The sequence below is a fragment of the Magallana gigas genome, chromosome 9, assembly GCF_963853765.1.
Source record: "Magallana gigas chromosome 9, xbMagGiga1.1, whole genome shotgun sequence".
NCBI classification, from domain to species: Eukaryota; Metazoa; Mollusca; class Bivalvia; order Ostreida; family Ostreidae; genus Magallana; species Magallana gigas.
The window spans coordinates 48,083,388-48,193,619 of record NC_088861.1 but is presented as its reverse complement, the minus strand read 5'-3'; the positions used below and the strand labels follow the sequence as shown (position 1 = coordinate 48,193,619).

The window sequence follows — 110,232 nt, the reverse complement described above, 5'->3', positions numbered from 1 at the left end:
CAGTAAGGCGTGCCATAAATTTAAAAACGTTTTATCTGTATAATACATTTCCGTCTGTAATTATAATTCAAAAATAGGATTCAATGCAATTACTACAATAAATCAAAGTACTGAAGAACTGACGGGAGTTGATTTTATTGATTACAGTGTATTATTTATTTTAAAATCAACGATATGTTTTTTAGCTTAGCAAATAGTTTATGATCTGTATTTGAATTACGCACACTTTTATAATAGGAATTTCGGATTTTCCGACAAGAATTTCGAGAAAACCCTTTACGTGTAGTATTTAAAAATAGAATTGATTCCATCAAACTATGTATCAGTATTTGAAATATTTCAGAAATTGTATGGATCCATGCAATAATGAACTCTAGTGTCGTTCAACCAGATGCTCAGCTGTCTCCGTTAATCTCCGACAAGCAAGAGGTACTCTCTGCCAAAACCAGGTTGCGTGATAGCTTGATGCCGCGACCTCTAAATATAGACTTACTCTCTGCTTGTCGGGGATTTACGGAGACAGCCGATGGTTGAACAAGACTACATGTATATTGAACTCTGGCGTAGGAATACACACGACTGCAAAAATATCTAAATTGTTCGTACTTTTTTAAAATCTAACTATTTTTAAGGTATTCATAAATAAGTTTGATTAAAAAAAATGCTTCAGCATACATTACATTGAGTTTATCGATTATTTTCAAGAACTAAGTCTTGTCAGCGGTGATGATGTGTGCTAAGGTCCAAACACTGTCTCAGTTTCGGTTTGCCAGAGTAACTGCATAGGTGAGTTGATTAAAAATCAACTCCCAAAAAGACTTAGATGGTGGTTTGAGGCACTCATAAAAAGATAGGTAAAGTTAGCTACATGTACTAGTTACTGGCTACTAGTAACTGGCTACGAGAAGTAAGAAAAGCTAGCTACTAGTAACTGGCTACAAGACGAAATAAAAGTTGGCTACTAGTAAATGGCTACTAGTAACTGGCAACGAGGAATTATAAAAGCTAGCTACTAGTAACGGCTACGAGATGAAAAAAACTTGGCTACTAGTTGCTAGCTACTATCCAATTGACAAAACATACCTGTGATTTCTACCTGTGTTGTTTATATGTACATTGCACTATATCACCCACTTGACTTATCATCTTTTGTGATATCGTCAGCTTCAGTGCATTTCGTTACGAATATCTCTAACTGAAGTAGCTGTACATATCGATTTAAGATATCTACATATGTTGTCAATTTCAACATTCTATTATATTCTTCTTATGATATTTCGATACAGCTATTCAGATATCTTTCTTTATCAATTAGCTACTAGTGCAATTCGTTACAAATATCTCCGTTTCTAGACGGTTCCCTCTATGCAACTCAAGTAGCTGTATATTAAGTTGAAGATATGTACCAGTGTTGCTAATTGCAACATTCTATAAGGTCATCCACATGATTTTACGACACAATTTCTCAGATATCTTAATTAATTTTATCAGCTTATCAGCTACTAGTGCATTTCGTTTCGAATATCTCCATTTTTTTTGCTGTTTTGTTCATATACCTCAAGTTACTCTATATATAGATTGAAAACATCTACAATTGTTGTTAATATCAATATTTTATCAGGTTATCCACATGATGTTACGATTCAATTACGCAGAAATCTCTCTTTATCTCGTCAGCTTCAGTGCATTTCGTTACAAAATATATTTATTTTATACAGATCTGTCCACATAACTCAAGTAGATGTACATATCAATTGAAGATATCTACAAGACTAGTGTTGTTAATTTCAACATTCTATGATGTCCTCCACATGCTTTAAGAAATAAACAGCAATTAATAAAGTTCACTGTGATATGAACTTGGTTGGTCACATGATCAAATCATGTGAAGCCCGAAGGGCTTCTCAGTAGATTTGACCACGTACCAACCAACTTCATATCCCGGTGAACTTTTTAACATTGCTGTTTATTACTTATATTTACGGTAGAAAAGGACAAATCGTTCAGAATTGTTAAACTAACCGAGATTGTTATGTTTACAATATTCCAACCGACAAGCTATAAGCGCGTGCTATAATCGTTGTAAAGTGATGAAAAAGATCACACAGAATTTAACGTTTTCGCTTTTCTATAGGTTCATTTAAGGATACATATTTGCAAATGTAAATACAGTGGAGCATCACTTATCCGGACACTTTTGTCCCCAGGCCAAATCGTCCGGATAGGTGAAGCGTCCGGATATCTGAATTGTGATATTTACCTTTAATATTTATGGAAACATAACTCATAAATTAATTATACAATTAAATATTTTATTTTGATAGCCATAAGCACTACAAAAAAAGTTTCGATTTTTTTTAAATTAACAAAACAAAATATTGTTAAAAACATTATTTAAGGTATGTTTTTTCCACAGGAAACTTAGCACTACATTCTTCAATGCAACACATGTACATGTACATCTACATAAGAATAACTATTATAATATTAAACCGATATTTTAATTACATTCGCATAACAAAGCGAAGAGAAGAAAGTCGGTGTTCCACTTTAAGCTGACAAATCTTTTTCTTGAAGCTAGCGGTGATAGTAACTCTCGCTCTCTTGGCCGGTGGTGTTGACATGTTTGAAGCTGCTCAACATTTGATGATTGAAAATGGGTGAAAATCTGTATATATTCCCTTATTGATAATTGTCCAAGCTATTTTTTCATTGACAGAACTTACCCAAGCTAATTTTACGTATCCATCTTTCTATATATAGAGTTAATTGCACCCAAGCGATTTTTACAAGTAGCGTGAACACTCATCCACGCCATGTTTGGCATAAATTATTATTACACTGTTTATTGAACACACGCTATAAAATTAATGTCGATACCCTGAACATCCCAAGCGGTCTTAATAACTATCGTAAACAGAACTCAAATTATCAAATATTTCATTTCAATTACGTTTTAAAATGAATAGGCGTACGAACGATCTAATCATACTACGATTAATAGAATTTTAATTCAATCAATAAATGACTTTTTTAAACACAAATTAAACAATTTTCATGACATTTTAATCAAACAATAACAGTTCATAAGTTAAATGGCGACAATTAAACATGTCGCATCCATGGTTATCGTAATATCCTCGGGCGAGTACAAAGCGTGACACAGGTGACCCCGATTACCGGACGAAGGCATTGTTTAAAACCAACAACCAGTGTCAGATGTTTTTACACCAATTTGCACTTGCGCATAAAAAACTTTTGTGCCCCCGAACACTTAAATGTGACCGTCCGGTTAAATGAGGTAAAATTTAAAGGAAAACTGTATTATGTGGTAAAATTTGACCGTCCGGATCCGGAACGCGGAATTCCGGATAAACGAGACAAACTATTGTGTAAAAATTCCGTTCCCAATAAAAATCGACCGGTAAGTGAAGCGTCCGGTTATCTGGCGTCCGGATATCTGAGGCTCCACTGTATATTACTATACAATTATTCGGATATATATTTTTAAATCTAGTCTACTACTAGAGTATTTCGTCACAAATTTCTATATCTAGACGGTTCTGTCTATGTCGGTAACTCATCCAGCTGTATATATTGATTGAAGATATCTACAAGTGTTGCTCATTGCAACATTTTATTAGGTCATCCAAATGATTTTACAACACAATTACTCAGATATCTTACTCAATATTATCTGCTTCTAGTTTCGAATATCTCTATTTTTAAAAGTTTTTTTCATATATACCTCATGTAGCTGTGAATATAGATTAAAGACATATGCATTTGTTGTTAATTTCAAGATTCTAATAGGTAATCCATATGATATTATGATACAATTATTCAGAAACCTTCTTAATCTAGTCAACGACTAATGCATGTCGTTACAAATATCTCCAGTTTTTAACATTTTTAACCACAAACCTCAAGTAGCTGTACATATAGATTGAAGATATCTTCAAGTGTTGCTAATTACAACATTCTATAATGTCTTCCAAATGATATTACGAAACAATTACCCAGATATCTCTCTTTATCTAGTCAGCTACTAGTTACTATTTTGTTACAATTATCTCCATTTCTAGAATGCACTGTCCATTTAACTCAAGTAGCTGTACGAGGGTCAATAAAAATACGAAAACTTTTGCCATAACCATGTTAACATAATTAAGCAATTGTTTCAAACAATTTGAAATAAAAAAAATTCATATATTCCTTTATTTCTAAGAATTATTTAGAATCAAATCCTGCAAAAATGAGGTCACGGCGCACGGTCAGTCTTTGTGTACTGTCAACAATAAACCATATAATGTCAAAAGTAATATCTCCATGAATTGGGCTTAAAACTAAATAATACTGAAACCTAAAATAAAGTATTGTCATGATATTCTATGTACCAAATAATGACGTGATATATAGATTTGTTGAACAGATATCAGTAACTAAAGACATATTGTCCTCTTTTAAATTGACTGAAAACATTGACGTCGTCGGACGTCACGGTGCAACAAAAGTAAAAACATTATGGATTTAACTCGGGGAAAAAGTCGATGAAAACTGTGAAAATCCTCAATGGTGGAAAAAATAAGTTAAAATTGATTTTCACATTTGTGTTAAACTTTAACACATTTTATGGGGGTTGTGGTAAATGTATTTTAAACATCAAATAGTAAGGAAGAGAGTAAAATATCTGTAAATATTTGATCAAAAGATTAAAGAACGTCATCTGACATTCGGGGATTTTCTTACTGTAAACGAAGAAACATGAGGTAAAAAATAAAAAAAACTTCGAGGAACTAACTTATGATTTTCGAACAAATGTGAACAAATTAGATTTTAAGTGATATACTGCCACTTTAAATTGTATAGTGAAAAGCACAAAAGACTAAGGGTGATATGAAGATTGGGTATTTCTAATAACTGTGCGTGCGTATTCTTGACGTCATGTTTTCAACGTTGCCGTGCGCGCCGTGGTGACAAATTTTTTTTTATTTCAAAATCGAGTAATAAAATACCTTTTCATCAAATGAAATGAAACTTCGTTTATCAATAAAATAAGTGTTTTTGCATGAATTAATCTATTAGTTATGACTTTAATGAAATATATATATATATATATATATATATATATATATATATATATATATATATATATATATATATATATATATATATATATATATATGAGAGACAGCCACATTGCCTTCGTATTTTATGATGGCCCTCGTATATTTAGATTGCTGTTAATTGCAACATTCTGCCAGGTCATCCACAGTCACAATTACACATATGTCTCTTTTAATCTCGTCAACTACTAGTGCACTTGTTTACACATATCTTTAAATTTAACTATGTTGTCAATGCATCTCTAAATCGCGGTATATATAGATTGAAGATATGTTCCAGTGTTGCTAATTGCAATATTCTTTCACATGACATTACGACACAATTACCCAGATATCTCTTTTTATCTTGTCAGCTGCTAATACATTTCGTTTCAAATATCTCCATTTTTAGACTGTTCTGTCCATTTTACTCTAGTAGCTGTATATCTGAATTGAAGATATGTAACAGTGTTGTTCATTTTAACATTCTATCATGTTATACACATGTTATGAAACAGTTTTCAAGATATCTCTTTTGATCTCGTCAGCTACAAGTGTATTTCGTTACAAATATGTCCTTTTTTTAACAGTTTAGTCCATTAAACTCAAGTAGCTGTATATATAGATTGAAGATACGTGCCAGTGTTGTTAATTGCAACATTCTATTACGTCATCTAGTATATAATATTTTGACACAATTACTCAGAATTTTCTTTTAATCTCATCATCTGCTTGTGCATTTCGTTACAATTATCTTCATTTTTTAACAGTTTAGTCCATATAACTCAAGTAGCTGTACATGTAGATTAAAAATATCTAGAAGTGTTGCTAATTGCAACATTTGACTAGGTCTGGCACATGATATTAGGACTCAATTACCCAGATATCTCTCTTTATTTCGTCAGCTGCTTATACTTGAGACCGAACTCTTTTTAAGGACATTTTTACATTTTTATGTTACTTCTTAAATTTGCCAAATTTGTAAATTTTTAAAACCAAATTACCGACAACAATAACATACACCAAAAGCATTTTTTTAAATATTTTTAAAAAGTTTCTCTATATATTTCTTTGTAAAAATTCGATCCCCCATTGTGGCCCCAACCTACCCCCAGGATCATGATTTGAAAAAAAAAACCCTGAATCTATCCTACCTGAGAATGCTTCCACAACAGTGTCAGCTTTTATGATTGATGGGTTTTTAAGAAGAAGATTTATAAAGATTGTCCTCTACATATTCCTATGTATAAATCTGACCCCCCTCTGTCTCTGGGGATCATGATTTGAACAAACTTGAATCTACACTCCCATACGATGCTTTCACCCAAGTTTCACCTTTTCTGGCCAATTGTTTTTCGAGAAGAAGATTTTTGAAAGATACAAACAATTATTTTATTAATTCTTATTTATCTTCCTTTAAAAGAGAAAATTGCCTTTTTTTCCACAAACTTGAATCCCCTTACCTCAAGACGTTTTCTGCCAAGTTTGTTTGAATTCGGCCAAGATGTTCTGGATAAGAAATCGAAAATGTAAAAACTTAACGCACAGATAGACGGACTCAGGACAAAAAGTGATCAAATTGACTCATCTAAGCTTTCAGTTCAGGTGAGCTGAAAACGAAATGAAAATGCAATAGAAATGTGTCCATTAAACCATTTTTTGCATGAACAATATTTCTGAAATTAGTAAAATTGTATTTGTTTAATCAGCTTAGAAAGATTGTATCATTATTACACAACATAAATAAAGAAAACCCTCTAAAACCAATAAGCATATACGATTTTGGGGAAAGTATTTGTTTGCAGGGAAGGTTTTCTTAAAAGAAAAATGTAATAAATATTATGGAATTTATATATATAAAATAGACATGCTTGACCCCAATGTTTTACTTTGTCAATGTAATACTGAAGACATTGCTTACGCAATGAGCCCAGCTAAAACGTATGATCGTCGCCCACTTGGACAAGTAGAGTTTCTCTAGGTACCCCGGGTCCCTCGCATATCAATGACCTCCTCTCTCTTATCTACCATCCATGCCAGCGACAGATATTATAATACGTTGTAGACCTTGTTTGTCGATCGTTGTAATTAAAAAGTTACTTCAGTTTAAAGTAACTGCAGTTAGATCATATTTAACCAAACTGTCAATATGCCCCCCAAAAGAGCAGTACCGCAATTACCGTGAAAAGGTATATTTCTAATCTCTGAAAGAATTTGAAAACTTGTACAGTAAAATCATTTCTTTCTTGTGACTTTTTATGTGTCACTTATAAGTATTTTCTCATAGAAATTTCCCTCAAGTGATTTAGCAATATAGCTTTCAGGTTTTGGTATTTGAGATTTTTATAATTTCTGCAATGTGTATGTTAACACGTCTTGCATCTTCACCGATAAAAATAAACGTGTAATGTATCACTATTTTGATATAGAATGGTCAAATATATTTTTGTATTAACCTTTTTATGTTTTTATCAAATTTATAAAGAGATATATAATTGACATACCAGTATTTTAACTCTTTCAATCCGTTTGGTACCGACCCTAAATGTAAATAACCTGGTTGGTATTTTAGTTTCCACAAACCTTAATGAATTTTTAACATTCCAACAAAACTTTCTAATTAAAAGTTTTGTTACAAAAACTTAAGAAACAAATGTTGAATCAAGAGTTTAACTTTAAATTACTTGCATTGGTTACACTTCATAGCTTGATATTCATGGAAGAATTTATGACAAAAATGCCACCTCCTCACGACTTCCATGTAAACTAGTTTCAATTACCTGTATTTAAACTTAATAACTTAATAATATTTTAAATACACATGTACTAGATGATTGGGACACAGTGTAAAAATTGAAAGTAAATCATTATTCAGAAGATTCATCATATGCTTTAATGTATTTTAATTACCAAATGTAGCTGTTTGATTCACAATTAGCTAATGTTGCCTAGGTAAGCACAATTCATTCCTGGGCCTTTTCTCGTACATATACTTTGTTTTTATATTAAGTTTTCACATAAGTTTTTGATGTGCTCTCTCTCTCTCTCTCTCTCTCTCTCTCTCTCTCTCTCTCTCTCTCTCAAAACACTAATTCATAAAAAGACATGCATGTTTGAAAAAAAACCTGGATCAAACATCAGTTTTTATTATATTTTGCAATGTCCTCTTACGGTATGATATCAGTAATACAAGTATGCTCTTCGCAACACAGAATATCAGCGCCTTTCAGATTCATCTTCATAAAAATGCAGTCTGCTTTCTAAGAAAAGTAGAGACAGGAAAAACAATATGAAGTGATATTTTGCATCATTTGTTTTGGCTAAAATTTTAAATTTGTAAAACGAAATGTTTTCTGACGCTTGAATAATATATTAATTTCATTTTAAAATATATATCGTATTGTATTTTTTTTTTGTTTTTGAAAAAAGAATTGATAATGTTCAGTTACACAAACTAACACGATTCATTTGCATAATAGAATTACCTTAGAACAGTGCACTGAGAACGGATAGTTGGGATATTGACGCAGCATACACACTTCCCCGGGATAGCAGACCCGATTCCACACACAATTAAAGTGTGTGTCACATTCCGGACACATTAGTCCTACATATGAATATTAAATTTGCCAATATACCAGGTATATTAATAAGAAATATAACATAAATGAAGAGCATGCATTAAGTATACAAAACATTCTTCACTAAAAAAATAAACTTTCCAGAAAATAAATCGATTTTAAGACTAAGAATGTAAATTAACTCACTTCTTTACACTAAAAATTTTATCTGTAAGGTTTTGCAAATACAACACATATCATTTTTTTTATTTAAAAAAGCTAATCTTTGAAATATAAATGCATTTTACACGTACAATTAAAAATACTAATTGTAGTGCTCTTAGCAAAAGTGTATCTGTTTGTATTTTGTATTGATTTCCTTAATGTTATTTCACCGATTACTTTTACTTCGTGTTTGTATGCAGGTTGGAAAGAACAAACTAATGTGTATGTCCGTTTGGTTGTGCTGATTGGGAATCGGCTGGTATATTTAAAATCATAGGACAAAAGCGTAACGATCACACATTTATAGTAAAAATGACTATGTGCTTGAAAACAGGTTAAACTAACCTGGTGTGGTTGACATTGCTTGATGTGTTGTTAACGAAGATGCTGAAATATAGTAAAAGCTTACTTCATTAGACATCCTTAAAAGATTGAATTAAACATGTATTTGTATTATGTAAAACATATCTAATGAAGTTATTGGTTGTGTTGAAGAAGATGCTTAAGGAGGCTGGGGGGGGGGGGGGGGGGGGTTCAAAACAAAATTCCCCAAAATTCATCAAATTTGCAGAAATGTTTCATATAATCTTAATTTACATTTTAGTGAAAGACCACATCACAATCATCGTTAATTTTATCATTTATTGCATTTGAAAAAATTGCACATTATGTAAAAAAAAAAAATTTGAAAAATATATGAAATATTTATAAAGGCCAAAAGCATACCAATAACATCACAAAAAATTAACACGATAACAAAAACTTAACATTATTTGTTATAAAGAAAAATATCACAATTTTACCAAAAATATATTTGTCACACAAATGCCAATATGCAAAGAAAAAAAAAGTAGCCACAACGTTATTTCCAAATTTTAACATACTAATAATCAATAGATGTGTAATAAAGATTGAGCAATATAAAAGATTTTCGATGGTGAAATTTATAAAAAAAGGAAAGAAAGAATATATAGGAGTTTTACAAGTTACTCCCTTTGAAAAGTTAAAAAAGTGCTGAAAAACAGCTAAAATGATTTTTTGGCATCTCGTATTCATTGGTAACCATCAATTGACTCTTTAAATAATGCTTCAATACCATCATATCCAATTGTTCAAAAGAAAATTTGAGTACAGTGTAAGAGTTATAGAACCTTACAGTGAAAATCTTTTTTGTGTAGAGATAAACACGCTTCAATATGGCAGCCACCCCCAGCCTCGTTAAATATTTAGTATATATGGAATTTCTTATCGCTCTTATATGCAGTAAATCTCTAGAACGCATAGATATCAACAATTTTATTTTATTTTGTCATACCTTATTGCTTTCTAATCAACTTTAAAAGCAAAAGACAAACAACAATGATATAAACTTCAAATTATTGTACAGAAGACAAGGTAGAGGAGTTATTTCTGGTTCAAAAGAAAATATAAAACAATTTTGAAAGATTTTGCTTTTAGGTAACTCGAGTATTCGACTATCGCTTAGTCATATCGATCATCGACTAAAATTGTCGTAGTCGATAAGTCGTCATGAATTTTATAAAATTCGAAACATTCAATTTATTCTTATTTAGATACGGTACCTGTCACAATATAATTTTCAAAATTTGTCACTGATTTATAATTGTGTCTGTAACCATTTGTTTAAAATTCAGGAAACATGCATCGAGAAATGAATATCAAGGAATCTGCGTATAATTAAGATAACGATAATCTGAATTGTTGTTATTTCCAGCAAAATGCAGTGCATCTAAGTGCAAAAAAGTGTTGTGTTATTAAAAAGATATGCTTAAATAAAGTGAGCTTATATAAAGAATTCTAGAAGATGATTATAAACAAACCCCAACCTTTATGTCTGAAACAAATCAGGAGACAATACTTGATCTAACACCACCACTGCCAAAAAGTTTGTAATTTTTTTTTTCTGTATTTATAAATAAACAATATCATTTATCAATTAGTGATTTCGCTAAGGTTTCCTAATCAACAACAACTACCAATATCACAAGCTGTTATACATAAGCTTTCACTAGAGCTATCATAGAAAGACAAAGCATCAATGTTCAGGGAAACCACCTCTAACCAATTGCAGACTCGGTGTTAATTCAAACGATTCTGTTCACCATTCAACAACTAACCATCAAGTCATCAATATACCGTAAATCGAATGTCACAAAAGCACTTTCAAAGTCATCAAGACACACAACTCAGAAGGGCACTAATATAGATCCTACATTTTCATTGGATACATTTAATAATTGACTGGTAAAAAATATTATCAAAAAAAAAAGATTTTAAAAAATAGTTAAACACATGATGCAATTCAATTCTTTTGATGCAGATCGTTGGACTTTTACACATCTCACAAATATATGTGGGTACAAGATCAAACCTTTTTAAATATAGGAGAAAGCAACGTCGATGGAATAATCTGACAGAGAAGCAGGCAGAATTAGAATTGTATGTTATCAAAACAGTTCTATTTTTTTATACATCATTTCATCAATAATTGGTTGAAGATTATCTACGAATGCAATATGATAATTTATCATTATTGTTCAACGTGGCATTCATTTTGCACTTGTATTTTATATTATATGATATCATTAGTGGATGTAAGCCTGAAATTTTAAATAATATCATCATTAGTCAGAATTCTGATGCAACTTTTTCTTATTAGTAGACACTGTATCAATAATGAATACTACAGTGCTTGTTGCAATCTGTAGTGACCCAACCAATGGTGCATGTTCCAGACAATTGACCTCATTTGATTTGCAGACAATACACAACATATACAAGAGCTAATATGATTTGAGCTCAAAAAGACAGATAACTTATTGTTAAATTAATGATATATAATTATTCTACATAACATACGCCACACTTAAATTCACAATACGTTATACATTATAGTTAAAATAAGAACAGTATAGCAACCTTCCTTCTCTCCTTACCTGATGTCATGACTTCAGAAGCAGCTGGTTTGGTTGGCGCAGAAACGACCTCTGACCCCGCCTGACTGAGCTCCATGGAGACAATCTCGGTGGTGGTTTGATCGGTCTGGTGTCCCGTCGCGACCTCTGAAACCGGAGCCTTGGTGGGGACCATCATCGCCTCGGTGGTTCCTGTAACCACTGGCTTGGTGGGAACTAGTGTGGCTGTAAATATATGATAAAGCAGATGTAATTAAATAAATAAATAATGAATGAATGAATAATACTTGTCTACAGGAAAGTTGTATGAATTTTGTCTAATTATTGTGATAAGGGGATGTACAGTGAATGCATTGCAAAACATCTTGTTATACTTTTACACTTATGAATTGGCCTGTTAAGCTCACCGGTGCACAGTTTACAGAACTTTCGGCAGGAGGTCTCGGCGATGCGGCGGTAGGTAGGATTAGAACAAACATCATCAGGTAGCTTTTCACATTCCTCGTAATCTCTACAGTCAGTGGTGCCTGTATAACAAATGATCATCGTCTGTCAATTACTGATGATAAAAATTATGATAATGGAAACTGTATATAAATAACCATGATTTTTTTCCATAATGCATTGATTTTGGACATGATGATTTTTGGTCGCAACACAAAACTTAAATACATGTACACACCATGACCAATACAGACGACTACGACGACGACGAAGAAGAAGACGAAGAAGAAGAAGAAAAAGAAGAAGTGTAAATAGACTTAGGAGAGGTGTTTCTTGTTTACCTGTACAATAGTCACAGGTACGTGGACAGTTTTTAATGGCCCAAGTTTTAAAGACTCCAACACAGGATTCTGATGAGTAGGTCGAACAATCCATGGCATCTTTACAATCTGCAATAACACAGTTCAACCATTGTTATCATTAACTGTTCATACAGGGCAAATACACAGAAAAGTCGCATAACTTTACGGGAAAAATCACGAAAAGTTCACTGAAATTGACAGATATTATACTAAAGAACAATAAATATCATATATGATATTTATTGTTCTTAGCATATATATCATTTTCAGTGAACTTTTAGATATAAAAATGGCGCCAAATTTTTTCATGGGAAATTTCTAAAGTACTAGTAAGTGTTCTTTTAATATGAATAATTCTCTTGCTCGTAGCAAAATATCCAGTGTTTTTTAACTACTTAAAGTTCCCTCGCTAGTAAACGCGCGTCACATTTGTCTTAACTAATTAATAATTTTTAATTATCAATGAGTCCATGTCTAATTACTCATTGACGATAAAAAATTGTTGATTAGTAAAAGATACATTTTAAGAAATTCGTAACAACAGGGTAGCAAACAGTAAATCAAAATCTTACCTTCTCCCGTCGGCAGCGCCAGGGAGGTAGAGGACCCTGGTCCAGCGGTGGCAAGGGTGGGTTCCACGGCCGGGGTGGAGGAGGCGGGGGTGGTGCTTATGAAGACGGAGTCGGGTGGGGAGATGGGCGTCAGGCCCTGTCCAGGGTCTGTAGTGTATAGAATAAAACCACGGTACTGTTAGTGCTCTTTCGTTGCCAACCATGAACAATAATTATTACTAATACTATATATAGAGAAATATTCGCCCCGTTCTATTTTCGCCCCCTTTCGCTGTCGTTGTCAGAGGGCTAATTTAAGACTGAGCGAATTTTATGTTGCAAAAGATATAACTGTTAACACAGCTGCATTTAGGCGAATTCAAGACAGGGCGAAACCGTTCGCAAGTGTGAAAGGGCGAAAATTATACGGGGCGAAAATAACTCTGTATACCGTATCAAATAAAATCACTACAGAATGATCCGTCTATGCATTCATATGTAAGTACAATCATTGGCGTATAGTATGGTTATTTTATTCAATGTATCCCTGCTGTATCGCACTATCCACCGCGAAATGGACATTAAATCTGTTTCTTGTTTCTTTTTTTGCCAGATGCATGGTCTTATTCTTGTTAACAGCCTTCCTGTAGGCGTACAATAAATTTGAAATTTTTCCTGTCTCTGTCGACAATTTTTGATAATGGACAACTTTTCTATCCATTTTTTAAAAAAATAGACACATACAAATATATTATTGAATTGCTTCTAAATTTACAGGAATCTTATCTTAAATAAAAGCCGAAAGTAATGAACTACATAACAAACATGTGTTATCGATAAGTGTTTTTTAAATTTAATTTTCATGCTTCAGAAAGTATCCGTTCACAGACATTAGCAAAAGAAAAAAAAAACGAGAATAGCCAAATTAACATATAAAAATACCAAAAATCTTATTTTTCGCATTATATTAACATTGATGGATTAATTATCTACCTAAATTCATATATGTATATTAATGAAATTAACTGTTCACGTTTTTCCCGTCTTTACAATTTGATGTGTAACAAATTGACTTACAGGTACACTCATCGCAATGGTTCCTGCAGTGTTCTCTCATGTAGGCCCGGTACCTTGTGTCTGTACAAGAACCGTTTCTAAAAGCGGCACAGTTGGAATCCAAGTCCTCACAGGGTGGATGGAAATCTGAATATTTTTATTTTAATTAGAATTTTTACAACTTGCTAGAAATAAAACTCGGAATTAACGCGAGGATAACTTTGATGACGTTTTATTACGTCACCATTTGATATCAAACTAAAAGAGCATGAATTTATATTCGCGAATTCAAAATGCTTAAGAAAAGATGTATATACATTAGCCACTTAGTCTGTAAATACTTTATAGTTTATAATCATTAGTAGATGCAGTTTAAACTACGTATTTTGTTATTCGCATATCAGGCACACTGATTGTCAGTAAGGTTTTTTTTCATTTCTCGATTTATTACACTGACGGTAAAAGATATCATTACTTGGACAGTATCCACATCTATAAGGACAGTAGACTCTGGCCCAACCCTCGAAAGCTCCTACACACTTCTCGTCAGGGTAGTACCAGCAGTTCAGCGTTGAGTTATCTCTACACCACTCAGAAGCTACAACACCAGACAACAAATGTAACAATTTGTAACAATGACACCCCACTTTCTATCACAAGTTATCAAAGTGTGTAACAATATGTAACATGATACCCCACTTACTATCACAGATTAAAAAAACTGTAACCATTTGTAACAATCATATCCCACTGCTGTCACAGATTACAAAAAAGAATGTTTCGTGTAAGCAACGTTAATTAAGAGTCGGTTTATTTGAAAACAATGCACAAAAATTATCTATATTTTTGGACCTTTGCTAAAACGCAAAACGGAACCCGTTTTAGATTTTTTTATACCTATATACACTATCATTTTTCCTATGTTATCTTTTATAAAAAAAAAACCTACAAAATTAAGACTTCGCTAGTTTTTTTCATAAAAAAACATGCTACAACCAATTTTGAGTTTCTGCGTCTACGAGACCAATTGATAGAGACGAGTGAAAACTTGATTACCTGGGTTATAGGCTGTGGTAGTTGTTGTTGGCTCTGAAAGAAAAGTGTACAGAACACTTATATGACATTGCGTGAGCAAAAAAAACCCAAGTATTCCTTTTAAAGGAATGATCGGCAATAATGATATATTGATAGCTAGAAGCAATCAACATGATCAGTTTGATGTAAAGTAATTTAAAAAGTACTGTATTTTTACAAACTATAGAATATTTTGAATCTGTACACCATAATTTCATCATTATAAACCGTCAACAAATTTAATTTTGAAATAAATTTGGGGAAAGCCGTTCGTAAACTCCTTGTCTAGTTTTACATTTTTAAAGTAATTATTAAATGTTAATGTATCTTCTTCTTCTTCAGGATACCAAGTAGGGCTCTTCAAAGAGCATTAACACGTATACAAAGAAAGAGTTGTATTAAAATAATTTAGTGCGACTGAAAAACATTGAATGTCATCATAACTTGCTATTGAGGTCGCATTATAACGTAACCTTGTTTATAAATCAAGCTGTCTTCTTAGCTACTATTATGCAACATCAATAGATCGAGGTCAGTTCATGGAGCATCTTCTTATGATTGAGGTCAGTTCATCGAGGTCAACTGCATTACTGAATGAATCTTTCGATCGAAATTCTTACGCGTGATACAAAATGTGCATTCTTGAATTAACATGTTGAACTGTATTTTATGTATGTTTGCATCTCTTAAGGTAAATGAATTGAAATAAAACTGAGTAAAATGTTATATAAATACTAAACCAAACTTTTTTTATAAGAACTACTTATGCAAGCAGAATGTGTGCGCACGTGGAAACATTTGCCGGATGCCTCATATGGACACACCAGTGATCGGCCGAAGCCGATCACAAAAAATCAACAGTTACATGTAGCAAAGAAATTGAGTCAATTTTGATTTGATGACTGATTATAATGTTCTTGTTTACCGATCAGTGAAAATCCATTTTGGGTAAAAAAAAAACAACTACTCATCGTTGTCAATATAAAAGTGACCTCGCAAGAAAACCGTGTTGACGTCACTTAAATGGATTTTGTAACCATGACAACTTACCAGGGGTGGTTGTCGGAAGTGTGCTCGAAACGAGGTACTCGGTGGGAGCTACAAAGAGGATGTAACAAAGGTTTATTTACAGCAAAGAGAGGGCTTAATCAACCAAAGGTATGACAATAGTTTACAAAAATCGAAAAAAACACGTTATAGAATGTTTAACAGAAGATACATAACATACATTTCAGAAAAAACTAACGGATGTTACATTACACAAATTCTTTAGTAGATTACCTATACAGAAGTTACAAAACATTCTACAGTGGATTACATTTATAGAAGCTAGTTAACTTCCTACAGTAGTTTACCTTTACAGAAGTTACATAACTAAATCCTACAGTAGTTTACCTTTACAGAAGTTACATAACTTCCCACAGTAGTTTACCTTTACAGAAGTAACACAGAACTTAATCCAACAGTAGTTTACCTTTACAGAAGTTACAGAAATTAATCCTACAGTAGTTTACCTTTACAGAAGTTACAGAGCTTAATCCTACAGTAGTTTACCTTTACAGAAGTTACAGAACTTAATCCTACAGTAGTTTACCTTTACAGAAGTTACAGAACTTAATCCTGCAGTAGTTTACCTTTAGAGAAGTTACAGAACTTTCTACAGTGTGTTACCTTTACAGAAATTACAGAACTTCCTACGGTAACAGTAGTTTACCTTTACAGAAGTTACAGAACTTCATATAGCAGTTTACCTTTACAGAAGTTACATACTACTATAACTTAATCCTACAGTTGTTTACCTTTAAAGAAGTTACAGAACTTAATCCTGCAGTAGTTTACCTTTAGAGAAGTTACAGAACTTTCTACAGTGTGTTACCTTTACAGAAGTTACAGAACTTCCTACAGTGCTCCCTCATGTACTGTCCGTACTGCTCCTGGTTGCAGATTTCTTTACCGAACTCATTACAGTAGTCTAGGTCGTCCTCACACGGCAGCTTCTCTGTAAAACACAATGCTGAAATTTCAATGGCTCTTCCCGAAATGACCACTTTTGGGAGTTGTAGTAAAAATAAACGATTTAATGCAGACGGTTTTGTTAGACCGGCTTCATATATCTTAACCATTGAAAGATACAACTAAATTATTGAAAAAAATCGCTGATCCCCAACAAACAGTTGTTTCTTTTGAAAAGAAGTTCATGTAGTGGTCGATATCATGTGATCTGTTTGAATAAGAGATTCTGCTATCTTTTATTATTGCGATTTTGATAATTTTCTCAGTTTTCAGCATCGAAAGCTGTGTATACTTTTAAAAAATCCTGCATTTAATAAAAAAACTTAAACAAACAGAACACTAACAAATTTAAAAACAAAAACAAAAGAGAAAAGAATCGGGTAGACGATGATACCACCTTCCTTATTTTTTTGACCATCAACCCGCTCCCCCTCCCCCCGTCCCCGATAAAGAAAGGTGACTTACGCGGGCAGTATCCACATCTCAGACTACAGTTCGCCCTGGCCCAGGTCTCGAACGGTCCCACACAGTCTGTGTCCTTGTACCGGAAGCAGTCACGACCAAGTACATCGTAACAAGCTGTGGGAACAAATTCAAAGTACTGAAAGTACATCGTAACAAGCTGTTGGGACAAAACTGCCTTTTGTATTAAAAAAAAAAATTTAAATGCTTAAAATACATCATATCTTTGGATAACTTCCTGCTAGTACTTACATAACAAAAAAAACAGTAAACTAGCTCGTTCAAAAATAAAATCAGGTTGCTTGATTTCCAAAGTTATCTCTGAATGCATAAACAATCTGGGTTTTTTTATTTTGACACATTTTGCGAGTTGACAAAACGGTTGTTAATTATGCTTAACATACATGTATTCTATGACATTGACTGTTTAATTACATGATTAGTTTAAAGTCACAGCGCACTCCTTAAAAACAAGCAATGTTCGTCTACCAAATGAGCCAGAAAAGGGATGCAAGCTATGACATTGATATTTCCCCAAGAGACTTTGATCAAGATCCCTTAAGAGAGGGTACAACTGAAAAGTGGTGTCAAGCTGACGGGCAGAGAAAATACTATAATGCGGGACCTTAGAGCGTTATTTGGATATTTTTTTCTAGAAAAGACGTTAATAGTAACATAATAACAAGACTAAATGATAAACGGGATAATTTTAATTTTCCATCCGGCGGGTACGACCAGTCTGCAGGGGATGCTTACCCCTTCTAGGCATCTGATTCCACCTCTCCCATTTTTGAGGTCTGTGTCTGCTCTGCTTGAATTTGTATTTTGCTATATGGATTTTTAAGACGGTTGATAGTTTGATATTGTCATTTTTCATTTCACATATCCAATAAGATATCCCAAAAGTTAAAGTTTTGAATTGGTGAAACAACTTATTTAAATAAGTAAAATCACTTTTTCGATAAGGTTATATCCAGAATTATTTGAATTTCTCATTAAGAAGTAGTTTAATTAATCCAAATTGGGGATATTACTAAACGACGATTTTAAGATGAGTTCAGAATTCCAGCTGCAGGTCTGTAGCTCATGGTGTTTATTACGTTTTCATCTCTAAACACGCAAACATTAAAATAAATTCTTAATCAAAGATGATCTTCTTAGTTTTAAGCATATAAAAAAGAGATGAGAAAAGAAAATAATATTATGTTAAGTCATGATTATTTGTGTTATTACCATGGATCATTTAACATGTGTGATATACACAGATGCAAACAAACTTTGTGATTAGACAACTGCTAGTCCGACTGCGCGGGATCTCCTTGACCAGTCGGATTGGTTACATAATTGTTTATTTTTTAAACCTGGAGCCATTTAATATGCTTTTAGTTGAATGGTAGATTTTTTTATGTACAATAGATAGTTTTTATATATGTCGACCACTAAAAGAGAAACAATGTAAGTTTTTTTCTTATTAAAATCAACGTTTTCGATTTACGGACACGTATATATTCAACCATTGATTTTAGGATTACCGATAGTTTGTTTTCATTTTTTCTCTAGTGTTACCGTTTTCCAGCAACCCTACATAATGGAAAGCATTAATTGCAGACCAATAAATGAAAAGAAAGAAGAATAAGAAACAAACAAACAAAAAACAAACATGAATAAAACTTAAGTCAAAGTTATTTTCAACTACATTGCATGCATGTGCTTATCTTTAAAGAAAAAAGTCTTGTATTTTTTACAGTAATCCGGGATTCTGTAAATGTCCTCATTGATGATAATATTTCTATTGTATATAATCAACGAATAATTCATTATTAATTATGTAAATAAGATGATAAGAAACAAACTTTACTCTTATTTCATTTGCGGTTTCACTATAAGTCGATTATCATAAAAGAAATAAGGAAGAAGCACATACAGCTTTAGACTAACGGCCCTTCATCAGAACTTCCTTTGCCAAGTCGGATGGATTATATATTTATTCACATAATTTTTAAATGAAACTTTGAAAAAGTAAGATATTTTGCATTGGCATACAAATTGCTTATTGTAGTTTAATTCCATTAACATCAAAACAAATTTTATATATATGCCAAATGAACACGAGTACAGGTCTAAAAGGTTTAGCTTTTTATGCAATACCCAAACAATTGTCATTTCCATGACACTGGCAAATTAATAAAAAACAACCTTTTTAAATAAAATTTATGTCAAGATTTTCTCAACTTTTAAACTATAAAAAGATTATTTTAGGGATCTAAGATCCGAATTAAAAAAAGTTGTCCTTTATTTCCGGTGGCAAATGAAAGCTCTGGATTTTTTTTTCAGGAGATAGTTTTACTGCGTTCGGAAGTTTATCCCACTATTTGCAATTTCTACACTCAGTTCGTCCCATAGAACCAATAATTAGAGTAAATTCTTCACAGTAAGGACTATGAACAAAGAAATGGTACGAATGTTTCATTTGATCAATTTAACTAGTGATGGTTATATCAACGTAAATGTTTCTCTCTGGTTGCAAAATCAAATTTATATGCTTGTCAAACAACAACGACAAGGAGAGATATGAGTCAAACTTAAAGTAGCAACTCTGTCAATGACATATAGTCATTGCTGCAATGGGAATTTAAACCAAAAACAAAGGGATTTATAATCTTTTTTCCAAACCTTCTTTTGTAGAAGGAGTGTTGACAGTTGACGCACTAGTGTTGATATCCATGGTCAAAGGTGGTGAGATTGGATTTAGATTCTGCCCAGGGTCTGTTGTATTAGCAAAAACATCGATTCAACATTATATAAATTAATTCTGGTTGTAATGCGCTTTCTGATTGGCTAAAAATTATTTTATATCGTATAAAGAATGTTGTCTACGTCATAGTAAGACTAACGTCAAGAACGTATCAATACGCCTGACGTTAGGTTTGAATTTTGTATAATTTTACGTCATTTTAAAGGTCAAATGACCGTATTTATCTACAATGAAGAGAAAAAAAATTAAATTATAACCAATGAATTAAATATTTATTAGTTTTATACGATATAAAATGGTTTGAAACAGTTTACGCTTTTTTATAAACCTCTCAGCGGTTTATAAAGCGTAAACTGCCTCAAACCATTTTATATCGTATAAAACAAATAAATATTGAATTCATTCCTTAAATGAAAACTGCTATTTCAAATGGATTGTCATTCTTAAAAATATATAAAAGAATAAATGTCACCTTTTCTGCCTTTATATCATTATTATAACAATAGTTTCGCATAAAAACAATCATTTTTTCTAAATTCAGAGATATCAGTTTTCTCATTAAAACACCAACTTTTTTTCTATACGCTCTTCCAATAATAACGTTTATGTATATATAAACAAATGTTGCCGATGCTCTCAATAACTATTTCAACTAGGGGTATCAATTATATTTGCAATACTGTTCTTATTTTCCCGTAACATGTCTATTAAAACCTTTCTTTACGAAATGATATTCTGTTCTATTATACAATTCAATGCTACACAAATGCCCATTTTCTTACAATGACACTCATTGCAATGTCTTCTGCAGTGTTCTCTCATGTAAGCGCGGTACCTCGTGTCTGTACAAGAACCGTTTCTAAAAGCGACACAGTTTGAATCCAAGTCCTCACAGGGGGGATAGAAATCTGAAATTTTTTTTAATTAGAATTTTACAACTTGCTAGAAATAAAACTCGGAATGCGAGTATAACTTTGATGACGCGTTATTACTTCACCATTTGATATCAAATTAAAAGAGCATGAATTTTTATTCGCGAATTCAAAATGCTTAAGAAAAGATGTATTTACATTACCCACTTTGTCTGTAAATACTACAGTTTATAATCATTAATAGATGCAGTTTAAACTACGTATTTTGTTATTCGCATATCAGGCACACTGATTGTCAATAAGGTTTTTTTTTTCATAACTCGATTTATTACATTGACGGTAAAAGATATTACTTGGACAGTATCCACATCTATAAGGACAGTAGACTCTGGACCAATTCTCGTAAGCTCCTACACACTTCTCGTCAGGGTAGTACCAGCAGTTCAGTGTTGAGTTATCTCTACACCACTCAGAAGCTACAACACCAGACAACAAATATGACAATTTGTAACAATGACACCCCCTTACTATCACAAGTTACCAAAGTGTGTAACAATATGTAACAAATTACCCCACTTACCATCACAGATTACAAAAACTGTAACCATTTGTAACAATCATATCCCACTGCTGTCACAGATTACAAAAATGAATGTTTCGTAGTAAGCAACGTTAATTAAAAGTCGGTTTATTTTAAAACAATACATAAAAATTATTTATATTTTTGGACCTTTGCTAAAACGCAAAATAGAACCCGTTTTAGATTTTTTATACCTATGTACACTATCATTTTTCCTATGGTATCTGTTATAAAAGAAAAAAAACATACGAATTTAAGACTTCGCCAGTTTTTTTCATAAAAAAGTATGCTACAACCAATTTTGAGTTTCCGCGTCTACGACACCAATTGATAGAGACGAGTGATAACTTGATTACCTGGGTTATAGGCTGTGGTAGTTGTTGTTGGCTCTGAAAGAAAAGAGCAAATTGTACAGAACACTTATATGACATTGCGTGAGCAAAAAAAAAAATCAACAATTACATGTAGCAAAGAAATTGAGTCCATTTTGATTTGATGACTGATTATAATGTTTTTATTTACCGATCAGTGAAAATCCATTTTGGGGAAAAAAAAAAAACTACTCATCGTTGTCAATATAAATGTGACATTGCAAGAAAATCGTGTTGACGTCACTTAAATGGATTTTGTAACCATGACAACTTACCAGGGGTGGTTGTCGGAAGTGTGCCTGAAACGAGGTACTCGGTGGGAGCTACAAAGATTATGTAACAAATGTTTTATTTACAGCAAAGAGAGGGCTTAATCAACCAAAGGTATGACAATAGTTTACAAAAATCGAAAAAAGCACGTTACAGAATATATAACAGAAGATACATAACAGACATTACAGAAAAAACTAACAGATGTTACATTATACAAATTTTTTAGTAGATTACCTATACAGAAGTTACAAAACATTCTACAGTGGATTACATTTACAGAAGCTAGTTAACTTTCTACAGCGGGTAACCTTTACATAAGTAAGATAACTTCCTACAGTAGTTTAGCTTTACAGAAGTTGCATAACTAAATCCTACGATAGTTTACCTTAACAGAATATACATAACTTCCCACAGTAGTTTACCTTTACAGAAGTAACAGAACTTAATCCTACAGTAGTTAACCTTTACAGAAGTAACAGAACTTAATCCTACAGTAGTTTTCCTTTACAGAAATTACAAAACTTAATCCTATAGTAGTTTACATTTACAGAAGTTACAGAACTTAATCCTACAGTAGTTTACCTTTACAGAAGTCACAGAACTTCCTACAATAATTTACCTTTACAGAAGTTACATAACTTCCTACAGTAGTTTACCTTACAGAAGTTACATACTATAACTTAATCCTACAGTTGTTAACCTTTACAGACGTTGCAGAACTTAATCCTACAGTCGTTTACCTTTACAGAAGCTACAGAACTTCCTACAATAATTTACCTTTACATAAGTTACAGAACTTCCTACAGTGCTCCCTCATGTACTGTCCGTACTGCTCCTGGTTGCAGACTTCTTTACCGAACTCATGACAGTAGTCTAGGTCGTCCTCACACGGCAGCTTCTCTGTAAAACACAATGCTCAAATATCAATGACTCTTCTAGAAATAACTAATTTTGGGAGTTGTAGTAAAAATAAACGATTTTATGCAGACGGTTTTGTTAGACCGGCTTCATATATCTTAACCATTGAAAGACACAACTAAATTATTGAAAAAAAATCGCTGATCCCCAACAAACAGTTGTTTCTTTTGAAAAGAAGTTCATGTAGTGATCGATATCATGTGATCTGTTTGAATAAGGAATTCTGATATCTTTTATTATTGCGATTTTGATAATTTTCTCAGTTTTCAGCATCGAAAGTTGTGTATACTTTTAAAAAATCCTGCATTTAATAAAAAAAACTTAAACAAACAGAACACTAAAAAATTTAAAAACAAAAACAAAAGAGAAAAGAATCGCGTAGACGATGATACCACCTGCCTTATTTCTTTGACCATCAACCCGCTTCCACTCCCCCCAACCCCCGATAAAGAAAGGTGACTTACGCGGGCAGTATCCACACCTCAGACTACAGTTGGCCCTGGCCCAGGTCTCAAACGTTCCCACACAGTCTGTGTCCTTGTACCGGAAGCAGTCACGACCAAGTGCATCGTAACAAGCTGTGGGAACAAAATCAAAGTACTGAGAGTACATCGTAACAAGCTGTTGGGACAAAACTGGCTTTTGTATAAAAAAATATTTTAATGCTTAAAATACATCATATCTTTGGATAACTTCCTGCCAGTACTTATTTAACGAAAAACAGTAAACTAGCTCGTTCACAAATAAAATCAGGTTGCTTGATTTCCAAAGTTATCTCTGAATGCATAAACAATCTGTTTTTTATTTTGACACATTTTGCGAGTTGACAAAACTGTTGTTAATTGTGCTTAACATACATGTATTCTATGACATTGACTGTTTAATTACATGATTAGTTTAAAGTCACAGCGCACTCGTTAAAAACAAGCAATGTTCGTCTACCAAATGAGCCAGAAAAAGGATGCAATCTATGACATTGACATTTCACCAAGAGACTTTGATCAAGATCCCTTAAGGGAGGGTATAACTGAAAAGTGGTGTCAAGCTGACGGGCAGAGAAAATACTATAATGCGGGACCTTAGAGCGTTAGTTGGATATTTTTCTAGAAAAGACGTTAATAGTAACATAATAACAACACTATTTGATAAACGGGATAATTTAAATTTTCCATCCGGCGGGTACGACCGGTCGGCAGGGGATGCTTACTCCTTTTAGGCATCTGATTTCACCTCTCCCCTTTTTGAGGTCTGTGTTTGCTCTGCTTGAATTCGTATTTTGCAATATAGATTTTAAGACGGTTGATAGTTTGATATTGTCATTTTTCATTTCACCTATCCAATAAGATATTCCAATAGTTAAAGTTTTGAATTGGTGAAACAACCTATTTAAATAAGGAATATCACTTTTTCGATAAGGTTATATCCGGAATTATTTGAATTTCTAACTAAGAAGACGTTTAATTAATCTAAATTGGGGATATTACTAAACGATCTCAATAATTAGGAACGTAGCATCAAAAAGGGAGACGGGGTTTGGCTGTCCCCCCGCATTTTTCTCACATCAATTTTTAGTTTTTGCGTAGATTGGGAGTAGAAAAAAAAACTAAAGAAAAAATATCTTAAATTGCTTCCATCCCTTTTCATTAGGATTTTTAAGACTGTGTAAACAGATAGCCATGCTATGACCTTGAATTGCTAGTATTACATAATGGTCACTATGATATTTATGTGTACCTAGATGCTGCGCACTGAATGGTGTTAATGATAATTGACAGAATGAACTCTGTGACTCTTGTAGCAATGCATAGTATTCTTAAATGATGTTATGAAACCTGTCCACTATGATGTCCCTTCCACTATCAAAAACGATGCTACGTGCTTCTACTTGTAATTACACAGGCTTTCAGAAGTTGGAGTTCTATTTGCGTTTCGCTATTCACTATTCGAATGACAAATAGATTTCTGAGGTAGGTTCCCTATTCAAATTACCGTAAACATGGTAATAAAAGCAAATTCTAAATTCCATATAAACTTCCCTATTTAATTTTGAGAAGCAATTAAAGAGTAAAAAATATTACTAGCTAACCTGACCTGACCATTAACATGATTTACACGACCAGTAAGAGCTTTAGCTAGCCTGGCGAAAAAAGGACATTTCGTATTATACAGTTAAAAACGATTTCTTTCAAGGGGCTGACTAACACCCTGTATCCCATATTTGGGCCTTCATATTGGGTGAGAATGTGGCCCCGGGAAAGCCCAGCCGACCCTCAAAAGGATTTGGGTCTACACGACCAGTAAGAGGCTTAGCTAGCCTCTTCGCTAGGCTAACTAAGCCTCTTTCTGGTCGTGTAAACCCTATTCCTTTTTAGAGTCTAATGGGCTTTCTCGGGGCCCAATCCTCAACAAATATAAAGGCCAAGACATTGAATACAGAGTGTAAGCCAGCCCCTTGAAAGAAATCCCATCATAACTATTATACGAAATGTCCTATTTTCGCCAGCTAGGTAAGCCTCTTACTGGTCATGTAAACGAAATTCCTTTTGAGGGTCGACTGGGCTATCCCAAAGCCCCATCCTCATAAAATATGAAGGCCTAAAACTTAGATACAGGGTGTAAGCCAGCCCCTTACAGGAAATGCCATTATAACTGTATTATACGAATTTTCATTTTTTCGACAAGCTGGATAAGCCACTTACTGGTCGTGTAAATTATGTCAATGTTCATGTCAGGTCAGCAAGTAATATTGTTTTTAATATTTAACTGTTCCTTTCAATGAAAAGGGAAGTTTATATTGAATTTAGAATTAACGTTTATTAGCATGTTTACGGTAATTTGATTAGTGAACTGAACAGAGAATTCTTTTCGCTATTCGAATACTGTATAGCGAAAAGCAAATAGAACTCCAACTTCCGAATGCCATTTACACATTTCTATTCAGAATATATAATGGCAGCGATGCGTACGTCTGTCTGTGTGACGGTGATTTGTTTGGTTCTCTGACATTCACCATTGTTTAACAGAACAGATACTAACACATCAGGTGTATTCGTTTAAATTTCACACCTATCTTCTGGGTTTTTTCTTCTAATAATATGCAATACGTACGTAGGTCATGACTTACGTTTGTCTATGATCTACTATAATGTGGAGCATATTCAGCCAAGCGAACAGACGCAGGCTGTTGTGTCATTACCGTCTTATAAAAAAAAGCAAGAGCCAGCCCATCATGCATGTACCTTTAGGGGGAGACAAAACCCTTAAAAAAAGGCTAAGCGAAAGAGTTCCAAGATGCAAGCTGACGAGTAATTTAGGATGAATAAGACATAAACACAATCTCCGCAAAGAGGAAATAAAGAATGAATGAATGAATGAAAACCAGGTTAATATCTATTATTATACCTTCATGTTAAATACTGAAATCTGATAGGTTTAGACGTAGTTGGTAATCCGTTCTATTATCTTCAGCGTAAGCAACACACTTGACAACGGGTAACACAACGAATTGTTACATGCGCGTAAATTATGCGCATACGGTTCGCCGTAGAATTCACTTCATTTGTATATAAAAGCAGTAAATATTTCTTTAAAATTAAGACATTCAATATAATAGAATAAATAGTGCCTGTTTAGGAGGGTAACTTTTGAAATTGACACTCCTCGAAACCCATTGTCAACCTCCGCTTCGCGTCGATTGACAATGGTTTTCTCGGGGTCAATTTCAACAGTTACCCTTCCAAACAGGCACTATTTATATATCATTATGCTATAACTGTTTTAATTAAGGAACGATTGTGCCGTGATTGTTAATTGCAAAACAATAAACAACTTTTCTAGCAAAATTGATGTCGGGATGTACTCAACTTTTGAGCTAAAAACAGATTTTTTTAGGGTTCTAAACTCCTAATTAAAGGAGTTAGCCATGTATTTCTAGTGCTAAATGAAAGCCCTTGTTGTTTTGTTCAGTCTAACCACGTCAGGGACCTTGTCCCACTATTTGCAATCCCTACACTGAGTTCTTCTTAAAGCATAAAAAATAAGAGTCAATTCTACCATTCAATGTAAGGAATCTGTACAAAGAAATGATACTAATGTTTCATTTAATCAATTAAACTGGTGATGGTTATATCTACGTATATCTTTCCTTCTATTTGCAAAATCAATTTTTTTTTCTAATATGCTTGTCAAACAACGACAACAAAGAGAAATATGATATTAACTTAAAGTAGCAACTCTGTCAGTGACAAATAGTCATTGCTGCAATAGTAAATTAAACAAACCATAAGGGGATCTATACTGTTTTTACAAACCTTTTTGAGGCTCAGTATTGACAGTGGATGTACCAGTGTTTATATGTGTGGTCGGAGGTGGGGAGATTGGCGGTAGATTCTGTCCAGGGTCTTTTGTATTTATAAAAGCAACAATATAGCATAATACGAACCGATATATGAAAAAAGAAATCACTCGCCGTGGCATTTAACTCGACTTTAGGTATCGACGACGTACGATCAATTAGCAATTCTTTTTTCCATACTTACGTCGAGTCGATATATCCCAGTGAACTTGAAATAAAAGATACCACTGAGTCCGAATAATCTGTTTCATATTTAGATATTTTGCTAGAAAAATAATTTAATGGTAACCTAAAACTTTTGATAAACGTGATGACTTAAATTTTACTATCGTCAAGTTTTCTTACTTATATAGCAATTTACCCTCTTCACATGCATTTAGTTTTTAGTCTTCAATTAATTCGATACGCAAGGACATCCTTTACATACTTTCGATTTTTAAAATGAGATAAGCTACGGACAAACAAGTTGATAAAACAAGATTTTCAAAAGTCTCGATTGAAGTTATCGTATCGCAATTTATATGATCGATACCGCGACCTTGTCGGCAAAAATAAACTTTGCAAAAATAATGCTTATTGTTAGGCCATTATTATTGACCAAATTGTCTACGGATTTTTTCGTTTTCCCGATTACGACAAAGAGCACACGGCGGGTGTAACAAGGCATCATTTACCCCTTCAGGGCACCTGATCATACATCTAATTTTTGTAGATGTTCGTTTTTGTTGTGATCCTGTTTTGTATTTTTCCTGAGAACTATTGATTTTGAATACTTTTCGTTATCACCACGTTTCATTTTTATTGAAAAGAAGGTGTGTGGTATCAAAAACACATTAATTTTTATTTTAAAGCGTTACTGTACGTTGTATAAGAAAGAAAAAATAGTGTGATGGTATAAATATTTGCTGAATAATCATAAAACTGCTCTGCTTATCTGACAGAAGAATCCTATTTCGTTACATAATTTGAAAATTTTAAGATTATTTTTGTAATCTAGTAAAAATAAAAGGGTTGAACGAAAAGAAGAGATCAAAACCAAAACTGTTGCAAATAGTGTAAACAAATTACACCAGCAGTTTACCTAACAAATTCACAGACAATCCTGATAAACGAGCTGAACGTCAGGGACTTGTTTCAGTTAAACAAGTAGACGTAGAATACAATCATCTGCTCATTAATGTTTATAAATTAATGTCTAAGGCTAACAACCAATCGGTATAAAAAAGTATGAAATTAAAAAAACGCTAGGTTATGCATTATTATTCAGTTGCATGCATATATTAAACCAAAGTTGTCAGGGCCGAAGGTTAACTCGCCCTAAACTTTCCGCCATAATGTCAATTAGTCATTTCGTTTCTGGGCACCCCGTTTAGAAAAGTTCTTTCCATTAATACTAAAATCGCATATATTGTTCCATTTTAATTATCAACTTTTTAATTGTATTATAGAAGTCCGATCCAATGTATCTGCTTGTGTGAACTCGTCCTAAACTTTTTCGTAAATTAGTCAATTCGCGTTCTTGGTTACCCCGTTGTAGAAAGTTTTCAGGCAAATGTGTACCAAAACTGAAATCGCCCACTCAAAAAACGAATTGACTCATTTTATTAATTCAACATTTGTCAAATCTTAACTTCTATGTATTCTTTTAAAAGGCTCAGTCAATATATTCACTTTTTACCCGTTCATTCAATATTATTTCATTGCAAGTATATATTTTGATGCAAACTTTCCCTGACTTGGATCCGCCAAAGCTTGTCCACCATCTTACTCTCATTTTTGCTATTTCGGGCTTGTTTATCGAAAATGGAAGGAGTTTTTTTTTTATTAATTTCACAATAATAACTTATCAGTTAAAATTTAGTTTTACCTTACGGACATCATCACGCATGTGTTGAAATACCAATGGTGTAAGCATGTACTCTGGTGCAGGCATTTTGTAGTTTATTTGCAAAATGCCTTAATTTATAAGTAAAGATTGGGATCAAGCTAGTGTGTTTTCATAAATGCAGTAAAATTTAGAAAGTAGACTTCACCTAATTTTAATTTATATATTTGTATTTCACAAAAAATTTAATAGCTTAACATGTTTGCCATATTTAAGCACAGCATGGTGGCATTCAGCATATTTTTTTTATTTATCAATATGTATACTGTGGTTTCATCAATATTCGTTGAATACCAATTTTCGTGGATTTCGTTGTTAAGTTTATCCAAGAAATTCAATTTTTATTGAAGTTCAATTTCAACTAACATTTTGTATTGATAGGATCATTGGCCACAAAATTTAGTATCCTTAAAACTGTGGTTTTCCAAAAATCCACGAAAATTGATACCCACGAAAATTAATGAAACCACAGTAACTCATCAAATAAAAATATGGCTACTTCCGAAAAGCACTCACAGAACTCTTCTTAACAGCTGAGGTAATTAAGCAACATGATGAAGTTTACGGTGGAATCATCAATTTTTTGGCTTTCGTGAGTAATCCTTACCCAAGATTCACATCACCACGAACGTATAATTATACAAGCATGTAATTCATACTTAATGAAGTTAATATCCCAATTTCGCTACCAACGAAATTACGTCTTCGCGAACAAGAAAAACACTGTCTAACCTCGAATGTTGACCCCCACAAATTTAAACGATTCCAAAGTATAAAACAAATACCTTGACCCTCACTTTTAGTGGTCGCTGGAGTGGCCAAGGTGGCATCTGTCATCCTCCGTCCGGAATCTAAACTAATGAAGAGACAAACCAACCAAATGAACGCCGCCATTACATGCAGAGTTCTTAGTAAGGGAGTAGGACAAGAAGTCTGTTATAAATGATAAACTAAAAGGTGCTTTGAGAACAAAGTCTTGATCATTCTGTTATCGCATCTCCTTGACGGGAGAAACCTGGTGGGCAAACACATAGAACCTGTCATGAATTACATCACAAAGGACAATATTTGGATGGATCCTTGACTTTATACATAAATAGTTGTCCAAAACCGCAGTAAAATTCAAACTACGCAGTTCCAATTTTCAAATAAACTGTCTCTCTCTCTCTCTCTCTCTCTGTCTCACACACACACACACACACACACACACACACACACACACACACACACACACACACACACACACACACACACACACACACACACACACACACACACACACACACATCGAAAGCTAGACTCTAGAAAATACTTTTCTTCTTCTTTTATTTTTTAGTTTTAGGAAAGTACAAGAATATATCTTACTTCAACGGAACTCATCTCTGCTAATTGCATATATTCAAATCATGATCAATTAGACTATTCACTGATATCTCCAACAAGCCCAGACAACAACCAAACTCTTACATTGAAAGTCATCGTTCTTTCTTAAGCACCAAAATGCGAGAATATTTTACTCATTACAACACTAATAAATTTGCTGCATGAAAGTGAACGGGGAAGTTGATGTATTCGTATATTTAGATATGACCTAGGTTAGTTTTACCTTAAGCTTATACAATCTCACTGCTCTGAAAGTATTCTTCATAAGCATTAACACTTCATAGATTCTATGTATGGGGCATATTCATAATATTTTTTTTATGTTTAAGACAATTTTACTAATTTGTCTTGTTCGGCATTTGAATCAATCTAAACACAAATTAGAAAATTTTGAGGACAAGTTTTTACATTGTAAAATTGCTCAAAACTATGGTTATCTTTGCATGAACTAATGATTGAAGACATGTTTTTAAACGTCTTTAAACAATTGTAGCATATGAGAAATATAACAATTAATTTACAAAAATATAAATATAAATAAAGAGAAAGTTAATCGAATTATACGCTTAAATATTTGACTCAAAAGACAAATACTTGTCACTCAAAACTATCATATGCACAGTTGTATTGTACACAACCTTCAGTCAAAGAGTTGTTGTTTATTACTACCCTGCCAGAGACACTGTTTATCAAGTTAGCTGAGAATGCATTGGCTTCTTTTTCAAATATATCCCAATAAGCTTAACATGTTAAAACAATCATTTATTCTTTATAAAATAACTTATAATTTGGACTTTACCCATAACATTTTTTTCAAAGTGCGTTGATATCGACGATATGAATGAACTTTGAAAAAAAAATGTTTTTTTTTCAAAGTGCGTTGACTTGGTCCCAAAATGAAAGCACTTTGAAGAAAAGTGCGCTGTAACAGAGTATTTCAGCTTCACCCATTTTCATATACAAACCGGAGAGACTATCAGAAAAGAATGCATGGTTATTCCATATTAAGCAAAATAACTGAAAAAAAGAATGACAAACTTTACGTTTATTATTGATATTTAGTAAAGTTATTTCCACCAAGATGACAATATCATATACATGTATTATATAATTTGTTCAAAAAAATATTTTTAAGGAAACTTGTAGAAGTTAGATGAATTTATATTCATGCATAGTTAAATGATTTTTAAATTGCTGTTTATGGAGCTGGCTTGCACTGATTTCAGTCTTGTCAGTTTTATGCATATTGTAAGAAAAAAAGAAAACCCACTCTTTGGATGTAAATATATGTATATTTTTCTTTTATTTACATTGTGTTTGACCTTTGTGTGAAGCGTATCGTTTTATCCTGAATAAAAAAAATTATGATCTTTCTTTTTCTTGAGTGTCTTAAGTTGGCATAGCCTTATGCATCACTTTTTAAACAGAAGCTTTTACTTTGACTCTGTTTGCTTTTAAGCGGTGTATTAAAGCTGGGCCACATTGTATATACATTTTTATCAGAACACAAAAGCCAAAGCCATTTTAACACTTTAAATCATACTTGTATATAGTAAATGTTCTTTATAGTAAATGCGCTGTATTTTGTCCAGTATTTTGTCATATTTTGCAATATTTCACCCGCGTTAGTTGATTACAGATCCCGATCATTTTCTTCGTTAAGAAAACATGGATTCGCTTGGTAATTAAAGAATTATTGTGTACAATATATGGGTTTAAATCAAATACGATGAAATGTTTTACCTTCTTTGTATTTTATTCATTTGAATAGTACTCCGAACGTAAAGAGTTCATTCCTAATTCCTCGACTAAGTCAGCTCCATTATCAGATTTGACTAGAAAGAATCAACCAAATCATGTAAAATGGACAGTTGAACATGACCAAGCTTTTAAGCAGCTTAAACAGGATATGGTAAGTGCTCCGGTATTATGGAACCGTGATTTCAATGCAGAATTTATTTTGCAGACTGATGCAGGTGATAGGGGTCTAGGCGTTGTACTTTTACAGGAGAAGGAAGCAGAACGTCATCCCATTGTCTATCTTAGCAAAAATTTACTGCCAGGAGAACAAAATTTTGCTACAGTAGAAAAGGAATGCTATGCCATAGTGTGGGCTATCAAACGATTAAGTAAGTATCTGTATGGCAGATAATTTGTTATAGAGTCTGACCATCGGGCACTACAATGGTTGAAGACGATGAGGTCAGAAAATCCGAGACTTCTACGGTGGAGCCTTGTTCTGCAAGAGTACAAATTCATCGTGAGGTACATTGCAGGGAAGGAGAACAAGATGGCTGATTATCTCTCTATACCATCCTAGTTTACTTCCAACTTCATGGTGATTTTTTTTCAAAATGTTGACAATTTTGTAAAGAAATGGGGGAGTTTGTGATTCAGTTTATTTCATTTTTGTATTTTGTTTGTGTAAATTGTTGCAATTTTGGACCAAGTTGTGTTCCATATTTGTCAATCGAGAGTGTTCGGTATTAGGACTATTTTTAGTATAACCGGATTGGTGAGTTAGAGCCGTGGCTAATTCAAGTGTGCGGCCACGTTGTTGAATTCGTCATCCAGTTTGTTAATTTTGGCGAGTTCCAGAAGTTAGTCTGGTTGACTGGTAGCCATAAATTACTGTGAATCTGTTTGGGCATTTGCTTTTCTCCAGCCGGTAAGTTTTTGTATATATTTTGTCAGTTTCATGGTATATTTACGGAGTGTGGTCATGTGTTATTTTTGTTGTATAAATGAGTATGTCTCTAGGTTTTAGAATAGGTAATTATTGTTTCAGTGCATGGATAGTTATACCGTTAAAGCCGGTGGGTAAATGGTGAAACGTCAGTTGAAGGCTTAGCATAACATATGTGGGACAGGACTAGGACCGAGAACTATTAACGGAGCAGCGCGTGACGTAAGTGGGACGCACGGGAGCTCGTGTTTGACGAACGTTTATGGTTAGGAGGCCCTGTGTGGATAGTTTTCCAGTGAGAGACCTTCGAGTCCGGGACTGGAGACGGAACGTTTTGTTTACGTGTTTTGTGTGCTATGGAGGCCCAGTGGTGACTATTTTAGGGTGCCTTTTGCAATTATTTCGAGCCAAACTTTCAATTCTATTTTATGATTAAATGATTTATCAGTATACCTAGTGATAAAAATTGATTGTTTAATTACAGATAACATTCCAATTTACTTTTTCTGTGAAATTACATATAACAGTATTGGTAATTTTGATTTGTTGGTTTATTCCTTTACATACTATTATACCTATATTTAGCCAGCGTTTAAAGCATTTATTTGTTTCATATAGATACTGACAATTGAATGTGTTCAAAATTAATTCACTGTTGTTTCATTGTCAGTGTTGATTGATTAACTTTTTAAAGTTATATTTTCTTTCTTAGTGGGAGAGTGAGAGTGAGTGTTTATGAGTGTGAGTCTCTTCATATTCTGTTAGTTTAATTTGTTTTGTTAATAAAACAATTTATTTTGTTTTGTTTATTTTACTGTTTGTCGTTTTCGCTATCAACCCCACAAAATCCAAAAAAAAACTTCATTACAATTATACATTTGTATTTAAGGTGGGATAACACATCGTCACAGAATGGCTGACCTCATATCGAAACGACATTTCGTTATATTAAAATTATTTTATCGACGGCAACATGTACCTTACTTCATAGCCGGCTGGTTAAAGTGTTGGGCTTGTGATCCGTTCATCCCGAGTTCGAATCCATTGGGGGCTTTTGCTGTTACTAACTGAATTGAATTTTTTAGATATTAATTTTTTATCCCCAAACTGCAAATTTTTCGCTTATTTGACATAGGTACAGTTTATTCATCATAATATCTGTCATAATCAAATAATTTACTGTTAATTCGAGTGACTTTTTCCAGGTGTGTTATTCCACCTTAAAGTTTTGAATTTGACTGAGGAAGTGCTAACACGTAAGCTTCTGACTGATATCCTGCAAACCATTCGGCATACAGAAACAGCACCAAATGACTGGAAAGTTTGTCTTAATGTGAAACTGTAATGATTATTATGTAAGAACAATAACTCTGTGTGTAATGTATGTTTGGATATTGCCCTTTATTTAAAGAGTCTGAAATGCATAGTGTGTGTTCCATGTGATGGGTCATTGACAATCGATATCAATCATAGAAATCCAGTGCTAAAGGAACTACGAAAGAAAGCAGACCTAGCTAACACAAATAAAACAAGACGAATTTAATGTTGTCAGTTACCAGCAAAGTTCTCAGTTGAGTCATCCTAAACAGAATGGAATTAGTGACTGACAAATACAAATTCGTAAAGAGCAAGTTGGATCCAGAAAAGAAGAATAAAAAACCAGACGCCTTTCAAGCAAGATGCCTCCGGAGGATCCTCAAGCTATTCTTGCCAAACGAGATCAGCGACGAAGAGCTGTACAAGACAACTCAAACAGATGCCATATCTGACGCGTAAAAGCAAAACGATGAAAGTGGATCGCCCATGTCATGAGAAAGAAAACGTCAGAATTACTGTGTAGCCGTAAGATGGACTCCGCATGGAAAAAGAAATAGAGGGCGACCAAAGGAGACATGGCGGAGTTCAGTGGAGAATGAGGTGAAAGATTAGGGATGGACTTTGGGCATGGTGCAACAGATGTCGGCAGACAGACAGAAATGGAGATCCTCGGTGAAGGTCTTATATGCTCTATGCACGAAGGGGACTACGTAAGTTAGTTTGAATTTGACAATTTTTGCTTTCTTCTTTCTTAACTTAAAAAGTTGTATGGAGATTATTTTACTATTCTACAAAAAAGAGATTTATGTGTCGCAAACCTTTATGATTCAATTATTTCATTTACTTATAATTAGGGAAATTTACATTTGGCCCATTTGAAATTAGACTTTCTATGTTATTAGTCCAATTAGGATGGTTCTAGTTGTACTAGAAAACGATAGCTACAACCATCAATCCAATTGAAATAAATATTATATGTATACAAAGGCACCTGACTTAAAAATTTGTCTTTTTATAATAAGATAATTTCATTTACTTAAATAATAGGTACAGAAAATTATCTTGCTATAAAAGGAAATGTTTTTAACGGCAGGTGCCTGTGATGTATCTACATTATCCAGTGCCTTGTAATATCTCAACTGCTACTGGGTTGTACGAAGTTCTTTGATATGTAATGTGTATTTAAAAGGATTCCGCTTAAAATTTGAAATGAACAGTACATCCCTTCAAAGAATTCTCTGCGGCTCGAAATACATAGTTTCAATCTCTGAATCTGTAGATAATGGAGGGTGTGTCAAGATGGTAAACTTCTCCGACTTCAAAAATTACTGCACAAGCTCAAATAAATGATGCAGTGCATTATCATGAAGTAGATGAATATGTCTAAATCCTGACGCAGGGCATCGTTTATTATAATATATCTTGATGTTTTTAAAGAAACATCTTAAATTGGTAATACCAACCTGTAATGCTCTTGCCCTCTCGCACAAGCATTTAAATGACCATCACATGAGATGAATATGCCATGAAAACCGTCTTAGTCCTTATCGTTTTTTTAAAGGGGGAGGGGGCGGGGGGGGGGGGCAACTACAGGTCGTATCTAGGTAGCCATATTTTGTTTCTAATTTTAATGGAACCCATGTTTCGTCACCAATAATTGCAAACTTTAATGTTTGAATTTGGGAAACATTTTTAGCATATGCCCAGCGGTTTGTACTCGTACACGTTCTTGGTCATCTGTCAATAAATGTGGTATCAATCTGACAGAAATCTTTCCTACTTAATTTCAAAATACGCTTCAACATAAAGTGCACCCAAATCTGCCATCACTTTCAAATATGTCCTTGCCTGTTACAGTCACAGGTCGGCCAGATTATGCTGCATCTTTGACGGACTATGCCAGTCGGAAATTCCTTTCCCCACCTGCGGAATATATCATAAGCTACCTTATAAAACCAATAAACGTCCCCTAATTCAGTAAAAATCTGCATTATCGAATGACCAAAGTTTCTGCGAACTTTTATATCAGCTCTTATTTATTTAGTATTTTAACCCGTCTCCCAAATACTTTTACAACCGTGGTCAACGCCTGGCTCTATTGAAACGACTGGAAGTTTGGAATAGCACCGATTCACATCATCATCATTTCTCTCTCTCTCTCTCTCTCTCTTTATCTCTCTCTCTCTCTCCTCATACATATGGGTATATCAGAAAGGAATGTCGGATTTCATTATTAACAATAGTGTACAGCATCAATCACGAATATCTGCACTTTTTATTCTATTAAGACTATTTAAATTGTTAGCAGGAGGATATATACATAGTACAGAAGGTTGGTTTTCACTCTCATATATGATTTACCTTACAATACATGAATCTTCCTGAAATAAGTAATAAGTATTAGAATTTTTATACGTCTTTGACTTTGAATCTGAAATTCAAAAGTTTATTATTTTCATATTCCAATTAACTTATTTCATGTTGAATTTAAATCAACACGTGATAGCTTTTTTAAACAGATATTAAAGGAGTTAAAACGCAACCGGCATGCGTTTGAACGAGAACAAAATCAGCAAGTGAGCTCATAGTCAGCTATCGTAGTAGGATGACCGTGGGTTCCGTCGATGCCAGATAAAAACATATAGACATATATTGTTCAAACGAAACATTGGATTTTCTTTACCATTCCTCCAAACTCGCCAACAAAAATATTGTCTCTCGAGTCCACGCACAAACACTCGGGGCGATGTAAATCATGGCCACTTATATATCGGAGGAATTTTCCATCCTGATCAAGGATGTGGATGCGGTTGTTATTTCGATCTGCTATAAGGATCCGACTCTTGCTGTCTGTTGCAATGCCGCGTGGATTAAATGATCCCTTGGTAGTAGAGGGAGGACCAGCGTAGGTAAACCGGTGTTTCCCGGCCTGATTGACCACCACTACTGCATGGGCTTTACAGTCTGACACACAGATATCTAGGTTCCTGTTCTCACTGATATACTTCACTTCACTCGTGGTATAAAGAGGTCGACCGTTGTCGTCACATTGGATGTTTTGTTTTTCTAAGGTTCCAGAGTACCGAACAACTTTTGAGCGTTTATTATCTTCAGAGTCCATGGTAACGAGTAGGTCGCCTGAGTAAGTCCTTGCAATATTAAAAATCACCCAGTCTCGCGGCCTGATCACTTCTGGTGTTTGTCCTGTCCTCATTATATTAACTGAACCTTCAAAAACATCGGTGTACACAAGATACCCTTCTGATGTCACTGCTATGTCCCAGGGTTCATTGCCAGATTTCGTACAGCATTTTTCTAGGAGTTCGCCGTGAAGGTTGTAAAGTTTCATAATTTTGTCTGAACCACATACCCAGAATTTTTCGTTGCTTAAGCAAGTCACACTACGAACTCGCCCATATTCTGTGTTGATGGTGGCTTTGGTGAGCCATTCAGCTTGCTCCTTTAATTCAGAAAATGGCAAAAAGAAACCGAATTGCTGGCGAATTTGTTCTGTATTTATCGCTGGTGCCTTAAAACTCGGCAAAGGTACCTTGCTGACGATGGAAGGCAATTTTCTGAATTCAGCATTTCTGGATCTATACGAAGTAACTCGAGAAAAATTACCCTCGTCTAGTAATTTCCTTAGATTTGCAATGCAATTTTTGATTTCTAGAATCCTGCTTGCGATTTTGTCTTCCTGCTGAAGAAGAACATCCAGATGGCTTTTCTTCATCTCGTCCATATCAGCTTTCAGTTTTTGGACAATGTTGTCTATTTCTCTACGCCATTTCTCCTCTTGGTTTTCCAACGCCATAGACATTTCTTCATAGTGTTTTGTTACTTGCGTTATTTCAGACTTTTTTGTCAACTCATTTTCTAGATGGTTTGGATAGATACTCCTTTCCAGCTCTTCCAAATCTCTCTTCAAATTCTCTCGTTTGACACCACCTTTATTCAGTATACGCATCACCTTATGTCCTTTGTGTTTGGACGCCATGCAGGCTGAGCAGGCGGGAACATCACAGTCTTCACAGAATTGCTCAGAATTATTAGTCGCATGGCTCCCAGCCAAACACGATAGGGTAAGAGATGCTGGAGTTATTTCTTTGCGTTTGATTTCCAATGATTTACACAAATGATCGATGGCACAGCCATTACAAAGATTCTTGTGACAAACATCACAGTGACACTGAGCGACTAACGTCAGACATACGTCACACTGCTGTGCGACTTGCGCGCTGAAGTGGTCCATTAATTGGTCTATTTCACTCTCTGAAAATAAAAAAAGGAGCATATAATTAATGTTTTCGTTTTAAAAACTGTCTTAGAAACAGAGATGAGAGGAATCTCTAGCAACAAACCTGAGTGAAATTGTGTCAGTTCCATAAATGAACTACCTGTATTTAAATAACCAACGCAATGAAATATCAATACATGCGTAAGAATGATATCTTTTAAAATTATAAATAGAATATTTTTTAAAGAATTTAATTTTAGAATACCTGTATCTCATTTTTCACACATAAAAAAATTACAGGAACGAAAACAAACTTCTTACGGAGATTTACAATGGGAAATATTTACATCTTTTCTTCATTCGGAAGTACTCGGGATACCTCGCGCAATTTTTCGTTGTCATCTGGGCTTATTAATGGCTGATGCAATGCAAAATCCCCGTATACTTTTTATTTTTGGATGTGTTTTGAAACCTGAAGCGGTAAAGGGGGCGTTTCAAAACAGATAATCTGGACATTTTTCATATTAGTGGATGAACGTAGTTTGAGCACAAGGTATTTATGATTATCGAAATATCAAGCAAAAAGTGGTGAAAGCAAAAACACGTGACAGGGTATAGCAGTAAATTTTTGATATGATATAAGGTTTATAACTCTATATGGCGCTCTTTTTTAAAGGAGATCAATTACAGTGTAAAATTGGCTACATTCATCCAGCCCTCCTAATATTGAATAAAAATCCATGTCTGATAATCTTTGTTTGTGTTGAAGTATTTGTCCGTTAAAGTCCCAATCATAAAATTGCTGATCAAATGTTTATAAAATGGTTGTAAACATTTCTATTTGTGTCGGGCCTAAGGTTAAACAAATATTTACTTTCCTATTTTTGCAGTTACGAAGAAAGTTTAGATAAGGTTCAATATATATTGCAACTTAAATTTCTCCCTGTCACTAAAATATAGGTTATCAGGAGCACGATATCCATCTAGCTTACTGAGTCATGTGCACACTGATATCGATAAGGCACTGTGGTGAATAATGTTTTTTCTATGCAAAAGTTTCATAAATTTTTATAACCCCTTTAGGTACTCTCCAAGTTACAGCCGAACCCTTTTCCATACGTATATGAATGTTAATGCTGATAATAATTCCTAAAGGTGTTTATCCGCCATGTTTTTCTTTGATTGTTAATCTACTGTCGATGGGGTGTGGAAATGTGCAGCTCGAGAAACATTAAATCGGTTTCTTTTCACAGGCATTCGGGTTGAACAGCATTTCAAGTAAATGCACAATACTTTGTAGAAATGAATTCAAATATGGAAATGAGGAGATACTTCACATAAAGTTAAAATAAAACTGGTTCTTACCTTTTATTTAAAATATAAATATATATAAAATATTATTTTTCACTAAAGGTATAAATTGCTTTTAGCTTAGCATCAACATCGAACGAGTTAGTTTCCTTGGAGAGAACAGCATTTGTATCACTCTCTCTACAACAGTTATTTGATGTTGTTATACTTTCATGTTAAATACTGAAATCTGATTGGTTAAGACGCAGTTCATAATTCTTTCTATTACCTTCAGCGTTAGCAACGCACTTAGCAACGGGTAACATTAAAAATTGTTACATGCGCAAAAATTATGCGCGTACGGTTCGCTGTGGAATTCACGTTATTCCTATATAAAAGCAGTAACATTTTCTTAAAAATTAAGACATTCAGTATAACAAAATAAATAGTGCCTGTTTGGGAGGATAACAGTTGAAATTGACACCCCTCGAAAACCACTGTCAACCTCCGCTTCGCGTCGGATGACAATGGTTTTCTCGGGATGTCAATTTCAACTGTTACCCTCCCAAACGGGCACTATTTATATAATGATTTCCATTAGTAACAACATCTTTTGATCATTTGATCAGTTTCACATCATAAACACTTCATTTTTTAATGCCCATTCTGTCAATTATTATTTCATTTCTGTCATCACCTGGCCTATTGAAGAGCATGATTGTATGTAGTTTGCACGTATGCAGCGAAATAAAAGAATGAAAATATATGGTCACCTTTTGATGATTTTCATAAAAAGAACTATACCTGTCAGTATATTTTGATTTAATTTGTCTACGGATTTTTCCGTTTTCCTGATTACGACAAGGAGCACACGGCGGGTGTGACCGATCAGCAGAGAATGCTCACTCCTCCATGGCACATGATCCAAAAAGAATTTCTTTGTGCTTTATATATATATATATGTGTGTGTGTGTGTGTGTGTGTGTGTGTGTGTGTGTGTGTGTGTGTGTGTGTGTGTGTGTGTATCATCCATAGTAATTGTTCTAATTTCTAATCGCCATTCCTTTTTAATTCTTTGAACAATCAGTAATATACAAAGTCATATATTTAAACGCATTTATGGCTTTTTGTTTTAAGATTGCCAATTAAAAATCGTCATTGATAATATATTATCAATGTAATATACAAGATAAAAGAACAACAAATTAGTATGTCCAAGAGACTGAGAGAGAATACCTAAATACTCCGTCTTTCACGAACGTTTTAAGCCTCGAGATCACGTATCAGTAATTCAAAGCTAATATATTGCAATTCGTTGGTTCAAATAGGTCTTAAGTAATTGACTTTCTATCACGTATAAAATAGATTTAGTCAACGCAATAAATAACTGCTTACCTTCCTCTCTAACGGCACGTAAATTCCTAATGTCGCGCTACGGCTGCTACCTGCTGTAAAACCGAAACTTGTTTACAATTTGAATTATCTTCTTCCTGGTCCTAGCTCTTGACACAATTTTTAAATCATCTGTGTACTGAAGAAAATGTACGTTACGGTTGTAAATTATTTTCCTGTAGGAATTTTATTTTTGAAAGGTAAATGTCTCACCTGACAGATGAGATGCGATGATAACAAAAGCGGCTGTTTATTCTTTAAGCAATGGTCTCTGAATGGTCATATTGCATATTTGAATTTTTCAATATATGCAGCATAGACGGGTGCAAAAAAACACCTTAGCACTGGCATAATTATCCAGCACACTGGTATATATACTAAGAAAGAAGCATTGCTGTAGGCCGCTTCGAAAAAAAGAAAGTTTAGATGGGATAGATTTAATTAACGATTCCCAAAAATAAAAATAAAATGTTGCTTTGATGAAATCAAATGATAATAAATATCTTAAAACTACTGACGACGTTAACTTGTATTCATACGCCGTTTATATATATATATATATATATATATATATATATATATATATTATTTCTTTTTCTTTTTTTTTTGATTTTTATTATTTGTAATCGAAAGTGTTGATAGCACTATTTGTAATTTAAAGTAGATCCAGTGTTCTGTGACGTCACACTTTTTTGTAAAACTTTGAATTCTTTAAAAATTGTGCAAGATAGTTTTATTTATTTTATGTGAATATAATCACATGGATGTAATTAGAATTATTGGTAGGTTAAAGATATTTTCACACATAATTTTATACTAAATTTCCAAATTTTTATATATTTTATCAATGCAAAGGGGAAATAACTCTTTTTCTGACTTTTCTCTCAGTTGTATGTCTAAATGCTATAGTTTTTCTTATTCCAAGGATTAATTTAAAAATAATTTTGTAATTTTAGTTTTCTGATAAAGTTGACATTAAAATTAAACAAGAAAAACAAATTTCTGCCCACAAGATTTTACTTTTAACAGAAAAAAATACATTTTTCTAATGCTAAAATATACTTTAGTTTATGTTTATCTGGCATCTCAAAAAGTGTGATGACATGTATATTTTTTCTAACAATTGATGACATTTAAGTCTATTAAGTCGAAATCAGTTCGGTTTTTCAACTTTCCTCAGAGAATTTTACGAGTATGGAGCTACCTTAACTTGTTGAAAGCATTATTTGTGGTCTAAAGTGTTGATAGCACTATTTATAATCTAACGTGTTGACAGCAAAATTTGTAATATAAAAGCCCCGAATATAGAAAGCATGTTTTAACAATTGAGCATCGATTAGGTAATCTGATATAGGATTAATTTTAGACCAGAGAGGAATTATACTCTTTTAGATATTTATATGCATTATTTGTAACCTAACGTGTTGACAGCACAATTTGTAATATAAAAGCCCCGAATATAGAAAGCATGTTTTAACGAATAGGTAATCTGATATAGGAAGACCAGAGAGGAATTATACTCTTTTAGATATTTATATACATGTACACGATTAGACATTTTATATCGACTCTCTCTCTCTCTCTCTCTCTCTCTCTCTCTCTCTCTCTCTCTCAATAAAACATTAAATTGAATACTTGAACAAACATCTGTCAAAAATCATATGATAGTTTTCAATTATTTTATTGTAATTGTTTTTCTATGGTATAAAATTATGTACACATTGACGATCCTCGCAACATTTGATCACCGCGTCGTGCATATTTGTCTTCATAAAAATGCAGTCTTGTTTCTAGCAAAGAAAGGTAAATCTGAAATAAGTTAAGTAGGCAACAGAAATATTACTTCATTCAAAAGGCAATTATCGATAATTTACCTTAGAACAATGCACTGTCAGTGGATCGTTGTGATACTGAAGCAGCATGCAAACGTCTCCAGATGAGCAGGTCCGATTCCAAACACAGTTGAGGTTTGTGTCACATTCTGGGCATGCTAATCCTAAATGATAAATTATAATTATTGATGAAAAAAATGTAAAACAAGCAACAGCAATCATATTGAAATATAAGTACGAAATTTATAAAAATGCATAGATATACCTGTGGTTAATGTTGTAAGTGTGATGAAAACAAGATGATCGGTAGAACCTGAAACAGCATTAATATTGAAATACAATTATGAAATATATAAAAATGTATAAGAACCAATAACAATGCAGTTTATTAACAAAGCAGCACATTGGAAGTTTAAGTTATTGTCTTGTAATACGTAAAGGATCAATATGTTGTTTAATAATGACTGTCTACGGACATATGTCAGATTATTTTAATCTATAGACAGCGAGACGAGGCGTTTAAAACTGTCAGCGAATTGCGTGTAGTTTGTTTGAATCACAGTGTGGCCGCGTGCTTCCCGTAATAAATATCATGATTTAAACGTCTTTAGAGAGTTAAAATATTTAAACTCTTTGTTTTTTTTTAATCAAAACTCGAATCTCATTATTTTTGTTTACATGTGTGTTGTAATAGTTAACATATCAATCTAATTTTGCTTTTTGTCTTTTATAAAATTATTCATGAACACATTGAATAAGTTTAACTTGTTTGCCACGAAATATTTTGAAAAGGAAATGGAAATAACAGCTTGTAACGACTTCCTACATTAGAGTTTTTCTAAATCTTTTAAGAGTTTTCAATAAATTAAAAATAAAATTGTCATCCTTAATTGTGTTTAAGTCCCGTTCATCGACGTGTAAAAAAGTGAATTGTTTTGAAGAAAACATGGCTGCATTGGAATTAAGAATGTACCTGGCGGGGATGTCGATGTTGACTTAAACACTGAAATAAATATAGAAAATCATTTTAAATGTAACACGTCATATTTTCAGTATAATTGATAAAGTAACATTTACTTGGATTAAAATAATTATTTTCAGACGAAAATCTTCAGGTTTTTCTTTCTTAACAGACGTATGAAATATTTTAAGGTGATTTGTTGTTTTTTTAAAACAAAACAAAGATGCATAGTGATTAAAAACCAAACCTGGCGGGGATGTAGAAGTAGATTTAGAAACTGAAATAAATAGAGAAAATGATCTCAAATGAAACACATCATATTCTAGGTATAATTGATAGAATTACGTTTACTTGGATTAAAGTATTCAGATGAAAAACTGCAGTTTTTTTCTTTCATTCTTAACAGACGTATGAAAATTAACACTTAATTTGTTGTTTTTTAAAACAAAACATATATTCACTGTGGCTGGGCTGTAGAAGTAGATTTAGAAAGTGAAAAAAATAGAGAAAATGATCTTAAGGTGGAATAACACACCTGGAACGTCACTCAAAATAACAGGATTTTTTAATAATGAAAGACATGCTGATAAAAAAACTGTACAAATGTCAAATAAGCGAAAAATTTGCAGTTTGGGGATAAAAAATGAATATCTAGAATAATTATTCCTGTAAGTAAAAACAAAAGCCCCTGCGGGATTCGAACTCGGGATGTAAGGATAACAAGTCCGACACTTTTCCACTCGGCTATGGAGTAAGTTACATGTTGCAGTCGATAAAATCCTGTTAATAATACGAAACGTCGTTTCGATCAGCGGCCAGCCATTTTGTGATTATGTGTCATTCCACCTTAAATGTTACAAATAATCATTATCATGTTCAATATAGTTAATAGAGCAATTTTAATTTGGGGTTTTTTTTTAAAAAGTGTTATAAATCATGTTCTCAGTTATTTAATTTTAATGCTTGATTTATTTCTGTTTTTAGGAGTATAATTGTTCATAAATTCATAAGATAACATGTATTTGCATATTTCACACCCAAAACAAAATAATGTAATGTCTAAAAATGAATATTGAATATGTGTTAAATATGAATATTATTATTCTCAAAATTATAATTAAAATGTAGAGAATAATATATCTTCAGACAAAATGCTTTTAAAAAGCATAAAGTGAAATCGTTATAGCAATACATGACACCAGACATGAATTGAATTAATAAATATTAAAATACCATTTCAATAATATGCAATATTAAATATTAAAATACCAATTCAATAATATGCAATATTATGTACTACATGTATTTAGAATCTTTTAATATTGAGTAATATTTTTACAATGTTCTTTTTAATCCATATATGTTTATTTGTTTCATATACACCAAAGCTTGTATCATTTCTTCTTTTTTAAAGAATACGTCACATATTGACACTACAATGATTCATATTATTTGCATGTTACTAGTAATATTCTATCCATTGTATATATCAATCGTACAGACGTCTTTCGTTAATATGTTATTGTATGCATTTTTCATCACGCAAAAATAACGGTAAACGTGAAAATATATCAAACTCTCTTATGTCATCTCGCTACTTCTTACATTAATATATAATATGTTTTACGGTGCGACCGTTGGGGCGAGCACAGCATGTGATCAAACAATCAATTATAATAAATTAATAAAATAAAATTAACAACGTGAAATTTGAATGCCAAAAAATAAAACATACCTATTTTTCAATCAATTTTCATTATTCATAGTTTATAAGATTTGTTATAATTTATTCATTTATATGTAGAACAATAGTTTAATCTCAGATACAATGTTGTTAAATAATAAAGATTTTAATATATAAATATTCATTGCACTGCATCTCCTCTTTTAAAGTGATTGTGATTATGATTGATTGATTGATTTCCCCCTTTTTTTTGCAGTAGACATTTTTTCTTAAACTTACATATAAAACTTGATTCATCATAGAGCTCCCCCCATGCTAAATTTTTTTTTCATTTTTGTCAATTTATACATAGAGCCCTCCACTTTAAAAAAAATAATTAATGTTTAATTTTATTTTTAATTTACGCTTAAAAATATTTGCTTATCATGTTAAAAGAACATGGTGTTGCCCCCCCCCCACCCCCCCCCCCCCCCCCCCGCATGTAATAAATGGAAGTGAAAATAAAGAAACCATTGAACTGCTAAAGAGCTGAAGGATTAGAATTTTCATGATTTATTTTTCTTTTTGCTTGCAAAGATTTTTTGGATGAGGCTGCCATCCACCCACCCACCCCCTTTAAAAAAAGGTGCTGCTATGTATAACGTTACGTTTCAGGAAATTACCGTAATTATAGTGAATAAAATATTTGTGAGCATTCATCCAAACTAGTGCAATTTACAACTGTTTCCTGTATCTGAAGAAATGTCCTTATTCGTCAGCTGTTCTTTATCTTAGCCTTTGCAAGATTTTGAGAGGATTTTGGTAATTTCAGCAGATTTACAATAACTTCAATTAGAGTAATTTCCCCTTATCAGTGCTTATTGTGACGTCAAAGCTGACGTTGGTTAAGTGTCGTCTTACTCTTTAAAACTCCCCTGAGAAATAAAAGTATGCGAAGTATACTGTTTTATTTACTTAAAAAGCATGATGTTGTTAAAATTACACATCTTATAAGCTTTTCAAAAGTTTTACTTTGATTCTCGGGAGAACGTGATGTTGGAACGTGAGGTTGGAAACCATTGGTACTATGAATTGTGGGTCAAAATTTACTGACTCCGAAAAAATATATCGGATCAATGTGTAAACGTTTGTGACGTCACACGATTATTTTTGATTGAAAGTGTACTGAGGTGAACTTTAGAGGTAACATTGACTGTATGTCGCTTACATCGTTATTGATTTTACTGTCTAAATTTGTCTTGCTGATTCTCGTGAGAGTGTGAAGTGATAAAAATTGCCATGATTACAGGGAACTACTGGGACGATTAAAACGATGCATTACTGGTCCGATTTACTGACGCCAAAAAAATCCGTTGAATGAATGTGGAACTAGTCCGAATTTTCTATTCACACACGCCTTGCCGGTAGAGCTCGCTTCGCGCCGGCGCTGCGCGCCGGCGAGCTGCGCTCGCTAATATGTTATTGTATGCATTTTTCATCACGCAAAAATAACGGTAAACGTGAAAATATATCAAACTCTCTTATATCAAGTGTGAATGATCTTCATAATCTGCATAATATTTTTTTCTTGTCCTCAACATGTTGATAACACCATTAGAAACAGTTTAAAAGACCTAAAGATTTTCTAATACTTTCCAATATCTTTTCTGCAAAACACATAAGTAGAATCGCCAGTGACAACACATTCTACTGGAGTTACCGACAAACAACCAAATATTACTGAAATTCTAGAAAACACCAAAGGAAAACTTAAAGTACTAGAAACCTCCATTGGCTGCCACGGTGTTTACAGTGAAGTACTGTGTGCTGGGTGGAGTGTTTGGCATCAAGTATTGTCCCGGATCTATGATCGCATTAAGAAAATATGATGTCATTAACATTTGTTCAAATTTTATCAGAGAGCTTTATATCTATACAGGAAATAGTCGGGTGTTCTTATGGGAAATCGTTGTACATTTTCCCCTTCTTCACTAGAAATTTATTCAACATTTAAAGCAAGTTAAGGCAAACAGAGAGAGACAAATGTAAATGCAAACTGTGTATTTAAATTTAATAATTGCTAAAATTAAATTTGTTTACATTCAACTTAACCAAAATAATGGTATATAGTACATCTATTTGCTCATAAGATATGATATTGCATTTTAATGATATGATTAATGTTCATTTTTATGTCAAAATGCAAAAACGTTTGAAATCAGTTGAAAGCTTTAATTTAATTCAGGATTGTAGAAACTGAACATCTCCAAACAAACTATAGAGAAAAAATTACACATAGACGAATAAATAAAGTTTATTCTTTTAAATCAATTGCATGTCGAAACCATTCTTAGAAATTTTTATCTCTTATTTCTCTTTGACTTATACTTACAGTTGCACTCATTACAATGTTTCCTGCAGCGATCTCTCATATAGGCGCGGTAGTTCGTATTTGTACACGATCCATCCACATACGCTTTGCAGTTTACATCCAAGTCTTGGCAGGGAGGCAGTAAATCTATTCAATTTAAAAAAAAACAACACTTCTTTTAGTCTAAACCAACTTAATATGTTACAATATATACAGTCACGTTTAAAAACGGTTATAGTCAAAAAAGATGATCCGAGTCTTGCAGTAACACATTGTTGTGTTTAAAATTTCCAAATAGCCAAATGTAGATGTGAATATAATTTGTAAATCACAAGTAAGAATTTTTTTATCAATGTCATCTTTTTTTTTTAATAAAATTGTTCTGGGTCAAGAGAAAGTAACACAATTTTTGGCGCATCATTTGATTCAAATTCAGAACCAAACGTCACAATATGACGCGCGTGCAAAGCAAATAATTTGTAATATGAAAAACATTCTTATTGCATACACAAGTACTCTGAAGTTGGCATAAAAAGATGCTTGAGTTTCTGTTAGACAACATCTATGTAGTTTTTGGAAAATTAATCAAGTCTTTCAACAATCTGTTGGAATTACCATGGGTACCAATTCTGCCACATTGTTAGCAGACCTATTTTTGTATTCTAATGAAGCAGAATTTATTTCTTTTAAAACTTGCACGTAAAAAAATTAGTCACTCGCTGTGGCCTTCAAATCAAAGTTCATGTATATAAACGACGTATTATTAATTAACAATTGTTACTTCCATACTTTTGTCGGCTCGATTCATCCCAGAAAATCTCAAATAAAAGATACCTGTCATCTGTTTCATATTTGGATATTTTACTAGAAATAGTAATTGATGGTAACTTTACAACCAAACTTTATGATAAACGTGGTGACTTCAATTTTTCTATAGTCAACTTTCCTTACTTATGTAGCAATACACCTTCATCATCTGTATATGGTGTTTTTGTCTCTCAGTTAGTTTGATACACAAGGCCATGCTATTCGTATGAATAGTTTCTAAGGCGAGGCAAGCTACTGACAAACAAGTTGATAAAACAGGACTATCAACAGTCTCGTTTGAAACCTTTCATGGTTTTTTGAGATGGTTGTCTACTTGACAGTTTGTTATTTTCATTTTTCATTTCAGTCTTTCCTTCAATAACAATGCTAAAGAGTACCATACCAAATGGTATGTTTTTCCGAATTGGGAAATCTTTTAAAAGTGTTCTTTTTTCTTGATCAACTGAGCATTTTTGTTTTTAAATGTAATAGATCATGATTTCAATAAGTATATTGACCACGTTTTGAGAAACATACCTCCAACTTACAAAATTAGTCTTCTGAAATGTTCAAATACTCCGATCTTAGAGTTAAACGAATGGTTAAGAACGCTAGATTTCATTTATTTATTTAATTACATCAAAGTTAGTGAAGACCCTCATCAAGCTTCTATTTTGACGTTGGACCTTTCCATTTTTTATCTGTATGTTTTAACTCTCATGCGTTTATGATTTGACTAATTTTCGGTAACATCCATTGAACTTACTTGGACAGTATCCACATCTATAGGGACAGTAGACTCTGGCCCAACCCTCGTAAGCTCCTACACACTTATCGTCAGGGTAGTACCAGCAGTTCAGCGACGAGTTATCCCTACACCACGTAGACACTGTAGAATGAGAGTATTTATTCCTCACTCAGAATCACCACTTTGAAAGTTTCACTGTTGTTTAAGTTTGAAAACCTGTAGCCCTATTCACAAAAAACAATTACGTTTAATTTTTCACACTTAAACGGGCATAGTCACAATTTCGGTATAAATTTGATTTTCCGTTGTTTTAATATTTACAACGCTTAAGTAAGGTATTTTGAATAGTTAATCAAAATCTTAGTGTCAGACGTTGTGTTTTAAGAGATATACAGAGCTCACAATTCATTATCATGGAAACAAATCTACGTTATTTTTTTGTTTACATTTTGGATGTTGAAGTTCCAGTTTTAAACCACAACTGAGTGTGATAAATTCTAGGAACTATTTATTTATGTTTAAAACGAATCAGAACAGAGAAATGAAAAATGACAACAACATATCAACTTCAAAAAAGGACAATTACCTGTTTATTGAACCAATGTAATAAAAAAAACAGGGCTCGAGCCTTGTTTACACGACAAAGAACTGTGAGCTCTGTATCTTGCTTGTAAGTCTACGACTGACACTCAAATTTTGGTTGATTATTAGAAAGGCATTTGTAAAGCATTATAAACAATAGAAATAGAAAAATAAAATTTGACCAAAATCTTGACCATGCCCCTTTAAGAGAGGGTATGTGCTATCGACATAAATCTCGAAATAATTTTATTAAAAGTAGCACAATCTGACGTTTTCATTCACGATAAAAATCTATCGTTTTGTTTGGTTTTTTTTGTTTGTATGAAAGGGCTACTGGCAATTTATTTTAAAATGCCAAAAATTAAAAGATTGTTCAGTGATCTGGGATCCACAATATTAGTTACATGGTTTGTAGTTGACCAAGTATGGTTTAAACATGGTCAGTAAATTCCATATAGGGCGAGAACAGAGCTCGAGCTCCCATATGGAATTTAATGACCATGTATAACCATATTAGGTCAACTGCAAACTATGTAAAGATTATATCTTACCGTCTGTCTTTTTATATTGACAAAAAGGTAATAAAACAATGGAAAAAAGCTTTTGTATTAATATTACAAGTTTCAATTTTAGTACGAAACCTGATGTCATAATGCTCTAAAATGACGTCATAATGCTCAAAGGGGGTAATATTTTCTACTGACTATGTATGGAATAAACATAGTCTCCATGTGACTGCTGTAAGCCAATGATTTATTTTACAATTTAGCAGGAGGTAAGATATATTAGAATACAATACTTACATTTGCAAATAAACGTTTCTGTCTAAATTCAAAGAAGAGCAAAACATTCATGTACGACTGGACTAGTGTAAAAGTTATATATTTGATACACATTTGATATCATAATGATCGTTTATTGCGAGTTTATTGGTTGAAATGTTAGATATTTACAATCCAAAAATAAAAATACCACAGTTTTATCTATAATTTGTCAAAATGATAATTTTATACTATCTGAATTCCTCAAATGCAATTATTATAGATGAATAGCAAGATTGACAGTTTTACTGATATTTGATCTAAGTTGGAAAATGATCAGGTATTTTGAAAAGCTATTCGGACATCAATGGATCTGCAGTAAGAGTAATAATGTGACAATGTGACCGACTCCTTTGATATTTTTAACATTGCTTTTTAGAATTTTTTAAGACTGATTAGGACTTATTAAACAATCAGATTTCAGCCAGCAGATTGATAATGATATTACCGAACCATCAGAAATATGGATACCTGAGTTAAACGCCGTTGTCGTTGTTGTAGGTTCTAAAACAAAATAATAGACGCTATTTTAGATAATATTTCCTTCTTTTTAATATCAAGTTTCAAGTTTATTTTTTCATTAATAAACAAATACATATATTGGGTGCATAGCTGTTTTGATTATCAACTCCAATTAGTGCACAAATTATTTTCATTATTGTTTGCTCTTCCAAAGACTTGATAACAATGGAAACTGACCTGGGGTGGTTGTCGGCAGTGTGCTAGAGACCAGGTATTCTGTAGGGGCTACAATAAAAGGAAAAACAAAGGTTAATTACAAATCCTCAAATGTACCTTGAAATCAACGTACATTGAACGAGAGAGAGAGAGAGAGAGAGAGAGAGAGAAGGAGAGAAAGAGAGAGAGAGAGAGTTTTACATTGCGTATACATTCATTTTACATCAATACTTTATATATTTTTAATACAATTATTTAAGATAACTAAGCCTTGAACAATATTCTGTCATACTCCTCCAAAATTCATTACTGTAGGGTTAGTGGAAGTCCAAAATTGTTTAACCTTACTGTAGTTAAAGCTTTGTTGAGTATGAAATGGTCTATTTGTGCATGTCTGCATAGTTTAATTCGCCTAAAATATTTTCTTCGTGGCAAATGTCCTATAATATCGACCAAGCTTTTCCTTTATGACAAGAATTATGTTCCATATGCATTTTTAAACAGAAATATGCATTGAAATAAGAAGTACCATAAAACAATGCTTCTGTGTAGAAAAATTTGTCACACATAATTTATATCGCATTTAGTCTGTTGCAATCATTTTGACTTAAAAAACCAAATGGCATTTGGGTCACATCGTTCACCCGTACACCACTTTTTGAGATCAACCTTTGCTTTAACTTACCAATCTTATTTTCCTAACCCTTAATCAACAAAAAGCAAATATTATAAAATTTGAAAATAAATAATGAACAAACTCAAATAAAAGTAGCGTCCTGTGACTTACTTTTGAACAAAGATTAAGTGATGTTATACAATACAACGTTTTACATAATTTGATTATAACAAACCAAATTTGACAATAATTATTTTTCAAGGACTAAGTATTTTTCAAAGAGTAAAAAGAGGTGATCAAACGCGGTCGGGCATGATCATAATCATATCCAAAAGGCTTTATGATTGATTTTACCATGCCCGATCGTATTTGATCTCCTTATAATTTCAAAAAATCATCACTTATTACTTATTACTTGTATTTATATATAATTTTACTAATTGTTTCATCATATAATAAATTACAGTCACACATTTTACGGATTTCTTTCTTTTCCTTTAATTATGCAAGCCCAGCTTGCACCCTACAGTACGTCATTTGCGTCGTTGATAAACTGTACTGGACAATACATTACAAATTTCATTCATATTGTTATCACAAACAAAGACATTTGAAAATGTAAATATAAATTAAACAAGGTCACTCTGACTTTGATATGAGGATATGAAGATAAAAAAGATGGACATAGAAATATCACTAAATGTAACATATTTTAAGAAAAAAAGTTATTAAGCAATTTTCTTAAATGATTATTTGTTAAACTTTAAACAGCACCTTGGGTCCTAGTTTTGAACTGGGACCACAGTCTGTACATTCTGGAATCTACACTTTCACAGGATGATTACGTAATAATTTTTATAGATTTTAATAATATTTTTCAAAATAGTTCTATGCTGAAAATACAAACCCATCTGGGGCCCAGGTATTGGCTTGCAACCCTCTTGAGGTCCCAGTATTGCTTTATGGATCATAGACTAAACAACTGAAATTGTCCTCTATATGCTGGGAAAATTAACATATTAGATGCAGTGGTTCTTGGGAAGAAATTTTAAGATACACACCCTATTTTCACTGTTTCGTGATTAGCTCCCCTTTAAAAGTGATTTAGACTTGTGAAATGTTTGGTTTAATTTGGGCCAGTGGTTCTCGAAAAGAAGTTAAACTGTGAAAAGTTAACCAACAGAAAAACAGACGAAGAAGAACAGGTGACAAGAATGTTTCACTTTCGGTTCAGTTGAGCAAATAATTTGACACCACAAACGTTCTCTTTATTGGCCTTTTTTTCAGACCTTGCCGATAATAAAAAGAGAAGTAGATTAATGGTATGAGGTCAAAAATATTTTCAACGGCTTAAACTACCAACAGTTTACTTAAAAATTATCTCAAGACATAAGATTACGAAGAGAAAACTACTTTATGATACAAAATTGTTATCATGCCAATATATTACAGCATTACAAAAATAGTTGTTAAAAGAATTACCTCTGCAGAAGTTACAGAATTTCCTGCAATGTTCTCTCATGTATTGGCCATATTGCTCTTGATGACAAACCTCCTTACCAAACTCATTACAGTAATCTAAATTGTCCACACACGGAAGTTTCTCTGAAAGACACAATCCTCTTACATTCATGGTTTCCAAAGAATAAGAATCTTATCTTGTTGATGGCAGAAATGAAACAAGTAGAATTTGTTTTTATACGACTGAAGTAACGAAACAAATACTTCACATTTAGTTTTTTTGTTATTAATAAATAAAATATTTATCAATTTTATGTAAAAAAAAAAAAAAAAAAAAAAAAAAGCATCTGCTTTGATTAAGGATGGGGTGCAGATAGTTAATATGCTTTTTTTTTTTTTTTTTTTTTTGCGCATGCTCGTCATGTAAGGCGGTCGGGATTTCTTTAGAGGGGTGCCTACTTCTGCCGAAAAAACCAAATTTTAATGCATTAATCGAACCAAAAGAAGTGAAAATCATGTTGAGAGATTTATCTAATGACTATGTGGTGATTCTATGGTGATTTTGTGATAAACAAAACCTCTGGAGTTTAATTTTTCAACAAACTGAAGGTTCCTTTGTCCGGCCAAGGCGCGGTGAGTTAAACTCATACTAACATTCCAATGTCTAACCTACAAAACAATAACATAAGCACAAAAAAGAGAGCACTACGGGACAGTATGGATTCCACTGATGGAAAAGAAAACGGCGGTCCAGAAGGATACCAACTTAATGAGATTATGTCAGGCATATCCAATATTCAAAACACTCTTGCAAATTTCATGTTGAGACTAGACAGTCAAGGTCGTCAAATGGACGAACTCGCAAAAGAAGTCCAGGGTCGAGATGGCATTCAAGAGCGTCTAGAGCTAGTTCAAGAACAAGCTAATGATACTGTTTATTCGGTAACTGAAATAAATAATTCACAAGAAATTATGTCCAGAGAGATTAGCCGCCTCAAAGACTATGTCATTAAACTAGAATTTAGGGTTAATGTACAAGAGAAACAAATTCTTGAATTAAAATCTCGTTCAATGGAAAATAATGTGATAATAAGTGGGCTCGATGAAAAACCAAACGAAAATCTGGCAAGCGCCGTAAGGGATGCTTTTATGCAGGAACTGGATCTAGGCGTGGAAGAAGTTGATTCGTTCCATATTCTCAACCTTTTTAGACTGGGAGAAAAAGACCCTACGCACAAGAGGAAATATCCAAGACCCATCTGTATCCAGTTTGGATATAAAACTCACAAAGACAAAGTAATGAGTAGAGTGAGGGTCTTAAAAGAAAAGAAATCCCATATCCGATTGGCTGTCCAACAACCCGAAGAAATACGCGAAAAAAGGAAACGTCTGTACGATATCCAAAAAAAGTACTCAGCCAAAAATGTAGAAACAAAAATAAAAGGAGACAAGCTGATTTTCACCAAAAGTGGAAATGTTTATCGGGACAAAACAGGAACTAGACCAACAGCCGAGGAAGTCATCTCAGGTGACCAGGTGAAGATAACGGTAAACAAGGGCAAACACATTGAAGACAACCAAAACCGGTTCGAGTCGCACGCCACGGCAGTGAATTCGTACAAACAGGTCAAAGAGTCGCTGATCGAAATACTCAGGCTGCCAACAATATCCAGCGCAAGTCACAATGTGTACGCCTACCGGTTCGCAGGCAGTGATGGTATGGTACATGAGGGTTCTGAAGATGACGGCGAGCATGGGGCGGGGAGAACTCGACTTAGCGCCATGAACGACAACGGAATCCAGAACGCGCTGATTGTGGTCTCCAGATGGTTCGGAAACAAAATCGGTATGCGTCGCTTCACCCATATCGTTGATGCGGGCTTGAGCGCCGGGAAAAACATAAATCCGTCCTAGCCAAAATGTGTTGACGTTGAATGCAAGTGCGTAAGCACTGCTACATACATGTACTTACCATGCTTACATGCGAGTTTTTCTCTTCGACATTCCGTTCACTGATGTAATCATATTTTACGTGCTTTGGATTAATTGATTAATTCTTCAACTGATTGAAATTGTATTTATCTATTCATATATATACTTTTTTTGTATTTATCTACATGTATTAATTTTCTGAAACATGTTTTTGATTTTTCAAAACATTCCGGAATTTAATGAGCTACTTTTTATCTACCCGTGAATTGATTAATTTACTCATAATAGAGATACTCATTTTTTGTATTTCCGAATTTACTAACCATGCTTCTGATGTTTTTTTTTTCTTCTTTTTTTTAAACAAAATTACAGTCCGGAAATTTTTTGGTTTCTGGGCTTATTCGGTTTTGTATTCCGGAAGTATTTGTATCGGTTCTATTCTATTTTTACCGCATACATACCAACATCCGGTTTGATTTGCTCTAACGAGGTATGATTTCTACCTTTTTTTTTTATCCATTTCTATTTGTTTATTAAACCTTACATATTCAGCCACTAGTCCTTAGGTGGTAGGAAATGCATTCTCCTTTTCCGAGTTAATTATTGACTGTGCTTTATTTATTTTTTTTACACTATTACTAGATTGATAGGTTGCAGGATTGTAAATTTGCACTAGCGTTTGCATAGGATAATATTTTATACAATGCAGCCTGTCTCCCTTAAATATATTCTTACTAAAATAGGAGGGAATGTATTTGATACTTCCTGTCCGTTTCCATAAAATGTATTATTTTTCAAACTTTTTTTTAACTCTACCTGAACATAACTTTAACATATACAGGTTTATCGGCAGCTGTATAGCATGCCAATGTTTACAAATGATAAACAATACCAATTCATGCGCCGAATCAACACCCTTGCTATGTCATAGCACTTTTTTCTCTTCTATACACTATATATCTCTTTTAACTGTCTTCTGCAGGGGTAAAGTATTATTAAATAATCCTAATGGACAACAAAGCACTTAAAGAAAACAAGTTAAAAATAATATAAGTGAAAAATTGTAGTTATAGAGATAAGTTTGTTTTTTTTGATCGATGTGAACCCTCATATCATTTCATTTGTTTCCAGTATAGCATAGTCTATACTTGTATTGTAATCCACCTGCATAATCTCTCTCTCTCTCTCTCTCTCTCTCTCTCTCTCTCTCTCTCTCTCTCTCTCTCAAAATCAGCTTCACTTCATATGAAATATACAAAACTGTACTATTAAGTAGAAATAGTATAAAGACTATGTAATATGTTTATAAAAATGTTACAATCAGTATTATGTTACATATGTACATGTGTTGTGAAATGAAAAACCCAATAAAAAAAAAAAAAAAAAAAAAATATTTGCTTCTGTGTAATTTTATACTATTGTAAATGAATTGAACAGATAAATTATTTTTTGCTATTTTAAGTGAAGGATATCAACAGAAAATTGCCATTGTTTAAGAATAAATCGATGTAAAATTAAAATTAATTTATATTAAAGGGGGATGGTCACGATTTTATGTCAAATTCTATTTTTATTATTTGCAATGCTTTAGAAATGCATTTCTAATGATCAAATGAAATTTGAGAGTCAGTCTTTCAGTTTTAGCAAGATACAGAGCTCACAAATCTGTGTCACGTAAACAAGGCTCGTGCCATGTTTTGTTTTCATAGGTTCAATATACCAATAAAAACCTTTTTCAAGCTGATTTTTTTTATCTTCTTATTAATTTTAAGCATAGATAAACAGTTCCCAACGTTAAACGGATTCATTTTAGGTATAAAATTGAAATTTTCACTTCAACATTCATAATGTAAACAAAAGCTTTGTTAAAATCCATAGCAAAGAATTGTAAGCTCTGTAACTCGCTTATAATTCAACAAATGACACTCAAATTTCGGTTGCTTTTAATAATGCCTCACTGAAGCATTGTAAACATAAACATTAGAAAAATATTTTTTGACCAAAATCGTGACCATGCCCCTTTAATATTTGTAGATATTCATGGGTTCCATGATTAGCTAACTTGTAAATTCCAAATGCAACCTTTTCTTACTTGCCAAATTTTACGTCCCATTACCTCCATGTCTTATTTCATTAACTTTGATAACGATGTACAATAAAGCTTGGGATTTAAAGCTGAATGAAGCATGGAAACGATCCATCCTATTTTCATTTTTACCATTTTTCTTTGTTTGGAAGAGTCTAATTAACAGGTTTACTCTTCGTTTCCTCCTCTTACTTATCAATATACTTACGAGGGCAGTATCCACACCTCAAACTACAGTTCTTTCTAGCCCAGGTCTCAAACGGTCCCACACAGTCTGTGTCCTTGTACCGGAAACAGTCCCGTCCCAGCACATCGTAGCAAGCTGTGGGAACAAAATCAAAGTACTTAAATAAGTATCTTATATGACAACACTCAGTGAAGTTTGAATAATTTACTGTAGGTGTTCTGTAGTACATGTAGTTGGATAGGTCTGTGTATTTTGCATATCTACCACTAGATAGAGAGAGGAGAGAGAGAGAGAGAGAGAGAGAGAGAGAGAGAGAGAGAGAGAGAGAGAGAGAGAGAGAGAGAGATAAATTGATAGATAGAGAAAGATAGAGAAAGATAGAGATAGATAGATAGATAGATAGATAGATAGATAGATAGATAGATAGATAGATAGATAACACAAAACATAAATGCAATTTCCATTTTACATTTTTAAACAAAATGGTGTGAGATAAACTGAAAATTAAAGCCAGTGGCAGTACCGTCATTCAGACACTGGTTTGTGACATTTTAACCGACATAATTTCAAATCACTTAATAACAACTGATAAAGATGCACATGTGTATTACATTCTAAAAAAAAAATATCCATCTTATGGCTTGTTTCGATTTATTTGAAGAAATATATAGAATTTTTACTGTTTTATATAATGCAATTAAAATTATAGTGTATATTGCTAAAGTTAAATCAATTTAAATTGCGTGACTGTTCAACGTCTTACCTTTATTATAAAGATCAATACTTAAACCAAATTGTATGAAAAAATTGAATTTATTCACATCTTATCAACCCGTTAAGAATTGAAATTTAATTACATTTAGTCTATGTGAAAAAAATAAATCACTTGCTGTAGCCTTCTACTCAACTCAACATTCAGGTATATCGACGCCGTATTATCAATTAACAATTGTTACTTCCGTACTAACGTCGACTCGATATATCCCAGTGAAACTGAAATAAAAGATACCACAGAGTCTGTGTCATCTGCTTCATATTTGGATATTTTACTGGAAATGGACATTGGTGGTAACCTTACAACAAAACTTCTTTTCGTACGTTCTTTGGTCGATACATCGACAATGTCAAAAAATACAATCTTCCACTGGGTCGCATGCTGACTGACGTTTTTCATACTAAGTGTTAGACCATAAATATTCACCTAATCAGTAATTGTCTACGGAATTTTCCGGTTTTTTTCGAGTTTGACAAAGAGCACACTGCGGTTGCAACCGGTCAGCAGAGGATGATTACCCCTTCTAGGCACCTGATCCTACCTCTATCTTTTTGGAGGTCCGTGTTGCTCATCTTGGAATTTGTATTTCGTTTTATGGATTTTTGAGATGGTTGACAGTTTGTTAATGTCATTTTTCATGGCCTATTTCCTGATTTCTTCTATTGAAATAGATTTAGATTTCTATATATTTTTATGTAAAAAAATGTATTATTATTTCACGTTTAAAGAACTAATAACAATTTTGGTGTTTATGATTATACCATTAATCATGTTATACTATTATCATGTTATGATTATTCTGTGAAGGGTCAGTGAATCTGCCATCTGTCTGTCTGGCTGCTATTGTGCTCTACTTATATCTCCTCTGTTCTTCGAGTTATTTTGATCCTTACTTTATACATGTAAAGATATATGACAACCGGTAATTGGGTCAAAGTCACTTTATTTTCAGAAAGAATCTTAGATATAAATGTAGACCATAGTCAATGAAAAGCTACAAGGAAATCATGCATATGTCAGAATTATATAAAATATCTATTTTTTTTTTCATATTTTGAATTTTGAAAATCGAACTTCGAAACTTAAACTACGTCAATTGCTTTCAAAGTGTCTAAGAAAGCGGCACGGTAAAGGGCTAATGATAATCTCACAATTTCAATACTTAGAATTATAAGGATCATTTAGGTTCACGGATTTAAAAATAAATCGTTCTTAATATATCAGCAATCGCGATTATTGCTAAATCATCGATTGATATGAAAATACAGATAATGCTGAAAAAAAATAATAGTTACCAGTTATAAAATGAAATATGTAGGTGATGTTTGCAAAGTGCATTTTAAGTCTCTTGATTGAATTAAATTTAAAATTAAAACACTCTTATAGATCACTGACACCAGTTTAGTGATTCTTGGTTATCAGACCACTGTCTATCGAGATGACCAATGACATTTTAGTCAACCAGCCCTTACCTGAGATTACAAAAAGTAAAAACAAAATAGCTTCTTAAGAATAATGATATATACACTACGATAAGCATACACAAATTACAACCGAAAAGTATTTATTAACTGATCATGATTTACTTAAGTTATGAGGTCAAGTTCTAAACATATAAATATATATATAACAAATACAATGACAAAAATATCTGACAAACCGACACAAATTTAGTGACAATATTTATTTCTCTTTATATCCTAAAAGCGCTATCAGCCAGATATTCATTTTCAAAATAATACATGGTATACTATCAACATTTTCTTTTCTGATTTCAAACTCATCAGATTATTTGAATTCATAATGATAAAAAATTACCCGGCGGCGCAGACAAATTTAAAGCAAAACTTTAAATTATATATTTATGTGAAAACTGAAATCACCTTTTAACCACACCGATCTTTTTTATTTTTCCGAGAGCTTAAAAATATTTTGTAAATAAACTGCATAAGAATCACAAATGTATCTTGACCTTCAGAGGCCGCTGGTGCTGTAATGGTGATCTTCTCTGTCGCCATCGCTCCATCTGGTATTTCGATGGCCACCAAAAACACCCAGAGAAAAACCAACAACCTGTACGCCTCCATGTACTTTGCAAAGTGTCGATCAAGCAACACTTGGGTTCGACGAAAGAAAAGATAAAATAATATTGGTTCTTGTCTGGTTTATACGTACTGTAAAAGGAAATGAAACCTAAATATCAATGAAACACGAACATTACAGATATTGCGGAAATATATGCATGACCCAATTGACAAATATAATAGTTACTATGGCAGCTTACGTTCCACAAGGGTCACGGTTTTGTATATACTGACTTGATTGGAGGAGACAAATCTGACGGAAGGTCTAAGTTTTTTGTAAAAATATCAATCTAAGGAATAGTCTTTTATTAGCTTGTATTAATATACAATTATTTAATGCTTGAGCAGTCACCAAACCCGAGGTGCAGAGAACAGTTCAGTATGATCTATTGCCCGAAGCCGACGGCCAAGGGAATAAATTCGGGTCTATTGACTATTCAGGCATTAAATATTTGTTTTATTACCTAATATCTTTTTTAGAATTTTGTGTTCACAATTATAAATTACAGTAGGTTTTCAGATCATTGTGCATTCAGTTCATTGTTAGTCAATGCCAATATGACCTTAAAGATAAATTTTAAGAACAATTGTGAATAAACAATTCATAATAAAGTTATCGTTTAATCTTGTAAACTGTTTTCTAAAATGCGTTTCCAGTCCAAAAGATCACAGTCTATTGACTGGCGGTCTCATAGATTGTAGTCTATTGACCGGTAGTTCAATAGATCACTGTCAAACCTGAATACCCATACAAAATAGACGAAAATATTTAATCGGTAAATAAACAACAAAATCCTCTTGATTAGGTAATAACAGGAAATATGATTGGGATGGGTGGGAGTTAAAATAATATCCAAATAATACACATTCTTAAGCAATATTCTTTTATCAACTTGCTTTTACAGGTAATAAAGTAGGATAAGAATAAGGATGTAAATTAAAATAGGATCCAAAAATCACAGTAGAAAGAGAACGATCTATAATATCTTTGGAATTATTGTAAAAAATCTTATCGGCGATTTACTCTCAGACTGAAAGACAACTTTTGTGATATATGAACAAGACTGGCTAACTTTTTTGTTGTATTTTACAACGAATGGCACTGTAGCTCCCAGATCGCCCATCTTTTTCAGACTGGGAGCTAAAGGCCTGCAGCTAGGGTTTATTATTTAGAATCAAAAAGAAAATTTGTAAACAAATTATGGCCAACTAAACACAGTAGAGGGTCTGTAGTTGCACCAGGAACCATGAACACAAAGAAGGTTCTTTTTAATTGCATATTCTTCGCATGTATATATACAAATGCCAAAGCCAAATTGCAAATGTGCTACAGGTCTGTATTACTAAGATGTTGTACAAAAAAAGCTCAAAAAATATTATCATGAACACCGCATGACACTAATACCCCATTAAATATATTTGACCTTTTGAAGTTGTTTCTGAAGTCGTAGAAGGTTGCCACACCTACTAAACCTCCAGATCTTATCCAAAACGACGTTTTCCTTTTTCCAAAACTTAAAAAGTTCTTATCTGGTCGTCGTTTACAGTCCCCTAAAGCCCTCAGCTCAGCCATCAGTCAGTGCCTCTAGGGTCTACCTACATCAGCGTACAGCGACACATTTTAGAAATTGTTTCATAGATCTTTAAAGTTTGACTGACTATCTATGATTAGATAAAAATCCCTCAGGTATGAAACTTCGTTGCGTATGCCCCAGGTAAACCCTAACCATTCCATAGTTAGGATCGATGTCCTACATTGCAGGCCAAAACATTAAACAAAAAAAACCCCAGAATTTATAGTAATATCTAAAAAATATTATTTATTCCGTCTAACTTAATAAAGACGAAAACTATTATATGTTTAATGCACAGTCAGGATTGTTCAGCAATTCACTATGATCATGATCGTTTTACATCTATCACTCCTGTTACATTGCACGAGGCCCAAAGTAAAATCTAAAGAGTCTCAACTAGGCGACTTGGCGTTATTTGGCACAGGGTTATCCTCCTATAACATATACAACACAAATTAACCCAACTTTAAACCTGACAAGAATTCATAAATACGCATCATTTCCCTTTTATTTCCGACTACCGCCATATTAGTTGTCGATTTCTATTGTTCTGCTTATCGCTACACACCCTCTATATAAGGCTGAGAACCCTTGTCATGCTTCACCGCATTCAGGAAGCTCATACGCCCGAACACGTTACCTTGGATGAAAAGACTTGTAAAAACGCGTTTTGAACAAAAATAATATGACAATACTTCACTGGCAAGATATATCCAATAAATGACGAAACAAGACAGACGCAGATACTTAAAAAATACCTTGATAATTGTAGATCGTTTTCCTGTGTATGTTATAACACTGATCATGCGCAAACCACACACTCTGGCAGATCGAGCAATGTCAATTATCGAAGGGATTTTATAAACGGGGAGTTTTTGTAGGAACGGATGGAAACGTTGATACTTTCTTGGATTTACTATCATTGAGCTACTGTGTTGGATGTAGTGTCGTCGGGGTTTTCAAGATGATGCAGACGTTATGCACTCTGTATGAACGACACACGTGTTCAATGTGCATGCGAAGTAAGGCAGCACTGTCTGTGCAAAATAATACGGATACCTTGGACATCCTTTCAAAGAATAAATATATTTTGTATTTCATTGATTGTTGTTTTCTTTATTCTTTATTACTACATTTTACTACATTTACTGCATTTAGAAGTCCTCGCAACGTGAATGCCTCGATCGGAAAGCAACCGACCGTAACTTTCTCAACCGGTACATATACCCCAGTGGCTATAACAATACAATATAAGGTGTCCCGCAATATTTTCTACTTCTCCAAGGTTGAGTTTCCTATCTCTATGGCGCTTCTGTAAACTGTCCATAGTCGCACTCTGGTCTTCCAGCAACTATATGGTAGTCCGTGCCGCAATCAGCTATATTGAAAGAAAGTGTATGCAAAACATTTTAAATAGCTGAACGCAAAACCAATTTGGATCCTGTTGGTGCCATTGGTTAGAGCACGATTGTCTCAAAGACACTTTATGATACGGTTCAATCTGGGAATACAGATTTTTTCTATAACAGCGGTTGAAACAGATGCATAGCTTGAGCAGGTGCATGCGGTTTTCGTTTATTCTGCCTACCAAACTAACCGATACACAAGGGTCATGCATCGTGGTCTGCATCTACTCTGGAATTGCCCAAAAGGAAGAATTTGTCCTTTGTTTTGGTATTAAAGTCAGTGTTTCATTGCGGGAAGCAATGTTTACATTCTGAGTTCGTTGTTTATGCTGTCGCACGCCAGTAGTCTATACATTCCACGTGCACATTCCAGCATTCCAGTTTAATAACTCTTTCTCTGTAGTGCATCCTACTTCGTGCAAAATATTAAGACTACTTTTCTGAATGTTCCTCTTCTCAGTGCACACAATACGAAGACGGACCTGTATCTTATTGTTCAGGTGAGGCGGCGATACATGCTCTAATGAGATGGGATTTCTCTAATCGTCGGGAACAATCCATGGCGCCAAGTCTTAGCCAATCGAGCTGCAACTCATAACTTGTACTAGTAACTGCTTCTCCTCTTGTTCATTTCAAAACTGAAATTTCGTTGCCAGAGGTTTTGATACTTGTCAGGGAGATAATATATAAAAGACAGGCTGTTTCCCAGGCAGCAGATCCCCTTTCTATGTCATTCGTAAAATCAAAGGAGCATATCACTGCATATCAAGATTTAGCCGCATACCAGCAGATGTTTAAAAGCAGGATGTTCCTTCCCCCAGGTTGACTTCCTCGTTAGGATGACGATCGAGTGTCATTTTCCCAAAGCATAGGGTTATTTGCTCTCAACTTGGCGGTCGGTAAAGCATTTGGTTGTACTCTGGGCTCTGAGCTTGTTGATTTAGTACCTCCCTGTATATATCATTTGGTTTACATGCAATTTTAGGACACTACATCTTAAGCAAAATTAAAACTGGCATAGTTATCCGGCCTGTTTTAGATAAGAACTTACAATGATACAAGTTTCATGCATGTTTAACCGAGTTGGATCAATATTGCTGAGGTTGTATTTTGTTTGTTATTCTTGTGTTTTTTGATAACTGGATTCCATTCTTCCCGCTTGGTGGGTTGTGAATAAAATAGCTACTAGAAGTTGGGCATCTTCTACATAAACTGAAAGTTAAAATCTAAATAATATCCTTGGTAGTTTACTAGGCTTTTGTTTTCCCAGTTTTAGCCTTCCTTGTTGAAGCCATTCATAACAATGTTTTGAGGTGAAATTAGGTCATTACGAGAGATACACAAGATAATCAACACAAAAATTTGAGCACTGTAACTCTTTAATATGATATCATTAGATTCATTTCATTGTATAAATGTTGAAGAAACAATATTTGTTTTAATAGAACATTATATCAGGAATATGAATATGTTTATTCAGGGACGAATTACTATTGAGAACAGATCAAAGTGGGGCTGTTATAAATATATATTTATGTATTTAAGCTGCTTTTTTCAATGAAATTAAGAACTGTTTATTTGCTGTCGATGTACAGAGGTTATATTCGCTAAAATTATTCGTGCTGTCGAGTTGTTTTGACACGCACAGTATTTCATTTCACAGTAAACAAAAGTATTAAATCTTCGACACACTGTTTGTCTTCGCAACATTTGATCTCAGATTTAGGCATATTCTTCTGACGAATGCAGTCCTGTCTCTACCAAAATAAGATATAAAAAAATAAAAGTACAATTATGAGATGAAATGTTACTTTAGTTGGTATTAAGTTTTTTGATACTCTACCTCAGCACAAGTTATATTTGTTGGATTAGTTTGCAACATGCAAACTTCCTCAGATAGGCAGGTCTGATTTCTTCCACTAATGCTATCTGTTTCATACTCAGGGCATGCTAGTCCTGCAAAGTCGAATATGAACCATATTTTTAAAACTTACATGAAGCAATGCCATGTATTATTAAATTTCGTAGAATAAGAAGACAAAATTGTGAGAATGTCAAATCGAGGACAACGATTTATCAGTAACAAATTATTACTTCTATTGACATTTAATTTTATGAACTATCTTTTCAACAAAATCGATAAACTTTTATTGTGCAATGAATTATGATTTAAAGCCCTACCCAACCCGAAACTACTTTTGACAATACGTCACAAAATGATGATTGCATCGCTTTTGTAAAGTTTAATGTTTTACGGGTTGATTAAACAAATATGTTGTCTTCCTGTGGTCATGGCTATGATAAAATAATTTGAATAATATGTTGAGTCAAATATTGTGCAAACTTAGTCTGACAAGCTTAACTTGGAAATCACAAAGTGTGTTATAATAATCCAAATTTTGAAACTTTTCGATGAACTTGCATATCCAAAATTATATTATGAACTATTTATATCACTTTTTGCACCTTAGTTAAATGTAATATAAATGACTCTACAAAGAAAAGTCAAAGCAAGGCAAAGCTTAAAAAAAATGAAAGAATAGAATATATATATATGTAATTATAATTTTTAGTCAAATTATGTGGAGAAATTAATGTCTATCGTGTTACAAAACTAGCATATAACGCCACAGTCAGCAGACACGTTTTTATGATTATTTCTTAAAAAACATAAATGCTGGCAATGACAACTTGTGATGAAAGTAAGCTAAAATACTCAAGTACTCTACGTATATTTCAACAATTCAATTTTTGTACGTATAAGAAACAGTTAATAGATATTATATATTTATCACCTTTTTTAGTAACACTAGAGACTTTTAATTTGATGGAACTATCATAGACAAACAACAATTCATTAACAACCTCTACAACATATTTAAATATTCTATGAATTAAAACACCAATGCTAACTCTCAAGTAGTAATACTAAAATATGTGCACTTTGATACATGTAATATGGAAACGCTGATGGTGTACAGTGAACCTAGAAAAATGATCCGTCGTGTTTCTCAGGAAACACAGCTGGTGAAATTATAGATGAAGAAGATTTCAAGTTCAATCTTTCAGGGATTATAGGCAAGGACAGTTTTGATGTGCTATTAGGCATTCATATTTGTCTGCTCAAAAGGAGTTAAAGCTCGCCTAGACCTGAAAATTGAGAAGAAAGAAAATCTTTTTTCTTTGTGATTTTCTTTGTATATACCTTTTCTAAAAAAATATTTTATTAAGACATGTAATGCAAATAAAGTTTATAATTACAAGAGCACTCGTTTAATATAAATAAAAAAGGCTGGCCCCTCTAATTAGGGACTGAGAGGGATCTAAAGTCTTTCATCCATAGCACTTTATCGAGAAATATTTTGTAATATGTTAGAGAGGCAAAAAAGTTTATCTCACATTTATTTAACTATACTTTCTCATGTGTTACTTAGTTAGGGGTTTTAAGGGGCCAAAATTCTAAAAAAAAATTATCATGTTTATCTTACAAAGAACAAATATTTTGAAAAGCAATATAGAATAAAAATTAAAATTGCTAAGAATTATGTTTAAAACAATAGAACTTAACTGGTTTTCTTACGTGGTCCCAATAATGAGATAAGGGGTCAGCCCCATAAACGTTATTTTCCAGATAGCTCAAGAACGGTAACGAAGTTTTAAACACTTGTTGGACAAAAAATGTTTAATATCATAAGAAAATCTTGTTGATGATTAATATATAAAGACAAAATTTAACAAATAAAAATTAAAAAATAAAGATAAGAGTCTGTTGCAAATCAGATAATCTTTCACTTGATATCAAGAAAAGGGGCTAGTCCTTTTAAATAAGGAACTAAAAGGGTTCTAAAGCCTTTTATTCCTAGGTCTTTACAAAGGAATATTTGGTTATATAGTATAAAAGAAAAAATGTTTATCTTGCATTTTTTAACTCATGAACTTAAAAGTTTATCTAAATGTAATGTAATTAAATATTTTAAGGAACTAGAGTCCCAAAAAATTTGGTCCTTTCCTTCTTAAAAATTAGAGACACTTTGAAAAGCACTTTATAGATGTAGAAGGGCAATATGACTCTGCTCCCATTTAAACACCAAGATTCGTTGACGAATATCAACGTCATATTCTCTTCAAAATATTGCACGGAAGAATGCTGGAGAAAATGTTCCCAAGAGAAGACATATCCTGTAAAAATCACAAATAACTGATCTATTCTGGAATGAAATAAAGTTAATAAATTAAATACAATAAATATTTGTATCATTTGTTGCTTTTGTTTTTAAATAGATAATCACATACATCGATATATTAGACAATAATTTTGTTTGTACAAATGCACAGACTTCGCCTGAGCAGTTTAATTATATAGTCGGCAATTAACCCATCAATATAAATGATATTGACATTTAATTCATGAAAATAAAGTTTAAAGTTTTAAACTCAAATCATGTCGAAGGCCTTTCAATATCCAATCAATACAAATAAAATAAAAATCTTATGGGATCTACATGTATATTATGTAAAAGATAACATTTTTAAAATTTATACAGTTCTCCATACCTTTGCATTAAAATATCAATTAAAGTAGTATAACATGTCCAAATCCTTTCAATATTCAACCGATACATATAAAAGAACAACTATTCTTTAAATCATATATCTATCAGTTTCGTATATTCCTCTATATTAATGCAGTAAAATAGTATTTTAAAATATTCAAAAGTATGTTGATGATTTTTTAGGGTACGTTTTCGCTTGGAGAAAACGAAATTCAGGAACTGGGTATGGTTTTTTTCCTGGGTATACGTTTTCTCCTGATACCGTACGAAAGACCTCCCCGTTGCTCGCAAGGAGATCGTGTCTAATTAGTATTTTTTTACTTCTTTTTTAGGAGTTGATTTTAATCAACTCTCCTATGCAGTTACTCTGGCAAACCGAAACTGAAACAGTGTTTGGACCTAAGCACAAATCATCACCGCTGACAAGACTTAGTTCTTGAAAATAATTGATAAATTTGATGTAATGTACGCTAAAACATATTTTGAAGGAAACTTATTTATAAATACCTTGGAAATAGTCAGATTTTAAGTAGTACGAACAATTTAGAAGTTTTTTGCAGTCGTACGTATTCCTACGCCAGAGTTCAATATAGTCTCGTTAAACCATCGGCTGTCTCCGTACATCTCCCACAAGCAGAGAGTCAGTCTATAGTTAAAGGTCGCATCACCAAGCTATCACGTGACCTAGTATCGCTAACGGAGATAGCCGAGCATCTCATTGAACGAGACTAGAGTTCATTATTGGTTGGATCCATACATTTTTTGAAATATTTCGAATACCGATACATAATTTGATGAAATCAATTCTATTTTTAAATATTACGCAACATGATTCATTAGAGGTTTTCTCGAAATTCTTGTCGGAAATGTCCGAGAATTTATATAATAAAATGTGCGTAATTCAAATACAGATTACAAATTACTTGCCAAGAAAATTTACATATCGACTATAATAAGATAAATAATAATCGATAAAATCAACTCCCGTTAGTACTTCAGTATTTTGATTTTCTTACAAATTTTGTGCACACGAGTTCTAGGAAACGGCTCTGTCGATTTTTATGAGACTAATTTTAAAACAAATCTAATTTGTGCTAAAATTCTGCATCTTTTTTTTTAAATGAATTTGATGAAATTTAATATATTCAAAATTTTAAACCCATTTAAATCGTGTTAAAATGACCCCAAACCAAATTTATCACATGATATCTAAGTTTCGCTTGCAATTTTGCGTCTGATGACTTCTTACTTGATTGGATGAAATTTCTTTATTTAATTTAATTTCAAAAATCATTTGAACTGTGTTAAAATCACCTAAGACTAACTTAAAAACAAGATATAAGAGTTGAGCGAGGAGTACTGCGTCTGATGGCATCTTACTTGAATTGATTGGATGAAATTTAATTTTGTAGTGTTTTAGAAATTCACTCATTCAAGTCGTGTTAAAATGACCTCAGTATAAATTTAAAAATAGAAGCAAAGCTGTTGATCGTAACAATAACATTATTTTAAAAATCATTGGCCCATTTATTTGTAATGTATTAAAAGATATTCAGGGGACTGAAAGCTTTAATCTTTAATGTATTCATTATGTAGAAAAAAAATAACAAAACAAAGAAAAAAAATAACCCATGTTGTTAAGCAATTTTACAGATTTTGGCAATCCTAAATTTCATATGAAATGAGGGGAGGGGGGTTTTAACATTTTATCGATATTTTATCGTATCGTTTCAAAAAATCAAACGAAAGACCTACTCGTTATTCGTAACGAGATCGTATCTAGTTATATATTTGATTTGTATGGTTTTTTTTAATGCGGATTGGTGCGTTTTTTTTAAACATTATTCTTGTGACGTAAGCAACATTCTATACACGATAAATAATTTTCAAAGTAAACCAAGCAGCGCATTAAAATCCTCAATGTATCATTTGGCAATAGTACATGTACTTTTTTCGACAAAGCTAAGCACTTTTTTAAATCCATTTCGAAACTTATACTACCTGGGCAATGTTTCAGCAAACATTCCTGTGTCTCTCGGTCATTCTGACTGCAAGGTGCTCCACCGTACTGAGGAGGTACACATGCACGTGTCCTCATCATAAATCCAGAACCACAGGTTTGACTGCATGAGTTCCAATCACTCCAGTTTTCAAAGTAGCCATCAACTGCAACGTAAAAACGATGTTTTGTTAAGAGTTTGCAACTATTACAATATTAGCTTTAGCTGAGAAATTTATGGCAAAAAAAAACTACTGGCATAAAAAAATGTTGGAATTTTTTTATTGGGTATTATTATTAAAACGATTACTTCCATATAAAGAAAACAGACGCTTTCATTCAATGTTCATTAAAATTCACTATAACGTTACAATCCATTCCCTGAGAACTATTGAAAAAAATGAAATCGCGACGTCAAGTTCATTATGACGCCATATCGCACATTTATAAGTACAAACACGTCTTTCTAAACATCGCTATAAAATAAATCGGGAACCGGCGTATTTAAATATGAATATGCTGACGTTTTTTATACTAATTGTCCTACCATAATTATTTACCTAACCGGACTTTTCCGGGTTTTTCTTTTTTTCATTTTTCAAAAAATGGAAAATAACTCCATAAGCTTTGACATCCCTCCAAAGAATTCTTGTCAAAGGCTTTCACAAAATCTTAACTTCGATAAACAGTTTCATTCATTCTCTTTTTAAATATCAATGTCTTCATTTTTTTCATTACAATTCAAGAGCAGAACAAAGAATGAAATAACTAAACAAAATAAACATCCCGCATTCTAACCAAACAAAAACGAAAACCATATCACTGACTTTGGTGTCATGGAATTTTATTTTAAAATGACTGCTTAAAGGGGCATGGTCACGATTTTGGTCAAAAATTATTTTTTCGATTTTAATATACTAGTATCTGATGGTTCGGTAAGACATTTTTAATAGGCAACCAAAATTTGAATGTCATTTGTTGAGTTATAAGCGAGTTACAGAGCTTACAATTCTTCGCTATGTAAACAAAGCTTTTGTTTACATTTTGAATGTTGAAGTGAAAATTCCAGTTTTAGACCTAAAATGAATGTGTTAATCGTTAGGAACTGTTTATTTATGCTTAAAAAGAATAAGAATATAGACAAATCATCTTGAAAAAGATTTTTTACCGGTATATTGAACCTATGTAAACAAAAACAGGGCACGAGCCTTGTTTACATGACGAAGAAATGTGAGCCCTGTATCTTGCTTAAAACTCATCGACGGGCACCCAAATTTCATTTGATCATTTGAAATGCATTCGTAAAGCATTGTAAATAATAAAAACAGAAAAATAAAATTTGACCAAAATGACCATGCCCCTTTAAAGGTCTTCATAAACATATAGTCATCAGTTTCTATTCCGGCAATGAAATTTTTCAAAGGGATATACAGGTTATATAGAGAAACACAATTCAAAGTCTTCTTTTCTAAAACCAGTTAGCCTGAAATGCTGTAACTTGTGGGAAGCATCCTCATGTAGTTTAGATTCAAGTTTGTTCATGATCCTGGGGGATATGGTTGAGCCACAATGGGTGGGATCACATTTATATATATATATATATATATATATATATATATATATATATATATATATATATATATATATATATATATATATATATATATAATTATATATATGAGAGAGAGAGAGAGAGAGAACCTCTAAAAATCTCCTGGAAAAGCATTCAGCCCCAAACGCTTAACGAAACCGGGTCTAATTTGTTGTGTCCTAGATTTTTTAATGAATTTTTTTTTACACCAATTTCAACTGAAATGATTATTATTTTAAGATGAAAAAATCAGACACTTACCACATCGTTTGTTTATGGGGTCATCTCAAAGTTGATAACTTTTTAAAATAAGACCCTATGGGATTTTGCTTATAATGTATCAATTTTGCACATTTTTTACCTTTTTAAATAAGTTCTGTCCTGGGGGATTTCTTTTTCTGTTCTTTTTCTGCTACATATGAAAGTTATTGCTAAAAGGCATCAAATAAAAAAGACCTTGTACCTCCTGGTTTGTTCCTGGGGTTTTATGAAAGTTGTTTTTTCTATTCCCAATTTCCCAGATTTGTCAGATACTTGCTATTTTTTATTTGATAAAGGCGAAAATGGTAAACTTTATAGTATTATTAAAACGTTCAGACATACTTAAGTAATAAATAAATATATAACATCACATATTAAGGGTCATTATTATAAAATACATAGATACTGTCTTGAAATACATACATGTATATTAAGCTATGTTAGGCCGGGTAAGAAAACATGACAGAGAGCTAGGCTTGATGAACTTTCTTCACATTTTCGACCCGAGCCCAAATATAGCTTATACTTCAAGACATGTATGTTTATTCTACAATATGATATCAATTTTACGCCTCAAACGAACTATTTTCGACAAATTGTGCTGAATATCTGCAGTTGGAACCATAACGCCATGGCATCGATCAAGCAAATAGATGACGTCACAACGCAAATGAAACGCTGCGCGAAAGCGTGTGTACTCGAACTGTACTCGGCCTCGTTAAACTTGTGTAAAAGCACAGGTTTTGCAGAATAAAGATTGCTCAAATCATGGTTCTCCGAAGAAGTGTGGGACCACAAAAAGGGGGGGGGGGGTTAAATAGGAATACGGAAAACTCTTCTCCAAATATTTAAACAAGAGACGTTTGTTAAGTCCAAGGCACATAACAGCAGCAAAGCAATATGCCCTCCCCCCTTCCTCTTCGAACAACAAAAGGGGCTTGAATTTTAACATATAAATATGTGGATAAAAATAGGAAGATTTTATTTTTTACTTTATGAGCAAGATCTACTCTACTGAATTATCCAGCTATTTTGTATTAGATACCGATATGCTGATTTAATCAGAGTTATGGCTATTGTTGCTCAGGAGAGCGATGTGACCTCTGGGCCTCTTGTTTGACTCTACTGATAAATGGCAGAGCCCAATGAATTCCTCAAAGCAGATCTTCCTCCTGATAAGTGCCTATTTTAATTGAGGAGAAAGAAGATAAAGTCGGGTGAATAGGGAGAATGGGGCAAAACAACTCTTATTTTTCCGAGAATGATCTTAAAATCAGTGATTTATGTGCTGGAGCGTTGTCACAAAGAAATCGAATGTGAATTTCAGACATTGGTCTCTTCTTTCGTAATGTGTCTTAACCATGTCTTCAGGCCATGAGTTTTTGCATACATGTCCGGTGATTGATGGGCCTTTTGAATTTGGTTTTTGAACTACAGGACCTTCAATTTTAAAGAAAATTGCCTAGAATTCTTTCTTTTTTATTCAATAATAAGTGATTTAAAAGAAATTGCGAAAAAGGGACAAATTTGATAATCGAAAAAATTGTCGGATATGGGGTAACAGAACTTTTTGGATATACAGTAAAATTACTTTTTTGTGGGAAGAAGACATTGTATTTAGAATGGTTGAGAAGTTTAAGACTTAAAAAAAACCCAATTACTTATTTAGAGATTCATTTGAGAGTCGTATTCCAGTACAATTCAAAAGCAAAGTGAAACAAATACTACCAGGACAATATGTTAGAAAGCATCGTTGTGTCTCTTGATTATTCTGACTGCAAGGCGTTCCGCCATATAGGGGAGGTACACATGCACGTGACCTGGTCATCGTTCCAGTACCACAAGTTTGACTGCACGTGCTCCAGTTGCTCCAGTCCCGGAGGTATCCATCCACTGGACCAAATTGAATTATTAAGTAAAATTGGTTGAATGTGTAATGACTAATGGTAAGTTTTATTATGTTCCATTTTACGAACTATGAAAAAAATTATATGTGGTGATAACGAACAGTGTTCAAATTCAAAAATCCAAAGACAATTACAAAACAGGAGCAGAGCTAACACGGACCTCTAATACAAAGAATCCGGTGCCATTGAGGAGTAACCATCCTCTGCTAAAGATTATATCGGTAAAAATGTCATTATTTGGGAAAATGTCGTGTTTGGGGAAAATATCATAATCGAGAAAACGGAGAAAAATCAATGGACAGACTCGAAAGTCAAGAGCAGGGCAATCACAAAATGATTACAAACAGGTTCGAATTTGCATTCCTCATTTAAGCTCCATTCTCATAGGAGTCATGTTTTATATATATATGTAGTTTGGACTTTTGAATTCAAATATTTCTCTTCCTAATTCTGAATGAATTTTAAAAAATCGGTCTAGTTTTACCAATTTCTCTCCTTACACATACTTCTTCTATAGAAACTATTTTATCAGCGAGTAATTCATGTTCGAGATCGATCGTTCAAAAATTATGGATCTAATCATTGTTTGAAATTGAGAATATTCATCAATTTTTTGAACATGCATGAAATTAAGGATGTGTCTCTAAAAAAAGATGTTTCTTTCGATATAGATCATCAATTAAGTAATTGCTTTACCTTGAGTGTAGGACGGAATTTCAAATGATTTTCAACATTGGCTAATCGATTAAATATAGAATATAACACGTTGAAATTCAGAAGATGACACAGGAAAGTCACCCAAATGTATTTATTTTTTGTCCGAAAAAGAATATTTGAATTTAAACACGTTTAGTACAAGGCTTCATTTCTTCTGAAATGTTTTTAATATTAAAATTACGTTGCATATATCGTATATTCGGGTTTTTTCACGTGTCACAAAATTTGCCAAAACAAGAAAAATCTGTAGTATTTTTAATTTGCGTCAGACTTTTTTTTTCAATATAAAAAGATTCTTATAAAAATTAATACAGAATATATTTTCCACGTACTTAATAATACGCTATTTAAAAGATATAATAAAATAAAAAAGCGAAAGTGAGATCATCGTAAAAATTGTCGGATATACGGTAAAAGAACAATTGTTAGTGGAAAGAAGATAATACATTCAAAATGTTTAAAGAGTGTCCGACTTGTAAAAAACAATTACTTATTTTGAGATTATTTGAGAATTCTATTCCAGTACAATTCAAAAGCAAAGTGAAACAAATATTACCAGGACAATGTGTCAGATAGCAGCGTTGTGTCTCTTGATTATTCTGAGTGCAAGGCGCTCCGCCATATAGGGGAGGTACACATGCACGTGACCTGGTCATCAATCCAGTACCACAAGTTTGACTGCACGTGCTCCAGTTGCTCCAGTCCCGAAGGTATCCATCCACTTGAACAAATTGATTTAATAAGTAAAATTAATTCAATGTGTTATGACTAATAATAAGCAACATAACCTACCTCTATCTTTTTGGAGGTTCGTGTTGCTCTGCTTTGAATTTGTATTTTGTTTTATGGATATTTGAGATGGTTGACGGTTTTTAATTGTCATTTTCTCACTCTTCTGAAAATTCATACCCGCCGTGCGCCCAATATCATATCGGTAAAAATTTCATTAGCGGGGAAAATGTCGTATGTGGGAAAAATGTCGTATTCGGGAAAATATCATGATCGGGTAAAACGGAGAAAATTTGGTAATCAATCAACAGTCAAGAGCAAATCAATCAAGGACCTATGGAAACATCAGAGGCGGGATCAGGTACCATGGAGGAGTGAGTATCCTCTACTGACCGGTCACACCCACCGTGTGATCTTTGTCGATATCAGAAAATGATAGCAAGTTTATTGTCCCCGGAGACAGCAACTGATTCACGAGGCGAAGCTTAAGGAAATAGTTGCTGTCGAAGAGAACACAAAACTTGTTATCGTGTGAATAGTCAGCAAATTGACATTTTATTATAGCTATAAAAACTTAATTTGTTGGCTATGCAGATTTTGCGTAAACAAATTAAGTTATCTTAATTAGAATTTAACGTAGCTACTCTGATTACATCAGAGGTGCTCTGAGATCAAAAGGCAAAAAGGAAAAAAAGTAATCGAATGCCAACGGTGAACAGGTTTTGAAGACTTTTTCCCATGGTCAGATAGCATGGTAGCTGCAGGTCTTTAGCTCCCGGTCTGAAAAAATTCGGATGGACGACCTTGGAGCTACAGTGCCCCCCATAGAAAAAATCTGCAATTTACGGCGCACAAAAAATTGCGCTAGTTTTGGACTGATTAACCTTATTTTCACACAAATTCTGAGAAAACAATTAGTACCATTAAATTCTTCAGACAATTTGCTACTGATATTGTTACTTTACTTGCCTCAGACTTTCTTTGAAACATGCTAACCGACCTCGGAAAATAAAGTATATTAATTCACGTCGAGATCAAGAGTCGCCATTTTTTCATGTAAACAAACTGCACCACTTCACTTTACAGGGCTGGTGATCGTGTTTAAAAGAATATCAGAGGCAAGTGAAGTGACGATATCTGTAGTAAATTGTCCGAGGTATTTTTTGAAATCAAATATTTGTACAGAATATGTTCGGAAATGAGATTAATCTGTCCAAAACTAGCGCAATTTTTTGTGCGTCGTAAATTGCAGTTGTTTTTACTATGGGAGGCCCTGTAGCTCCCAGGCCCGTTTCACAAAGCATACTTAGGACTAAGTTATATCTTAGGAAAGAACTTTTTCCTAAGTTCATTACTTATCCGTTTCACTATTCTTGTCTTATCTTATGAAATTCCTAAGTTATGTCTTAACTTTCAGACAGGTAAATCGATGTCTTAGGAACAAACTCAATATGGAGACTGTTTATTTTGTATTGAAATGAATTACATGCACATTAAAGTTGAACAAAAATACAGGAATACACAAATCATTAGAACTTGTTCACTTTACTTCTTAATTGAAAACTTTAGAACTATCAAAATATACATAATTTTTTTCAATTAAGATCTCTCGTGTAGACTTTTAATTTTAACATTTTTTAAAATTATCTGGTCGCACGCGCAGGTGGGTATCGGGTATTGTTATAGCTAGTGTACTGATGATAATGAAATTAGTCATTCCCGAGAATCACTGATATCATAAGCACTTTGATAAATACAGGAATATATACTATGTAAAACTCCATTACAGAATGACTGGATGATTTGTCCTATCCCTCCACTAAATAAGCTTTTCTTTTATGAAAGAAATTTAAGGTGTTTTCTTTGCGGTGGGGTTAGGCGTTCTTTATTTCAAATTTTGTTGGGAGGGGTGAGTGACCGGCAAGTGATTTAGGTAAGTCAATGTTAAATCAGGAGATTGCTGGTTCATTAAGAAATTGTTGCCTTTTATCCTCGCTTGCTCTATCAGCCAAGATGCATTTATTTGCAATGTGTCCTTTTGTAAAAAAAAAAAAACCATTCTTATATCAACCATTACAAGAAAACACGCGTTACATTAACATTCTAAATCTTGCATGTCATTGCATGTGCGTATTGTATTCCATTTTGGAATATACCGTAAACTGCGATCTCCCAAATTCAAAAAGTGCCGTTTTCAAAGAATATACGGGTATATTACGTTATTTTTATCTACTCGTCTATGCATGTGAAGGTGAAATATTACATAGTTTCAGTAAGTAGTGCACATTTGGTGAATAAGGGAATGAGTTTCTACGTTTACTTCACAGACACTTGTTTCTGAGAAAAAAATTTACCCTATAGTATAATAATAACACAAGGTATCTTACTCCGAATGAGGTAAACCACCTCCTCCCGTGTGTTGCAGTCGTTTTCGCTTTTATACGAAATGCAATGCAAAAGTGTTTAGTACCATTTCTCCTACAATAAATTATCTAAACAACCATATATAGCATGTTTACTTTTGTTGTATTCTAATGTGCATAATCTGCGTCAAAACATGATAGACACTGACATGATAGTATCGCAGAGAATAGTAATTCGGATTCTGATTAACTAGGAGTCTGTTTTTAAAATTACACAGGAAAAACTGAACGAGTTATTTATAACCTCGACGGCAAAAAGAAATAATGGGGGGGGGGGGCTCTGGATCTTGGTGTTATCCCCACAGACACATTTCTGTAAAAAAAAAAATTGGCCCAAAGTTTATTTAAATTATTTATGAATACCATTAAACTATATTTGGCAAACTTTTTTCACAGAGTCAGTTGTCAGTGAGATTGACAGGCACTCAGATTAAAAAAAAACCTCTCCTTGGTATTATACAGAATAATAAGCATTGTATGCTGTAGGGTTTTTTTTGTAAAATCAGAACCGAGTGACTGTGATTTTTTAAATTGAAAAATACACACAGCCCATTGTAAACTATGAAACGTTAACTATATTGAACAAAAAATGTTTTGTATTTTTCTTTATATGTGTAAGCTGTCTATTATATAGTTATTCATTTAATTCATAGTTAAATGTTGTATTTAATTCATACCATAAACAAAATCCTTCTTTATGCCACATTGCAAAATTCAATGTGTTTTCAAATTCTACCACCTGAAATGTTTTCAAAATCCACTATCTGGTGATTATCTTCTCCTTTCTTTCAACGCAATGAAAATTCCCGAGGTATACCGAAAACCTTGGAATTCATCAGTAGCTAAAAATAGCTAAAAATAGCAGCTAGCAGTGGCTGATCATCAATTCATATTTAATTAACGAAACGTTTATTTTGCAATATTTTATTTGATTTAAACATCATTAGTTTTTTGCAAATTTTAAACACTGAAAATGTTTTTTAAATCACGTTATTTTATTTTTTTGTTCTCTGCGATACTATCGACTGCAACACACGGGAGGGGGTGGTTTACCTCATTCGAAGTTAGATACCTTGTGTTATTATTATACTATAGGGTAATTTTTTTTCTGTGCCTGTGCCTGTGGTTTACTTAGAAAGTTTACATCCGTGACATATTGAAAATAATTTACATGATCGATATACTAGTAAGTTAGGAATTAACAAAATGATTTAAAATGTGGCTTACAATGTATCTTAAGATAAGATTTAGTCAACTGCGTTACGCTAAAAAAGTTCGTGAAACAGCTATGACAAATCTTAGGAACTTCCTAAGTTATAACTTAGGCATATCTTAAGTTCTATCTTAGGAAACATCTTAGGAAATCTTTGTGAAACGGGCCCCAGATCGTCAATCCGAATTTTGTTCAGACCGGGAGCTACAGACCTGCAGCTAATAGCATGGAAACTATTTTTGATTGTTTGATAGAATATTATATTATGTTGCTGTACACTTACATAGAAAATTTACACAGACGTAAAATAACCCACAAAAGTGAGTGAAAGATGAAGGATTCATTAGGTGGCATATCTCTGCCCCTTGTGTGCAAGTTATTATTCTATTAATTATGTCGACATGCAAGATAATTATGTCAACATGCAACATAACAATGTTGACATACAAGAAAACTGCAATTAAATAAGAGTTATAAAAATCTCAGATATCGCCAACATGTGACATCCAAGATAGATACCTTACCTATTAATGTCAACATGCAACTTATTTATCTCGACATGCAACTTCTTTATCTCGACATGCAACTTGATAATGTTAACATATTTATGTCGACATGCAACTTAGTTATGTTGATATACAACTTATAAGTTGCATGTCAACCTATTAATCTCGCATGTAAACATAACTAAGTTGCATGTCTACATATTCATCCCGCATGTCAACATAAGTAAGTTGCATGTCGACATAAATAAGATGCATATCAGAATATTTCTTGCTTGTTAACAAAAATAAGTTGCATGTCGAAATAAAAAGGTAGCATCTAGCATCTTGGATGTCACAGGTGGGTGATATTTGAGATTTTTTGAGATTTTGTATAATTCTTATCTGATGTCAGCATATTTATCTTGCATGTCGGCATATTTGATAGAAAAATAACTTGCACACAAGGGGCAGAGATATGCCACCATAGATTCAGGTTAAACCATGTTTGCTTGGCAAGGTGTGATACAAAAAGCTCATTAACATACATTGACCTTTAACCAATATCTTAATTCAATTTGAATACGTTTAAAACAAAACTTCAGTTCTCTTACACAAAACTTATAACGGATATACCGTTTTAATGTTTTGAAAAATTGGTTGTTATTGAATCAAATTATCGCATATATTCAGAATATTTGGGAATATTTTAGTACAATTGATGTACAAAGGGAGAAAAAACTACCATATCATTTACAAAAAATGATAGTTCGGTAAGATGTTGACAATATTTTAACTTCTGGTTATTATTTATTGCGGTCAAAACTGCGGGTAAATTTACCCTTATTGCAATTTTTTTCTCCAAATATGATAACGAACAAGTTCGAATTTGCATTCCTCTTTTAAACACCAATCTCATTGGAGTTATGTTATATGTAGTTTGGACTTTTGAATTCAAGCCTATCTCTTCAGAATTCCGAAAAAATTAAGAAAATCGGTCGAGTTTCACCCATTTCTATGTTTAGACATACTTCTTCTATACAGTATTTTATCAGCGAGTATCCCAGGTTCAAGATAATTTTTTCTAATGATGTGAATCCAATCATTGTTTGAAATTGAAAATAATCATCAATTTTTTAACATACATGGAATTAAGGATTTGTGTCTCGAAAAGAAAGATGTTTCTTTTGATATAGATTATAAATTACAATGTACGTAATTGCTCAATATTACATGGAGTGTAGGACAAAATTTGAAATAAATTTCAACATTAAGAAATCGATTAATCATAGAATATAACACGTTAAAAAGGCAAAGGGTGACACAGAAAAGCCATCAAAATGTTTTTATTATTTGTCCAATAATAATATTTGAATTCAAACACATTTACTACAAAGCTTCAATTCTTCTCAAATATTTTTGATATCAAAATACTTTGCATATACACTACATCTGGGTTTTGTCACAAAATTAGCCAAAAGGAGAAAAATGTGCAGCATTTTAATTTGGGTCGGTCATTTTGGTTTTTTATTGCAATATAAAAAGAGTCTTAAAATAATTATTAAATAGTATAATTCTGCGTACTCAATAATACACGATTTAAAATAATTCGCGAGAAAAGCGAAAATGAGATCATCGCGAAAACAGTCGGATATACGGTAAAGAAGGACCTTTAAGTAGAAAAAGACCTTACATTTAAAATGTTTGAAGAGTTTGTGACTTAAAAAAAACAATTACTTATTTTGAGATTATTTGAGAATTCTATTCCAGGAAAATTCAAAAGCAAAGTAAAACAAAAATTACCAGGACAATGTGTCAGATAGCAGCGTTGTGTCTCTTGATTATTCTGACTGCAAGGTGCTCCGCCATATAGGGGAGGTGCACATGCCCGTGACCTGGTCATCAATCCAGTACCACAAGTTTGACTGCACGTGCTCCACTTGCTCCAGCCCGTTAAGTATCCGTCAACTGCAACCAAATTAAATTAATCAGTTAAAGTATTTCTGAAAATGACATGCACCTTTACATCTTTAAATGAAGGATACCGCATCTCTGGGTTTTTCCGCGTGTCACAAAATTTGCGAAAATGGGGAAAATGTGTAGCATTTTTAATTTGTGCCATCATTTTTACCGATTTAAAAAGTTTCTTTTAAAAATAAAACAAATTATAATTTCTGCGTGTTCAAAAATTTGCAATTTAAAAGACATTGCGAAAAAAAATCGAAAATTAGATCATCGCAAAATTACCTGATATACGGTAATTTATTAATGTTTCAATTTGCGTCGGTCATTTCTTTTGCAATTTAAAAGAGTCTTGAAATAACTAATACGGAATATATTTCTGTGTACTCAATAAAAGTTTTACGCTATTTAAAATAGATCGCAAAAAAGCAAAAATGAGATCATCGCGAAAACTGTCAGGTATACAGAAAAAGAAGCAACTTTTATTAGAAAAAATACCTTACATCTAAAATGTTTGAAGAGTTTGTGACTTAAAAAAACAATTATTTATTTTGAGATTATTTGAGAATTCTGTTCCAGTACAATTCAAAAGCAAAGTGAAACAAAAATTACCAGGACAATGTGTCAGATAGCAGCGTTGTGTCTCTTGATTATTCTGACTGCAAGGTGCTCCGCCATATAGGGGAGGTGCACATGCACGAGACCTGGTCATCAATCCAGTACCACAAGTTTGACTGCACGTGCTCCACTTGCTCCAGCCTGTAAAGTATCCGTCAACTGCAACCAAATTAAATTAATCAGTTAAAGTATTTCTGAAAATGACATGCACCTTTACATCTTTAAATGAAGGATACCGTATCTCTGGGTTTTTCTGCGTGTCACAAAATTTGCGAAAATGGGGAAAATGTGTAGCATTTTTAATTTGCGCCAGTCATTTTTACCGATTTAAAAAGTTTCTTTTAGAAATGATACAAAATATAATTTCTGCGTGTTCAAAAATTTGCAATTTAAAAGACATCGCGAAAAAAATCGAAATTTAGATCATCGCGATATTTTACCTGATATACGGTAATTGATTACTGTTTCAATTTGCGTCGGTCATTTCTTTTGCAATATAAAAGAGTCTTAAAATAATTAATTTGCAATATATTTCTGCGTACTCAATAATATGCAATTTAAAATAGATCGCAAAAAAGCGAAAATGAGATCATCGCAAAAATTGTCGGATATACGGTAAAAGAAGCACTTTTAAGTAGAAAAAATTCCTTTCATTTAAAATGTTTGAAGACGCGGGTATGATAAGGCAACTCACAGCGGTCAAATTCCTTTAATCGATATGACGTCACAATAAGCAGCATGATGCCATATTTTACTCAGAAACATGTCGATTTTAACTTTATCTCTGGTTTATATTATAAAAATTACAGACATAAAATATCACTAGAAACTCTTCTAACTGAATATATCTTCGATTTCTCTCTATTACGTATAATTATCATTGATGACGTCACAAGCATGTTTAAAAGAGAAGATCATGTCGGGAGACAAATTATCGGAATGCAGTGTAAACAATGCCGAAATAAGACTTATTTAATACGGATACCTAAGATTTAGATGAGTGTCAGTTCGAATATAATCAGGATAATACAGGCATGGATATTTTGTTTAATCAGCGAGTGTTGTAAGGTAAGGGGATCGACATTTATATGGCTTGACCAGCCTTTCCTCTGTCAGCGTGTACAAAAAATGGCAAAAGTGTAACACTATCCTAGATATTAGGAAAGATGACTTTGGTAAATATCAACGGTATATGACCTAAACTACATAAAAAGTGCTGCTAGAATCCTGTGCTTTGTTGTTTTAAACGAAAAATACGTTGTATTTTCAATGAAATTTTAGAAGTTGAGAGGGTTTCCGATAAATATTTACAATATTTATTTTATGCGATGTACAATAGGATTCTAGCAGTAGTACTAAAAAACATGAACTAATTTCCAATCGAATTATTGTAGAAACCATACAAATGAACTTCGGGGTAGTGTTACACTTTTTGATTTTTTGTTAAGGTAAAAAAGTGATCTATTTTTAACTGTCACGTGATACCATGGCACGGCAGCTTCAAAGATTGAGTCGATTCCGAAGTAGAAACATAATACCTTGGTGAACTTTTTCACTTGGTATTAATATCCAGCGCTGTTTTCATAAAAATAAACATTATTTAAATTGATCATAATTTTGACGGTCATTAAACTATGAGTTGCCTTAACCTACTCGCGGAGTTTGTGACTTTAAAAAACAGTTGCTTAATTATAGATTATTTGAAAATCCTATTGTAGGAAAAATTCAAAAGCAAAGTGAAACAAATATTACCAGGACAATGTGTCAGATAGCAGCGTTGTGTCTCTTGATTATTCTGACTGCAAGGTGCTCCGCCATATAGGGGAGGTGCACATGCACGAGACCTGGTCATCAATCCAGTACCACAGGTTTGACTGCACGTGCTCCACTTGCTCCAGCCTGTAAAGTATCCGTCAACTGCAACCAAATTAAATTAATCAGTAAAAGTATTTCTGAAAATGACATGCACTTTTACATCTTTAAATGATGGATACCGTATCTCCGGGTTTGTTTGCTTCTCACAAAATTTGCGAAAATGGGGAAAATGTGTAGCATTTTTAATTTGCGCCAGTCATTTTTACCGATTTAAAAAGTTTCTTTTAAGAATAAAACAAATTATAATTTCTGCGTATTCAAAAATTTGCAAATTAAAAGACTTTGCGAAAAAATCAAAAATTAGATCATCGCGAAAATTACCTGATATACGGTAATTGAGTAATGTTTCAATTTGCGTCGGTCATTTCTTTTGCAATTTAAAAGAGTCTTGAAATAACTAATACGGAATATATTTCTGTGTACTCAATTATAGTTTTACGCTATTTAATATAGATCACAAAAAAGCGAAAATGAGATCATCGCGAAAACTGTCAGGTATACAGTAAAAGAAGCACCTTTTATTAGAAAAAATACCTTACATTTAAAATGTTTGAAGAGTTTGTGACTTAAAAAAAACAGTTACTTATTTTGAGATTATTTGAGAATTCTATTCCAGTACAATTCAAAAGTTACGTGAAACAAAAATTACCAGGACAATGTGTCAGATAGCAGTGTTGTGTCTCTTGATTATTCTGACTGCAAGGTGCTCCGCCATATAGGGGAGGTGCACATGCCCGTGACCTGGTCATCAATCCAGTACCACAGGTTTGACTGCACGTGCTCCACTTGCTCCAGCCTGTAAAGTATCCGTCAACTGCAACCAAATTAAATTAATCAGTAAAAGTATTTCTGAAAATGACATGCACTTTTACATCTTTAAATGATGGATACCGTATCTCCGGGTTTGTTTGCTTCTCACAAAATTTGCGAAAATGGGGAAAATGTGTAGCATTTTTAATTTGCGCCAGTCATTTTTACCGATTTAAAAAGTTTCTTTTAAGAATAAAACAAATTATAATTTCTGCGTATTCAAAAATTTGCAAATTAAAAGACTTTGCGAAAAAATCAAAAATTAGATCATCGCGAAAATTACCTGATATACGGTAATTGAGTAATGTTTCAATTTGCGTCGGTCATTTCTTTTGCAATATAAAAGAGTCTTGAAATAACTAATACGGAATATATTTCTGTGTACTCAATTATAGTTTTACGCTATTTAATATAGATCACAAAAAAGCGAAAATGAGATCATCGCGAAAACTGTCAGGTATACAGTAAAAGAAGCACCTTTTATTAGAAAAAATACCTTACATTTAAAATGTTTGAAGAGTTTGTGACTTAAAAAAAACAGTTACTTATTTTGAGATTATTTGAGAATTCTATTCCAGTACAATTCAAAAGTTACGTGAAACAAAAATTACCAGGACAATGTGTCAGATAGCAGTGTTGTGTCTCTTGATTATTCTGACTGCAAGGTGCTCCGCCATATAGGGGAGGTGCACATGCCCGTGACCTGGTCATCAATCCAGTACCACAGGTTTGACTGCACGTGCTCCACTTGCTCCAGCCTGTAAAGTATCCGTCAACTGCAACCAAATTAAATTTCTGAAAATTACATGCACCTTTACATCTTTAAATGAAGGATACTCCGTATCTACGGGTTTGTTTGCGTCTCTCAAAATTTGCAAAAATAGGGAAAATGTGTAGCATTTCTAATTTGCACCAGTCATTTTTACCGATTTAAAAAGTTTCTTTTAGAAATAATACAAAATATAATTTCTGCGTATTCAAAAATTTGTAATTTTAAAGACATCGCGAAAAAATTGAAATTTAGATCATCGCAAAAATTACCTGATGTACGGTAATTAATTAATGTTTCAATTTGCGTCGGTCATTTCTTTTGCAATATAAAAGAGACTTAAAATAATTAATACGGAATATATTTTTGCGTACTCAATAATATGCAATTTAAAATAGATCGCAAAAAAGCGAAAATAAGATCATCGCAAAAACTGTCAGATATACGGTAAAAGAAGCACCTTTAAGTAGAAAAAATACCTTACATTTAAAATGTTTGAAAAGTTTGTGACTTAAAAAAACCCAATTACTTATTTTGAGATTATTTGAGAATTCTATTCCAGGAAAATTCAAAAGCAAAGTGAAACAAAAATTACCAGGACAATGTGTCAAATAGCAGCGTTGTGTCTCTTGATTATTCTGACTGCAAGGTGCTCCGCCATATAGGGGAGGTGCACATGCCCGTGACCTGGTCATCAATCCAGTACCACAGGTTTGACTGCACGTGCTCCACTTGCTCCAGTCTGTAAAGTATCCGTCGACTGCAACCAAATTAAATTAATCAGTAGAGCTATTTCTAAAAATATATGCATCTTTACATTTTTGAATGAAGGATAATTGATTAATATTTTAACAAAACATGTTTTTCAGACAAAAGGTTTACTCAATTATTTGCACTGGCGTAATAAGATTGGAAAAAACGCATATTATTATTTTTGATTTGACTATGTTTAGTTTAAAATTTCTTTTCTTTTTTTTTTTTTTTTTTTAGATCGAGGGGTGTCCCTATATAGCTTGTACATGTGGTGTTATTCATTTAATCGAAGGCACAGAAACAGACATTTGCCACAAAGGGTGAAACTAATATGCATTAAATGTAAGTTCTGATATCAAACATTGTATAAGATTAATTGAGTGAAATAAAATCATGTTTGTTCATACATTTGATGTTTGGAGCGATGTTAAATTTAAAATAAAGTAAAAATCGCGAGGATAAGTACTGTTATATTTGTTACATATGCTATTATATACCCAAATTTAAAAAATGGTTATAACAGAATTTGCAGATTTTATTTACTGACAAACAGCGTATTATTCGTCGCATCCATAAAAATCATAAAATTTTGTAAAGACCATAAAACAGATTTCGATCCTAAACGGATTTAAAAGTAAATAGAATTTTTAATAGAATCTGTTAATTTAAATGTATCATATTTATTTATTTAATGTATGTGAAAGTTTAGTACTTTGATTATTAATAATTTTCAATAAGTTAAGTTAGGGTGTCGCTCCTATCCTTTTGTTTGATTTAAACGTCTTATTCAACTTTCTTTTTTTTATGACATCCATGTAAGAATGGCAAGTCACTTTGGTAAAAAATAGCTATATAATATATTTTTTGAAAGCTAAAAAAACTCTTTGTCTCTCAAGAATTATGTTACTTTTTTTTAAGCAATATATTAAGGGTGTTTTTTAACGCAATTTTTCGAGAAGTCATTTCATTGTACTGCTTACAATACGTCAGAGAAATTATCCAATCCGACGGGCTTCTCTCAGTAAATTTGATTGGGTACCAACCAACTTCATATCCCGATGAACTTTTTAACATTGCTCATTATTACTTATATTTACGTTTGAAAAAAATCAACCAAATTGTGCAGAACTGTTAAAATAACCGAGATTTTATGTATACAATTACGCAAGTGACAAGTGATAAGCGAGTGCTAAGATCACTGTGACGTTTTAAAAAATTATACAAAATAAACGTTTTTGTTATTCTATAGGTTCATATAAGGAAACATATTTGCAAATGTAAATATAATACATTACAACATTAATAACAGTGAGTTTCAAATTTATAAAAGAAAAAAAAACATTCTTTTAACAAATTATTTCTGGTGTGAACGTGAACAAACACTACCAGGACATTGTCTCAGCAAGCATTGTCGATAGTCTTTGTTATTCTGGCTACAAGGCGCTCCGCCATACTGGGGAGGTACACATGTTCGTGACCTGGTCATCAATCCATAACCACAAGTTTGACTGCATGTGCTCCAATCACTCCAATCCCTAAGATACCCGTCAACTGCAACCAATGATGTGCATAAGATAAGACGTTTGGTAAAGATTCTGTTCCTTTAAATGCTAACATGAATAAACGATTAGTTTTTTGGCTTTTTTAACTATACATCAAATAAAACTATAAGTACATCTTATCTAAAGTTAAAAAAATTGTTAAGAACTTGACGTTCACAGTCCCTGTTATGTTTAAGGTAAGCCGTTCGGTAAGATATACAACACTTTTAGCGTTTTTGGCGGAAAGTGGCTTCCGCTAAATCAAGTATATCGCTAAATACTTTTTATATATGCATTAGAAGGAGCACTCTCAGAAAAACGCCAATTCAAATCAATGCAACTAGTTGAAAATTCATTTTTCATCAAATATCGTACCGTAATTTAGTATTAAAATAGACGAAATGTTAAGATTTCCCCGGCAAAAAAAAAAACAAAACAAAACAAAACAAAAATACACATTGCCTTGAAAGAATATTATTTAAATCCGACATATATTCTTAATCATCGAAAGATATACTAATACTATCCTTTTTGTGATAACATGTTTAAAATAGAACATGGTACGAACACATTGGGAAATAAAAACACTAACAAATTTTACGCAATTTAAAGTATACCTGTCAACAAAAAATGAAATCATATTTGCTAACTATAGATATGTTTTTAAGAAGAAAAAATAATTATGCATCTTCTCTTTGACGCTTGGGCGCTTTATCATGATTTTAATTAAATGTTAATCAATACCGGTCCTGGTTTAGAGATAGAACATCAAGATTATGCACTGTATCAAGATACATGTTTATGGATTGTAATATCCAACTCTGTAGCATTATATGCAAGAAGTTCTTAAGAAAAAAATCCTTAAGGTATCTCACTCCTCACGTTTGATTTCATTGTGCAGATTGTCATTATATTTTAAAGGAATATGATTTTATTAATTAAAACCTCACAGAAAGATCACCATTTCATAATTACAAAGCATTCATAAAGAAAATCGATTTGTATTCAAGAAAGAAACAAGTTTTTTTTGTTTTATTTTTTTTTTTGGGGGGGGGGGGGGTTGGAGACTTTTTTCTTGTGCGGAAGTTTTTTTAGTCTAATATAACAGAAACAAGCAGTTTTATGAATTTTCAATATACCTTTCTTTTTATTATACTTTATTATTCACATTTTACATTTGATAGGTTTGTGACATGCGCTATGGGTTCTGCGTGACTTGTTCAAACCCAAATTTTGAGAGAGTGATAAACGTTTAGCATAAAATCATGCAAATATATAGAAGATGACTAAATTTATTTAAATCAAATTTTGTGATAATATTACCTTTGGGGCCATATATTTAAAATTTGACGTTTATTCTGTTGTTGAACCTTCCTATTCAAGAAAGAAACAAGTTTTTTTTGTTTTATTTTTTTTGGGGGGGGGGGGGTTGGGGGGTTGGAGACTTTTTTCTTGTGCGGAAGTTTTTTTAGTCTTATATAACAGAAACAAGCAGTTTTATGAATTTTCAATATACCTTTCTTTTTATTATACTTTATTATTCACATTTTACATTTGATAGGTTTGTGACATGCTATATGGGTTCTGTGTGACTTGTTCAAATCCAAATTTTGAGAGAGTGATAAACGTTTAGCATAAAATCATGCAAATATATAGAAGATGACTAAATTTATTTAAATCAAATTTTGTGATAATATTACCTTTGGGGCCATATATCTAAAATTTGACGTTTATTCTGTTGTTGAACCTTCCTAGGAACCGCATTAATTGTCAGTGTTTATACTGACAGTATATTAGAAATGTTTAAAAGTAGTATCAGAAATGGTAGATTTCAAAAAAGCATTTTATGATCGTCCCCGTTATGTTTCTACGTTCCTTTGATCTCCCTCTCACGAACACAACACTAGTCTGGAATCATTTCAAAATTAAAAGTAAATCCGAATGCTTGCTGATTATATTCTGTGGGTTTTTTCAAGTCTTGTTTGAGTTTGGTATTTTTTATTTTGAAATCTTAATAACCAAAGAGAGCAGTGAACAATTTAAGGTAACTTAAAACATTCCTATACGGTGGGCTAAAACTTCAGCATTTCTTTATAGGTATCCTTTCAATCAGGAAACTGAATTTAATACAACCGAACAGACTAATGTGTTAGTCTACTATAAACAAAATTTGTCGACACTCAACACTTGGGCGACAAAAACGCCACGTGATTAGCGTCTTTTCTCCCCCATTATACATGATTATTCACATTTTTTTTTCAAGCAAAAAACTTTCAGTTGATATTCACCAGGACAGTGGTAAGGGTACGCTTGACAAGTTTTAGTTTTTAAAGATGGTCCGGAACAAGATCCGCTTCCGGTGCAGGTTCTAGTCGATGAACTGGTTCCCGACCCACAAGTCACACTGCAGTGTCCCCACTGACTCCATTCTGTCCAATGTACTGGTCCTTAAACACGGAAACAAAACATTAAAACATTGTATATCAAGATTTCCTGGATACACAATTTTATAATATTAACAACTTTATCAACAATATAAATTAAATTTAAGACTCTTTAGCAATATTTTAAAATTAATAACTGCTCTAACCCCAATTGCATGATTGTATGAATATGTTTTATACTTAAAGTAGTTCTCTCTATTTTTACGTCTTTCCAAGTAACTTTTTTCTCCTTTACGTAGCACGCAAACAAATATTTACTTGCTAATAAGTAAAACTTTGACAAAAAGTTTACAAAGTGTATTCAGGAATGACACTATATTAAATTGTAAACATGAATACGCTTGTAATCTTTTATTTTTTTATGTGAATAATAATAAATGATTAAATGATAATGATTGAACAATATACTGGGTCATACTTTTTCTAGCGTGGCAGCAACCGACTCCGAAAAAGTTGAATTGACAGTAAGCCTCTTCATCGGGCTCGACATTCATCATATTCCTACATCGGGCGTCGGACATACACACTATTCCAGACACCGCTTCATGAGATGGAACAAAAAGTAAAATTGTGCAAGATATGTAACATATGTCGAAAAAAAATGAAATAATAGTGCATTTGTGTATATAGTGATTAAATATGCGGATCCACATTAATTTTTTTCATCAAAGGGGTGATTTCATTTCTTTCAGGATATGGATGAAGTAGGACATTCGTTTTTAATAAGTTTTAATTGCCCCCTCCCCTCCCACAATCTGGGCATGTAAAACATGTGATGATTGGTATAAAATCAAGTTACAATTTACAGTACCGATTAAACCCAACCTAACACCAGAGTAAACCCCAATTAAACCCTGGGTTTACTTTCTGGGTTGATTTAGGGTTTACTTTTTGACAATTTGGGTCCATTTGGCGTGTACTGTGGGTGTACTTTGGGTTTATTAGGGGTTGACTTTGGGTTTACTCGAAAACTGCGTTTGGGGTCAACTGTACGTACTGAAGTGTGAAGCAGACCTGTTTTTGTTTAACCATCTTACTGCCTGTAATTCTTGCCCCTTGTATATTCCAAATACAAATGTAGCGTCTGCTTTCAGGGGTATACTTCTGATCGGGGTTTACTCTCTGTGTCCACTCTGGGTTTACTTTGGGTTTACTCTGGGTCCACTCTAGTAAACCCGACGTAAACACAAAGTAAACCAAGAAAGAAAACCCAGGGTTTATTTGGGGTATACTTTCTGTTTGGTTGGATCTGATCTGTACAGTACACTAACAATTTCGTAAAATTGTAGAATATACGTTCCTATATTTATTTAAAATTCGCCATTTTAAAAAAATTGTTTAACATTATGTCAAGCATTCAGAAGGATCTTTGCTGATCGTGTCCCTTTTTTAGGTAAAAAATTATATTTATTTTGGATATTGCTAGATTTTCGTCATTTTTTTTATTCCGTCAATCCATTAAATTAGTTCGATTGTAATGATTAATGCAAGCCCAATATATCAAGCTATGGTCAAGTTTGGTACAACAAATCTTAGCACAGACATTTTAGTTATTTAGGTTGTTATATTAAAGATCAGATCTGTTTACCAAACATGTACTTATGGTAAATTATTAACTGCATTTTCAAAGCATGATTAACATACCTGAAATAAAAACCATGTCCAACAGAACCAGTACTATAACGGTACAAAACTGTTCCATTTTGTTCAACTGCAAAGACACAAAGACTGAAGTATTGATGTTTCTTATCTGTTTGTTATCGTTTAAGGTCATATACAATATGCACGGTCAGGTCAATAAAATACGTCTCTTTCAGTTTAGAACGCCAAATTCGATGTCAGAATCAAAGATTTATGTAAAGGTATAAAATAAAATTAACAATAGGAAAAAGGGTTTTTGAATGTTTTTATAGTTTATGTTAGTAGATAAAACCGTCTATTATGGCTTTGAAGTAGTTAAGTTTGGCTATTTTTCCATCTTAACGAATACCCTCTGCAACCACCTTTCAGTCTTTTTGCATTTTACACTTTGATGTGTCCATGTATGAAATATGAAGAAAATGTGTGACTATGTCTTGCCTATATAGATTGTTTATGTTGGAACTTGTACAACTATGCCTACATTTTCACAAAAACACAGAAGTGTCACTGCAATGGAAAGTAACGTTGCATAGAAAATCACATGGATTTTATTTTCCGAAAAGTCCATATAACAACGGTAGTTCTTTTTAGAAAATGTGAGATTTTTTCTCAAGAAGCTTTAACGTCCAGGTGAAACATGATTTTTCTCACCAATTTATATAAAAAAATTATAGTTTATATGTGAATTTTGCCCATTCAAAAATATAATATACCTTATTTTTCAGCTTGGTACCATAAGACCGGATCTCAATTTTCATTTTTAAATTCTCAATTGCACAAGAAAAATAGTGTGTATAAGAATTTGCATTTTAAATTCAAAAATATGTTGAAATCATAGTTCGAAATTATTGTATTGATTCAATGGAAACACTTGAAATATGTTTTTGTCGATGTTTTTCTTTCTTTTGATAAATGACAGAATTTAAATAATTGTGTTTACCCTGGAAACCCAGAATTAAATAAGCATAAATTACCGTTTTTACATCTTGACCCTCTGTTACCATGGAAAGTAGACCACATAACAATAAATATATGGTGTTTTTACTCATCAAAGTCTAATAAACTGGAAAGAACGAAAAAAATCCGAAACCACCAATTTTTGATTTTTATATAGAATTGATCTTCATGATAAACTCGTTATAATACTGTTATAGTCTGTCCCAAGATATTTATGCAGCACATTTGGACGATTTTTTATACAAATACACATACCTGTGAAAGAAGTGCGATAAAAATAGGTGAGAGGGAAAATTTCCAAAATAATTTCATTGACACATTATCATCTTTCACTCGGAAAAATTCACAGGAACGAAAACAGATTCCTTACGGAGATTTATGATGGAGAATGTTTACATCTTTTCTCCATTCGGAATACACTCGGAAAACATCGCGCAATTTTTCAACGTTATCATCCGGGCTTGCTGCAATACAAAATCCCCGTAGACATAACATTTTTAAGCATAACTGTGGAATCATTTAAATTCGTGGGGACCAATTTACGTGGATTGTTGGTTTTTTGCTTAATCATGGGGATGAAATTTCGTGGATGCGTCGGTTTTCAGTTTTAGTTACAAAGATAACTCTTTCTAAATTTGCTTTCGTTGAGGTTGTAAATTCGTGGGGGAGGGCTACCCATAAATTCCATGAAAATTGAGCCACTACGAATTTAAAGAGGCATGGTCACGATTTTGATCATTTTTATCGATTTTAATGTTTGCAACTGCAGTAAGGCATTTTTAATAGGCAACCAAAATTTGATTGTCATTTCTTGAGTTATAAGCGAGTTACAAAGCTTACAATTCTCCACTATGTAAACAAAGCTTTTGTTTACAATTTGATTGTTGAAGTAAATATTCCAGTTTTAGACCTCAAATGAATGTGTTAATAGTTAGTAACTGTTTATTTAAACCTAAAATGAATAAAACGATAGACAAATCAGCTTGAAAAAGATTTTTACTGGTATATTTAACCTACGTGTATGTAAACAAAAACAGGGCACAAGCCTAGTTTACATGACGAAGAATTGTGAGCCCTGTATCTTGCTTAAAACTCATCGACTGGCACCCAGATTTCATTTGATCATTAGAACTGCAGTCCTAAATCGTTGTAAATAATTAAAACAGAAAAATAAAATTTGACCAAAATCGTGACCATGTCCTTTTAATGATTTCACAGTATATTGAAACCTGATAAACAGGGGCGTTTTGACTGAGTAATTTTGGAAATTTTTCATACTTTTGAATGAATATCATTTGAACCCTGAGGTATCTTTAAATATCAAGCAATTAAGCAAAATGTGAATCGAGGACATCTTGGGACAGAGTATAGTATAAGTCATTCTTTAATCAAAATTGATGTATGTTAATTAAACAGATTACTTTTTTATGTACAATTAAATAAGACTGGATTGCCGTTGCCATTTTCAAACTACGTCAATCTCCTTTTAAAGGCAAGCTGTGTATAGATTTTTTTGAAAAGTTTCAAAGTGATATAGTTTATAGCTAAATGCACCATGCGTGTATCTAAAAATAAATGAGGATCTGGTGGTTAATTTTAGACGACCCAGCCGCGTTAACTTTAAAATAAAATTACTTTAAAAATAACTTAATATAAAATATAAAAAAAGTGAATCGTGTCACGTGTTCATCGATATCATAGAAATACGTTTGTATGGCTAGTTTGCTACAAATCTATACGACAATGAAATGGTTAGTAGAGTTCGTTCTTAATTGACACCAAAGCAAAAGAGTGGTGTTTGATGATTTATGCATTAGCGCCAATAATGTGTCTCTTTTCTAAAATTCAGTTGTAAACGCCTTCCGCACACTTTCTTCCATAACAAACATTTACAGCTCTACAAAGTACGAAACAAACACATTGTAAGTACATACATGTAAAGGAAAGCAGCGTGTCTTAATAATTTATCGAATGAGTTTTTTTTGTGTATATATATTTATATATATACTTTTTAGCATTGTTGGTACAACAATTTCATTGTAACTAGCCGCGGGTCTTAATAATAATAATTTATCGAATGAGTACTTTGTGATATTAAGATTTATTTTTTAACGATTGTTGGTATATGTACATTTATTTCATTGTAAGTTATATTTTACTGTCTTTCAAAGAGCTTCTTCGTGTGGAACTATTGTAACTTGTACCAGGAAAACAGGGGGACACTAATGATACTAATAACTACTGTATAGAGGATTTTATTACCCTAGAAAGTCATTTTGCTAAGATCTTTACATCTGTCTTAAATAATAAGCTGTTAGAATGGTCTTCTTCAAATGATGTAATATCTGACGCACAGTTTGGTTTGGTATTATAAATTTTAAATGACTTCGAATCTGATCTCCATAAGAGTGTATGTAACTTACATAAATAAAATACATTTCATTGCTTGTCCGAATTTTTTATCCTTATAATTTTTTTCTACTATATGATAGTATTTTTAAAATTCTAGAAGAAAGGGGAAAATGGGGATAAGGATAGTTAAACAAAATGATCAATATAATCATATATTTAGAATTCTGAAAGATAGAGAAAAATGGAGATATTAATAGGAACAACAGAGTATAAAGAAAATAGTAATAACGATAGTAAAAGAAAACGATTTATATAGTTTTAGAAATCTAAAAGATAGTAAAAAAAGCATGGGGATTGTAATTTTTTTTGAAAATGGCCAATGTATGGTAAAACTCTATAGAAAAGAGAAAATAGAATAATGCTAGTAAAATAAAATCCCGGTTAAATTTTCAACATTGATTTTCTAAAAACTATTTTCGTTTAAAATTGATAATTGCTTCGTATTAAGTGATTATCACGTAAATAAAATTAATTTGTGAACCGTCAAAAAGTTCACACAGAAATAAACATGTTTGCTCTTCTGTAGACTTTTATAAGAATATACCGGTATTTACGAAGACTGGTCGATAAATTATATGTTTTACTGAACAGCGCGATAACGCAATGCACGATTTTGTGGAAATTGATACAGTAAAACACGCTATAACGAAGTGCTGGGGACGGGCGATTTTACTTTGTTATAAGTGTAATTCGTAATATCCGTTAAGTTTACAACATGTAATATAGTCTCGGGGAATGAAAATCACTTCGCTGTAAGCTGCAAGCGTCAATTCATTGAAAACGTGTTCGCTATAACCGTGTTTTACTGTACTCTTAAATAGCTGTATTTAATTAACACCTTTCAAACAGTATATAGATTTAAACTTACAGTCAATTCAATAGAGCGAGTCGTCTGCTAATGTTGAAAAAAAAACGTTTTGGATGGATGATATTGAAGCTACAGTGCCACCAATTGAAAATAAAATTGAATTTATTGCGAACAAAAACGTGCGCTAGTTTATGACTGAATAATCCTATATGGGTGCAAATAATGTGGAAAAATCAGTATCATTAATGATATATTTTATTACTAATATCGTCTGTTTACTTTCTCCAGAACATGCTACCGACCTCCGAAAATTCACATCGAGATCAAGTGTCCCCATTTTTACATCTAAACAAGGTGCATCCCTTCAATTTACGGAGCTGGTGATGGTGTTTAAAAGACTATCAGAGGCAAAGAGACGATATCAGTAGTAAATTGCATGAAGAATATAATGGTACTATTTTTTCCACAGAATTTGCGTATAAGGAAGATTAGTCAGTCCAAAGGCTAGTAACAGTATTTCAAAAAATGACTTTTACTGAATTTGGAAAAAAATTAGCAACCTCTTAGCACTTAGTTCTCATGCCCGTGTTTGGTTATCTGCCAATTTATGTGGGGTACATCTGGCAGAAATCATCCGTATTTTAAAAATACATTCCAAATGTGTGGATGGTCCAATTTTTTCAGACCGGTAACTACATGTACATACATGCCTGCAGTTAGGATTCATTATCTAGAATAAAAAAAAACCTTGAACACAAAACATGGCAAACTAAACACAGTAGAGGGCAAACACAAAGAAGATTTTTTTAATCGCATATTCTTGTCATGTGATGATATATACAATGCCGAGTTGCAAATTTGTTACAGGTCTATATTATTGAGATGTTGTACCAAAAATCCTCAAGAAATATTTTTATAAATGACGCATGTTCGTCTACTTCTGATCCATCACATACATCTGAGTTTGTGAGGTTATTTAGAAGTCAGTGAGGGTTGTCTCACCTACTAAATCTTCAGAGTTAATGAACGTAGAGAACCTATAAAACTCAATGTGTGTTTAATTTACAGAAAAGGGGCAGCTAGAATTATACTGAACGTTAAATCCAGTCATGCTTCCTCAGATGATATTTTAGAGTACTACAATGGATTCTAATTCGGGATTATTTTATATTCAGAAAACGTTTGTTAGCCTTTAAAATTTTAAATGGTACAACACCAGAATACATGAATGTTTTAGATATGTAAACCAATTAAGTTCTAGAGAAATAAGAAGTAGTGTAAGTGGTTTGTTATTTGCACTAAATTCAAGGAATGAATATCATATGCGGTATGGAGGGTAATCGTGTTCAAAAATCCAGACATGTAAACTTGTAAATCCGAATATGCAATCGTGTTGATGTGTGAGCCTGAGCATGAATATGTGTAATTCTGATCGTGTCACCTATAAAACTCGGGCATAAACACGTGTAAGATTTGACTCAGTTCCTTCGCATGATGCACATTTTGCAACTTTATTGTTTACATTAGTTAATTAAACCTTCAACTTTGCACACTTTCAATCCGTAGTTTCTGCGTTTGTAACTTCAGGCTCGGCAATAGCACATCTGACATGATACAAATTGACAAATGTAAAGTCTACAAGTTTGTCGAATTTTGACATGACCTTATATGGCAACTGCCTTGCTGCGGGAAAAGGCATACCGTAACCGCCGGACCGGAATGAACGAAAAATAAACATAATATTCAGCTTAACTGTTGCAATAAGCTTTTAATGAACGACACCTTTTCTATCGAAAACACCGGTATTATTTTTAGGAAAAAAATTGAGGTACGATTGAAACTCGACCAAACAGGAAGAGGTTCATGTAGAAAAAAAAATCGTTGCCGATGTGACGAATGCGCTAATTTCCGTAATATAATTATCATGGTATTATAAAAGGAAATGCCTAATATCTTATATCTCTAAATAAAAATTGACATGTAATTTAAACTGGAATATAAGTAAATGCGTACTTTTTTCTAGAAATGAGACGGATCAATAAATTTCTTAAGGGGGTAAATACATTTTGAGCGACATGGGGTTCGAAGACCGCCGTGAGGTCCCATGTAACTCCATTGCTTCTGAATTCTAAGAATTTTGAGAGTGAATTTTTTACCGGGTTTCCGATTATTGAAATAGTAAAAATTGCAGACGGGCGAGTGGCTGTCAAAAAGGTACCCTTATTGTACCGATAACTCCTCGAACAGTTTTCAAGATAGGAAGTTGTTCTTTTGCAGATAATTTACACATATATATCAGAAGTATGCAAATTGCTAGGATTTTGATTTCTGATAATTTATAAAAATATCAGCTGTTGAACTAAGTCATTTTTGGGCAAACATTGCATTTAGAGTACCCCATTTTTACTCTTGTTATTTTTCTGAATTAGTTAGAATAAACGACCTGCAAGGATTTGGTAATTTTTCGCGGAAAAATGTATGTTACTTTACATGTATTTATACTTTTTGTTGTTGTGTAAGTGAAAGATAAATAATAAAACAATCTTCAATAATAATAAAAAAAAACTAGCGCATATTTTTTGTGCGCCGTAAATTGAAGTTTTACTATGGGAGGCACTGTAGCTCAAAGATCGTCTATCTGTATTTTTAGACAGGGAGCTACAGACCTGCAGCTAGTTCACAATTGGCTGTAAAGCTGTATTATACTAGCTCTCCAGAAAATTTTTATCAGCCAACTTCACAAAGTGAGTCTGTATTGAACCGACATTCAGGACGTTATACTCAATCCCGTAATAATTGCTTAAAATAATTTTTAAAAAATGTCAATTTTTTCCTGCATGATAGGCTTTTTTTCCTATATATTGCCGACAATGCAAAGAAACATTTCTTAAAATAATTTATACACATTTTAATTTCACGACAGTTAACCTTATCTTTGGAATTTTTATTCATTTTTTTAAAGAGGGTGTCGCTTCTAATGTCTCATATTACCGGGTAATCACAATCTCAAAACCAATGTCTTTAAATAGTTTGTTTTTCTTATCGATAACTTTGCAACTCAGCTGACGAACCCCGTGTAATTTTTCGCGTAAGGGGGGGGGGGGTCTTGTCACAACTTTGTGGTAGCGATAAGGATGCATTTGGAGATATTTTCTTAATTCAGCCGAGGCCTATACTTTATCAATTTGTTGCATGTACTCTAATAACAGTGGCGTCAGAAGCAAATTGAAGGGGGGGGGGGGGCTAAACTAATCATGAAAAATATTGACAAGAATTCCCATAATCAAGGAAAATTCTAATTCGTGGGGGAGGGTATACCAATAACTTCAATCTTACCTGCCCAATTTTTCCCCCCAAATCATGACATTCCTAATCCGTGGTGGTGGTGGTGGGCTGGGGGTGCTAGTATACCTACTATGACTCTAATTTTCAATATCACTATTAATATTTCATTCTCTTTAAGGTCTTTTAAGGAAAATTTTGTGTGTTGCGAGGAAAAAGTAGGGGGGGGGGGGGGGGTGAATCCTCCCTGTTGCTATGTTCCTAATGGTTAGGTCTAACTTGGCAAAAAAGTGTGGGGGGGGGGGGGGGGGCTTAGTCCACCCCCCCCCCCCATGCCCCCCTTCCCGGTCCAGACGCCTATGAATGAAAATGCGTATATATCTTTATACACGTGTATTCAAACAAATTCATTAAATGTAATTTTTTTCAGTTCTAAGAGGATATCTGAAGCCAATCGAATTCTTTACTCGCATCTTTTATACCTTCTCTTGATAAAATGTACACCAATCTCATAATTTAATTTTCCGAAAAATAATACTCTATTAAATGTTGTTATCCAGAGATAATATGATTATAGGTAATATTTTTTTTATTCCGTCCCTATTCCGGCGATTACGGCATGCCTTTACCTGCAGCTAGCTTTTTTTCTATCAGTGACGTCACTGTTTCCATATAAGGTCATGTCAAAATTCGACAAACTTGTAGACTTTACATTTGTCAATTTGTATCATGTCAGATGTGCTATTACCGAGCCTGAAGTTACAAATGCAGCAACTACGGATTGAAAGTGTGCAAAGTTGAAGGTTTAATTAACTAATGTAAACAATAAAGTTGCAAAATGTGCATCATGCCAAGGAACTGAGTCAAATCTTACACGTGTTTATGCCCGAGTTTTATAGGTTACACGATCAGAATTACACATATTCATACTCAGGCTCACACATCAACACGATTGCAAATTCGGATTTACAAGTTTACATGTCTGGATTTTTTAACACGATTACCCTCCATATATATGCGCTCCTCAAGAATATCAACCGCTATTATATGGAATCCAATGCGAGATCGTGTTCGAAAATGTAACAGCATGGCTTTATCAGCCAGGGCATCAAAGGTCTACCTACATCAACGTACCAGAATTCATTGATCAAAATTACTTGCTTCGTTTGAATGGAAAACTGTGCATGAAAAAAATGACAATAACAAATCGTAATGTGTAATGTTCATTTCACTATTACTCTCTTTATCTCCCGCTTTCCTTTCTTTAAATTCAAAAACTTTAAGCTTTATTTTTTTTTCTATTCTGTTTTATTCTTGCAAAAGCCTTTTTAAGGTAAGATATTAGTGACACACTGGTCATCTTCACAACACTCGATCTCAGCACCAGGCGTATTTTTCTGCAAAGAGCAGTCATGTTTCTAGAAAAGAAATAATGGAACTTTGTTAGGAATTGTTTAAAGAAGTAATGATTTTTTTTTTACAAGATCTAGTTTTTTTTATATATTACCTTGACACAATTAACGTTGAATGGACGGTTCCGAACCATACAAACTTCTCCAGGTGAACAGGTCCGATTCCTTACACAATTTAAGTCTGCATCACATTCGGGGCAGGATAATCCTGTAAACATTATATACCCATGATAATCCTGTAAACATTATATACCCATGATAATCCTGTAAACATTATATACCCATGATAATCCTGTAAACATTATATAACCATGATAATCCTGTAAACACATAAAAATGAAATAATGTGGTTTCGCAAATATTCGTTTTAATCGTTTATTTGCGAATTGAGAAAAAAAATAACAATTTTTAGAAAACTCTGTGTGAACAATAGCTCCTTTTAATGATTTTTTTTTAATTTTGTGGATAAAATCAACAATAATAAACAATTCTATAAAAAGTGCAGATTAAGTGTTTGAGGGTCATGACCACTTTGATCCATATAAAAAAGAGCTTTGTGTATAAATTTAACAAAAAAAAAGTAAAATATAAAAACTTACAAGAATCAAAACTTTTGCAATTAAATAGCACATTATAGCTTTACAAATCATACTTTAAAAAAACAAAACCAAGATAGATATGAACGATTGACCACCTAGCCTTCTTATTAAAGCCACTTTAGAATTTATAAAAGCGAGGATAAAATCAAACATTTTTTTAGAATAAATGTTTATCGATGTTTTGTAAATCTTCTTTTAAAAAGTCTATCAAAGCAGTATATATGATAAGGGCCTAAAATGGCCCCCTAAAATGAACATCATCATTTTACTATCATTCTTTGTTTTCTTAGTACAGATATGTATGTGATGTGTTTACATAATATTCATTTTGGTTCGAGTGCCCACAATTTAGAAATATGACATTGTAAAGACAATCTTTTCCCGCCATTTTTGCGTTTTAAGCGTAAAACAGCTTGTTTTCAAGCAGTTTTTCCTTCCGAAAACATAGAGCGCATTCTTGACCAAATAAAATATTTTAATCAGAGATGTATCTAGCCGAGACTAATAAGTGACAAAAAAATTTCCTTGTTCAAGCATGCGCTCTATATTTCCCATTCGTAAATAGAAAAGAAACATGTCAATTTTTGGCTGATTTTGATTGAATTATAGAAATGGTGTCATTTCTGACGTCATATACTGCCAATGAGTGCAAATAAATCAAATAAATAGATGAAAAATATATTTTATATCAATTCTTCTAAAAAATTAGTCAACTTTTTATTGTACCCGAAACACTTAAAAAATGGCGAATTATTGGGGCCAAATTTAACTCTTATCATCATATAGTTCTTTGTCAAATTGAAAGCAATCTTGTAAATATTGACATTTAAATCAAAACGTATACTACCCGGACAAGGCATCAGCATACATTGCTGTGTCTCTCGGTCATTCTGGCTACAAGGTGCTCCGCCGTATTGGGGAGGTATACATGCACGTGACCTGGTTCTAAGTCCTGAACCACAGGTTTGACTGCACGTGCTCCAATTACTCCAGTCCTCGAGGTAGCCGTCAACTGTAACCAGTGACTCCCATAATACATCACAGGATGAATCTCTGCCATTCAGTCAATTGAAAGGTGACTGAAAGGTGACTGAAATGTGACTGAATGGCATAGCTGTGCCATTCAGTCACCTTTCCAGACCATTCAGTTAGCATTCAGTTGACTGAATGGCAGAGCTTCATCCTGTGCATGTTGCATTATGGTCTCAAAACAACGCTTGTAAAATTAAGTCATTGTTATGTATGATAAGTATGGAACGCCTGTACTGTCTTTTCATCGCAAAAATAATTTTCACAAAGATAAAACCATGCAATTCAGTCATTTTTGCAATGAAAAGACAGTCGTAGTGTTCTATAGTTGAGTGCTAACTTTATTCTGATGAACTGTTGGTCATCATAAAATGTATATTCAATATCATAAAAATACTTTCTTTTATCTCAAAATAATGTTGATACACAATATATTTCCATATTCGTTCATCACCCAATTTTGTTACCCCATGAATGAATTAATGTGACTAATTGTAAACGTGTTTATTTAGCAAGTTTCAAAATCAGTATGCCGCTGACAACAAACCTATCATTATGTAGAAAAAAAATTGCATTGAAAAATGTGCTCAATGTGAATCAAATCATGCAGCGTGTTTTCTTTTTTTTATTGAACTACATGTATCGTTTCTCATCAAATATCATACACACCAAATATAATACATTAATAATAATTCACTTTAAATATTTATATCTACATTTTCCAGTGGCTTTGCCTGTGATAACACTACGTATCAATTTTGTACTATATAACCCATAATACAAATGACGCCCAATTGAGGCGCCAGCGGGGTTTCCTTATTTATATTTAAATATTTAATCGTACGATGGCTTAAAATTATATAAATATAAGTAATAAGGAATCATTCTTTGAATAGTATGAGGTGATAATTTCGGTCGGGGCGTGATCAAATCTATCATAAAGCCCTTCGGGCTTTATTGGATTTGATCACGCCCCGACCAAAATTATCACCCCATAATACTCAAAGAATGATTCCTTATTCCGTATAGAATCCCCGATCTCCAGAGGAGTTGATATTTTTGCTCGGCATTTGGTATTCAAGATTTCTTATTTTGTAAATCAAATTTTGTTTGGAATAAAAATGCATGATTTAGGGATTAATTGTACCTATGTACAAAATGGAGATGTGTCTTCTTCGACACTTCAATAAAGTTTCAGATGAATAGATTTCTTCGACTGATTTTTAATCATGAGTTTGTAAAGTTGGATTGCGAACAATAGCAGTTTTGAAAAGTTCGACTAAAACATCCAGTTTCACCTCTTTGAAGACTTTATGCATGGCTATAAATAAATATTTCCAATAGTAACTGTCTACATAAATCATCTTAAAATGCTATACATTGATATATAATGTAAAATATGAACTGCACATACCAGGACAATGCTTCAACACACACTGCTGCGTCTCTCGGTTAATCTGACTACAGGGAGCACCGCCATTTTTAGGAGGTATACAAGCACGTGACCTCGTCCTATACCCCGAGCCACAGGTTTGAAGGCACGAGCTCCATTCATTCCAATCTTCAAAGTACCCGTCAACTGTAACTAATGATTCACAGAATTTAAGGTTTTTCACAAAGATTTTGTAATTTTGCCAGTTGAGGTCAAGATCTAGTAAATGAAAGGTGCTTACAGGTTAATAAAGTTTAAGATATAAATTCTTTTTACGATGCTTCATAACAATAGCTTTGTTTGATAGGGTGCACCGGTGCTAAAATATTTGTTAAAAACAACGAAAAATCATGTTTTAAACCGTCCTTTTCAATGAAATATGAAGGAAATAAAGACCAAATTTCGGAGTTTTGTCGATTTTTGACTAATAAGATATATCTAGAATGCCTACAGTCTCTCCAAAAACGGAAGTAAACAAGCTCTTGAACTCCTCTTTAAAATGTTGTCAAATTAAAGATAGGTATCATTGAATGTTAAGAAATTATTTAATTTTCTACATAATTTAATTCTTTAAAACCGTAAAGTACGGGGAAAAGATTCTTCAAATCGATTATGATGTCATAATGGTTCTAGCTCCAAAAAGACACTCTGGAATCATTTACTAGATCTTGACCTTAAATCATATATTTTTAAGATTATAACAGTAAAGACTTGAGAGGTACATGTAGTATGTTTCATCTAACTAGACTAACTATTACAGTAACGTATGACTTGAGAGGCAGTATTTTGCATATAACTAGTTCATTGTTAGGTTGCAGTGAAAGGGGTAATCATGTCGTTTGTTCTACTGCTGACAGGTTGAAAACAAAATATATTAGATTTTCAAACGCAATATGTGACCTCATCTGGATTGCTTGAATTAAATGTGTGGTATATTGTGTAAACTACATTCAAAGTAACACTTCAATTTTATGTATTTTAGGAACAAAGTTACATGATTGAGAAACACTGGTTTGTGACCTGCTTTTTATTTGTTCGATGTATGCTAGTATTTCAACGGCGCTTTTTGTTTAAAACCTTGATTTTATTTACTATTTAGAATCTTTATTGCATATCAAAAAGTATTAACAAATAAAACATTTCTTGAGAATCCTAGCAGTAGTTCCTTGTTCAGTGGCTTCAGTATGAATATGATTTTTGTTTCAGTATTGAACTGTATGTACAACCTTTCGTTCAAAACCATTTTTTCAATTTTTAATTATTGTTTCTTCTCTGTTTGATTGGAAAATTGCCGAAGTGTTGTTATCCAGATGAGGTTTTCTGAAATTTCTTGATTCGGGAATTTTAAAGAAGAAAGTTTAAATCCCCCCCCCCCCCCCTTGTTTTTTAGTGTTGAATTTCAAATGAACGTTTGTATTTCACAATCAATCATTTAGAAAAAAAAAGATTGAAAATGTGAATATGAAAGTTTTAACGACGGGTGAACAGACAGGCAAGAACGAGTCTCAACATTTGATCTGACAAAATGAACGCTATAATTTCTTTATTGATATATATCCATTCTCATTAATTAACACATTAATTGAACTCATCAAACTGCATAAGCCCACTACTGTAAGTCGTTTTAATTCCACGGTGTTAAGATTTCACGATTTCTATCATTAAAGTACCAATCGCGTTGGTTTTAATATCACCCTGCTTAAAAATCAATTGATCAGAATATAAGCATTGAAACGTTTTTGAAAACTAATGATAGTATTTACGATGGGTTTGATTTCGCGGGAAAATATAAAATCGCGAACATAGTGAAATTAAAACCATCGTGATTATTTGCCAATCTACAGTATTTAACACATTCTATGTATCATACAATACCTTTTAGATTGAGGTACATGTATCACGTGATCACCAATAATTACCTGAACAGTTGTGTCTTGTCTTCCCTTTTTCCATGCTTATTCACATTCAGCGAGAAGTTTCAAATTGATACTCACCTGGACAGTAATAAGGATACGCTTGACAAGTTTTTGTTTTTAAAGATGATCCGGAACAAGATCCGCTTCCGGTGCAGGTTCTAGTCGATGAACTTGTTCCCGAACCACAAGTCACACTGCAGTGTCCCCACTGACTCCATGCTGTCCAGTGTGCTGGTCCTCAAACAAGGGGACAGAACATGCATATCAAGATTTTCTGAATATCGGTGTTATAATGTAGTACGTATTAATTGACTCAAATTCGATTGATACGATCTTTGTTTATACATGATTATTTAATCAGTGATTTTGTAGCGTAAATACGTGGGAAATGTATAAGGTTTTTTAATCATTACTTTTTCTGACGTGACAGCAGCCAACTCTGAAAAAGTTGAATTGACAGTAAGCCTCTTCATCGGGCGCGACATTCATCATATTCCTACATCGGGCGTCGGACATACACACTATTCCAGACACGGCTTCATAGAATGCAACAAAGAGTTAAACTTTGTGATAATATTGTAGTGAGAGTTTAGAGATTAAATTTGATAATATCAATATACTTTCACTTAATACAATGTTAGTGTTCATGAACAGAAAATTGTTAAATTACTATTACATTATGCCAAATAAAGCAAGAGCTTCTCTGATTGTTAATTGGTTAGTATACTTCATTGATATATATTATACGTCATCTTTTAAGTATTTTGATAGTTTGATTGATTAATTAATTTATTGCAGTCATTTGCCTTCATACTGTGGTGACGCCGATCAATGACAATGCCAATGACAATTTAATTCTTATTCTCTAAAATGCAATTTACAATGTTGCTCAAGAAAAATACAATTAACAATGGTACATAGATTACAATACATTTACATGCGATGAAGGGTGCATGAAAGTAGAAAAAGAAAGAAAAAAGGAAAAAGTACTAGTATTAGTAAAACTGACAATTAACCGAAAGAGTTAACTTAGAGTTACGTAACTCTTTAATTGTACTCTTAACATATAAATTAACAAAGATAAGTCATCAATATTTTTATTAGTTTTAAATATTTGTTTCAATTTGGAAACATTTGGTTTAGTGAAGAAATTTTAAGTTATGCATATAAACGTGCTTTCTTTAAATGCTATATCAGTACCATGGAACAGATATTGAAATCCGTCTTCTATCTCACAACAGTTACATATGGTACACATACGGTTTTCACGAGCTATGTCATACCATCTACCTCTGTCTATAGCCAATTTTGCATTAACAGTTCTATAAAAGTACAAAAACTTAAACATTTCTATTATAGATGTTTAACGGGTCCATTAGTTCAAGCATTCATCAACAGATGCAAGACTGGTCAACTCTTCAAGATTTAAAGCCGATAATAAAAGGAACCTTTCTCAAAATCTAGAAACACGTCATGCTACATCTTCACAACGTGAAGGTTTTGTGATTACGGAACTAGAACTCCACACAAGTGTATGTGGAGCTCTAGTTCCGTAATCACAAAATATTGACGTTGTGAAGATGGTCATTTTGTCTTTTATGTCAAAGCTTATCCACAAAATGCTAAACTTTATAAAAAATCACTCTTGATTAACTGATTTATTGGCATGCGTTTAATTTCATTACAAGTTAAACGTACCTGGAATAAAGACCATGTCCAAGACACCCAGTACAATAAGACAACAGAACGGTGTCATCATTGGACACCTGCAAAGAGTGTAAGGTATTACTGTCTCTTATCTGTTACCATTTGAGGTCAAGATTTAGTAAAGGAAAGGTTATTAACTACAAGTTATGAAATTCAAGATATAGATTCTTTCAGTGGTGCTTTTTCATTGCTTTTGTATATTAGGGTGTATCGGAGTTTATTTCTGGTAAATACAATAAAAAAATCATGTTCTATAAAACTGTCATTTTCTATGGAATATGAGGGAAGTAAGTAACAAGTTTTGGAGTTTTGTCCATATTTGAAAAATAGAATATATTTACAATGACCAAAATCGACGTAAAACAAGCTCCTTATCTATCTCCTCCTTATTAAAAAAAGTGTCAAATTGCATATAGGTTTCGGATTTACTTTCCTCGTATGCATGATTTAATAGGGAAATTGTGTTTTTTTATACATATTTTCCTTTAAAGCTTTTAAGTACGGGGAAAAGCTTCATTAAATAAATTATGACCGTAAGATCAAGGTCTAGTGAATGATCACATATAGTCTTTTTATAGTGCTAGAACCACTATGACGCGTCGCTTGACTTGATGAATGTACTAGTATTCCCCTTCCTTTACGGCTAATTGTGTAGAAAATGAAAAACATGAAAACATATTCATGACATTCTATATGAACGAGGTCAAGTCAAATCATATATAATTAGCCTTTTTTTCTTTAATAAAATTTCTAACATGTAGTTACACTTTTATAGATATCAATTACCTTTAGATATTGATTTAAATATATTTACTTTCCCGATTTCCTTGGTCCTTTTAAAAGTTATTTATTATAATACGGGACCACATTTGTTAAAAAAGCGCAACATTTTCACGTTTTTTAAATTAATTTTTTTAATTATTTTTTTTTGTGGGGTATTTCTGCCCAAGGGATTTTTTCATTTCAAATTTATGAAAACGATTGTAAAAATTAATTCATCAAATAATGAAATTTAAAAAAAATGTTCACATGTACGTCGTGTAGGGTCCAGGGGAAATATCAAAAACTTTTTTTTTTAACAAAACACTTTTAATACACTAAAATGTTTCTGTCAATATATTTTTAAAGCCATCGCTGAGCGAATAGTGCTTTTTTCTTCGGTTTAATGATGCATAACACTGGCGTCGGAAGCAAATTGAAAGTGGGTGGGGGGGGGGGGGGCTAGACTAATCCTCAGAAATATTGAGAAAAAAGTAATTCCCAAAATCATGAAAATCCTATTCCGGGGGGGGGGGGGGGGGGGGGAGGAGTATACCTATACTTCCAAAAGAAAAAAAAAATTACTTACCCAAATTTTTTCTCCAAAATCACGAAATTCCTAATCCGGGGGGGGGGGGGGTTTACCTATACTTCCAAAATAAAAACAAATTACTTACCCAATTTTTTTTTTCAAATTCACGAAATTCCTAATCGGGGGGGGGGGGGGGGGGGGGGGGGGGCTAGTATGCTTCTGAATCCAACTTCTCAATCTTTTAAGGTAGATTTATGAACAATAATCTTTCCTCCGAGAAAAAGTGGGGGGGGGGGCTGAACCCTCTATCGTACATGTTTCTATTGGTTAGGTATAACTTTGCAAACTTTGCCCCCCCCCACCCCCGGTTCCAACGCCCATGCATAATTTACAGTACCGGGAATAAAACGTTGA

The 110,232-nt window shown here is 32.9% G+C and overlaps 5 protein-coding genes and 1 long non-coding RNA gene across 10 annotated transcripts; all 6 read right to left on the bottom strand.

Moving 5' to 3' along the window:
* Positions 1–8,166: 8,166 nt before the first annotated feature.
* Positions 8,167–30,719, bottom strand: LOC105326186 (uncharacterized). 2 transcript variants are annotated; one of them, XM_066070999.1, is made up of 21 exons: positions 30,594–30,719; positions 24,022–24,135; positions 23,417–23,539; positions 22,642–22,689; positions 22,352–22,384; positions 21,769–21,891; positions 21,326–21,451; positions 20,462–20,554; positions 17,792–17,905; positions 17,190–17,312; positions 16,364–16,411; positions 15,296–15,328; positions 14,715–14,837; positions 14,261–14,386; positions 13,205–13,351; positions 12,612–12,719; positions 12,234–12,353; positions 11,848–12,051; positions 9,236–9,277; positions 8,591–8,712; positions 8,167–8,365 (listed from the first exon to the last, which is right to left on the bottom strand). In XM_066070999.1, the coding sequence occupies exons 1-21, from the start codon at positions 30,688–30,690 to the stop codon at positions 8,273–8,275; spliced, it is 2,160 nt and encodes a 719-aa protein (XP_065927071.1). In that variant the 5' UTR covers positions 30,691–30,719; the 3' UTR covers positions 8,167–8,272. The 2 variants fall into 2 exon arrangements, with proteins under 2 accessions (XP_065927071.1, XP_065927072.1); XM_066071000.1 differs by having other exon boundaries at positions 8,168–8,365; positions 11,848–12,042.
* A 6,984-nt stretch (positions 30,720–37,703) lies between these two features.
* On the bottom strand, positions 37,704–42,227 carry LOC117690800 (E3 ubiquitin-protein ligase TRIM71-like). Its single transcript, XM_034475496.2, has 2 exons — positions 42,105–42,227; positions 37,704–39,454 (listed from the first exon to the last, which is right to left on the bottom strand). Exon 2 carries the CDS (start codon positions 39,432–39,434, stop codon positions 37,839–37,841), a length of 1,596 nt encoding a protein of 531 aa, XP_034331387.2. The 5' UTR covers positions 39,435–39,454; positions 42,105–42,227; the 3' UTR covers positions 37,704–37,838.
* A 1,565-nt stretch (positions 42,228–43,792) lies between these two features.
* Positions 43,793–44,334, bottom strand: LOC136271529 (uncharacterized). Its single transcript, XR_010709431.1, has 3 exons — positions 44,199–44,334; positions 43,976–44,097; positions 43,793–43,891 (listed from the first exon to the last, which is right to left on the bottom strand). It is a non-coding gene; the product is annotated as an uncharacterized lncRNA (long non-coding RNA).
* A 426-nt stretch (positions 44,335–44,760) lies between these two features.
* LOC117692222 (uncharacterized) lies at positions 44,761–61,772 on the bottom strand. The gene is made up of 11 exons (XM_066072529.1): positions 61,594–61,772; positions 58,868–58,981; positions 54,663–54,785; positions 52,586–52,633; positions 52,358–52,390; positions 50,502–50,624; positions 48,950–49,075; positions 48,344–48,421; positions 45,142–45,171; positions 44,907–44,936; positions 44,761–44,777 (listed from the first exon to the last, which is right to left on the bottom strand). The coding sequence occupies exons 1-11, from the start codon at positions 61,706–61,708 to the stop codon at positions 44,761–44,763; spliced, it is 837 nt and encodes a 278-aa protein (XP_065928601.1). The 5' UTR covers positions 61,709–61,772.
* Positions 61,773–66,126: 4,354 nt separating this feature from the next.
* LOC117691118 (A disintegrin and metalloproteinase with thrombospondin motifs adt-1) lies at positions 66,127–93,092 on the bottom strand. Of its 3 annotated transcripts, XM_066072222.1 has the most exons (15): positions 92,977–93,092; positions 91,751–91,873; positions 91,177–91,335; positions 88,734–88,898; positions 87,190–87,354; positions 86,437–86,601; positions 85,665–85,829; positions 84,893–85,057; positions 83,135–83,299; positions 82,364–82,528; positions 76,270–76,434; positions 74,818–74,982; positions 71,240–71,404; positions 66,529–66,641; positions 66,128–66,442 (listed from the first exon to the last, which is right to left on the bottom strand). In XM_066072222.1, the coding sequence occupies exons 1-15, from the start codon at positions 93,032–93,034 to the stop codon at positions 66,338–66,340; spliced, it is 2,208 nt and encodes a 735-aa protein (XP_065928294.1). In that variant the 5' UTR covers positions 93,035–93,092; the 3' UTR covers positions 66,128–66,337. The 3 variants fall into 3 exon arrangements, with proteins under 3 accessions (XP_065928296.1, XP_065928295.1, XP_065928294.1); XM_066072224.1 differs by lacking the exon at positions 66,529–66,641 and having other exon boundaries at positions 66,127–66,442; XM_066072223.1 differs by lacking the exon at positions 74,818–74,982 and having other exon boundaries at positions 66,127–66,442.
* Positions 93,093–101,690: 8,598 nt separating this feature from the next.
* Positions 101,691–108,624, bottom strand: LOC105331174 (thrombospondin-2). Of its 2 annotated transcripts, none has more exons than XM_066072221.1 (7): positions 108,519–108,624; positions 107,234–107,356; positions 106,899–107,057; positions 104,887–105,051; positions 103,291–103,455; positions 101,940–102,052; positions 101,691–101,850 (listed from the first exon to the last, which is right to left on the bottom strand). In XM_066072221.1, exons 1-7 carry the CDS (start codon positions 108,577–108,579, stop codon positions 101,761–101,763), a joined length of 876 nt encoding a protein of 291 aa, XP_065928293.1. In that variant the 5' UTR covers positions 108,580–108,624; the 3' UTR covers positions 101,691–101,760. The 2 variants fall into 2 exon arrangements, with proteins under 2 accessions (XP_065928293.1, XP_065928292.1); XM_066072220.1 differs by having other exon boundaries at positions 101,704–101,850; positions 104,887–105,057.
* Between the last annotated feature and the right edge of the window lie 1,608 nt (positions 108,625–110,232).

Coding starts and splice junctions, on each gene's coding strand:
- LOC105326186 (XM_066070999.1), bottom strand. CDS start 30,690: ATGGCGGCGTTCATTTGGTTGGTTTGTCTCTTCATTAGTTTAGATTCC. Junction 20,555..21,325: donor ACATTGCAATGAGTGTCATT/GTAAGAAAATGG, acceptor CTAATACAACAG/ACCCTGGGCAGAATCTAAAT. Junction 12,720..13,204: donor GGCGCTGCCGACGGGAGAAG/GTAAGATTTTGA, acceptor GTGTTATTGCAG/ATTGTAAAGATGCCATGGAT.
- LOC117690800 (XM_034475496.2), bottom strand. CDS start 39,434: ATGGACCACTTCAGCGCGCAAGTCGCACAGCAGTGTGACGTATGTCTG.
- LOC117692222 (XM_066072529.1), bottom strand. CDS start 61,708: ATGGAGGCGTACAGGTTGTTGGTTTTTCTCTGGGTGTTTTTGGTGGCC. Junction 58,982..61,593: donor AGCACCAGCGGCCTCTGAAG/GTCAAGATACAT, acceptor TTGTTCCCACAG/CTTGCTACGATGTGCTGGGA. Junction 50,625..52,357: donor GACAACGGCGTTTAACTCAG/GTATCCATATTT, acceptor CTCATTCTACAG/TGTCTACGTGGTGTAGGGAT.
- LOC117691118 (XM_066072222.1), bottom strand. CDS start 93,034: ATGGAACAGTTTTGTACCGTTATAGTACTGGTTCTGTTGGACATGGTT. Junction 91,874..92,976: donor GGACATGGTTTTTATTTCAG/GTATGTTAATCA, acceptor CATCTCATGAAG/CGGTGTCTGGAATAGTGTGT. Junction 66,642..71,239: donor TTTGCTGAAACATTGCCCAG/GTAGTATAAGTT, acceptor TCGACTTTGCAG/GACTAGCATGCCCTGAGTAT.
- LOC105331174 (XM_066072220.1), bottom strand. CDS start 108,579: ATGATGACACCGTTCTGTTGTCTTATTGTACTGGGTGTCTTGGACATG. Junction 105,058..106,898: donor GTATCCTTATTACTGTCCAG/GTGAGTATCAAT, acceptor GTGAATCATTAG/TTACAGTTGACGGGTACTTT. Junction 101,851..101,939: donor TCAACGTTAATTGTGTCAAG/GTAATATATAAA, acceptor TTTCTTTTCTAG/AAACATGACTGCTCTTTGCA.